The sequence below is a fragment of the Rhinolophus sinicus genome, linkage group LG12 (assembly GCF_036562045.2).
Source record: "Rhinolophus sinicus isolate RSC01 linkage group LG12, ASM3656204v1, whole genome shotgun sequence".
NCBI lineage: Eukaryota > Metazoa > Chordata > Mammalia > Chiroptera > Rhinolophidae > Rhinolophus > Rhinolophus sinicus.
This window is the reverse complement of record NC_133761.1, coordinates 54691773-54831055: the sequence shown is the minus strand read 5'-3', so window position 1 is coordinate 54831055 and position 139283 is coordinate 54691773. Positions and strand designations below refer to the sequence as shown.

At 49.2% G+C, this 139283-nt stretch overlaps 7 protein-coding genes and 1 long non-coding RNA gene across 13 annotated transcripts in view; 2 read left to right on the top strand and 6 right to left on the bottom strand.

Annotated features, from left to right (window-relative positions):
* LOC141567912 (uncharacterized) overlaps nt 1–7918 on the bottom strand; it is an 11680-nt gene extending 3762 nt beyond the window's left edge. Inside the window, exon 1 of the long non-coding RNA XR_012490888.1 lies at nt 7491–7918. This is a non-coding gene — a long non-coding RNA (uncharacterized LOC141567912). The remainder of the gene's footprint in view (nt 1–7490) is intronic.
* A 3-nt stretch (nt 7919–7921) lies between these two features.
* On the top strand, nt 7922–15908 carry SRP9 (signal recognition particle 9). Its single transcript, XM_019730917.2, has 3 exons — nt 7922–8143; nt 12047–12115; nt 13807–15908. Exons 1-3 carry the CDS (start codon nt 8072–8074, stop codon nt 13924–13926), a joined length of 261 nt encoding a protein of 86 aa, XP_019586476.1. The 5' UTR covers nt 7922–8071; the 3' UTR covers nt 13927–15908.
* A 6664-nt stretch (nt 15909–22572) lies between these two features.
* EPHX1 (epoxide hydrolase 1) lies at nt 22573–50042 on the top strand. 3 transcript variants are annotated; one of them, XM_019730916.2, is made up of 10 exons: nt 37699–37850; nt 40132–40260; nt 41158–41345; nt 43271–43451; nt 46073–46300; nt 46895–47024; nt 47546–47754; nt 47996–48104; nt 48850–48975; nt 49553–50042. In XM_019730916.2, the coding sequence occupies exons 3-10, from the start codon at nt 41163–41165 to the stop codon at nt 49752–49754; spliced, it is 1368 nt and encodes a 455-aa protein (XP_019586475.2). In that variant the 5' UTR covers nt 37699–37850; nt 40132–40260; nt 41158–41162; the 3' UTR covers nt 49755–50042. The 3 variants fall into 3 exon arrangements, with proteins under 3 accessions (XP_019586473.2, XP_019586474.2, XP_019586475.2); XM_019730914.2 differs by lacking the exons at nt 37699–37850; nt 40132–40260 and adding an exon at nt 22573–22811; XM_019730915.2 differs by lacking the exon at nt 40132–40260 and having other exon boundaries at nt 37694–37850.
* A 628-nt stretch (nt 50043–50670) lies between these two features.
* TMEM63A (transmembrane protein 63A) lies at nt 50671–81470 on the bottom strand. Of its 4 annotated transcripts, none has more exons than XM_019730910.2 (24): nt 81104–81470; nt 77871–78048; nt 76037–76235; nt 73981–74060; nt 72065–72131; nt 71110–71147; nt 68121–68263; nt 67320–67371; nt 66824–66932; nt 66051–66121; nt 63950–64030; nt 63571–63694; nt 63341–63474; nt 61994–62131; nt 61000–61153; nt 59126–59232; nt 58932–59018; nt 58413–58475; nt 56158–56320; nt 55153–55258; nt 53822–53989; nt 53253–53368; nt 52863–52925; nt 50671–51602 (listed from the first exon to the last, which is right to left on the bottom strand). In XM_019730910.2, exons 2-24 carry the CDS (start codon nt 77957–77959, stop codon nt 51435–51437), a joined length of 2520 nt encoding a protein of 839 aa, XP_019586469.2. In that variant the 5' UTR covers nt 77960–78048; nt 81104–81470; the 3' UTR covers nt 50671–51434. The 4 variants fall into 4 exon arrangements, with proteins under 4 accessions (XP_019586469.2, XP_019586471.2, XP_019586472.2 ...); XM_019730912.2 differs by lacking the exon at nt 81104–81470 and adding an exon at nt 79848–80065; XM_019730913.2 differs by lacking the exon at nt 77871–78048.
* A 1763-nt stretch (nt 81471–83233) lies between these two features.
* On the bottom strand, nt 83234–86771 carry LOC109446959 (left-right determination factor 2). Its single transcript, XM_074316921.1, has 4 exons — nt 86474–86771; nt 84963–85209; nt 84543–84785; nt 83234–84158 (listed from the first exon to the last, which is right to left on the bottom strand). The coding sequence occupies exons 1-4, from the start codon at nt 86721–86723 to the stop codon at nt 83795–83797; spliced, it is 1104 nt and encodes a 367-aa protein (XP_074173022.1). The 5' UTR covers nt 86724–86771; the 3' UTR covers nt 83234–83794.
* Nucleotides 86772–104369: 17598 nt separating this feature from the next.
* PYCR2 (pyrroline-5-carboxylate reductase 2) lies at nt 104370–108278 on the bottom strand. The gene is made up of 7 exons (XM_019730927.2): nt 108067–108278; nt 107707–107777; nt 106513–106692; nt 106193–106414; nt 105902–105994; nt 105552–105715; nt 104370–104992 (listed from the first exon to the last, which is right to left on the bottom strand). Exons 1-7 carry the CDS (start codon nt 108131–108133, stop codon nt 104827–104829), a joined length of 963 nt encoding a protein of 320 aa, XP_019586486.1. The 5' UTR covers nt 108134–108278; the 3' UTR covers nt 104370–104826.
* A 3705-nt stretch (nt 108279–111983) lies between these two features.
* On the bottom strand, nt 111984–115647 carry LEFTY2 (left-right determination factor 2). Its single transcript, XM_074316461.1, has 4 exons — nt 114656–115647; nt 114013–114259; nt 113591–113833; nt 111984–113219 (listed from the first exon to the last, which is right to left on the bottom strand). The coding sequence occupies exons 1-4, from the start codon at nt 114903–114905 to the stop codon at nt 112856–112858; spliced, it is 1104 nt and encodes a 367-aa protein (XP_074172562.1). The 5' UTR covers nt 114906–115647; the 3' UTR covers nt 111984–112855.
* Nucleotides 115648–132465: 16818 nt separating this feature from the next.
* SDE2 (SDE2 telomere maintenance homolog) overlaps nt 132466–139283 on the bottom strand; it is a 12877-nt gene continuing 6059 nt past the window's right edge. Inside the window, exons 5-7 of the mRNA XM_019730909.2 lie at nt 138469–138583; nt 136262–136766; nt 132466–134016 (exon numbers count right to left, since the gene is read on the bottom strand). Coding sequence (XP_019586468.2) covers nt 133795–134016; nt 136262–136766; nt 138469–138583 — 842 coding nt within the window. The 3' untranslated portion in view covers nt 132466–133794. The remainder of the gene's footprint in view (nt 134017–136261; nt 136767–138468; nt 138584–139283) is intronic.

Below are 139283 nucleotides of genomic sequence, written 5' to 3'. Positions count from 1 at the left end.
ACCATGTTTCCAGTTCCCACTGCCCACTCCAGTGCCCTCTTTCCCAACCAGTCATTCTAGGCATCTCTGCCACTAACCTTACCCTGTTCCGGGGACCTCAACCTCCCTCTGGGGAGAGCTACCCCTGCTCCCTGAAAGCTTGTCTGTGTGCCTTTGCTCACACCCTCTCTGTATCCAAAAGCCTAGCCATTCCATCTATTATCATCTGAACTTTATCTTCAAAACCCAAGTCCTCTGGGCAGCTTTTCCTGATTCCTGCCCTCAGTTAACCTGTCCCTTCTCTGCTCCGCAGAATTTTGTGACTTGATTCTAAACACTATTTATGATGGCTAGCTGTGCGTATGGACATTGCCTGTTTTGTGCTGTGTCCACTCCCCCTCCCCAAAACCCAAGTACGTACCAGGTTGAGGCTCAGGATCTATGCATTGACTTGTTGGACTAACTGACAGATCTGTGATCAATCAAAAGTCCACAGTCACCATTTCCCAGGCCACCCAGAGATGGTCTACGACAGCCCATTGTTGAGTGGAGATGTCATCTGATTTATTAATTAATGCAGACACTATTCCTCCAAATGCCCCGGGACATGGTTTTTGAAAATCCAGAACATTTAAAAAATGACTAAAACAAAACAAAACACTTCCCGGCTGAGAAATCACTGAAGTTTTATTCCTAGTGCATTGGTTCCAGCATGATGTCCCCTTTCCTACCTCCCACCCCCACCAGTTGGTTGTCCCCTTTTCCCACCTTCCCCACCGTGCTTCTTTGGTGATTAGCAGGATTCCTGCCAGGGAGGGCTAATTGGGTTAATGGAGTGACTGTGTAATTGTTCTCTCTGCAGCCCAACCCACCACACTGGCTGCCTTCCGACTACCTGCTTCTCATCTGTTCCAGGATCACTAATTTGCAACAACAACTCCCATTGTCGTCCACATCTGGGACTTTGGGGTTTTAAGTGAATCTCCCTAAGGCAGAGAACAGAAGATGCTGCTATTTTGGTTTGTCTCATCTACAATGGGGCCATTCTCCGTGGTTCATGGGCATGCAGGGAAATCTGAGCAGCGATGGGACCCAGGCCAGAGCACAGGGCACTGAGGAGGAGGGAGGAGAGCAGGTGGGGGTAAAATTCTGACCTTTTCTTCCCAGCTACTTGGGTTTGCATTGCATTTTAATCTGTTTCAGATGAAACTGACAAGCCAGGGGCCTCTGGAATCTCAGTGCCCCCACCTTTGGCCTCTGGTCCCCAGAACAGCCAGCACACCCGAGTCAGGCACTGTGTGACCTGGCCTGACCCAGCTTCCCCCAGAGGAGGCCGCGCTCAGGGTGGCCTTTCTGATCCCCAAAGCTCAATCGGTGCCTGTTCGCTCTCAACACCCTTGGAAAAAACAAGGCTTTTTTTCCCTGTTGTTTTTGGAGGTGTGTCCATTCTGCTCCAATCCTGTTTCACCTTAAAGGGATCATTACCTGCCCAAAGTATGGGAATGTCAGCATTCTTGGATGGGGTGCAACTGGGACAGGGAGAGACAGCTGCCAGGAGCTCTGAGATGCGCCTGGGAGATGGCTTCGTAGATGCTGATGTGATCTTTGATCTCCCAGTCCCTTCAGTTTGTCTCCGGAGGGGACTTTGTTTCTTAGGGCGACTTCTATCTTTGCCTTTGCCCCTCGCGCTCCCCCCTTTCCCACCCCACCCCCAACTTCCAGATATTCCTTATCCTCTTTGTCCCTAGGCAACTCCAGGGCTTCTGATCACAGAATTCGGGAGAGCTGAATGTGTGTCCCTGGGGGTCACCTCTGGGCTGCTCCCACAGACACACTAGGGGGAACTGTTTGTGACACTTCATCCAGTCACCTCCCTCCAAAAACACCTGGGCGGGGAGGGGATGCTCAGACCTGCCTGAGTTCCCAGCTACGGTACCCTGTTGTGGTAGATGCTTTATAAACGCCGATTTCTGCCTTCAGTTTTGATTGTAAGCTTACATTACCTCTGCACCCTCCTCTGCTCTCACTGGCATGTTAGCTTCTTGTACATGTCTTTGTTTTCCCTGTATCACGCACCAGGTCGGGTGACTGACACGGAAGAGGGGCTTAATAAGTAAGTAATGAATTTAACTGGATTGGAAGTTTCTGGCAATCAAATAAGAGCCAGGGCTCTCTCCAGAAAGGGACAGATTGAGCAAAAGGTAGCCATACCAACCAATGCCTTCCCCAGCTAAGCTAGAGGGTATGTGCTCCATGGGGGACCATTTCCTTCAGGAAAAGGCTGGAATTGGGCCGCAGGGAAATGTCTCCATGTGACTGTCTGCACATGACTGCCCTCCACTGGACACTGGACCAAAGCCGCCCCAGTCCCGCTCCACATCAGAATGCCCTCAGGTTTCCTTCCCTCCCCATTCTGGACTCAACTACTGGGCAAACCGGTTTCTTGGCTGGCTACGTACCAAGTTTGTTCCACTCTGACTGCTGTGCATTGAAGCTATGAAACCCGTGAAGGGGCAGGAGGATCAGGGTTTCTTTGACTCCTGGCCTATCATGGGTTCCCGAAATACTTGATGCATGAAAATCAACATCATGACACGGGGTCCTGGCATGCCAGCAGCACTGTGGACTATTATTATGATTATTTATATGAGAATCCAGTTAAGAACCGATAGCTGTTCTGAGTCTAGAACAGCTATGACGCTGACAGGTTTTAGAAGACAATGGAGGACGATGAAAAGGGACGAACAGCTTCAAGCAAAGAATTCAAAAACAATCAGTTATTTCTCTCTATCTTAACCACAAAACCTTCCTCCTTTGGGAAAAGAGAAAGGAGAGGGAAAGTAAACACATGTACTGCCAAATCTTGTGGATGAGACTGCTCTCTCTCTCACTGTGACATGACACGTTTTCTGTCTTTGATTATAGGTATTTGTGAATTTGCCTTATTATTTCTGCCGCTGCCCTCATTAGCTGATAAGCACTTTGCCCGGCAGAGTGGCTCCTAAAAGATCTGCAATACACTTATTGAATTCCTGGCAGTCAAATATAATATATGAATGTCTAATAACTTGCCAATGGCAACAGTAAAATACGCAAAAATGGAGACATCACACTTATTGCTTATAAATTGCTTCAGTTTGTTGAGAAATTGTTTTTGACTCCCAACATTGAACTGTAGGCTTAGCCCAGGGCCTGGCAGGCATTTGGATACATGAATCTGGAGCTTCAGGAAGAATTCTGGACTAAGCAAGGAGAGTCAGGAGTCACACAGCAAGGAGGTAGAAGTGAAAACCCGGAGTATCACCCAGGAAGGACTATAGAGGAGGAAATCAAAGTTTGGGACCTTGGGACCCAATGCTAAGGGAACAGGGGGCACAGAGGAGGCCAGCACAGGGCAGAGCAGGGAAAACCAGAGAAGTGAAGGAGAGAGGAAGAATGGGATCTAAAAAGCCAAGGGCTTGGGAAGTTTTAAGGATAAAGTGGTGGCCAGTGTCCTCAAGTGCAGCTGAATAATCTAATTAAGAGAGAATTAAGAGCTGACTGCTGGATTGGGCAACAAAGGTTAGTGGTGACCTGGGAGAGCACTTGGTGACTTCAGTGAAAGCAGCTTCAGTTGGGGGGATGAGGGTGGGTAGAGTGCAAGACACCATGGTGACAATGGGATTGAATGGGAGGCAAGAACATGAAAACAATCACAAGAGAAGGGAAGGAACAAGAGCTTCTGGTTTTGACCTTGCACCCAGGCTCTGTCTGCCAATCTAGCTTCCCTATTGACACCAGTTACATTTTCTTAAAATCAAAATTAATCCTACCACTTCCTGTGGTGCTTAACATGTGCTGGCTTGCCATTTGCTGAACAATGAAGAGCAAAGTCCAGTGCCAATCTGTTTAGTATAATTTATTTCTCAGGCTTGGTTTTTTCATCACCTATAAAGGCGAGGTGCACGGGTCTATACTCTCTTACCTGAAATCCTTGGGGCCACACGCGTTTTGGAACTCACAGCTTGTTTGGAATTCCAGAAAGGTAATGTGGTACATTTGCCATATATTACAGAGACTGGTCTCCACCTAGTAGTCAAACATACCAAGTGGGTCAGATCAAGGCTATAAACAACCTTACCAGCGGTCAGGTCAAGTTTTCCATCAAAGAAGTCACCAAGATACTTTGGTTTTTCAGATGTTTGGAATTATGATAAGAGCTCCCGGACCGCCCTCACAGCGTTGTTTGAAGGCTCAGATGAGACATGCGTGTGAAAATGAAGCCAAAGGGATAACCACAAAGAGTACAGAGGCCCCGCTCTTCTTGACTGGGAATGAAAGGAATCTTTCTTTTTCTGACATCGTGTGTGTGTGAGAGCAATTTATAAAGGACACTCTCTGATAGCCTTTCGGAAGCCATTTCTCCACAGCTGGAAAAGAATAACCTACTTTAAGGAATGCATCCGAGTGTAGCTGGGGATATTTGAATGATCAAGGACAGTTCTCCTAACTTCTTCGTCACCTTGATTTCGCTCTCTTTTTAGGGGCTGGGACTGGGCTAAGCTCAGGTAGGTGAAGATGGAATTCACAGTGATGGGGACGCTCCCAATGCAATCACTTCTTTATTATCACCCGTCCTGCTAAGCTTTGAGCTCTATGAGGCAGGGACTAGGTCTGTCTCTTTCACGGCTGGGTCTCCAGTGCCCAGCACAGCTCTTGCTACTTGCCCAGGGTGGGCATTTGATATATGCTTTGCGAAACTGAAAGGAAATTGATCTCTTATAGTCCACATGGTGACAGAAGGCAAAATTGCAATTGTCTTAACTTCCACTGTTTTCACCTTCAGGCAAAAAAGTCTCCTCCCAGGGTCATTCCATCTGACTCTGCCCTCTCTGCCGCTCACTTCTTTTTGGCTCCCCCACCTCCTTAACTGAGGATTTGGGTCCCTGGCTCACAGCCTTCTTCTTTATCCTCTCCCATTTCTTTCTCAGAAGTGTCTTTAATACTTCGGCGGACAGCCCAGCCTCACCAGGGACTACTGCTCCTCTAAAATGTTAAATACCGAATCGGGCCATAACTGCAGTTCCTCTTTCCTGTTATGTTACTTTCAGATTTCCTTGAAACCTGGCCCCTTCACCTCTCTTTTTTGACCCAATTAATTACTCATCTATCTAACCTGGATCTCATAATTTATCACTTCTACCACTCTCTTGCCAATTCTTCCAACATTTTGTCCTTCTGCCTCATGGACCCTATAAAACCCTAACATCTGCCTTTTCTATTCCAAGACCCAGGCTTTTGGATGGTGTTGAAGATAGATCACAAATGTGCAGATTGGGACTATTCCCAGATGATCTCCGATTTCAGCTGGGACTTCAGCCCTGCCTGACATACTGTTTTGGAGTTTCGGGTCTACTTCCTCACTCATTTCTCACAGTGGCCTTCCCAAATCTTCTCCTCAAGGCTCCAAACCCACCCATACCCTCCTAGCTTAGAAGATGGCCTTGCCGCTTAAGTGACAAAGAACATTTACTTGCCCTTGTATCTACGTACTCACCTAAATCCTCACCCACCTTTTCCTCCTTCCTCACCTCCTCAAAGGCAATGGTGAAACTTCTGTTGTTTTCATACAGAAGTTTCCTCCCCTTCCTGTTACCCCTGAGATCTTGCTTTCCCATTTTTGTTATATTTTAAGTCTCTCTTTCTCTTATAATGGCTTCTCTAAAAGTTATAAACAGACACAAGATATTTCCACCTTAAAAAAAATAACACTCGGGCGGCCCGATGGCTCAATTGGTTGGAAGGCGAGCTCTGAACAACAGGGTTGCCGGTTCGATTCCCACATGGGCCAGTGAGCTGCACCCTCCACAACTAGATTGAAGACAAGGAGCTGCCACTGAGCCTCCGGAGGGGCGGCCGGAGGGCTCAGTTGGTTACAGCACGAGCTCTCAACAAGGTTGCTGGTTCAATTCCCTCATGAGAAGGTGGGCTGTGCCCCCTACAACTAAAGACTGAAAATGGCAACTGGACCTGGAGCTGAGCTGCGCCCTCCACAACTAGATTGAAGGACAATGACTTGGAGCTGATGGGCGCTGGAGAAACACACTGTCCCCCAATATTCCCCAATAAAATTTATAAAAATAAATAAATAACACGCTTCTTCACCCAGTGTCTTCAGGCCATCTTCTTATCTCCTCTTCTGCTCATGGTTGAGTTCATAGAGAAGAGAACAAAGCAGCTGCCTTCACTTTGTCACCTCTTCCGCCTGTCAGTCAGTTCTACTTGATTGATCCCCAGCCTGCCAGAGTCTCCTCTGACCAGGGTCACCTCCCAATGACTACAATCAACCAACTCATTTCAGTTCTTGTTGTACTTGAGTCCTATCTGTTATCTGACACCCCTGACAGCTCCCTCCTCAAAACCCTCTCCTCCCTTTACTTCCCTCCCTGGTCTCCTTTTCTCTCTCTGATAATTCTCCTCTGCCTCTTTGTGGACTCTACTCCCTCTCTCTCACCCTTTGTACATGTGGCTGTTTCCCAGGATTATCCTTCTCTTCTCTTCTTGTGCTATGTCCTCTCCTTGGGAGGGCTCAACTAAGACCTACCTCTTCCGATGACTCCTATTTTACACCACTCCAGGAGTTTCAGATGGAGAGACCCAGCTAGGCTACTGGACACCTCCACTGGATGTCCCAAAGATACTTCCAGCACATTAAGTCCAGAACTGAACTTACCGTCTTCCCCAGTCTCCCCAAACCTGATCTTCCTTTCCCGTATCAGTCAACGACCGCCACCTCCACTGGCCTAAGAGTCATTTTCTCCTCTTCTCTCCTGTATTCCTGACATCCAATCATTCACCAAGTAAATCTCCAATCTGTGTCCTCCTCTCAATTCCTAAGCGAGTGCCTTAATCCAGAGTCATAATCTCTTATGCCAGCATTACTGCAAGAGCATCTTAAGAGGTCTCCCTGCCTCCAGGTTTGCCTCACTTGGCTTCAGTCTCAAGTGTGCAGCTGGAGGCCTATAAAACGCAAATCTGCTTAAAGCCCTTCAATGGACAGGAAAAACTAATCTATAGTAGCAGAAAGCCGATTAGTGATTGCCTGGGGCCAGGGGTGGGCGTGGGGAGGTTGAATATAAAGAAACATGAGGACCTTTTTGGAGATGAATAGTCTGTATTTTGACTGTGGTATTGGGTATACACCCAATGGGTACCTTTGTCAAAATGCATCAAACTGTACATTTAAAAGCAGAATGTTTTATTTTACGCAAAATATGCCTCAATCAACTTAATGAACGAAAGATACCCTGCAACGTCACCCCACTGCCTGGAGGATGAAGATCAAATTTCTTATCCTGCTGTAAGTTATGATATGGCTTCTTCTCCTTCTCTTCCCCCACCCCCTAAGCACCCGTCACATGAAATGCACTGCAGATCTAAAATGGGCCTAAATCTTCTGCCCCTCCTCGCCCACCTGTTGAACATCCACCAGGTTTCTCGAGGTTCAGCTTGTGCTGCCTCTATTCACGTACCTCGCAACCCACAAGGAATCCTTCTTCCCTTGTGTTTCACTGACCCGACGTAAACGATATAAAGTTTTCGGCCGCACTCTCGTCTGTGTGTCTCCCCTCTCCTTTACTAAGCTGTGGGTGTGACCGTTGGACCCTGTCGTCCCCATCCTTGTATCTCCAGCGCCGATCACTGAGCCGCTCAGTCTTTGTTGAAGGAACCCGGACATGACCATTGCAGTCCAGCCCAGAGCACGGCAGGACACGTGTTCCTCCAGACCTCCAGGGGGCGTCGTAGCAGGCACCAACTTTCCCTGCTCTAGACTTCTCTGGGCCAGCTCCCAGAGCCACACGCTCGGGGCTCCGCCCCCTCCCTCGCAACATCCTGCCTTCCTATTGGACAAGGGCGGTCAGAGTCACCCAATGAAACGAAGCGTTGGTGGGAGGAGGTGCCACCGTCTCTGGGCCGCTGGGCGCTGTGTCGGGTGGAGGTGGTGGTAGTGGCCGTGGTGGGAGTTAGGTACCCAGGGTGGGTAGGCGGGCCGGGTTGCGCCGGCTCTGGTCCCGACCTTGCCTCCTTCTCCCATTGCGCCGCGGGGCCCACGATGCCGCAGTACCAGACCTGGGAGGAGTTCAGTCGCGCGGCCGAGAAACTCTACCTCGCCGACCCTATGAAGGTAAATTGCCGGCGGGGCCGGTGCCTCTGTCCCCAGCCCAGGGTGTCTTCCCTGCCATCCGCTCGGCCTCCGGAGCTTCTTCAGCACCCTGCTAGGTGCTGCGAGGGAGCAGAGACGGACCCCGCCAAGTCCGATGGTTCCTACTGCCTCCTCCCTGATTAACGGCCCTGAAATGGGCAAAAATCAGGGTCATTTCAGGGCCCTCACATCTCCCTTCGGTTTTTCCCCGGCCCCAGTCCCTCAGCTTCCCATAGGGCTTTGGATGGTTTACGTGTCTCTAAGGGCAGGGCTCCTCCCCCTGCAGCTGCGGCTTCCTGTCCGGTAGTAGTCTTGCTACCCTCTTCCCCTGCCGCCAGGGTAGAAAGGTACTTCGTGTGAAATAAGATGGTATTTTTTTCTGCCAACCCCGAGACATGTTGAACAACCCCAATTTGGAGACATCTACACCCCATGGAACAGTGGTTCTTAATTTGGGGAGCGGGGGGGCAATGCCCTTTTGAGAATGTGAGAATGCTTGCACCCTTTCCTCAGAAAAATGCACTTAAAGGTTTGCAAACAATTTTAGGGGGCTGGAGGACTCATTCAGGGCCCCCGTAAAAGTTATTATAAGTGGATGCCAGAGGTTAGCTCATTATTAAAAAGCTAAGATTTATTGTCATATCTAAAACTTATTTGAAGCACCTTTTGTTACCTAAAAATCCTGCAAGCTTTTTAGACCTGGCTAAGTAACAAGACGCTGTAAAACATTCTGTTCCATTCTTTACAATACGATAATATAATAATAATAGAATGAATTAGATATTTTTCAAGTTGAGTACCTCGTTTATAACACAGTTTTTCTGGCTTCTCCGTTTGGTTGATTTCCCTTATTCATAGTGCCATTCATTGCTTCATGCAAACAATATATTATGAGAACAATACAGGATTTTTGTCCAGAAGTACCCATAGTGTAAATTTAAAATATTTGAAAAGATAGTAAAGAATATACAAACTCACATCAGGAGTAATCATATTTTAAGAATGTGGTGGTGGTGGTCGGGAAAGTGGAAATAAAACGGTAATTACGGAGCACCGCTGTGAACCAAGATGTCTAGAATAGACAGGAGAGGGAAAACTTTTCAGCTCTTTACACAATCAGAAAATGCCAGGGACCTAAACACTTATGTGTCTTCGTGATAGCCTTCTACTGGCTTTTAATAGGGAGGTAAAGGGATGAGTCAGGGAGGGAGCTTGACTAAAAGTTTTATTGAGTGCCTTCTATGTGACAGGCACTTCACATACATTTATATGTATAATTCACGTGAACAATTAAGACAACCCCTTGAGGTAGATGAATGAACAATCTTAGATATATTAAATGATTTGCCTCATCTAAGAGATTAAGCTAAAGTTTGAACCAGGTCTCTAAACCCCAAGTCCATGCTGTTTTCAGCAGTTCATACTGCCAGGACTCAGAAGAAAAGACATTTTGTCAGAACTCCCCGGGATCTGTTTTACATACTTTTCTGTCTTCTCTCCCCACCACATTGAACCTGTTCATGATGGTACACATCACCTTTACCATTCTCTCTGGCATTGCTCCAGTTGAAGATGGTATTACTGTACCCAACCATGTAATAACGTCTTAGTTCTGTCTGCCTGTTGAATCCCTCCTTCATGCTCACGCCATAATTGTCTAAAACACAAAAAGTTGAATTCTCCCAGTTTCCTACTTAAAAACTGGTTCTTCATTGATTGCTGGATGAAATTCAGACTTCCATCCTGCAGTCTGATCCTGTCTTCAGTCTTTTTGGCTTTGTCTCCCACCATTTCCACTCTCAGCTCTAGACTCAAGAAGCTACAGAATTCATCGAATCTTCGTTCAGACTGCTTCCTTGGCCTTTCTGCTACCTTCTCCCCTAAAAGAAAAAAGGCATTTCCAAACCCATCTTCTGGAAGCCTCTTTACACTTCCTCTCCCCCCAGTCTAAAGTACTTGTTTTCTCTTTTAGCATTCTATCTGTATATGCCTTTAGTGGACTTCATGCTCTTTTGTGTTTTGGTTGTTTTGGGTTGGTAGAATTCAAAGTTCTTAAGAGAGCCAGAACCTTGATTTCTTTTTCTCACTTCAAGGCATCTGACATGGTAACTTATTTGCTCCCCAAGTTATAAAATGGACTGTCTTATAATACTAGAGACCTTTTAACTCTCTCATTTCTACTAATGAAGCCAGTGAGTATTTTAAAGAGTTGAAACTTTACATAGTTGTCATGCTTAGTACATTTTAAAATTTCAGTTTCTTTTTGTTTCTGGAGAACTGAACTTTTAAAAAATATGTAAAACTGAATTTCATAGTTCAATAAATAGCATCAGGTAAGCTAACGGTAATTAACCTAGTTATTATTTATATCTACTGGTGAGTTCCCTTCCTCCACCAGGACAAATCTCATAGGGTGGTGTGACTTTTTTTTTTTTTTTTTGCAATCCCAGGGAAGCTGAGAGCATAATGGGAAAAGCTGTAGGTTACAGCTCTGATAACCCTTTTTATTTAGTTCCCAGAATTGTCTTGAGGCTTCTGGTGCCACATTATAACCATTTAAAAATTATGTTCCTGTTTTGGCTTTGTAGACTGCACTTTTTAAAACAGTTATTACATTGGTTAACAAAACATTGACTCAGCTGCAATACACTATTGTGAAACTGTCATTTAAAGAAATAAAAATAATGTTAATGGAAGTTGTAAACTCTTGGGAGATGTCTTCTTTTATTGGAATATGCTGATATCTAAATCCTTTTCTTAACTACCTAACTGTAGAATGCGAAACAACAAAAAGTATTGTGTGGCATGGCATTCAATGTAGGAATTACTCTAGATTTGGGACAATTGTTGATGGAGACTTCTTTTCAAGGCAGGCTTCTGCCAGTTTGAAGAAATGTACTGGCATCTCTTCAGTGTACCATCATGTACCATCACGATAAAGATGTAATTTTGCAGAATGCTTTAGTCTCGGTCTGCCTCCTGAGAGCCATGGGAAAGGGAAAGTGTGAACTATGATTTCCTGAAAATGGATTTGAACTTCAAGATATTTCTGCTAAGTTTTTTTCCCTTTTCCTATCATTGCTCTGTGGCTAGATATGTTAGTATTGTAGGGGAGAAATACTTTCTCCTTTATCCTCATAGGCTTAATTGCTGGTGTCCTGCAAATTAAACTGACAGATTAACAAGAGGAAAAAATACTACATATGCACTGAGTTCACAAAAAAATGTAAGGAAGCAGTTATAATCTGGAGCCTCTATACCATCTTAAAGGGTGATAAAGTGGGAAAGAAGCTGGACAAAGGAAAAGGGGTTTGGGGGCGTCTGGAAGGGGGGTAAGTTGTGGGCGAGTGACTAGGAAATGTATGAGGAATAAGAGTGTTTAGTACAGTTTGTTTGTGCAGATAACAGGGTTTCTTGGTAACAACTGAAAATTCATGCCACCTTTACAAAGGTTAATTTATGTCCTGCTTTTAGCCAGAAGGCAGAGAGCTAGTTTCCTTCTGCTCAGTCCTTATGCCAAAGTGCCTTATTGTGAGGTGGTGTGCTCCGATCCCCTTCAGGATATGTTACTGTCAGGAAATGCCCAGCGCCTTACGAGTCTCACAGACAGTGCCTGAATATGGATGTGTTCGGTGCATCTCTTCAAACTGACTGCATGTAAAAGATGCAACTTTTCTTAAGTCTAAAAAAAAATAAATTGTAGCAATAGGAATAGAATGGACTAAAATGCTGCTTGTATCTCATGTCAGCAATACGTTTTTAGTAAAAGTGCTTTTAGACATTTCGGCTATTCTAAAAGGATCTGTTTTAGCCCACCTAAAGATTCCATTATTTATGAGCAATATCCTTGACTTCACTGTTTCTAAACACGTATTTTTGTTTCAGGCACGTGTGGTTCTCAAATATAGACACGCTGATGGGAGTTTGTGTATGAAAGTAACAGATGATTTAGTTGTAAGTATACATTTTTGTTTGTTGCATACTTTCAGATTTGTTTGAGGTAATCATTTAAAAGTAGCTACATAGAAGTTATGCAGATTACCCATTAGGATGCTTATTTTGCATCTCGTTCCAAAGTCAAGAACAGCATTCTAGAAGCTACTTCTATAGGATCTGGAGGAAATAATTGAACGTGCTTCATTAAGACGATATGTCAAGTGTAGTTTAATAATTGCTCTCTTCAGACCTTAAGCAAGAGGAATGGAGAGACCAAAACTGGATGCAGGGAGGTAACAGTTTCCTTATAGGAGTGTGAGAAGTCAGTGGTGGTATTCGAACACAAGATTTAGGCTTTAGAGTTACATCTCTCTTTCCCTGTCTGCTCACTCCTGTCACTTCCTCACATCCCATTCACTCCTTAACCCTAACCCTCTGCCACCTGCTTCCTACATGCAGTATTCCCCTGAGACTGCTCTTGGCGAGAGCTCAGCAGTAGCCCCTTCATTTTCAAACCCAGCAGTCTCACCTGTTCTTACCTCACATGACCTTCTTGCTGCTTTTGATACAGAAAATCACTCTCTCGTGGAAAGTATTATTTTTTCCATCTGCAGCTCCATTTTATCTTTCTCTATGTTTCTGTTTCATTCTTTGCGGATTACTTCACTGATGTGCCCCCATAAATATTGGTTTCTCCAGGATTCTGTCCTTGGTTGCCTTTTCGTACCTCTTCTTTTGGAGTAATCCGTCACTCAAGGTAAACTCCATCCTCACACGACCTCAGGTCTCTGCCCTTTTCTTCTGCTTAAGTGCTCCTTTAATCTGCCATGCTGGCGTAGGCCTCTGTGCTTTGAACATTCTGCTTCCATCTTTGCAGTATTAAATCCCACCCGGCCCCACTAGGCAAGACTGCTGCTGATCTTTCAAAACTCTGCTCAAAAGGATTGCTGCGTCTCTTGCTTTTCTTTTTGGCTCTTCTTGTGCTGCACCACCATTGTTTTATCCCATTTGTCTTTTTAATAGATTGTGAGCTTCAAGACAATATAGGTCAGTAATATTCTTACCTGTATTTTCAGTGACTAGCCTTGACCCAGAGGGTACTTAGTAAATATTTTTTTAATAGATTAATTATTTTTAAAGTTTCACAGTGACTTTAAAAATCACTTTTTGGTCATATATCTTTTAATGATTAGCATGTCTTCCAAGAACCGATTGAATTTGGTGAAGTAACTGAAAATATGAAAAAGGAAGAGTAAATTGAAGTCTGATCTGCTAGACTTGGAGTCAACAGATTTGAGTCCTGGATTAGCCATTGTCCATGCTTCAGCCTTGGAAAAGTTCAGGCAAATGTTAGGCTTTCTGGGCCTCAATTTCCTCATCTATAAAGTGCTGTAGTCGTAGTCTGCTTACCTAATTGGTTTGTTGTGGAAAGGAAACCAAATATGTGAAAGTACCTACCTACCTACCTACCATTAGTGCTTGCCAGTTAATGGACTCAATAAATGTGTGCTTGAATCTTGAGCATTCACATCAAGAAAAATTTTAATTGTGATTGTCACAGAGTGGATGGGTACATCTGTATGTCCTCCAGAGAGAATAGAGCAAAACAATAGTAGCAAAGACTCAACTTCTTACCCAGTCATACATTTGCTACATTGTGCATAATCTAGTTTTACATAGTTAATGTATACTTTTAAAATTTCTGACAGTGTTTGGTGTATAGAACAGACCAAGCTCAAGATGTAAAGAAGATTGAGAAATTCCACAGTCAACTAATGCGACTTATGGTAGCCAAGGAATCCCGCAGTGTTGCCATGGAAACAGACTGAAGGGTTTGAAATGAAGACTGTTTGCCATGTTCTTAGAAGTAAATGTCTTTTGACTTTGAGACAGAAAATACTTTATGTAACTAAGTGGGTTATTCAGAAGACCTGAGATCATTTTTTTGTACTTTTTTTTTGTTTGTCTTTGTTTTTGTTTTCTCTTTTTTTTTTCTTTTTGTACTTTTTAAAAAATGTTTACTTTAGAGAGCTAGGATTGTAAATGCTTTCAGTTAGAAAGCCTTTATTTATTTTTGGAAATTGAACAAGAAATGCATCTGTCTCAGAAACTTTGCAGATTATTTGATGCAAGGCAAAATATATAATTATTTCTTTTGGTAAATTTGTATCAGTAATTGAAATTGAGATGTCAAGAAAAGCATATTCTTCCTTAAATTTAGTATATCCATCTTTAAAAAACATTAAATGTAACCATTTTTGCTGGATTAATAGATTTCTTTTAGAGCATACAATTTGTGCTGTTGATGACCACCAAATATACAATAACCAGAATTAACTGTACAGCAGTATGCTGATAATGTACAGTAGTGTCTCGATTGTACCCCAAAGTAATTATGAAAACAGCTTTGCTTTACCTTAAACTTTCCAAATTCAAACAATATTTTTGAATATAAAGGATTCATATTCATATTCATCTTGTTGAGCAGAGACTTACTTTGAATCTAGTTTTCAGTGCTCAAAACACCGAACAGTTCCTGTAAATGCACGAATAGAACGATCGCTGATGGACTGAAAGAACCATATTGCAGAAATATTTGCCATATATTTCCGGTTTCTCAGAAGGGCTATGGATTATGTAAACTGTTAAACCTTTGTGTACCTCTCACCTCCCTGCTCATTTTGCTCTTTGCTTAACCAAAGTGTTAAAGCATGACTGGCGCAACTTAATATTTTCCATTAAACCAAAAGTATGATATTATTTGATATTTCGCTTTTATTTGTAACCTGAGTGTAATGTTCACATGTTGATTCGTACATTAAAATATTTTTTGTTAGGAATTTGTCGCGTTGAGCAACATTTTAAGATGGAAAGTTCCATTAGCCGTTACAAATTTTGACATGTTTCAGAGAGGTCAGTAAATAAAATATGTGACTATATATTGTTTCTCTTAAAGTTTTTGACTTCTCAAGAATTACTGATTTCTTGACTGCGTATACTGTATTCATGTAGTCGAAACTGAGCTTAATAATACTGCAACTACATTTTTTGTTTCTTGGTGCTTTAATTACATGACTTTCTCTGAGCTGTATGTTGTTAGCAAGATTCTTGATTAAGGAAAATAACATCAAATAGTGTAGGATTTTTTAAGTTTGGGGTTTTTTCCCTCCAGAATTAGTGGGATCACTGGAGTTTTTTGCTCTTTTTCATTTACATCTTCCACTTTTAACACTACTGTGTAAAGATAACCAGAAAGGGATGGACTCATATTTGGATTCTTGGAGTCCTTTGCAGCTTATAGCAGAGTGGGTAGGAGCAGAGGTTCTGAGGCACACGGCCTGGGTTGTAGTCTTGGCTCCACAACACCTGTGCCTCTGTGGTCTTAGACAAGATCCTTTCTAAGCCTCTATTTTCTTCTGGAAAGTGAGTTAACAATAGTACTCTTAGGACTTTATGAGGATTAAATGGCATGATCCATTTTAAGCCCTTAGCACAGTGCCTGGAACATAGTAAAGCTCAATAAATGGTGGCTATTATTACTATTATTATGACTGTTGTTTTTCAGGGGGAAGGATGTAAGTAGCTACAGCTGTTAAGTTTTCTCATAATTTTAATTGAGTGATTATTTATTGGTAATGTCTGCCTTTTCTGCCAAGCTATGTCTATTATTACATGCCATTTTTGGCAGCTGGGATATACAAGATTGTCCTCGTTGACAGTGTTCTTGCATGTTTCGGGGGGGACTGAAATCCTCAAATCTAAAACTTGTACTTTTTTGTGTCTCCACAAAATAAAATTACTAAGAGAACTAGTTGGTGGTAAAAGTATTGAATCTCTTAAAGACCATGTAAATAATAAAATACCAAATCATAATATATTCTGAAAATTGCAGTGCTGGGGACTCTTAATTTTGTTTTAATCGGGAAGTATTTCTAGACACTGTAATCACACGTCCATGGATTATTTTTTAGCAAATTGTTTTGTGATACATTCGATCAAATGCTGCTGACTGTAAGGTAATCCAAATGAAGTCATGCGGTCATTGAGATTCTAGGTACAGTTAGCAGTTGCAATAATTTCATTTTGTTCTTCTCTTATAAAGACCCATACTCCTTGGGTCACAGAGCTCATTAAACATTGCTGCTAGGCTATACATGTTCTCTTGTAAAGGGTTGGCTTCTCCCTAAATAAAAATAGTATTATTTATATTTTACTATAAGACTGGGAATATAATATAATTAATATAATATAAATACCGAGTCTAATATTAATTTTTGCTCCAAAAGACGCATTAGAGCTGATGGTCTGGCTAGGTCTTATTTTCAGGGAAACACAGCATCAGTTTCAACATTCATTCACATGCAACCAGGAGATGCAGTGAAGTCAAAGCCTTGAACAATAAGGGATGGGAGCCAGTACTCCCACTTTTTGTCCCCTGGGTGGACAGTTCTCATTTTATAAAACTTCTAAGATGGTCCCATAGAATCAAGCACCAGTTGCCCAGGGCAGCGGCCAGGTTGAAAACATATCCTTGTATGGTCTTTTCTTCCTTTACCTTTTCACCTCCCCAGCCCTTACTCCTTATCTATCCCTGGAACAACTTCCCAAATGAACTATTTATATGAAAGCCTTTGTCTTGGGCTCTGCTTTTAAAGAGCTCTTGGAAATTTAGAACATGATAGCTGAAATGAAAAAAAAAAGAAAAAAAAATTGCAGAGCTATCTCAGAAAATAGAGCCCAAAAGACAAAAAGGTAGGAAAAAAGGAAAGGACAGGAAAAACAGTTCAAGATTTGGATAATAGGAATTCCAGAAAAAAGAAAATGGAGTGGAAGAAATTGTCAACAGAATTTGAGAAATTTTTACAAAATTAAAAGGACATGAATTTTCAGGCTAAAAGGGCCCTCCTAGTGCCTTGCACAAAGGGTAAAAGCAGACCAAATGTCAAGACAGATGATCTCAGAACCTCAGAATGTGGGGATAAAGAAGATCCTATAAGCTTCCAGGGGCGGGGGAAGAAGAGGCCTCTTGAAAAGGATTAGGCCTCAGAATGGCCTTGGACTTCCCAGTGGCCATACTGGAAACTAGAAGATTGTGGAGCAATGGCTTCAAAAATCCATCATGGAATTTTCTGTTTTGTATTCAAGCCAAAATTCATGGGAAGCATGGAATAAAGACATTTCCAGACATATTTAGATTATGTTTTACTGAAGTAACAACCCCCCAATCTTTTTTCAATCAATACCTTGAAAAAAGTTTTTTTTGCTCAAATCACAGGTACCTGTGTCCAGTATGAAGGAGCAGATCCTCACGACAGCTCTTAAAGCTTCTGTTCAGATGTCACATCATATTCTATTGATCAAAGCAGGTGACATGTCCAAGCCTGCTGTCAGTGACATGGGGCATTCTATGCATCCGCAGGGAGCAAGGCTCTGAAGGTCACATAGCAAAGGGCATGAAAATACACGCACTGACTCCCTGGCGACAGTAATCTATCTGCACACTGTCTGAAACTTTTACCCACATACCCTTTTTCAAGAAGCCACTCGAGGATGTTTTTCTAAAACAGAAAAATGAACCAAGGAAGAGGAAGATGGGAGCCAAAGAAAGCGGATCCTTGACACCAGAGAGCAGGAAGGTTCCCCAGGCTGCAGGTAAAGGGGGACTCAGATGACAGCCGGGCACCAGAGAGCAGACCAGGAGGCAGATCTAAGGGCTCCTCGGGCACTTCTTTAGGGAAATGAAACGGAAGAAAATCGGATAGGCTGGAATTTACTAGGAAGGGATTTACATAACTGATAGGTTATTCCTGAAGTAATGATTGGTACGTAGAAAATTAGGCAAGTTTTACAAATATTAATTCTAGGGAAAACAACATGCTATACAGGAAAAGGAAATTAATCACAGTTACTATAGATCAGCCCCGATTTGCCTTCATAATAATGAGGCAACTGAATACTGATAAAGCTAAAATTATTTGGGGAATATGGGGGATGATGGGAAGTCCAGGTAGTGAGGTCAATTTAAGAAAGACCTAATTTACATGTCAGTTGAGGTCTTCGACAGTTAGTGCCTAAGCTCAGGTTTAAAAAATAAAACTTAAAAGAAGCAAATGTAAATATGCAAATACGTAACGAACCTGCTAAAAGGGTTAAACCTGGTTTGCTCTTCAAGGAGAATGGGGAGTGGGAGGTTGAGAGAAGGGCTGCAACTGCTGTTGTCTTAAAAACCTCGCAGAGGAAGGTGACGCTTCAAACAATTGGCTCTGATTAAAATACGGCGTTTAATTAAATAGTAGGTTGGTGCAAAAGTAATTGCGGTTTAAAAGGTTAAAAACAAGTGAAAAAATACCGCAATTATTTTTGCGCCAACCTAATAACAGTCCTTCCATCTCCTGCAAAACAGGAACAAAACGAGTCTCATACATAAGGCATGGTCAGCATGCAGTTCCAGCACAGGCCCATAGAGGGCCCTAGAGAGCCTTTACTGCTATTGAAATTCCTGTTTGCAGACAAGCGTATTTACCTAAATTCTTCTGTTGCCCTTTGATCTTCACAAGATTATGTTGTTGACCAGAGTCCTGGAAGCTCTGGGAACATAGTATAGTCAGAGATCTCAAGAAACCTGGGAGAAAGTGGTTTGGGGAGTCAATGTGAAGTCATTTAAAAGAAAGTTCAGGATCAATGAGTAATAATGTACCCTTCCTCTTTTTGGTGGATATAGGAAAAGAGCTTAAAAATCCAACAGTTATCATCTTTTCTCTTCATTTACATCTGTTAAGAAAACAAAATGCAACTGAGTCCATTTTAAACCCCTTATTGGCTTTATTCAACGATGCATGAATTGGGCAGCATCCCATCCAGCAAATAGAAAGGAGCTCGAATTGCTGTACAAAATGGAAGATTTTAAAGGCAGGAAGAGGGGACAAAGTTATTAGCAAAAAAAAGATTATTTCAGACTAGTTCACCTTCCTTTGGGGGTGGCAGAGGTCTATCGGAAAGATTAACTCACTAGTGCTGACCAGATAATCCCAGGTTGACTGGTTAACAGTTACATTCCTGGGAGAGGCTGAAATTGCAGTTAAGTTAGGTCCATTGAGTCTTGGTTTGCTGACATGGGGTTTACCACAAGTGACTCCATTTTAGGCCTGTTGTCTCTTTTTTGACACATCTTTTTATAAAATTTGAACTCTATACAAAAATCTGAAATTATTTTCTATTTGTAATGACTCAGTGCGTAAGATATATGATATTGTCATTCCTGCTATCGCCCGACAGACACCTTTGCAAATTATCTTGCCCATCATACATGGGCAAGTTTCTAGAAATTGGGGATTCTGCTTGTGTTTCATTTTCAGTTGGCTTGTTGGGAACACCATGTGTTAGCAGATGTCTGGTAAATACATTTGATGATAAAAATGATGAGAAGACACAGATATGAAACAATTCTATGTAATTGGTATTCTTACAAAATGCTCTCTCTTTAGGACATTTTGTAAAATAACCATTTGGTATCCCCACCCCCACTTCTTTAATGTCACAGTGGATTTGTAATCTGTTAATCTTGAAGTAGATATACTTTTGTAATGAGTAGTGGGTGATATGCCCTTTTGAGAAGCTAACTGTAATAAAATACACACCGGGTCTGGTGCAATCAGTGATCTTTCAATTGGCATCTGGTAAAGCAATTTATTGGTTAACATCCAAAGAGCAAAGAGTACCAGGCTGGAGCCCCATGGCAAATAAGAATAAAGGAAAAGCTTGGGGTGGGGAGCAGAAGGAAACAGCAGTTTATTAGAACTGACCTGAGCCTGGAATTTGGAAGAGTGCAAAACATGCTTTAGACCCTAGAAGAAAAAGCAATGAATCTGGAGTGCCGATGGCCTCGGAAAACAATATTTTTAAATTAATTTTTATTTTTATCCATATACATGGTTGTTAAGAAATCAAATAATCAAGACTTAGAATAAAATATAACAATCCCCCATCCCTCATTTTTCCCATTCTACTTTCAACTCTTGGCATTTATCTAATAATATGCGTATAATGCATATTTCTTCATTTGTGAGTTTTAGACATTTTTCAGTTTCTCTAATAGTAGATAAAGACTCAAGCATTATACACTCACTCCTACTTCTCCCACTGCATCCACCAAATATAGTAATTATTTTTTTGTTAAACCAACAGTGTTTACATAATTTTGACTATGTAAATATTGCTCACTACAGAGCCAAACAGTGTTCCGTGGTTACATTTCCTTTCTTGAGCACCTTTGTATTCCTGTAGTTAATCAATTTATTCCTTTGCTTATTTTTCTATGTTCCTTTCCTTAGTTTTTCCCCCCCCCAAATATGCCATCAGATCTGACAAATGTCTATTCATATTATTTTCCCAAAACTTAACTCTGTCAGTTAGTGTATAATTCTCTTTTTCCCTGGAGACCTGCCTCCTAGAGTCCTGCCTCCTGGGGACTTATGCATTTGGCATCTTAGCTGCTCATCTAATATGGACAGGTTGCTGCTCTCCAATCCTGCTGCGCAGTTGTCAACCTGGGATGCCTTTTGCTGCTCCTCTGTGTGAGATCTCCTGTTTCCCAAACACTGTGTCTTCCCCTTTCATATTTTACTCCCTTGTTTTGCTGGAGTACATCTTCTAGTGATGTCCCAAGCAAGGGTACATGAGCACAAATGTCTTTAGTCCTTGCATGGGTGAGAATGTCTGTCTTTAATTTGTCTTCACACTTTATTATAAAATTAATTGTTGGAAATGACTTTCCCACAACTTGTGAAGGCCTTGCTTTACTATTTCATGGCATCCAGGGTTACTAAGAAGTCTGATGACAATCCAGAGATTGAGTCTTTGTGTTGACCTATTTTTGTTGTTTGGGTTTTTTTTTGTTTTGTGTTTCCTCTCTCTCTGGAAGCTTTTAAGATTTTCTCTTTTCTTTAGTATTCTGAAGTTTTACAATGACTTGCGTTGGTGTGGTTGTCTGGGTTTTTGTTGTATCTTTTCAATCTAGAGATTTCTGTCCTTTGATTTGGGAAATATGCTTGGATTACTTCTTTAATCATTTGTTCTGATTTTTTAAACATAATTTATTCTAGAGGTCATACCCATTCTTTTGCTCCATACCAACAACCTTTGACCAAAAGCAGGAGAATTACAACTGTCTAAATTTTGCCCTGCTGAGTTGGACTGTAACTTATGTATTGTATATGTACATTGTATTTTGAAGTATCTCGTAGTGTCTTAGATTCCATATTCTAATGCTGGATGAGTGATCTAACCAAGGAGAAGGATATTAGGATACAGGAGAGATGAGTAAGGTTACAATCTCACTGTAGCTATTTTATAGAAAAAATAACAGCTTTTTTGCGGTATAATTCACATACCATAAAATTCACCCTATTAAAATGTACAGTTCAGTAGTTTCAAGTATATTCACAGAGTTTTGGTGAAATGCCACCCACCATCACCAGTATCGAAGTTTAGAATGTTTTCATTGCCATGGCAGTTTTAATTTGCATTGCAGTTGCATGCAAATAACAAATTTGCATCCCTTGGTGAAATGGCCAGAGGCAGAGCTACTGTTTGAAAGGTTTGGGGGAGAACTGGGGGAACCTTACAGACTGCAAGTTTTGAAGGACTACAGAGACACCAGAGACTGCAGGGGTGTGAGAAGGCTTTTGGAGGAGGGTGTAGAATTAAAGGAGGAGATTCCATCCTGTCCAGGCGTATTCCATGAGCGAAGGCTTGGCAGTGGGAATGAGTTGAGTGTGTTTGCTGACCAGAAACAGTCTCTCTTCATTGAAATGGAAAGTTCTTGGGCCACGGTTAGCGGCAAGGTTGTAGACCAGGGTGATGAACTTTATCCTGGGGTTGTGTACAGAGTTTAACATCCCACAAGAGGCCGTGCTGGGGGTGGGGTCGGGTGGGGCCTCCATGCTGGGGTCTGTTGGTTGTTGAAACTGCAGCTCTGAGCACGTGAAAGGGGTGTTGGAGGGGTTGTGAGGAGGTGACAGAGGTCACATGGTATGTTTTCTAAGGATGGAAAGCCTGGGAAGCAACGCTTGTTGCACAAGTCACAACAGCCGGCGTCCGCGGGCCTGAGCGCCCCGCTGCTGCTGAACCGGACGGCGTTTACTCGGTAGCTCCTCTCCAGGCGTCGTGGAGCGCGGTGCTCCCCGTGAAGACCTCTTCGAGTAGGTCCTCCTGTCGTGCGGACAACGCTTCTTAGTGTTGAAAGACAAATTTGCTTTTACATTTCCCAGTCGGTCCCGGACCTATATGTGTGCAAAATCCAATAACAATGAATTACTAGAAAGATTAAATAAAGACATACAACATGCCAGCTTAGGGTTTCTCGTTTTGATTCAGCTGACAATCACTGCATCTAACTTCTGTAAAAGTTTCTAGACGGGGTCCGCAGACCGCACTTGGAGAAGCGCTGCTCCAAAGCAGAGGCGGAGCGTTACAGAGGTGCCGAAACTGTCCCGGCGTCGCTCAGGTAACCGGGCCCCGGCTGGCCTGAACCCGGGAATATCCCTGCCGCCCTCTGCCGGGCCCGGGACCGCCCCGCTGCAGGGCCCACCCTGGGCGGGGTCAGCGCCGGGCTGGAGACCAGCCGAGAGGGAGTCGCGGGAGCCGGGGAGCTGGAGGGACAGCGTGCGGATCGCCGCCGGAGCCGGGGAGCCTGGGCGCTGGGGAACCGACGACAGTAAGCGCCCGGGGCGCGTGGCACGCAGCTTCGGGGCCAAACGGCCGAGGCGGGATCCGTGGGCAGAGGGCGCGCGACGGGGCGGTGGGGCCGGATGGCCGCGGGCTGGGGGGCGCAGTCGGGCCGCGCCGTCCCTCCAGGGCTCCGATGCGACTTACAGACAGGCCTTCGCTCCCATTAGTGTCGCCCGCCCCCTTCCCTCCGCACCCGCAGCTGCATCCCCGATGCGGGGACCTCGCGTGCCCGCAGCTGGCACCCAGCCACCCTTCTGGCTTCCAGAGCACGCAGTTTGGAAGAGGCCCAGGCGCCGCCCGGGCAGCGACTTCCGCGGCCTCCGACCCGTTGGGCACGGCCGGCTGCAGGGGCGCGGCACCGCCCCTTGTCCCGCTCTCCCGGAGAATAAGGGTGCGTCTCGGCCCCACAGTGACATGGATGTGCTTGTCCCCGGAGACCTACAGCCTGTCTCAAGTCTTTCAGCTGCAATGTGCTTTCTTGCCATCTCTGCCCTCCGCCCTGGTTTTTCCCTCTCCTCCCCCGTTGCTCTTCCCTTGGGAGGGAAGGCCAGCCGGCTCAGCTCAGCCTAGCGCACCGAGGAGGAAACTTGGCCTTGGGGTTATTACAGTTCACCGTGTAGTGGAAACCGACCGGTGTGAGCAGTCCTAGGAAAAGCACCGCAAATTCCTTCAGCCTCCCTCCTGGCAAGGGCGCACGGACTTCGAAGCTGTGAAACTTGGCTTCTGGCCCCTCGCTTGCCCTGGCTCCTTCTGCAGCTTTGGGGGTGGGTCTGTAGCAATGCTATAATCCTGATGTTGACTTCCTAAAGTTGTGTTTCCCCCGCTTCTGCTTCCCTCCCCTCCACTGTATAAATTTCAGGCTCCCCAAAGCCTGGATCCACCAGGGGCCTGGATGGGCAGACACCCTCTCCCTCTCTGATATCCCTGCCTCTGCCCTGGCAGTTCTGGGACTGCTCTGCACCTGAGGTAGGGGTCAGGGGCAAGGGGACCTATGCCTTTGGCGTCTTAGCTCCCAGTGCAGTGCCTTTGCCCAGATGTGTGAGCTGTTTGGGGAAATTGTTGAGGACATTGGGATTTATGCCTGTTTCTGTGCCGCTGCAGCCTCCTGTGAATTCAGCCTGGTTCAAAGTAAACATTTTCAGGAAACCCCACTGCTCAGAAAGTAATGTCTTTTGATGCCCTGGTTGCTTCCTTCAGGGAGTCAGGGTTTGGGAGATGGCCCCACTGAATCTGATGTAGCAAAAAGCTCTTGGAATGTTCCGTGGTTTTTCTTTCCCAAATTTCCACATCTAGAGGACCCTGTGATGACCTCCTCCTGTTTCCCTTAGGAAGTGTGGGCAGTGCTTAGGGACTGCCTGCCCTCTGCCCTGGGTACAGAGGCTCAGCAGGGAGTTTCCTTCATGGGGTCTGTAGTTTTGTCCGGGAAAAGATGGACAATAAAGAAAATAAATATATAAAATATAAAGTATGTTAGAAGAAGACCTATGCCATGGAGAACAATAAAGCATTGAAGAGGGCCGGGGTGTGTGGGTAAAAGAAGAAGGTCTCACTGAGAGGTGATATTTGAATGATACTGAGGAGTAAGAAAGTGGCAAGCTGCTATCTGGGGTGACAGTGACCCAGGTAGAGGGAAGAGTAAGTGCAAAGGCCCTGTGGCCAGTTGCAGGCTTGTGCCTTGTGTGGCTGAGATGTCTGTGTGTGGGCCAAGCTGCCACCAGTGTCCTCTGGTGTGAGTGACCTACTGGATAAACGGAACTGGCCCAGCCTGAGAACTGGAGGACTTCTGCTGACTCCCCCACAGTTCCCGAAAGGAAAGATGGCTGTGGAAAACAACTGCTCAACAAGGCAGCCAGAATGAACCTGAAAGCCATCTGCTCCCAGCCCATCTACGTGACCCCATCCTCCTCTCAGCTATGCCTTAAGCACCCCAGCAGATTTCTGCAGGAAGTTACTGAATGCCCTTAGGCAGAGGGGCCTTTAGAGAAAGTGCATCTGACCACTGGAGAAAGTGGAGTACCCTCCTCAATCCCCTCCTGTGGTATCCTGGTTCATGTCTGATGTCCTAAATCCAGCACCAACTGGAGCTCACAGGGAGCCCCTGTGTCATTAATGCCCAGTGCCCCTCCCATCCACATAAGAGTCCAGCATGCCTGTGGTTAGTGATTATTCATTCGCCTGGCATCTTTACTTTTCCCTTTCAGCATCCTAGCCAAGCACAAGCTGCCCAGACTCCATGTCTCCATTCTTGAGCTGAAATACTCAAAGACGTGGAACACAGCTGGGCTTACAAAATGTGGGAGGGCTGAATGTGAGCTGGTCACCATGCTGAAGAAATGACCCAGAACATACCCACTGGGAGCTGGAGTGGGCAGGCGTGGGGCAACTAGGCAGGGCCTCTAGGGTCTCATGTGCAAAGCCCACCTCTGGTAGGGCCCAGATCCCATCGTTCCTTTGAGAGGTAGTAGAGTGATGTGGGACGAGAATTGGCGTAGAAGGAAACCATGGCTCATGTCCTAACTCTGCCATTAATGTCACCCTCCCTGGGCCTCATCCAAAAAACAAGAAGGCTGGACTATCCAATCTGTAAGACTACCATGTGCAGCTTTAATATATGATGATTCTGTGCTAAGTCCAAAGGGATCTTCAGGGAAGCAAACATGTAGGCGGGGAGTGGTCAGTGTGGATGGGGCCTGGGTGGGCCTTGCAGCCTGTGCCAGGTCCACTGAGGGCAGCTTAAATGGAGTGAAGGCCCTGGCCCCAGCGTGCTGGGGCAACAAACCCTCAGACAGAGGTTAGGCGCCCAGGACTGAAGCAGAAGGGTCCCCGCCCAGCCCAGCTGGCCTCCTGGGGTCACCTGTGGAGGGGGCTGCCTATGGGCGTTCTTGGCCTCGGCTGGCCGATTTAGGAGCAGAGGCTCAGGGGACTGTGTGGGTAAGATGAGGAGGTTGCAGCAGGGAGAAAGCACCCCAATAGTTGCCCTAAGAGGAAACCAAACCTTTGCCAAGGATCCAGTCACCCCTTTCCTTGAGGAGGGCGGGGTGGTGGGTGCTCTGGGAAGAGCTCCCTCTCACGTTGACCTTTGAACAGCTTGGGTTTGCTCCAGCGGGTCCACTTATCCATGGATTTTTTAAAAATACATTGGAAACATTTTTGGATATTCGCAACAATTTAAAAAAACTAGCAGACAAACCTTATGATTTTCTTAGTAACATTTTCTTTCCTCTAGCTTACTTTAGTGTAATAATACAGTATATAATACATATAACATACAAAATGTGTATTAATCGACTGTTTGAGATATAGGTAAGACTTCCAGTCAACAGTAGGTCACGAGTAGTTAAGCTTTGGGGGAGTCAAAAGTTGTATGTGGATTTTTGACTGTGCAGGGGGTTGGAACTCCCTAACCCCTCCTCCCGTGCCCCCCCCCCACATTGTTCAAGGGTAAACTGTATAACTAGACAGACAGTTGCCCAAACCAAATTCAAATGGCAGCAGCCTCTTTTACCGTCAAGGTTTGTTTACATTCCTGAGGGAGGTCACAGTGCATCCTTTCTCACCCGGAGAGAGGCTATTTTCACTTTCTAAAGACTAGCCTACAGCATTCCTCCAGATGGGCTCAGAGACCTGGGGTGGAGTCTTCATGCGTTCTGGACCCCCCTGTCTGTCTGTTTGCTTTGTTGCCTGGAGGGTGAGCGGGCACTGTTCTCATGAGGAACCAATTTAGTGCACCGTCCAGGTGCAGCAAAGCCCCACCTGTTAGGCCCGCGGAGGCCTAACCAAGTGCTGGCATTAGGAAGAAAAATAATGCTCTTCTCTCTGAGGAGTTCAAAGACTTTTCAGAAGATTCTGTAGCTAACCCACAAAGGGGCACCCGGGTCAGGAACAGGAATTTTTGCTGCCTTTAGTGTTTGGGAGGATTGATAAACAGACTGGCTGAATTCCAATGTCATGGCACTTTACCAGCTGAGTTAACTCAAGCAGACTGCTTAGCCTCTGAGTTTCATTTTGAAATTTCTTCAAAACAGAAAACTTGCCCCTCACTTCTCAGGGTTATTGCTGTACATGTGGTTAAAGAGTTTTCCCACCCCCGTGGCACAGTGCAGGGCTTCTCTGAGCTTCCTAACAGGAGGTTGTGCTGCCCAGACATGTACTGGAAGGGTTCTGAGGGTCCCCGCCGTGGGCCCATCCAGCTGGCGTTAGCCGGGATGTGGCCTGCGCTGTGGGTGTGCCAGGGCTGCAGGAAGCTGACGGCCTCTGTGCCCTGTGACACAGCTGTGCGGCGCCCCTCAGAGAGGCCAGGGCGTGGACCCCCCACACTTGCTCCGATTGTCCCTTAGCAGCTCAGCCTGGGACTTGGCTTTCCCTGTGGAAGGAGCGACCTTTGCTACATTGGGTGGTGGCTTTCCTGTGTACTCCTCTTCTTGTTAGAACTGGAGACACTTGGGCCTTTTGGTTCCAGTGCCCAGCCCCGTGATTAACCCCTGTAGTGACTAGAACACCTCAGGAAAGTGACTCTCTTGCCTGACTCTCTTTCCTGCGTTTCAGTTTTGCTTCCCTCGCAAGTTGTCCCTGCGACGGGGCAGGAGTGGGCAGGCCCAGCCACCAGCTGGGGGAAGGCGGCCTGTGTCTTCTTCCCATAGAGGCAGGGCTGTTCTCAAGGTCACGGTGACACGCTGTCAAGATGGCACATCTTAATTTCAGAATGGCCGCCAGGACCTTTGCTTGAACCCCAGAAGCATTGTTAGGCTTTTGTGACTTTTTATTCTTTTTTGCAACCCAAACCTTGCTGCAAGCAAACTAACCCCACCAAGATACCAACAACCCAGAACATTCCTCAAACTCTGACAATAGTCCTTGGGGCTTCTCTACATAAAGCACATGGCCCTTTTGCTAAGCCCCAGGCAAGAAAGCTGGCTCAGGTTACTCAGCCAGGGCCCAGCTAACAGTGCTATCCTGTTACACACCATTGAGGAAGCTTCCAGATGGGGAGCACATTGCTGAGGAATAGCCGACTTGGGGAGGGGAGAGAGGGCAGAATGTGGTTAATGGAAAGAAAAGCAAATAGGTAGATTATACAGTCCACTTCTATTGTCCCCTGAAATAGGAGACTTCCTCTACTCAGACAGAGAATGCCAGGTATTGACATTCCGTGGAAGGTAATGCTTTTTCCTCATAGGCAGTGAACCGTGTTCCACTTGGATTTTTTTTCCTCTGGTAATTTAAAACCAGTGGAAAACTCAACAGCTTTTATTTTCATGGGCAGAACGTGGGCTGGAATAGGACTTCGCATGAAACTCCCTGCACATGAGCCTGTGAACCCTACCGTGTGGGGAAAGTCTGGCTCCTCCTCGCATTACATAACTTAAAACCAGAAGGTTGTGTAAAAGTTTGCGGTAGGCGCCACGTCAGGGGTATTTACAATCTGTGGAGGTCGCCATCCCTCTCTAAAGCTGCTCAGGGCCAGCCAGCCCAGCCTGGTGGCCCTCTCCTTATCCCAGGCCATTCTTCCCCACACTTTCTGCCTTCCAGCCATACTGGTCTTCAGGTGTTGTATTCCTACCTGGAACCCCTGGTCTTTCCTCTTACAAGGATCATGCCTTAACTTCCCATCTTTGTTTAGGTAGAATTTCCTCAGGGGAGGTGCCTTCAGCTTCAGGCTAGGCCCCTCTCCCCCACGTTTACTGTTCTCGGGATTTAAGAACAAAAAGTAAAGCTCTGTGAAAGCACTTCTGTGTACCCGCACTTTACCCAAGTTAACTCATCAAAGCTTCCCTACTTGGTAAGGGTGGTACTTTATTCTCTCCATCTTGCAGATGGGGAGACTGAGGCATGGGAACAGCAGGCACTGGCCTAAGGTTACGTGGCTGGCAAGTGGCAGGGCCAGGATTCAAAGCAGGCAGTTATGGCCTGCCCAGCAGGCAGGCTGGCTCCGACTCGGTAAATGTTTTCATTAGGCCCGTAGTCACAGACTCTGCTCTTTTATCCACGCAGGCGTATGGAGCGGGGAGTCCCTCCCAAGCAGATGGTGATGTCCCTTCACTCAGGCCCCAGAGCAGGGTTCCCTGCAGAAGGCTGCTTCTCACACTGCGTCTCCTCTACTCCCCTTTCTTTTCGCCTACACACCACATGTTTCCGTTCCCTGGGGTGCTCGCCCTTGCCTATGCTCCCAGGGCTCGGCTCCAGGTCCTGCACGGAGATAAACAAGGCCCTTGTGGGTGCAGAGCGTCCTGCTCTGACAGGCCCGCCTGCATTCCACCTAGCTACCCTCAATCCTCCATTGGGGGCTGGGCTTCAGGGGAAATGGCTGTGGGTGGTGAGGCTGGCAGAGTGCTGGGCAATGGGAGTCAGGGAGCCCCTCCAGGGTTCTCCCCTTCCATGGTGGGCCAGCCTGCCACCCAGAGTGGTCTCTGCTGCAGTGAGCTGGCCTGGGAATTTGGGGGATCACTGTTGGGAAGCCCCTGGGAGCCCCAGGGCTTGGGCGGCTCAACACTGTGCTGGTGGCAGGAACATCCCATTCTGCATTGCCTTGGTAGGCCAGCCCTGAAGTGGAAGGGGAGCCATCTGTTTTTCCCTTTCCACTGGATGTTCCTTTCGCCTTCCCCCAGGGAGAAGCAGCAAGCCTGGGCAGGGCAGGGAGGGGCCCAGGCCCAAGGAAGCACCTGCAGCCCCTAGCCCTCCTTTCTCTCTGGCCCAGCAGTACCATTGTTTCCCTCACTCCCTCTGCCCCCAGTTTCCTGCCCGTGCAGTCTTCTCCCAGAAGGAGAGGAGGTTCTCAGCGCTCATGTGGGTCTGCGTCACGGTCAGGAAACCATCAGCCAACAGGGCAAGGGGAGGAATTCTCACATGTATGACAGAGCTGGGCCTCTGTCCACCTTCTCACCTCTGTTCTTAAAGAACCGTTAGCCACTCAGCGTGCAATGCACTCGGCCCAAGGCCAGGTTCATGATAAGTGCTGAGTTGGAGTTAGCTAGTACCTTTCTATGAGTTTAGGAGCATTTTCTGGTTGTGAAGTTCTCCCCACCACCCCAGCCTGGGTTTGAGGGAGGGGAGTCTTCCGAGGGCAGGCTGGCAGACACTACCCCCCCTCATTGCGTTCAGCAAGATCCCGACTCTGAGTCTCATCTTTTTCGATCCCAAACTCTGATATTTGCAGTGTGCCTGGGATATGGCCTCTCTAGTCTTTGTTTGGGGAGAAATTCCCTATAATACCGCATGCCACCACCTCCACCCTTTTCCTGCATCTTGCGGCCCATCTCTACAAACCAGGCTGAGTAGTCCATATATAATTCCTCAAGGAGAATTCAGCCATCTTTCTATTTAGAAGTTCTAGTAATTTTCTATACTGTCATTCAAACAATGTTTGAATTCATTTGTTCATTCAAGAACTATTTAGTGATCCTCCCAGAACTGCCAGGCACTGAGGACACGGTCAGAGGGGAGCCAAAGCGACACGGTCTCTACCCTCAAGGAGCTTCCTTCCAGTGGGGGAGGCCGATATCAGTCACATGACCACACGGACGAATGTGACCATGACAAGGGCTTAGGAATGAGAGGTGTGCCGTGCTGAAATAGGTCAGGAGAGGCTGCCCAAAGAGGGGACACTTGATCTGAAATCTGAAGGATGAGCAGGAGTCAAGGAGCTGAGAAGGGAGGGAAGCGCGTTGCGTTCATGATGAGACAAAGGACTGAAAGAAGATGGGGTGGGGGGACTGCAGCCCAGCGGAAGGGGAGAGGTGGGCAGGTCAGAGCACACCGGTCTTGAAGGCCATGCTGGTGTTGCTTTGTCCCAAGGGCAGCAGGACGTTATTTAAGGGTTTTTACAGGAGGTGTGACATGGCCAGATATGCATTTCCAAAAGAACATCCTGGCTGCGGAGTGTGTTGGAGGGGGCACAGCAGGTGTGAGTGGACCGGGCAGGGGGCTTTGCTGTGGTCCAGGGAGAACACGGGAAGCTGTTGTGCTGGTGGGGATGGATTTGAGATATATTTTGGAGGTTGAGCTGCCAGAAGTTGTCGATAGATTGGATGTGGGTGGAATGAAGGAGAGAGGGGTTTCGAGGACATGGCGTGGGTTTGGGGGCTTGGCATTTGGAAGGTGGGCAGTGCCAGCTCCAGAGAGAGGAAACTCCAGAAGACAAAGTTTAGGGGAACAAGATCACAAGGCAATTTCAGATCCACTGGAGTTGGTTTGGAGACATGCATGGAACAGTCAAGTTGGCAGGTGGGTGTACAGGTTTGGAGGTCAGAGGAGGTCTCGATTAGAGACACGAGTCTCTCATCTGTACAGAGGTGTAAGCGGGGGACATGCTCACAGAAAAGATGGTTCCATCTGGATACGAGTTCTCTGGCAGCTCCTGTTTCTCTGGCAGCCCAGCCAGCTTTGTTCACCCCGTTTCACCTTGTCACCAGGCCTCTGGCACCCATGCATTTCTGCATTAATCTTTGTCACAGGGGTTTCTTGGCCCCTAGAAAGTCACGCAACAGACATCCTAGCCATAGCTGCTTGAGCGTGTTTTGTGCAGCTCTGGTGTTGTAAGGGCATCTGATTCACTCTCAGAGTGGACTCACAGGATCTGTCACTTAGGGTTTCTCATATTTTAAAAAATGTATGATCATTTTTGTTATGAGTAGCTAGTACAGCCATCTGGTAAAAGATAACTTTTTTTTTTTAAGTGCAAAAGCTAATTCCATGAAAGTTTATTCCCTCCTTGCAGGCAGGCACTGTTGCCAGTGTCTGGGTGTCCCCCGGAAACAGTCTTCAACCTGGATTGTGTGTGTCCTTTGGTGCCCATTAATCATACACGTTTTTCTGCTCCCTGCTTTTTTTTCACTTAATTATATGTCGTAGAGAGCTGTCCCTGTCGTCATAGAGATTTACCTCTTTTTTCTTCACCTTCTGTGTAGTAGTCACAATAGGACTATGTCACAGCTTGTTTCCCCAGTCCCCTATTGATGAACATTCACAGTGTTTTGAATCTTCTGCTTTTACAAAAAGAAAAAAGAAGTGCAGTGAATAGAATTGCCGGGTCCAAGGCCATCTGTATTTTACATTTTTACAGGTATTAGAAAATTGCTTTCCATCCAGTTTTTTATTTAAAGAACTGATCTGAATACTTGGAACCAAATAACACCCTTTTCTGTCCTCAAGAGGGATGGCTCCATCATAGAAAACACCTCTGCGAGAGGCCACCCATTGCATTGTCTGCCCTTTAAGAACCTACCTTTTATGTACCTGGGGCAGCAGGAAAATGTTTATCATAAAATGTTTCAGAGATAGAACATGAATATAGCATTGAAAATTTTGAAGACCGAGCATTTGTTGTTCAGAGTTTGTCCATTGGGGGACTTGATATATTTTCTTTTCCCCCTGACTTTCTCAATTAGTTAGGATTATGTTAGGCTTTATGTAATAGAAAACTCAAAATAACAGTGGCTTAAACAATATAGAAGTTTATTTTTCTGTCATGCAAAGGAAGTTTGGGAGTAAAGAAACCAGGACTTAGGTGGTGGCTCCTTCCGTCTTTCTCTGTCATCACTGACTTGCATCCTTAAGATCACTTCATGGTCCAAAATGGCTACCGTCATGTCCATCATGGTCAGCCATCAGGCCTAAGTCCCAGAAAGCATGACGAGAAAGGGGAAGGGCCTGAACAACGGAATCAGGGCTCTTTTCGGCCTTCCACACACAGGCAGGACCCATGTACTGTTGTACAGGTTGTGTATCAGACAAGCTTAGAGGAGGCCATTACTAACCAAACTACAATAAAATAAAAAGGTTCAGGCTATAATAAAGACTAGAAAAAGAGTTCTTTGGAGCAAAGGAAGAGTTGCCATCTGGGGCACAGATTCAGGTAGCAACCTAAATTGTGCTCCAAAGAAAACAAAGCAAGAGTATGTTTGTAAAGGGCAGAACCGTAAGAGCTGTTTTCCTTTCGGTCCTCCATATAAATGAAGGATGATGGCTAGGTCAGCTGGGATTGGTTAGGCCCATTATATAAATGGAGGATGCTGGTTGTCGAAACGGATTGGTTAGTTCCTTTCAAGGGGAAGAATGAAGATGGTCTGGTGATCATGATGGGAAGCAAGTAAAGTCTCTGTATGTCCCTGTAGCAATCATGGATCCAGGATGTTTGTTGTTCAGCCTTGAGCCGAGTTCAGCAATAGGTCCACAACTTAACAATAGTTCCACGAACTGAGACATAAGACATGCTTAGGCCCCATTTCCTCAATGGCCTCCGACTCCATTTTAAATGGCTCTCTTAGCAATGCTTATTCCATTTTATTTTCTCCCTAATCACCGTTCACATCATGGATTTGTGTTTTTATTTACGACTACTTTCTAGCCGCTGGCAATGAGGTATCTTGTAACAAAAGCAGTATATTAGGTTAATTTTCAGACAGTATTTTGAGGAATGGGTGTTTTTTTCCTCATTCACACAAAGGTACTGGCTCTGCCTCAGATACACTTACAGCTCTTTGTCAGCACCTCATCACTCTGCATACTGAGCTGCAAAAAAGGGCCAAGAAACATAGTGTTTAGCTGGGCTTCTCCAACGAAAATAAAAATGCCATTGCTAAGAAAGGTAAGAACATAGCTGGCAGTCTCCCATGCTACCTCAATCTGGTGGCAGGTTTGCTGGAGCGGCCAGCTCAGTAAGGGCACCTGGGGTGGAATGTTGAGATTTGCGTAATCTGTTACAGAAGCGTCATCCGAATTGCAAACACAGTTTCTAAGTTAAAACTCCTGGGTCCGCTTCATCATGATAAAGTGGTAACTTATGACAGAGATAAAGTAGGGACTCCTTTCACCTAATACAGACATAAATGAAACAGCTGTACGTCCAAGTTCATTAACTGTCACCTTTTACACTGAACATGAGTATATATTCTTGTGGTTCTTCCTCCACACCATGCACTCACTTTCTTTCTTCCATGCCTCTGTGCATGATTCTTTTTCTTCCTGGATGTGTCCCCGTCCCACCATTACCTTCTGCCTGATAAACTCCTATTCGTCCTTAAACACTCAGTGTCCCCTTCTCTGTGGAACCTTTGTGGCAGACTTAACCACTCCGAGTTTCGCACACTTCTCTTCCATCTGTACAGTCACACACCACTTAACGACGGGGATACATTCTATGTAGTGAGTTGTTGGGTAATTTTGTCATCATGTGAGCATCAGAGAGGCGCTTCCACAAACCTGGATGGTATAACCTACTACACACCCAGGTTTCGCAGGGCAGCACTATTGATCCTGGGCTACGAGCCTGTACAGCATGTGACTGTACAAAACAACATGAGATTAAATCAAGCACAAGAGGAAATGATGTCATCAAGAGATGCAGTAAACGAGATGAAACATATGAGACTGTGGCCAGCAGAACAGAAGACTGCTTTACAGCAAACTTTTTTTATAAGTACAAAGACCACACTCTAAAATAATGATAGAAAGTATAGTATAGGAAAGATATCAAGCAGTAACGTGGTCGTTTATTATCATTAGCAGGTATCATGGACTGTACATAATTGTATGTGCTGTACTTTTATGCAACTGGCAGTGCAGGTTTGTGTACACCTGCCTCCCCACAAACACGTGAGTAATGTGCTATGACATTAAGACGGCTACACTGTCACTAGGTGATCGGAACACACACCATTCTGAAGTCTCATCATAAATTAGCTTCACTTGTCTTTGTCCTGTATTTAATGGAATCATGTGACGTCCTGTTTAGTCTGCTTTCTTTGGTTCAGCACTGTGGAAACATCACGTCATCGTGTGTGCCTGTAAATTGTTCTTTCTCATTCTACGGCATTCCATTGTGAGTGTGCCACAGTCTATGGTGGATGGGCATCTAGGTTGTTTCTAGTTTGGGGCTCTTACAAATAGTACTGCTATGAACATTCTAGCTTGTGACTTTGGGTAAACTCGGGACACATTTCAGTTGGATCTAGACCTAGGAGTAACTTGCTGAGTCATGGCGTTTGTATTATGTCCAGTTTTAGTAGATTCTGCAGAATGGTTTTCCAGAGTTATTGTATGGAAGTCTCCAATTACATTTTGATTTATCCTAGCTGCTCTCTAGGGCTAGTACCTCAATTCCAGTTGTGAGGGTACCTTCTACATACCCCCTGTCGCCTTACAGGTAAATGCCTTACTTGAGCCTTCCAGTGGCAGGACTAAGGCCCCCCAGCCAGAGCAGGGACTGAAACCCAGCATCCCAACTTCCGGTGTGTGGCGTCATTGACTGACACTGAGCGCCACTGTGTGTGGAGCGCTGTGCTTGGGGCGATTGGCGGAGACAGAAGAAATAGAAGATGGCGTTCTAGCTGGAGGAGACAGAAGGTGACTTGGAGGGCATAGCAGCATTTCTTCAGCTTCTTGCTGTGGGCTGGTGGAAGCTGTGAGAACAGTGGGAAGACACTCAGGCTCAGGCTAGCCAATAAGCCCAGGTGACCTTGAGCAGCGTCATTTGATCTCCCTAAGCCTCAGCCCACTCTCTTTGTCGTGACGGGCTTGACTGTGACAGCATTAGTTCTGTGGTTTATTGGCCATCTTTTATAAACAAGGCACGGTGGGGATTTTGGGTTGAAAAGGATATAATCCTTGGCTTTGAGAAGTACAGTTTCACCAGACAGAGAAATCTTTCCCAAGTAAGAAAGCATAAGGAATAGAGGTGATCTGGGGAAGGGTACAGAGCTTGGGTTATGGCGCCTGGTGGCCTGCATTTGAATCTTGCCTCCCCCACTTACTGACTTTTGGTCTTGGACAAGTTACTCTTCCTTAGTTTTTCATCTGTACAATGGGAATGTTGTGAACATTAAATGAAACTGCTCAGAGCAGTGACCTAAGAAGGCCTCGCTGACATAGCCTGTTACCCTCAGACAGTGAGCCCATAGGAGTGAGAAGGCACTGGGGTGGGACTTCAGAAGAGGGTATGAATACATGCCACTGTAGAGGTAAGGGAGGGTCATGGGAGAGAGATTTTGTTGGCTCCTGAAGAAGGAAGAGCGGGGGGGAGGGGGTTGTTGTTTTTTTCATCCTCCCCATCCCTGTTCAAGAGCAGGGTTTTAACAGGGAAATGGAGGGTGTCCTAGGATTTGGAGCTCTGTTTTGGGGGGACAGAGAACTGCCTAGTGTAGCTTTAGGCTGCAGAGTGTATGGGGGGGGGTGCCTCATGTGTCTGACTAAGGGTTTAGACTGTAGCTTGCAGGTTGTGAGAAGCAGAGGTTATGGAATTTCTCTGGGTGCCCCTCCTAGGAAAAAAGAGTTGGTAAAATTTGAGAATTGAGCTGCAGAGCCTTTCCCAGGCCTGGCTAGGGGTAGCAGGCTCCCCTGCAGCTGTAGCATTTACTTCAAATTTCTGATGGGATCTTGGATAATATGGATGAAGAGTTGTGGGTCCACCCTTCCCCAGAGGGTCATAACCAGGAGGGCAACTTGGGTACCCAGCCTTCTGCGTGGGACCAACTCACCAGACTGCAGGCAGAGAGAGGCTCTGGGATTCTCTGCTCACCTGGTTATCTTGGCGATGGCATTTTCTCTCTGCCTGTCTTCTATATCCTGTAGAAGAGCCAGGGTGCCTCCCACCTCGGGCCCAAGTGTTCATTCAACAACTGTTGGTGGGCTCCCTGCCTCTGCCAGAAATGGGTTCAGTGCTCGCTGGGATACCTTGGGGAGCAGTGTCTTCTGAAAGTCTACAATCCAGGCTAGAGCAAGGGTTCTCAAAGTGTGTTCCCCGGACGAGCAGCAGCAGCCTCACCTGGAAACTCAGAAATGCTAACTGTCCGGCCCTACCCCAGACTCCATGAATTAGAATCTTAGCTTAACAGGCTCCCCGGGTCAATTTTAACACATCCTAAAAATTGAACCACTAATCTACAGCATGGGTCCTCAACTGAGGTCAATATCCTCCCCAGGGAACATTTGGCAATGTCTGGAGACATGTTTGGTTGTCACAACAAGGGTGGGGGGGTGAGGGGTACTATTGGCATCTAGTGGGTTAAACACCGCACAATGCAGCCCTCACAGCAAAGAATTATCTGGTCTAAAGTGTCGGCAGGGCTGAGGTTGAGAAACCCCACCCTAGATGAGATAGGACAGAGGGCAGAGTACAGTGACTCTTTCCCCCACTTTATTCCAGATGTGTCGCTCCCTGGTCACATGACCTGGGGCAAGTCACCCCTCACCCTGCCTCAGTTTACCCAGCTTTGAAGTGAGGGGTTTGGAGTCAAGGTTGCTGAGTTCCTTTCCAGCTTGGGTGTCCATTGGTTTCACCCAAGCCCCTGGTGGGCCTCCTGGAGGTTGGGTATTTGTAGCCCTTTTCTTCCTCTCAGGTGCCAACTGGCAGAGAGGGCCTTAGGGAGGGGAGCGCTCTGTCACCTGCCTGCTGTCACCCCCCTCCCAAATCCAGGCTGCTGCTACCAGAGTCCAGTTGGCTTTGGGTTTCCGGGTGAACAGCCCTCCCCATTGTGGTTGATGTTTGTTTCCACCGGCCCAACCCCAAGGAACCCACCCTGGGGAGGAAAGAGAGCCACCAGCCGGCTCCACACACTCGCCTGCTTTGTGCCGGGAGCTGGGCTGGCAGAGAGGACCCTCTCTCCTGAGTCTCAAACCACCACTTTTCTCATACTCTAAATAAAGGAGCAGCCCTGTCCAGGGAGCTCCGGAGGCCTGAGGGCGGCTCCCTGGACACCGGCCTGCTGGCCCTGGCACTTCCCGGCCCCTCCAGGCCCCAGGGGGTGAGGGACTCTATTCTCGTTCCAAGCCCTGGAGCATGGGGGCGGAGTTAAACTGAATGCAGGGTGGGAGCCTAAGCTCTGATTGGTCGGACTCCGAGGCCCCGCCTCTCCCCAGGCCCACTGATCCGCCACCTCTTTCTCCATTGAGCCGCTGTTGGCAGGAAGGGGAAGGTCTTGATTATTATTTCATTTTTTGGAAAAGTTGTGCAAGCCAGGGAAGCAACTGGGGCAGACGGCCGCGGGTCCCGTGCAGTCGTGGCTTGCCTGGCTGTGGGGCTCCCAGAGAGCAGGTATGAGTCTTAAGGCTGAAAACACGCGATGGGGAAACAGGATGGGGGGCGGCGGGGGGCGGGGGCGATGTGTGCAACATGCTCAGTGACAGGGAATGAATGCTTTGGCTACAGATTCTAATCCTCATAATTGCGGTGTGATTTTTGCCTTAAATACGTGAAAAGGAAAGTAAATTTCAATGAATTTTAGCTGCTTATTGGGTGGATTTGCATGGTTTGTCACAGCCCTTGAAAACCCATTGGCAGACAGTCAATGCCTGTTACAGCTGGCGAACCTAGAACACCTTACTTCGTGTGCATTTAATACCCTCTATTAAATAAAAAGTGGTTACTAGGTGTCAAATTAACACACTGCGCTAAAGCCTGCTTTGCAATTTGAGATCAGTGACTCTAAAGCACTCTTTAAGCCAAGTAGTAATATTCTTAGTATCTTAGTTAGGATGCAAGAGAAAGGGCTTTAAAATTTCTCCTTGAATCTGTTAACTTTGCCTTGGCCATGCTGGAGTGGGCCACTTAATGCCCCTTGTCCTGGACTGCCTGCATTTAGATGGAATATTGAACCCTGGTCATTTTAACACTCTGGGCCAGCGTGGTTCAGTTTGCTGCATGAAATCTAGGGGAGATAACCACGCTGCATACACAGCAGATCAGCTGAGTTGGCAGGATCACGCAACTGTAAAAACGCATTGGGGAGTGGGGCCCCGCCTGCAGCCTGCCCTGCCTCCCCTACAGGCCTCTAGAATGTCACTGTGTACAGAGCCCCACAGCTCTGCTTCCTTGGCTGCTTCCCAAGGAGGCGATCAAAGGGTGAGGACACAGCACCCATGTCGACAGGTGAAAGCACTGGGACAATTCCGCCCAGAAAGGGAAAGGGGTGCTCTTGGACTCTGTGCCGAAGTCAGGTCAGGAGAGTGGTTTGTAAAAGGAGGTTGAAGAAGATCATTATTTCAGCCTCTTGGACAACGTTGTGCAAAATGTGTCTTATTTGCTTCCACCGCACACACTGATTGCACAAACATTGGTAGCATGCCTTGCTGTGCCAGGCATTATGCTGGGCACTGGCGTCAGGGCAGTGACCAGGACAGGCAACGGTCCTGCCTCCCCAAGCTCCAGATCATCATTGTGCAACCCACATGCCAGGTGAACTTTGCCCGCTGCTCCTGCTGCTGGAGGCAGCTCTGCCCTCTGCTTTCCACCTCCTCCCACAGGGTCCCACATGCCCCACAATCCCTAAGCCTAGTCCCGCCTTCACATACCCCGGAGGCTAGTAGCTGGCCCTTCTCCATCTTCTGCAAGGGTAGGATTTCCTGGCAGGGACAGAGGGTCTCTCTAGAAATGGAAGAAGCCTGTGCAAGTTGTCTCTTCTGAATTCCTTAAACTAGGAGGGATTCATCTCCAGCTGTCCCCTGCCTTGTTTAACTGTAGAAGGGCTGGTTCCATCTGACACGTAGAAGATCAGGCACTGTTGGTGCTTCGGGTTTGAAGGTGAAAGCCATGGCTTGTCTTTGGGCTGGGCATAGGGTACACACTGGCACACCACATGCCATGTCTCCGCCTGGGATAGCGTAGGCCTGCTGTCTGGCACAGCTGAGACTTCCAGTACATGTGCACTGAAAGGGGGGGCCACTTCAGCCGCTTATCTCACAACTGAAAGGGGGAGATAGAAGTTTAATGGTGGAGACACTGGGTATGGTCCCAGGAAGAATGCTGCAGTGGATCCTAAGAAGTGAGCCAGTGACCAGAGAGATAGGGTTGGAAAACTGTCATAGTCATTTAAATGCGGGTGACAAAGGCACTGGTTCAGAGGAGGGGACTGGGCATGGAGGGGCCTGAATCTGAGTGGCATCAGGACTTGGTGATGGGTGGGTGTGAGAGAGGAATCAGAGATGATTCCATGGGCTGGGTCTAGGTGCTGGGAGGTCAGTGGGGTCACAGACAGAAATAGGGCATTAGAGTTCCACTGTGGTACAGGAAGACGGAAGAGCCAACTCCAATGGTTCTCTGTCAGGAAGTTCCATTTCTGGACTGCTGTGAACGAGTGTTTCAAGGAACGGCCCCCAGTGGCCCAGTGCTCAGTTTAGAGGGGCAGCTCTTGGCAGGAGCAAACCTCAGGGCCTTGGCAAGCCCCCCTCCCGGGGTCCTATGGGGAATAGAGAGCACACTAGGGTGGGTTTCCTAGCAGAGTCCTCCCCTGCCTCGGGTTCCCAAGACAGAGTCAGGGGCAGGGCTGGAGGGCTGTGGCTGTGCCAAGACCTCAGCTGAAACACGATGCTTTCTCCAGTTAGGTCCTAGACACGCTGCATCCAGCAGAACCTCTGCAGCTTCTGGCACGGGGAGCGTGTCCATATTCATGCACATTGAACCTTCTGTGATTACCTCCCTGGGCCTGTGTAAGATGAGGAGCTAGAAGGTAACAGAGCTGCCCAGTGTCTTCCCGGTACGGGTTTGCAGGAATCAAGCTCCTCTTTCTTCCCTTCTGAGAAGAAAGACACAGCAGTCAGACAAATGGGATGAAAACAGCGTATATGAAATTTCGTAGGCAAATCGATAGACAGAAAGTAGAATAGTGGTTGCCTAGGGCTGGGGTGGGGTGGGAGGCAATAACGGGGTGATAGCTAAAAGGTACAGGGTTTCTCTTTGTGATGATGAAAATGTTCTGAAATTGTGGTTATGTTTACACAAACCTGCGAACAGACTAAAAATCATTGAGTTATATACTTTAAATGGGTGAATTATATCTCAATAAAGCTGTTAAAAAAAACCAGCTGAGATGTGTGGCCATGTTCGGGCTGTCTAACACTCTCCCCCTCCTCACTCCAAATTAAATTTAACCTTCCAGCACTTCAGTCTCCCCCCTTGCCCCATATACACATCCTGAGGACCAGACCGTCTCAGAGAGAGACAGCAAGGGGCTCGAACCCTGGCTCCGTTCCCACCCTTAGAGAAGTTGCTGCATCTCCCTCGTGGAAGGGAGTCACACAGGTGGGGAGAAGCTTCTGGAGTAGAAGGCCCCTCAGAGAAGCATGAGGCCTCAGGAATGCAGCCCCCACACCCAGGGCTGTGTACGAGCCAACCCTGGTTGAATTTCATAGCTCAGAAGGATTATGGGTGATTTTTTGTCTCTTTTTCTGTTGTTTTTCAATATTTCTATACTATGCTTATATTATTGGGGTGTTTTTTTTAGGTCAAAAGTATATAAAATCAGGGAAGGGTTGGGTGGGAGAGAAGTTGGGGGTATGGCATCTCCGGCCAGAGGCTGGGGTGGTTGGGTGGTCTCTGTGGCTCATGGACTCTCCCCCCTCTGCAGGAGTCATGTGGCTGGAAATTCTTCTCGCCTCAGTGCTGGGCTTCGTCATCTACTGGTTCGTCTCCCGGGACAAGGAGGAAACGTTGCCACTTGAAGATGGGTGGTGGGGACCTGGGGCGAGACCCACAGGTGTGGAAGACGAGAGCGTTCGCCCTTTCAAGGTGGAAACGTCAGATGAGGAGATCAATGTAAGGCCCCTTTTGCCAGGCAGGGCTGGGCAGAGGGGAGGCGAGAAGCCCCTTCTGGGGTTGGGCCTCAGGCTGGGGCTGGGAAGGAAAGGAGGGCATCCCTCTGGGGCGTGTGTTTCAGTCCGCTCTTCTCCCACTGGGCATACAGGTTGCTCCAGAGAGACGTGCCCAGCTTGCCCACTCTGCCCACCGGGTCCCTTCTCCTTCCCTCCTTTCCCCACACAAGGCCCATCACTGCCCCAGTGGGAGGGGAGTGCCTGCTGGACCCAGTTATGTGCATCAAAGGCCACAAAAAGTAACTGCTTTGCCTCCTTTGTGCCCGACCTGAAACCTGGGGAGGGAGCTTGTAGGAGAAAGCAAGCAGGCTTTCATCAGGGCCTTGACAGAGATCCTGAGTGAAGAGCAAGGCCATGGTGACGTAAAATGCTACAGCACAAAGCTGCTGCAAGGGCCAGCATTGGTTAAGCACCTACTGTGTGTCAGGCATCCGTGGTCCCATTCAGCCCCTGCAGTAATCCTATAGGGTAAGGACTAGTGTTCCCATCATACAGATGTAGAAACTGAAACTCAGAGAGGTGAAGCGATTTATCCAAGGTGACAGAGATAATAAGCAGAAGGATTTGGAGTCAGATCTGTTGAACTCCAAAGCCTGTGCCCCTGCTCCACACAGGACTAGAGTCAGGAAGAATGTGACCAGTGTGGGCTGATCTGAAAGCCAGGCTTAAGCAGGGCCAGAAGGCTGGGTGGGAACTGGGGTGTCCCCACGCATTCTTGCTTTCCTTTTGTGGGTATTAGAGCACCTGCTGTGTGCTCACACTCTGCTGGCTGCCTGGAAGGAGAGGTTATTCCCTCTCATAGCTCATAGTCCAGAAATGTGCAGAGAAAAGATTAATGGGACAAATACTGTAAGAAGTGCTGAGAAAAAGATATGAGAAGTCTGCGAAAGAGGGGATGAAATGGCAGAAACTGGGCTGCACCCAAGAGAAAGCAGGCTGCGACTCCCTTGGTAGGACTTGATAAAGCCTCATTATTTAGGGCAGAGGCTGAGCCCTGAGGATAACTCCTTTAGTGGGTTATTAGGCTCAGAGCCTAAGAGCTCCGAAATCTGTTTGGGGGTGACTCAAGTGCTTGGGGGAACACTCTGGGAAGGGTAACACTTGAGAGGCTCCATGAGCTGGCTTGAACTTCCCCCAGCTGGGGCTGGTCTCTTGGCCTGATATACACCCATTAGACCTGTGCTTCTGCTGGCCTGTAATTTTTATCCCACTGAGTTCTCATTTGGTGCTATATGTCAGAGTCAGAAAGCCGTGCCCCATAGGACAAATCCATCCTGCCACCTGTTTTTGTATAGCCCCCACGCTAAGAATAGTTTTGACATCTTCAAATGGTGGCAAAAATCAAAATAAGATTAATATTTCGTGATGTGAAAATCATAGCATTCACATTCAGTGTCCGTAAATAAAGTTTTATTGGAACACAGCCACACCCGTTGGTCCACGTACTACCCATGGCTTCCACACGACAAGGACAGCATGGAGTAATTGCAGCTCAAAAAGCCTAAAATATTTACTTTCTGGCCCTTTACAAAAAAAGTTTGATGGACCTTGGGTAAGTTAAATATCTGTATGGTTCATATATTTAAAAGTGAAAGATGAGAAATAAACCTGAAGTCAAAAGTGAAGAATGGATGCTTTGGGAATAGCCACCGTTGTGGGAACAAAGTTTCTTCTGGGACAACCCAGAGCACAAGTCTATAGACCAGTGGCCTCCTCACCCTCTCAGATGACATGTTGGAAGATTGCTTTGCCTCTGCTGTAGTGCAGTGTCTTGTGGCTACAGGGTTTGCTCGGTCTTCCGGAAACAAACTTTCTCTGTGCTCTGTCCCATCTACCCCTCTCTCCTTGGGGTCCTGCATTTTGCTCCAGGACTTACACCGGAGAATCGAGAAGGTTCGTTTAACCTCACCTTTGGAGGATAGCCGCTTCCACTATGGTTTCAACTCCAACTATCTGAAGAAAATCCTCTCCTACTGGCGGAATGAATTTAACTGGAAGAAGCAAGTAGAGGTTCTCAACAGATACCCTCACTTCAAGACTAAGATTGAAGGTATGTTTCCAAAACAACAGCTGGAGGGGGATAGATGTCATGGGAACAGCTTCCTTAGACACAAGATGTGACTTACACAAAGTTGGGGAGACCCAGAATCCAATTATTGGTCATTGAGATGTATTTATAAGGTATAAACTCAGCAAGATGCCAAAATAATGTGAAATCCCAACAAATACAATAGGTTGAGCCCAGGTTCACATGCTGTGTGCCCAGACCCCACAATGCTGAGCTGGCTCCCTCCCTTCCCTGGGCCCAGCAAGCCTTCCGCATACCTCTTCCTGGCTCCGCAGCCTGGGGTTGGTCCAAGAAGACCTCCCTTTTCACTCGCTATTTGCTGCTGTCCTCCTCCCTCATGTTGGGACCTTTACAGAGTCCTCCCTGCCCTTGCACTGACCCATGTTGAGCTCAAAGCTCAACCTCTGATCCCTACCCCAGTGTTCTGTCCTCGTCGCTCGGCCTCCCTGTTCTGTGGTGAGCTTCTGGCTCTCGCCACTATCCTGGGCCTCCCACTGCAGAGTGGTCTCTACAGAGGCCTCCAGAGATGCCCAGCCCAGCCCCTCAGATAGGAGGAGAGAACTGCCCGAATCACAGGGAGGGCCAGAACCTCGCTCTCTAGATGCCCAGCCTGTCCCGGCTCAGGCCCTAGCTGGGACACCCCCCGCCCCCAAGGCCCTCCCCTCACAATCCACCAGGCCCAGCGCAGCCTCTGAGCCCAAGTTGGCTCCTAATCCAGCAGCCTGGGCATAGAGCATCTTGCTGGCACCCCCACCTTTAGGGGAACCGAGAGAACATTTCCTCCTCACAGGGCAAATTATGAAGTATGGGCTTTTAACATTTGTCTTAATTTTAAAAATTCAAATATTTAAAATTCAAAGGCTGCACAGTGAAAAGGAGTCTCCATCTCAGGCCTTCTCCCAAATCCCAGTTCCCTCCCCAGGGATAGGTTCTGCTTCTCTTATGTCGGCTTCCAGAGAGAGCCCGCGCACACACAAGCATGTATGTATATATGGGTGTGTTTTTTTTCCTAATTTTAAACCCAAATGACAATGTGATAGAATTTGAATGAAAATGAATCTCACATCCTGCAATGTGTTCCAAAGGAGGTAAGATTACCTACTAAAATAAACTTTAAAATAAGAGTAGATTTAGCAACCTGAAAGGACACCCAGGATATATTGTTAAGTGAAAAAAATAAGGTTCCAAGATAGAGTGGATGTAGGGTTCTATTTTTGTTAAAAGCAAGTTATGTTCTCTAAGTGTTTAAAAAGAAGTCTGAACTGTCACAGCCAAGAGGAGCCTAAGGAGACATGAGAACTAAACATAACACGGTGTCCTGGAACAGAAAAAAGGACATTAGTTAAAAACGAAGGAAATCTGAGCAACATTCCACTGTATGTATATACTGATACCATTCAGCCTTAAAAAAGAAGGCAATCCTGCAGTGCTCAGTAAAATAAACCAGTCACAGAAATACTGTGTGTTTCCACTTATGTGAAGTGTCTAAAGTTGTCAAGCTCATAGACGCAGAGAGTGAAATGGTGGTTGCCAGGAGCTGGGAGGTGGAGGAAAGAGGGACTTGCTAATTAATAGGTATAAAGTTTCGTTTATGCAAAATGAATAACTTCGAGAGATCTGCTATGCGACATGGTACCTATGGGTAACAGTACTGAAATATTTGTGAAGAGGGTCAGTCTCATGTTAAATGTTCTTACTACCATAAAATTTTAAAAATAACAACAACAAGAAAACCCTAAGGAAATCTGAATAAAGTATGGACTTCAGTTACTCATGTATCAGTACTGGTTCATTCATTATAACAAATGTACTATACTAATGTAAGATGTTGATGGAAGAAGAAACTGGGTTTGGGTATATGGGAACCTCCTGTGCTATCTTCCCTATTTTTCTACAAATCTAAAATAGTTCCAAAGTAAAAAATTTATTTGAAAAAAAGCTTGGATGCACCACACAATATTCTCTTCAGATAGTGGGATTACATGTGATTTTCCCCCCTTTTGATTTATCTGTGTTTGCTGTTTTCTGCAGGAAACATGTATTATTAGTATAATGAATTAACCACAGACCAGAAAGAACAGTGGCTAAACTGCTGTCAACTCCAGCCCTGCTGGTCGAGGGTTGCAGGTGTGACAGCAATCCTGGCCTTATTTGCTGTGACCTCCCAGGCGCTATCTGGGCCCCTCACCTGGGAAAGAGGGCTTTTAGAGGGATGCCGGAGAGGCCTGGAAACTGCTCACCTGCCCCTGGCTAGGATGGCATTCCGAGTGCCCAATATTCTACTCTGCCTAAACAAAAATTCTCCACTTCAAAAAAAATTATGCATCTACTATGTCCATTGCAGAAAAAATAGAAATTACATATAACACGAAAAAACAAAAACAAAAGCACTTGAAATTCTGTTCAGTCATTTTTTTACATTTTTATAGTTTATCCTTCTAGACTTTAAAATTCATATATACACAGTATAAAGCTATGCATACATGTGGCTGTTTACAAAAGTTGGATCACACTTGGATATGACTTAGAATTTTTCTTTTCCCATGGAGCGATACATACTGGACTGTTTTCCAAATCAAATAAACACACATCTGTCCCCCCAGGGCTGGATATCCACTTCATCCATGTGAAGCCTCCTCAGCTGCCCGCTGGCCGCACCCCAAAGCCATTGCTGATGGTGCACGGCTGGCCGGGCTCCTTCTTTGAATTTTATAACATCATCCCATTCCTGACTGACCCCAAGAACCACGGCCTGAGCGACGAGCACATTTTTGAAGTCATCTGCCCTTCGATTCCCGGCTACGGCTACTCAGAGGCATCATCCAAGAAGGGTATGGGGGCTTCTGGAGGCCGTGTCACCGCCCCCGCCTCGCCTGATGGGAGCCATGTTTTCCCACCAGGCTCTCCGTCTGGGAGGGTGAGGCAGGGAGTCACCTGGGACAACTTCCTTCAGAACCTGAGGATGCTGGGGAAGGGACCAGAAGCTGGAAGGAAGAAAAGCAAGCGAGGGGGGCATTTTTATTATGCAAAGGGCCCATGAATCTTCTCAAGATCTGAGGAGTGCAGTGGATCAGGGCCTGGGCAGAGCAACGGTCACTGTTCAGGGCTGGCTCAGGGGCCTGGACTCTTGTGTTGTCAGGAGCTCCCCATCTGGGCCCTGGACTATTCCAGGCCAGCAAGGCTGACCAAGCCCCACACGCTGTGTGGCCCCACAGAAGCCCACCCGGGTTGGCCTGAGCCCATCACGTGCCTGGCTGTCCACTCACTCCCTCTCCACCAAAGCTGGCACAAGGCACCCCACCTTTGGGCCCCAGGACTCCTTCTCTCCTAGCCTGGGGCAAGGGGGGGCAGTAGGAATTTCACAGGACACCGGGAGGACCCAACGAGTGACCTCTCCATGACTTCTCTTTCTCCCTCATAACCAGGCTTGAATTCAGTGGTCACTGCCAGGATCTTTTATAAGCTGATGCTGCGGCTGGGCTTCCAGGAATTCTATGTTCAAGGTGGGGACTGGGGGTCCCTGATATGCACCAACATGGCCCAGCTGGTGCCCAGGTGAGGGTCACTGTCTGGTGCGTGTGTGCCCAGTGTCTATGAAGTGGACGTCTGTGCAGGGCGGCAGGGTTATTCACCCCACACCCTGCCAGGACACAGTGTATGAGCTTTGGAGTGCCCTCTTGGTAGGGGCCACCTAGGCTTGTGACCCCAGGGGAGAGGAGGGAGTGTCCCCTGTCATTCAGCTCTGTCCTTGACATGGATCCTCACTCCATTCCGTGTCACACAGGGTTGGTGACTCTGGGCCAAGTGCCCAGGTACAGAGGCCCAGGTAGAGAGGGCCAGCTAGAGGAGGGGAAGGTCAGAAAATAGACCTTTCTGATGGACCGAGCCCTGGGAGAGACCTGACTGGAACTTTCTAGAAACAGTTTTCTCTCCAACCTGCTCCTTCACCTCATGTGGCCACCCAGAGAGGCACATACGGAAGAGGGCTAGACCTGGTGGCCTCTTCCTCCTCCTCCTCCTCCCTGCCCCTCTTTCCTGACACCAGCCCAGCCTCACCTGCCCTTCTCTGTCCTCAGCCACGTGAAAGGCCTGCACGTGAACATGGCTTTGATTCTAAGAAATTTCTACCCCCTGACCCTTTTCCTGGGACGGCATTTCCGGGGGCTTTTTGGCTACACCGAGCGGGATATGGAGCTGCTATACCCCTTGAAGGAGAAAATGTTCTACAGCATAATGAGGGAGAGCGGCTACATGCACATCCAGTCCACCAAGCCCGACACTGTGGGTGAGTGCTCAGGAGGGCCCTGGCTCGTGGCCTGCTCCACCAGGGCCAAGGGGAGGCGGTTTCCATCCCTTCCATTTCAAATGCACCCCAAGCACCAGGGCAGCGCTGTGCCCCACCGTAGGCTCCCTGCCCGCGGTGCTGCTCTGGGGGGCCTGCACTACACCTCAGTCCTGACAGCCAGCTCCCTGGTGCCAGGCCTGAGCTGCTCCCTGAGTCGCTCCCTTGCTTCTTCCCACACCAGGCTGTGCCCTGAATGACTCCCCTGTGGGACTGGCTGCCTATATTCTAGAGAAGTTTTCCACTTGGACCAATTCAGAGTTCCGAGACCTGGAGGATGGAGGCCTGGAGAGGTGAGACCCCATGTAACCCTGCTGTGAGCCCCCCATCCCAGCAGCACCCCCCATCACCCTCCGCTCCCTCTTCCCCTGGGTGGGGTGGTCAGCAAGTTCCATCTATTGTTGGATTACCCACAAATCCCCTCTGACCAGCGTAGACCCGATGTCTAGATAAGGAACCTTGAGGCGCAGAGAGGTCTAAGCTTTGCTCCAAGCCTCACAGTGGGCTGGATAAGATTAGGATGTAGGGTTCGAGACTGTATATGCTCTGTTTGCTAAATAGCCTCCTTCTGGGGTCAGTGAGCACCTCTTTATTACAAAGAAGCAGGAGCAGCCCAGGGCCTCTCCCTCCTGGAGCCTGGAGAGCCTGGCATCATGGCCGTATGACTGCGTGGTTTGTGGGAAGCCCATCCCCAAGGTGGCTGCAGAAAGATGGGGGAGCTTTAAAGGCTACAGCCTCTACAGTACACGACTCCCAGGTCCCTAGCCTGACTCAGCTTCCATCGAGGTCAGCCCCGACCCACCTTCGCATACATAGTCAGCACTCTGCATTGCCTATTATCATGGTAGCTGGTGACCCTGGGCTGAGCCCGCCCTGCCTGTGGCACGGGGACAAAAGCTCCAACCTTGCAGTGAGGTCCGAGGAAGGAAGCCAGATGTGCATGGGGCCTGGCAAATGCTTGCAGCTGGGAAGCGGCAGCTCTTGTTTGTCCACAACTGCACCTGGCACTGAGCGTGGCCTTCGGTTCTGCTTTCCCAGGAAGTTCTCTCTGGATGACCTGCTGACCAATATCATGATCTACTGGACAACAGGCACCATCACCTCCTCCCAGCGCTTCTACAAGGAGAACATGGGAGGGGGCTTTATGGCCGAAAAGCACTATCGGTGAGCCGCTTTAGCCCAGAGCCAGCCTCTGAGGAGGGGTCTCTGAGGCAGGACGCAGGGGGACCCTGGTCTTGAACTCAAGGGAGGGCATCTGAGGACAGAAAAGTATAGCCTTGCCTGCTGGGTGTGTAGGATGAGAACACAACTCAAAGAAGGTCGGGGGCGTTCGGAGAAATCCCTCTGCCTTTAGAATTAGTTCCCGGAGAGAACCCGGACCTCCCCCAGGTCCAGGATGCTGGCCTGGTGTGGCATTGATGGTTCTGGGACTTTCCCTGGCACCCTTGGCTAATCTTATATGAAGACGCTCAGGGGGGCAGCAAAAGGCAAGGGGACAAAGGCAGGGAGTTAGAGGCTGTCCCATCACACTCGCCAGCCTGGGCAGCCCTTCCAGAAAAGAGGGCCCTCGGTGGGTTGGAACTGAGGGGGATGGTTAAAAGCTTAGGTCCATCCTTTTCTTTATGGCTTCCCGTGGGTGGGCCAGCTGACCCTTCCCCGCCTGCTCCTAAACCCTTTGCTGTGGGGAACAGGCTGCCAGGTGGCAGCCTACCCCATCAGTGGGATCTCTGTCCTCTTCCAGGATGAAAGTCCACGTGCCCACAGGCTTTGCTGCCTTCCCTTGTGAGTTACTACACGCCCCAGAAAAGTGGGTGAAGTTCAAGTACCCGAAACTTATCTCCTACTCCTACATGGCCCGTGGGGGCCACTTTGCTGCCTTTGAGGAGCCGGAGCTGCTCGCCCGGGACATCTGCAAGTTCGTGGGGCTGCTAGAGCGGCAGTGATGGGACCAGTTGTCATCTCAGAGGCAGCCCCTGGCCCTTTGTGGCAGGCTCCCTTGCTGAAACCTGCCCTTTTACCGGGAAGTCCCAGGTCTCCCACTGCCGGCTTCCCCAGGGAGTAGGACTGGCAGGGAGGCTGCCTCCATCATCTCTTGGTGAAGAGCCCCTTTTCTGAGGAATGGGTTTGCTTCTGTCCCCTGCCCATCCCAGGACCCCCACGCTCATCTCCATGCCCACTCCCCCACACGTGTTAAACAACATGGCTTTGATGATAAATGATTTTACTTCTAAGAGTGGCTGGAACTAAGTGACCTGTGCCTGCCCCCATCCCACGTGGGGTTCCCCTTCTAGCAGAGCTGGCAGATCTGCAGCCTGGGGGTTGGGAAGGGAATGCCCCTCGAAGCTGGCAGGAGAGGGCAGGACAGACCTGCTGGGGGCACCAGGACTCCGCTCTACCCGCTCCTGATGCCCGGGCGGCTCGGAGCAGAGGCTGAGAGGTCGGGTGACTGCTGGGGAAGGGGTCCAAACAGGGGCCCCAGGTCCCCGCAGCCCGGCCCACCTCTCTGGGGTTGAGGCAGCCTTGCCCGCTCTGCCCGACCACCCACGACCACTGGCGCCCACCTCACCGACTTCTGCTTCTGGCGCCCCCTGGTGGCAGTAGAAAGGCGGCTTCTCTGGTCAGTGCCCAAAGCTGCATCCCAGCCCCGGGATCTCACAGGGACAGAAAAGGCAAGGGACTGCACGTCCTTCCTGCTAGGGTCACAACTCAATGGTGGTGCACAGCCCTACTCCCCCCCCCAGCTACAGTCCTCCCTTGAGTCCAGGAGGCCCTGAGCACTGCTCCCCACACCTCCCACCTTGGAGGGAGCAGACAGATGGAGTCAAGGGCTGGAGGAGATGGAGCACCCACACTCACCCATCTGGCTGAATGGGCACTTTATTAGTGGTCCTCACTGTCCCTGCCTGCTGCCGGGTGACCCTGGCCCAGCCACCTTGTCACTGGCAACATGATACAAAAACACAGAACCATAACGAGGTACAGAGAGGTGTGTGCTGCTGGCAAGATCCTGCACTGGCCATTCCCTTCCTGCTCCCCACAGCTCACTCCATGGACAGGGCCGGGGTGAATGGCTTCATGCACAGAGCGGGGAGCCAGAATGACCCTGGACAGTCTTCTGGACCCCATCTCAAGCCTGGGCCTGCCACAGGCTCTTTGGTTATCCGTTGGGGGGGGTGTACCTAGAGAGTGTTGGGTGGTGTCCAGGTGCTCAGAAAAGAGAAGGTCTTCCACTGGTTCCATTCTCCCTAGTACCTGATAGAGTCACCGCAGCCAATGGGCCTGCAGGGGCACAATTTCATGATCTTGCTGATAATCATGGGGGACATCACCCAGCTACAGAGCTATGCAGAAGGGGCATTGGAAATGAGCAGAGCCTCAGGCACACAAGCAAGGGTAAGATGCTGCATGTGCCAGAATACGCCCCCCGATGGCAGAGTCCTGCCCCAATCCCCTCAGCCAAGGGCCAGAGCCCCTTCCTGGTTGCATCTTCCCTGAGCAGTGGGGCTTAGCACACGTGGCCAGAAGTCCTGAACTTGGTTGGGGTCCATGTCAAGCCGCTTCTCCACCTGCGTCTCTTCACCTCCGGGCTCCCGAGCCTGGCCCAGCCAGCAGCTCGCCCGCCCTCAGTCTTCCTGGCAGGCAGTCAGCACATTGTCCGCAGGGCTCTGGGCCAGGCACTGCCCTGGGACGGCCCCACTGATGTTGTGGATGGCACCATAGGTCTGCTGTTGCTGTGGGGACAGAGCTGTCCTCTCCGAGACCAAGCCATTCAGAATCCGGGGCACGTAGGGCTGCGAGCAAATGGGGGTATTAGTGCTTGGGTGGGGCAGGCATGAGACGCTGTACCCCATTCCTCCCCCAGTGTCCCCCTTCCTTCCAGCAGGAGGACACCCAGTGCTCATGAAGGGCACAGAAAGAAATAACATCAACTTAGGATGTCAGGACCAAAAATATGCCAACTGCAGAATTTCCTAGCAGCTACAGCAAAACAGAAAATGCAATCAATTACACCGTTCTCCGGATCATAGAGAAGGAAGCACACACACTTATTTCTCAGAGGAAACAAAGCTTTTCCTAGCACTGGATCCTAGGAGAATTTCTCGTTTTATGTAAGACACAAGTCTCTCTCTGTAGGCCAGGCTTAGGATGTTGTCAATGGGACCTCTGGGAAACTGAATGAATCGTTGTAGGTTATTTCTCTTTCCAGTCCCAGGCTCCCCTGCTGATCCTGGGGCAAAGCCCTGCTCTGGTCCTCCCCAGACCCAGGCAGGGAATAAGGAATTTACATCATCCACCTGCCCTGCTTCTTCTTTTGTCTGGCGGGCACAGCCACAGGTTTGCTTCTGGGTAAAGAACCTTCTCTGGGGCTGGTCCTTGGACAGACACAGATAAGAGTGGCTGACGCCTGGGAAGCAGCCACTGGAAAGAACACTGCTGATGAGATGGGCTGCTGCCCAGCCTGGTTCTTTCAGGAAGGCCAGTGGTCACAGCTCTGGGATCCCGTGGCTCCGTTTTCCTTTCCCAGCCCCACCTTAGGAGCAGGACTGGAAACAGGGAGAACCAGAAAGGAAAGGAGTCCCAGGGTCTGTCCAACAGGGTGCCTGCTCTGAAGCATTAATTGTTCAATTCAAAGGGGAGTTGGTCTGACACCACAGAGGACCTCACACAGGCGGTGTTGCTGAAACACTCATGGTAAGTGCCACCAAACCACAGGGCCTGCGATATTGCTTCATTGTTTTAATGCCAAACCTTCTAGGCATTAAATATGCAGAGAAGGAAAGTGAGCCTGGAAATGAAACCAAGGGGGATGGGCATACGTCGTGGCAAACCTAATTCTCTTCTCAGGGACACATGGATGTGGCTTCACATATGTAAGTTAAAGCACCCAGAGGGACCAGGGATTCTTTCTCAAGTGACATTAATTCAGCAATTTGCCTGGCACATGATCAAGGGACTTCTATTTTTAAAAGAGGTGATCGAAGCATGTTTGCAAGGCCCATCTGGTTGGGGCCGTAGCCAGTGCTCGGTGCTGGGGGAGAACCATAACTTACTGTGAATGGTGGCGGTACTGAGGCCTGGGCCTCACTTCCTTTGTCACTTGCAGATTCTTCTGTCTGCAGATAACAGCAGAAACTTGCAACAGTAAACAAAACTGATCTTCCTGAACTAATACCCTCCAAACAAGTAACACCCAGAATAACAGTACCAGCTGGCACCAAGCTCCCAGCAGTAGCCCAAGAGAAGAAGGGGGGGGCGGGCGGGCAGTGCAGGGAGAAGGGAAGGAGGTGGGGAGGGAAGCCACACATTGTACCCAATGCCCACGCCTTTCCCATGAATAAATAAAATCTCGAGAAGGCTGTTGATATGTGAATGGGTGGCGAGTGAACTGACATCTCCTCCCAGGTCCTGGCTGGGTGGCAGTGGGGGAAGGGGCCCTTTACCTTGTAGTTCAGAGGGCTGAGGTGCTTGAAGCATCCAAAGCAGGTGTAGCCCAGGCAGACCAGGATGGTGAGCAGCACAACCAGGAAGGTGAACAGGGTGGCAGGGGCTGTCAGACCTGGGGACAAAGGGATGCCAGCCTTAGGGAGGGAGCGAGGGAGGGGCGGCCATTCACCCTCACGCTGCTGAGGAAGGGTCCACACGTGGTGCAGGAACTGTGGGTGACTTCTCCCTCAGGCAGAAAATAAAGAGATGGCACCACTCCCCAGACCCCTTCAAGCAGCTGGGATGGTGTCTTAACAGCCAGGTGCACACAGAGCGACTCACCGAACAGCTGGCATTATCCCAGCTCAGATTTCAGGTACTAGGACACCAAGTCAATGGCAATTTCCCAGCTTCCTTGCTGGGTCAGTTCCCTCCAGTCTCTGGTGCCCTGCACCCTGGGTGCCACATTCTGATTGGACACCGAGTTGATGCTGTTACAGCAGTGAAGGATTTGACTGACTGGTATGGATATGGGAATGTGAGGCCAGGGCTGCCTCCCTACCCCCAAGGCAGAAGGGCCCCTCACCCAGGCGCAGGAAGGAGAAGAAGTAGAGCCAGAAGAGGCACAGGATGGGAGCAGCCAAGGCCTGGTTCACAGCCGCGAAATGGATCCTTTTCTCCAGCTTGGCTGGGAGGTAGGCAAAGTAGAGGTTGTGCCGGTCCACCATGTGCTTGAGCAGGATGTAGATGAGGCCTGAAGAGATACAGCTGTAAGCTGGAGAGCTGGCTGGGCCACAAGGGCCCCTCTGCCCCCTCCTCCTGGGTGGCTATTTGTGCATGGAACTGGGGCTGGGGCTGCCGCCTGACTGCAGAAACCAGAGAAGGTGGGCAAAACGCAAACTGCATTTCCTAGCTGCTAGTGTTCTTCGTCTCTCTCCCCTCCCCCACCTCCTTTCCTTACCCCCTTCTGGTCTCTTTCTGACCCTAAGGAGATGTGTCTATGAGTCTGTGCCCATGGAATACTGAAATTCTAGGATCATTTTGGAGAAAGAAGCTATTTAACACGGAGATACCTGGCCTCAGCTTCTTCCTGGGCCCCTCTCATGCTGAGCACCCCCAGATCCTTCCATGCTCCCACTCTCCTTTCCTTCTCCCACCCAAGCTGACCTCCTGCCCACACCACAACGAGTGGATCCCCAAGGATCTCATCCCAGGGGCGGCACATAAGGTCGGTACTGCCTCTTCTCTATTATGTCAGGTTTAAAAAAAAAATTGTTATTTTGTTTTGAAAGAGTAATGCTGTATTTAAAAAATAGTACAAGGCAGTAAACAAAGAAAACTAAAATTTCCTCCTACCCCTAAACCTCAGCTACCGTTGCCAACAGTCTCTTGGGCGTTCTGTTTCCTTTCAGAGTCTTCCATTTGTTGGCCAGTTCCTGATGTTTTATTTTAGTGGCAAGACCTTGGCCTTTGAAATAGAACAGTCCCTAAGTTCGAATCCTGGCTCTACTTCTCACTGCCACGTATCAAGAGCTTCCTCTGTGAGAGGAGACAGAAACTAGACCTGGCTGATAGGACGGTGTGAGAATTAGTGTACCGTCCACGGGAGCGCAAGGCTGATCAGCCAGAGAGCACACGCAAGAGCCTCAGGCATTACTTCGGGCTGTCTTTGCTGCAGAAACAACCAAGAATGACGTGGTCAGCGGGCAGAGAAGCTCAGACCAGGAGAAGTACACAGTCTGGAGGCCAGTGGAAGGAATTCATTACAAGTGAAATGCAATTTGGTGTCACCTGTGACTCTGTGGCTAGATGAGGTCCTCTATGTGTGGGGCTCTATAATCACCCAGTGATGGCTGAGCCGGGGTGCTTGGCAGAATCAGCCACCCCCCACCCTGGACCGGCTCCAGGGCCACTCACCGAATGGCACGATGATGGGACAGGTAATGCTGTAGGCCATGATGACGGTGAAGACACACAGCATCCATGCATACATGGCTCCGAACTCGAACTCGAAGGCCTGGTTCTGGGGGCAGGAGGAGGTGAGGCGCTTATGGCTTGTTCTACCCACACCCCCTCCGTGCACCCCGGGTGGTGAGGGGAAACGCCGGGTAGAGGACTTTGGAAACGGGAGGCTCACAGCTACCCCCACTTCTTGAAGTCCTTTGTGCTCCTCCACAAGCCTTCTCTAGCTTCACTCAGCTCACACCCAGACCTCAGAAGGTACCGTGATCATCATTCCTTAGTGTTTCCTTTGTTTGAATCATGTCCACCCAACAGGCTCGTGAGCCTCTAGAGAGCAGAGGCAGGGCCTAAGGACAGACGTGGGCATCAGACCCGACAGCAGCTCTGCCCAGTCTGGCGTGTGTCCTGGACCACCCGACCTCCGCACCGCCCTACTGCTTCGTCTGTGCGTCTGCTCAGTAGGGGACGCACAGTGCCCATCGCGCCCACTGATGGGGTTCTGATGATGAAATGAAAACACACAGGGCGTCTCCACTTTCTTCTCACCGGTACCCACATGGCAATGGAGAAGAAAAGAGAACCCACACCACCCCAACTTAGAGAATCTTAAAACAAATGTCACAAGCCCCAAATGCCTTCGACATCAGTGGTAATCTTAAGAATCCACGCACAAGGTTGCCCAAGAATAAGGAATGAGTTGGGGTTGTGTGTGTGTGAGAGAGAGAGAGAGAGAGAGAGAGAGAGAGAGAGAGAGAGAGAGAGAGAGATCAGACTGGCTAACGTGCAAAAATCCACCTGTGAGTTCGAGTGGAGAATTTTGCAGACATGCCACATTTACGCGGGGTCCTCATACCTCCGCCCCGCTCAGGGGCGCCCCTGTGCCCCTGGTGAGCAGCTCTGCGCACCGTGTCTGGGGTGAGGGCCGGGTGGGAAGTCAGTGCCCGCCCCGCCAGCGCGTACCTGCTTGACGTTCCTGCGGTCGGCGGCGGTCTTGGCCATGATCATGCGGAAGGTATAGAGAATGAGGCCCGGCAGCCGCAGCAGCTCCATGCCATTGCCGATGAAGGCCGACGCTATCACGTAGTTCACAAAGAAGGCGCCCTGGTCCGGCAGAAAGACGCACCTGGGGACCCGGGCGGGCGTGTGAGCTGACAGCCTGGAGAGCCTCCTTCCCACCAGAGGGAGAGGGGGAGCCCCAGGCTCTGCACTCGTCCCTCCATCCCACACGTGCGTATGCATCACACACGCGTGCCAGGCCCTGTTCTGGGCACTCAGAGAAACAAAGCACGACCCTGCTCTCATGAGGTGTTATGTCCCATCTAGGAGACACAAACGAACATGGAAATACATGTATGCCAGGTGCGCAGCAAAGAAAGCAGGGCGGGCAATGTGTACTGTGTTAGCACGGTGGTCAGAGAAGCCTGTCTGATAAGGTGATTTTGTGCAGAGGAGGTAAGAGCGGGTGTCATCCAGAAACCTAAGGAGAGAGCATTCCAGGCAGAGGAAACAGATAACGGCTCTTGGGGGAGCGAGTCTGGCCTGTCAACACAATAAGGTCAGGGGCCAAGGTGAGGGGTAGGGTGAGGCCGAGAGGTGTGGCAGGCTGGCCCTGGACAGAAGAGCTGCTCTGCCTGTGGGGAGGGTGCCAAGGGGCAGGGAGACCACGCAGATAGCTGCTGCTGTCATCTGTGTGTGGCATGAGGGCGGTCCCGGTGGAGGTGGTGGTCAGATTCTGGATCTATGTTAGAGACAGAGCTGTCAGGATTTGCTGATGGAGTGGGTGTGGCATGTAAGGGAAAGAGAGGAGACAGGAAGGACTCGGGTTTGGTTTGCCAGAGTAACCAGAAAAACAGAGTCATGGCTAGGGAAAATTGTGGGAGCCGCAGATTTGAGGATAAAAGTCAGGAGTTTGGGTTGGGGCAGGTAAAGTCTGAGATGCCCAGTAGAACCCAAAGTGGGGCTGTGGCAGGCAGGCGGCCAGGGAGTCCAGAGCTGTAGGCTGGGGTTATGCACGTGGACGTCTTCTAATTCAGGAGTAGTCCGGGGGCATTAAAGCAGTGGATCTGGCTGAGGTCACCTAGCGAGGGAGTGTGGATAGGACTGAGGGCTGAGCCCTCGGCAGCTGATACTTAGAGCTTGGGGACATGCAGAAGAACCCACGAAGGAAGCTGAGAAGGAGACGCCATGGATGGAAGAATGAGAAGAGGGGAGTCCCAGAGCCTGTGAAGACAGCATTTCAAGGAGGAAGGTGCGATGAATGTGCCAGATGGTGCTGACAGATCAAGATGAGGACCGAAAGCTGGCAATCTGGAAGTCACTGTCAACCAAGAGCTGGTGGGGTGCAGGTGTGTCTGTCTGTGGCTGCCAGTTCCCGAGTCATCAGCTCACCCAGAAAGAACCCATTTAAAATAATGCACCCCATGCTTCCAGACAAACACGACAGCCTTTCCTATAAATATCCCTTTAGAAAAGTCCATCTTGAGTCTAAGGGCCTCTGTTAGGACTTAAAGTGCAATGTGATAGGGGCTGCGATTGCATCCCAGCTCTGCCCTCTAACGAGGAGGGTAACCGTGGACAGATTATTCAGCATCTTTGGGCCTCAGTCTCCTCATCTGTAAAAAGGAGATGATCGTAACTCTCATAAATTGTTGTGAAGGTGAAATGAGAGAAAGAATAAAGCATTGACCATAGTGCCTTCTTAAATAACAAGTGTGTCCGCTAAGCGGGCATCGTATAAGCTGAAAACACTAACCAGGACACACATCACCATTCTCTTGGTAAAGAAAAAAAATCGTTCCAGTCCAGACAGTCACTCTGGTTGCAATGTTAATTATTATTCTCCCTCTCTGCTCCCTGGCACCACTGAGATCCCGCAGTTCCCTTTCCCCAGCGGCTCCATTCTCGGTAAGTAAGTTTCAAAGAATGAACGAGACTGCCTCTAATTGAGTCTTGGCCTTTAAGAATAACCCCATTTCTGCACACGAAGCAAGCACAAAGTGGGCCAGCTCCCACGGTGCGGCCAAAGGCTTTGCCTGGCCCCAGCCCAGCCAGGGACCTGGTAGGGCTGATGGGGAAGCCCCAGGCCCTGTGGTCTCCGGTCCCCAGGAGGAAGAGGTCTGTTCTGAAGCCCAGACTAACCTTCCCCCAGGGCAGCCCCAGCCCGTGGGACACTTACTGGGACCGTGGTTCCAAAACTCAGTGTGACTGATACTTACTCCAACCTGATAGAGGTGTCTGAGGAACTTTTGTCAAAGAGCCACCGGAAGAAAAAATCCAGACTGAAAGACAAATGCATCCCGTGAGAATTTATTTCCAACACTCCATGGGATCGCTACATGTTTTCATTTTTCTCTGCTCTAAAAACAGCCTGAATCTCAAGCGCTCCAGTTAACCTTTAAAAGGTCACTTATGACAGTGTAACTTGCCAGGCCCTGATTTAACAGAAACTTCCTTCCTTGGGATAAACAAAGTCAGGATTAGACCCTTCCCCAAAGTCGAAGGTTGCGATAAGTTTTGTTTTCAAGCTTTTCAAAAAGTATGTATGTTAAAGGAGGAAGGATCGCATCTCCAGAAGTACCCACGGACCAGCACAAGTGCACCCCAAGTGGATGTGACAGATTTAAATGTTGTCAGGGGTTTGCATCCACTCCAAAACTGTTCCCATTCTCCGGGGGACAGTGATCTCCAGATGTGACCCTGATTCTAAGCTCAGAGCAGGAGGTGGCGATGTGTACCTGGTGAGGCCGAGGGAGGGCAGAATCAGGACCATGAAGATCAAGAATATGTAGACTTTGGTCATCATGATGCGGTTTTCCCCTGACCTGCAGGGAGTCAGAGGTGAGTGCCCAGTGACCCAGGCCTTGTCGGGAAGCCCCGTGCTGTGTGCCCATTGCCCTAGGGGAAGGGGCCAGAGCTCCCGGGCACCCACTTGGTCCAGTGAGACTCCAGCAGCGTAGAGTAGTAGACAACGGACGGGAGCAGGGCCGAGAAGGACCACAGGAGGAGGGTTGGGAAGAACTGGCTGACGATGGGGTCCTGGAAAACAAGGTCCATAGCAGAGAGAGTTGGGGGCTCTGAGGCCATGGCCTGTGGGCATGGTGGCTCAGTGAGGGGCTAGGGTGGGGTTCTGCTCATCCTTGATCCCCAGAAATGATACTGTGCCTGGTACAAGTTAGGGATTCCATAATGTTGGCTAAATAGACAATAATCGCACCTTATTTTGTATAGTATAGTTCTTTTGAGTGAAGACATCAATTTCACATACAAATAAATTTCCCTATAGAAAACCAAGCATACCGCCAAGGGAAGAAGGCTGGCCCTTCCCCCATCTGCCTGCTTAGCTCACAGTGGCCCAGTCAGAGCTTACCAAAAATACTCTGTTCCCAATCCTGTCTGCTGTGCCCATTGTACTTGTTACTGTAATTACATGACTTGATTAACTTATTACGTTCCTTGATTAAATGAACATAAAAATAGAAAGAAAAATTCTTTGAAAACTATGTCGGCTACTTCGGAAAGATTTGATAAAAGCCAATTTCTAAAAAATGCTGTTGAATTAGATAAGAATAAATTAACTGTAAAAGACGGAGGGAAACGAAATCTAGGAGGGTTCTATACTTAGACTGGCTTTGCAAGTATCTTTAAATTCTTGCTTTCCTGTTAGAGACCAAAACTGGAATCACAAACAATGAAATAATGGTGTGGTTTGTGTAAAACAGACAAGGGGAACTCTAATCAGCAGATCCATCCTCAAAGAACCAGCCTTGACCATACAGCAGAAGACTGACAAAGAAGTGAACATGTACGTGCTTTAAATCGAGACAAAACTGCTTCAAGTACACTATGTATTTTTGATGACGTATTGAGTCAGGTAAGAGAGCTTCAACCACACATTTGCTCATTCGGTCACCATCACAACAGCCCCATGAGTGTAATCTGGCAGGTGTTTTGACTCCAGTTTTTAGATGGAAAACCCAGGCCCAGAATTCATCAGCTAGGGAAAGGCCGAGCAAGGACCAGGACCTCAGGCCTCCACACAGAGTGCTTTCCTGGCGTGAGATAAAACCAAATGCCAAGTGGAACTGGAGCAAAGAGAAAGATTTAGGGTGCTAGTTCAGCAAAGCTAATTATGGGAAACCAATATCTTTTTACGTAGATGCCAATTTAGTGCGTGTTTAGCTGTCATCTCATTGATTCATCTAAGATTTTAAAAAACCATTCATTACCTATCTGGAATCAATGACTTTCTACAAGATTACCAGAAACTGAAATGTAAGAAAAACAATTAATTCATGGTTCTGCCACCCCAATCCACAAAGCTCTTTTCATTCTTTCCTTTCCACTCCCAGTAGCACGCATCATACACCCACATCGTGGGCCCATGGCTGTAACCATGGCTAAGGGATAATTCTACATTCTGTTTTTATCATAAACTCCCAATGTCTGCTAAAAGTCTATATAATTTTTAATGGAGGCTTAATGTGCTGTGAGACTGAATATACTTCATTCAACTCAAATGGCACCTACTGCTGAATATGTAGATGGATTCCATATGTTTATGTATATATGGAATGAATACATACATATGGAATATCTAGATTACTGTACGGGGTTGCAATAAATGTGGCCATGCTTGCTCAGGGCTTAAAAAGCACAGTCAATCATACCTATATACATTTTTTAAAACTTTAGTTATTTAATTAATTGTCGGTTGATTTTTAAACGCATAGACATGAGCTGAGCAATAAGGCCGCCTGGTTCAGTGGCCCCACCTCCCTTGGCCCCCGTTCCTCCCCCACTCACATTCAGTGCATGGATGGGCTTGGTGACATTGAACTTGTCCATGGTAGACAGGATGATGGAAGGTGTGGTCAGGAAAAACAGCCCCACGGAGAGAGTGAAGTTGATGCCCAGCCACTGGAACCACCAGCGGAGGCCCTGGATAGAGAGGTTCTTCCTGCAGAGGAGAAAGGACACAGGCCCTGGAGGCTTCTCTCCCAGGATCTGGCTGCCAACCTCATCAACAGTGCCCATGGCTCAAGCGGGTCAGAAGGTCCCATCAAGGCAAGCCAAGAGACTAGCCTGACGGCTCTGGCTGAGGGTTCATTCCAACCTCAGGAGTACAGGCAAGTTCTCTGCACTGAGCTTCATCTACAGGAAGGTCAAATGTTGGGTCCCTGTGATCTCAGAGGGAAAACAATTATTCACTGCTAATATGGCTGCCTCAGTCTGGGGGCCAGAATCTACCCTAGAAGGTGCCATGAGCACCCAAGTGGACCCAACAAGGCTCCGACATGGCATTTCTTAGACCGGTCTGTGATCTGTTATGACTAATGACACATTCTTTCCAACATGGCCATGGGCTGGGGTCCCAGGAGGAAGGAGGCAAGGGACGAAGGCACAAAGGCCCAGCTGGAACCTGCCTGACCTCTCACCCCATCAAGAACAGACTGACAAACCAATCCCAAGTTTAGAAACAAGAACCAGCAAGCAGAACCACCGGAAGCAGAACGAGAGTCCAGCAGAGACAAGCACCCAAACCCACTCTGGACAAGGAACTGAGGCTAGACCGGACGGCAGCCATGCTGGGGCCACTGCTGGGGCTGCCGTCACCCTGGGCATGATGCTTAAGGCTCACCGACAGACCCTGTGGACACAGCTTAGCTCGTCAGCATGTCTCCCAGGCAGGAGAGGCAGCTGACACTTGACGTAAGGCTGCACTGACACATCCAGCAGCCATGAGCTATGTGTGGCTATCAAGCATTGACATGTGGCCTTTCCCGGCCTGCGTTCTCACCAGCAGATGTCCTCTGGGTAAGCAGCAAAGGTGACTGTCCACTTGGAGGTGCAGAGCTCTCTGCTGTGGGAGGACGGCTGGGGCTCACCTTTGCACCGAAGACCCTGACACTTGCAGGCGTTGAAGTCTTTCAGGATACTGCCAAGAAATGCAGAAATAGCCAGGGCCCAGACCACGGGGGTGCCCCGTCCATACGCAGCACACAGGACCCAGTAAGACTGGGAGCCTCGTGGTACAGGACCTTTGCTTTATTATTACTCATTTATTATAATTAATGCTATGGAAGAGATGCCATGCTTGGCCCACTATGTGGAGGATTCTATTTTCCTCAGAACCACGCTGCAAGACAGGGAGTATTATTCCTGTGTGACAGGTAAGGAAACGGAGGTTCTCCAAGTTAGGTTCTGCACCCCATCTGTCTGGCTCCAGCTGCCACGCATTTGCACTGCCCACACACTGCTCCTCCCTGGGATCCCGCTGGCAGTGGCCTCACCCTTCCATTCTCTCACCTACTCCCCAGACCCCATAGTAGCATCAGACAATGTCACATGTGGCCTGTTCCCATTCTGACTTTCCTAGGACTCCCACTGCAACACTCGCCATCTCCATGGTTCCTACTCACTCTCCCTTTGGTCTCCCATGAAGAACCCACCAGCTCCCTTACTCCTAAGAACACCCTTGCTCTCTCCACTGGCCTCCTCTTGGCTCCAGCCTCACTTCCGGGTCTATAGGGCACATCCAACAGACCCTTCCCAGGGTCCACAATGCCCAAGGCAGGGAGGCAGGGAAGGGGCTTTTGCTTGGCCACCGCCTTTATGCATCCTTCTCCCAACCCCACCCCTGGCTGCTCCCAGGCCAAGATGCACCATGCAAACCCCGCCCCCCATCCCCACGCAGCAGCTGTGGGCGTCCTGGAGTGCTCAGGGGTCTGCCCCCACAGCTGTCACTTTTAGGAAGATGAGGAGCCCGTGCACAGATGAAGGATCTGTGGTTGCAGAGTGGCTATCTGAAGGGCGTTGGCATCCATCCCTCCTGGCAGAATTCTGGGACACAGAGCTTGTGGGACTCTTGGGGCAGCTGGTGGGAGCCCTGGGCAGGGTAAGACCACATCCACCTGAGAGGGGCTCATCTAGAATCACCCACGCCGCCCAGCTGTCACACAAACATGGGCTGGACGCCCTGAGGGAGTGAGTATGATGGCTGCTTCCTCAGCTGCACCTGGGGAAGTCGATGGACATGCCACCGACAAATCCCAGTGCTGGTGACTGAGTGGCTCTATCAAGATGGACAGCAAGGTATCTGGACAGGAACAAAGGAGTCAGCCAAGGAAGGGCCTGGGACACTCACTAGGTGGCCATGGACTTCTCCTGGAAGGTGACGAAGGCCATCCCCAGAGGCTTGTACTGGACCCTGCCCTCCTCCTCTGTGATTCTCTCTGCCAGCTTGTCCTTCATGCGCGTGTAATAAGCAATGGCATCCTCCTACCAGAAGACAGATCCCCTTGTGATGCCATGGCCCTGTGTAGGTGGCAGGGGGACCCCCGTGCCTGCAGTCCTGGCCAGGGCGTAGGTCCTCACCTGCTCGCAGCCCTGTACTTCGCAGCAGCAGAACTGGCCACAGGGCTTGGGATTGATGAGGGTCCGCTGGCCGGTCTTCGCCTGCAGGTTTGTGTAATAGGTCAGGCTCTTCTCAGTCTTTTTCCTGCAGTTGGATGCAGGGGAGGGGACAAACTTCAGACTCACAGCCCTGTGGCACGATGGACCCCACACCTTCCATTCAACCATGAGTCACCACCAGAACTGGGAGTTCAGCTTTCTGAACAGGTAAAGGGCAGAGCCTCCCTCCTCCCTTCCCAGGGGGGCATCTGAGGCCATCAAGGAAGGATGGAGGACGTCTCTGAGGGGAAAGGTCAGAAGCTGTAGGCCAGCTTAACCCCTGCCCGCCACCCGCCCTTACCTCTCCTTGCACAGGTATATCAGCTTGGCCACGTTGTAGCACAGCTGGACCTCCACTACCTCGCATGTCGGATACGCGTCCCTATGCCCAGGGTGGGCCAGAGGCAAAAAATGGCCATTAGAAAAGAGAACCCCCAGACAGATGAGACCCCCCACATCTCCAAGGTTGGCAGGGCAATCACAATGCTCATTCCTGTGCCGGTGGAGACCTCTTTTCTCTTTCTCTTTTAGCAAAAGGGGAAACTCTGAAATTTAATACAAAGAGGCCTTTTTTAATAGCATGAAAGTAACTGCCTGTAACTGACAAGTATATACCCACTTGGCTTTAAATCAGCTGGCACCTCTAATGGGGAAAAATACTATTCATTATTCCGTCTATCCACCCAAAGGAATAGATGTCTTGTTCTTTCCAGATCATATCTACCTTGGACCATCACTGAAATCCTATTTAGTTTGTGGCCCTTTTGAAGATCACAGACCTTTTAGGTCTAATGAAAGCAAAGCACCCTCAGCCCAGAAAACGTCTACACATTAACAATCACAGTAAAATACTTGTAAGTGTGCTGCACATATACAATTGGGCAGGTACGCTTACAGTATTAACTTACTTCATCTTGACCATAACCTGTGAGGGTTTGTCCCCGTATTACAGATGAGGAAAATCAGGGTAAGAGAGGTTAAATGACTTGTGCCCAAGGTCACACAGCCAGTGAGTGTCTGAGCCAGGATGGCAATCCAGGTGGCCCCAGCTGCAGGACCCATGCCCATAGCTACTGTCAGAAACTCCCTTATCATCCACACAAAATCAATACATACAGCTCCTGGGGATCACAGTATAAATCCCCACGACTACATGCCAGGCACTTTTCTGGGCACTGGGGATGGAACCTGGATATGTTAATATTTTAGTGCGAGAGAGACAGCCCACAGGTACACCAGTCATTCGATGAATCAATAGGACAAACTTCAGGTCCCAGGAAAAGCTCTCAGGAAGAGAACCCTGGTGTAAGTATCCCTGACACAAGGCAAATTCATACTCAGTCCCCACAGATTGTAACAGCGTTCACTCGATGCTCCCTCCTAAAATAGGGGAAAGTATGATTCAGTGTTTGTACGGGAACGAGCGGAAATTCTTTCCTCTTTAGGGTTACACTGGTTCCAAATGACACCTAGCAGGCAGCCCTGGGGAGCTGTTTCATGGAACAGAGAAACAACGTTCCTGTATCCAGTGTTTATATATAAAAGAATATTTCAAAAATACTTGGAGTTTCTGAAGAGGTTAGTCAATACATTGTAAACATTCATTGAAAATTCCGTTTATACTAATAATTTGCTTAGCAAGTGTTCTCGTCAATAGGGCAAAGTTAAACTGTAGCCAACCCTGGTTTATGCTACAAATTAGTGATTGTTGAACTGCTAAGGGATGAATATAGACTCGTTGGCCTGGGTTCAAGGCCTCCAGCCCAGGGTCCCGGGACCTTCCCAGCCTGCTTGTCCCCCTCACACCCCCTTTCCTGATGCTCCGTAGGACGCCCCGTGCTCATAGCACTGTGCACACAACTTCCTTCTCACTGGACAGCCCTTCCTCCAGCCCCCGCTGCAGGGATCCTTGGTGCAGGTGCTCAATGGGGGCTGCTGGGGAGGAGGTTCTGCCAGGAGAGCGTGGACTCTGTGAGGACAGAGCGCTCATTCAAGGGATGCCTACTGATGGAGGAATGGACGAACACACAGGAGAAGGGGCCCAGGTCCTTCCCCTTGGACTGGCTCTGCCCCATGTACCTCTTACTCTGCAAAGCTGACACTGAGAAGCCCAGGGAGAATCATTTTCCTTCCCCATATGCTCTCGAGACGGTTATTTGCACCAACACACTGGCCTGTACTCTGCTCACATGGGCAGCGGACAGGCCAGCCTGGCCTGAGCTCTTCCACGGCACCAGCAGGACAGCACAAGGCAGCCATTCGATGCTCACAGGGCAAGGTCAGGTCCTTCCTGGATCTCACCCAGGTGCCCAAGTGGAAGATGGAAGCCTGTCACCCCAGGCCCCTGGCCTGTGGTCCCACCTGGAGAGGCTCACTCCCCTTCCTGCCCTGGCCCTACTCACCGGAAATGATTCTCCACAGTCTCCTTTGTGGCATGGCTGGGGAGTCCTGTGACAAACAGGGTCCGCCTCACCTACCGGAAAAACATACCAGAGAGAAATGTCACCAGGACAAGCCAGTCTGTGGGTAGGCCCAGGTTTTCCACCCAGTTCCAGCCTCCCCTTCACCCCCGCCCCCCAAAAAACATCAATGGGAATTCAGCAGGCTCCAAGGCTGTCCTTCGTGGCCTGGCAGAGCCCTGAAGCATGTTACCTACATAGCATCTCCTTCTGGGCTGTACAAAGATTCCATTTTAAAAGCAATTCTATGAGCCTCCTTTTGCATGACAGGAGACTAAGAAAGAACCCAGAGAGGGGAAGTGACTCAAAGAGGATCACACAGCAGATCAGAGGAGAACCCTGGCCTGGAACCAAGTAACAGAAACTCCCTCCCCGGTCAAGCTGTGTATTGCAAAGGGAGAGGGGACCGTTCTCAATCCGAACCTCTTGGAAGTGACTTAGAATCAGTAACTTACAAGCCCAAACCCCAGAAACCTAAGGGTTAGGTGACAGAATAGGGGGAAAAAAGACCTAAATCCTAAAAGAATCCATCAGAAAATTAAGAAGGTAAAAAAAAAAAAAAAAAAAAAAAAAAGATAATGCCATGTTGGAGTGCAAATATGCAAACCGGGTCCCCCAGCAACCCCCTCCTGAAGCTCACTGCCGTGGAGCTCCTGCTCCTGGGGAATAAGATGGGGTGCCATTCCTCTCTGCCCCCGGCCCGGAGCCTCACTCACCAGGCTCTCCTCTTTGTACTTGATGGACTGGGTATGGTGCCGCATGAAGCCCACGGTGAGCAAGAGGTAAATGACGGCGAAGATGGTGTGCAGCCAAAGGAGGTTGTTGCTGGGGGGAGGACACGACCAGCCATCAGGGGACAGGGCTCCTGGGCAGGGGGTGGGGGCCGGCGGGGGCCTGGGTACCCTCACCGCACTGATCTGAAGGCCCATGGCTTCATCACAACGGATGCCCCCAATGGAAGCCACGTGGCCACTGTCCCCCTAGAGAGGCCCTGTCCTGACAAATGAACAGTCCCTCCTGGTTTCCTAACACCCCCTCCAAAGAGCGGCTGCCTAGGATGGGCCCGGAGCCCAGCCACACACTCCCTGCAAAGGGGCATTCAGACGTCAGCCCACCAGCTTTGCACCACCTCGGGCCACCCAGGGTTCTGGAATCTGCCTTCTCCTTGGCCTCGCCCCTCAGCACCCTCACACCCTCCCACCCCATACTCACTCAGTCTGTAGGTTTGCTATCGTCGTCCTCCCAAAACTGTAAGGGTCTTTGTCTGCAGAGAAGCACAGGTACTTAGTTCCAGGGTCACACTAGGGAAGTGGAGTGGGGTATAACCAGCCTCGGTTTGTGGAACTCTGAGGAGACGGATCACCGAGGGCCGGACTGGTCAGAGGACAATGACGTCCACCCAGTCTTTTCAGAGCTGCCCCAACCGAGGCCTGTGTGACTCCAAGACGCGCCCTGATAACGTCTTCTCAACCCACCATGTGGGTGAAGTCAAATTTGAATTCACTGGCTTTGAGGTTTTTGTGGCATTCCTTAAGAAATTTAAAAAGATCCTAAGCTGTTCCCAAAACCAAGGCTGGGAATCGCTGGGCATCAGAGGTGGATTCATGGTGGCATTTTGGAGGCTGGATTCCTGCAGTGGCTTGGAAATGGAATTCCTCACTCTGATTTGGACTTTGAGCATCACAAAGGTCTTCCACCAATGGTGGCCTCCTGATTTGGGTGGGGGCAGGAAAGTACACAACACTCTCTGAAGCCCAATTCTACAAATCTTGAGTTTTGCCTCCTACTCAGATAGGACCAGAAATTGATATCAGGGGCCCCAGGTTTGGGGTGGATTCTTCTGTGGATTTTTCCATCAGATGGAAAAGTCCAGAAAGTCACCCTGAGACCTTCTCACATCTGAGTGTGAGCGTGAATCCTGGGGTTCTGGTCCACCTCCACCACAACGAGCCCCTTCCCCTAGGCCTACGCTCTGCCTAGGCTGACATAGACAAGGACAACAAAGATGGTTACCCAGCAGGTCCCCCGAGAGGTTGACGGGCAGGACGACACACAGGGACAGGAAGCTGACCACCACCAGCAGGAAGATGATATGTCTCTGGAAGGACAGGTAGTGGATGGCGTCCTCCCCACACCACTCCAGGATCTGGTCGTCACTGGCCAAGACACACAGGTGGAATCTTAATACATCGTCATCACAGGCCCGGCCCTTGGGGCCTGGAACACATGACCTCCTTTAACCCTCCTGACCATCCCGGGAGGTAGGTTCTAATTTCAGCTCCTTTTTTACTCCATAGGAGTAAACAGAAGTACGGAAAAGTTGCATAACTTTTATAATCACGTAGCTTGTAACAGCAGAGCTACGACGGGAACTTCAGAGCCTGTCCTCTTAGCCCCGCACCATACTGCTGGGCAGAGGAGGGTACCACCATGCCATTTGTGTCTCTAGAAACATTAGTGTCCACATCTGTGTAGGGGTGAGAGGTATAAATACAATGAGTGATCCCATAGCCCTTTCCTGCTTCTGTGAACAAAGCCACTGGCGAGGGCTGCTGGGAACGTCCTTCCGAACGGAGCTGGGAGGGTGTCGGGGCTCACGGCTCCCATACTTTTTCCCATCTCCCCCTCAGCCAAGCTGGGAGAGAGTGGTGGAGCCACTGCTTAAGCATGCCAAGGCTCATATATCCTCCTGGCCCTAGGTCCTCTCTGTCCCTGCCATGGCCCCAGAGATGGGAGGTGACCTACTCCCCCCTTTCCCACCCTCAGTGCTATATTTGGAGGCTCCAGGTCATTTAGGGACCCAGAAAATTCTGGGTTCTGACAACCAGACTTCCATGCTACCAAGGGAGATGGGCAGTTCTCCTTCTTTCCCACTCTCCTGAAAGGGAGGTAGGTGCCCTGAGGGTACTGCTTCCAGAAGGCTAGAAAAGCACTGCCCTGGGAACAGATTAACGAGGCACATGCTGCAGCACAAAAAGGCACATCGAAAGCTGTGGCGCACGGGCTCAGTGGTCAGACAGACAGACCACAGTGGAATCCTGCCCAGCCTCCTCCGGGAGCCGGTCCCAGGACTCACCTAGGCTGGGACTCACCTAGAGCCGGGAAGGCACTATCTGCTGGCTACCTGGTGACTTAGCAGGGGCACAGGTGGCCGTGAGGATCAGCATCTGGTGCCTGGCACCTGGCAGATGCTCAGAGGTACGCTTGCTAATGTTACTCCTTTCTACTATCTGTCTGGAGGACAAAGCTTTGCAATTAACTACACTGTTTTCACTTAGAAATAAACTACCGAAATGCACATGCTTTGCCACAACATGTTCTTACTAAACAAATACAACTGACAAGTGAGCAATTTTCAGTACAGTTTTTCTTGAGACTCTCTTCTGACTTCCCTCTCTTGCCGGGGAAAGGCAATTCGGAAGGAAACTGAGAGGCCTCTTTAAATGTCAGTTGTAATGTTGGCTGTGAGCAGATGTTAAAATTTAATTGCAACTTTAAAAAAGTCCAAGGGTAGTCCTTTCTGTGGCTAGAAACAAAGAAAAAAACCACCGGGAGTTGAAATGCAAAAAACATGTTTGATATTAGCATTAAAATGACAAGGCAGAATACATGGCTATACCCACATGACAGCCCCACTCAATGAGAAATGAGTGTCCACATGGAGAGGATTGTTGGGGACACAGAACAATGAACATAGCGGGCATGGAGAGGGGAGGCACTGCAGGGCAAACCTGGAAGAGCCTTTCTAGTTACCATGAAAATAATGAGTCCAAGTTTCTGGCTTTGCCACTGCGTCCTCGCTGAGAGTGGGGTCCAAAGCCCAGGAGTGGCAGGCAGTGGCCTGAGCCCCAGCCAGCAGGGTCTATAGAGAGTGGCTGACCAAAGGAACGCATACTACGGACATCTTTCAGAGGTACAGTTACGGGGGACTTACAATTTCTTCCTATTGATTCTTTTCTGCATGTGCTGGACTTTTTGCTCAAGGCATTTATTACTTCCAATATCAAAAGGAAATGTGTCTGAGGGACATGATTTTGTGGTGGGCAGGGAAGGGTGAGGTCCCACTTCTGCCTGTCCCACTTCTGTCCCCTTCCTTCCTCCCTGAAATCCCTCCTCCTGCTTCAGACCAGAGTTCATTGGCTTTTCTACAGAAGCTCTACCTCCTGCCAGTCCCCCTGGGAAGAACTGCCCCCAAACTCTCGTGTTTACAACACTCTCACGCGTGTTAATTCATTTGAATTAGGCAGAGCTGGCATCATCCTCGGTACCCTTTTATAGTTGGGAAAACTGAGGCCCAGAGAGAAGGACTTACCCAAAGTCCTGTATCTACCATATTTCATCAACTCTAGGGTGTCCTTTGCTTATTTGGACACCTCTGAAATGGGGTATACCCTATGATCAAAGCTGGTCACAGCTTCACAGGCATTTTCTTATTCTCAGTGCCATGTCAAATAATATGCATCTTACAAAGCAAGGGTTTCTTGGTTTTGATGAAATATGACAGCAGGTGATAGAGCCAAGACTCATATCTTGGTCCTCCTACCACATTTGAGATGACGAATTGGCTTTCTCTCCCCAGACCCCAGGTTAAAACACACACACACACACACACACACACACACACACACACACACACTTTTAAAGGAGCTGAATATATCAAGCAATGATTAGTTCTCTACTTTTCACTAATTCAAAGACATCCAAAACTGCCTAGAAGAACTTCTATGTAAATATATCCATGTCAAATAATAAGTTGTTATAATTCCTGCCTAAAGGGAAAAAAAAAAAAAAGGAGCTTTAAATAGCGTGTACAAGGGCTGCCTGGGCTACCTTTGTTCTCAGCCCCCACAGGCTGCTTTGGACCAGAACTGAAAAGTACCTAAGAGGCCCCCATCTCAGGATTAGGCATCTTGGCTCTTTCCTCCCCCAAAGAGGAAAACACCCTAACGAACCCACCCAAACAAAGACACAGACACACACACAGCTGCCCCGCTGCACTCACTTCAGTCGGAAGATTGCAGTCAGCCAGGGGCAGCATCCCTGGAAGTGGAGAGATCAGGGATTAGCCTCGAGCATCTTGCCTAGGAGCAGATGTAATTATCGTCTTTGACATTAAATGACCATCTAACCTCCCCTGGTATAAAAACAGCACTTTTGTCCCAAATTCAGCAAGTTACCCCTCATCCCAAACATGACATTGTCTGCACACTCCCAGTCCTTGGCAATATGCCCTCCATCCCTGGAATTTTTGCAAAAACCTCTCAAATTAGACAATTCGTGGAATTACACAAGTTCCAGGGCCAAATCACAAAACTTGAATCAACAGTTAATGAAAACTCAGGGCAGCTTTGGAGAAACTGATGTGGATTTCTGTTTGTTTCAAAACGACTGAATGGGACGTGGGACCAAAGAGCCCTGAAGTGAGATTCAGAGAGAGAGGAGGGTCTGTAGGTTTTACTGTCCATTGCATCTCTGAAAACTGATACCCCATATAGATGGACTGTTACCCAGCTGGGGAAGACAAATATTGTTCATCATTCACTTGACAGTTACTAAGCACCTACTGGGTGTCAGGTGAGGAACAACGCTGCGTAAGACACGGTTCTTGCCTACATTTGGCTCACAAGCCAGCAGGCAAGTGAATAATTAACTGTCACACAAAGCCGTACAATAACAGAGACAAGTGCTGGGATGGGACCACAGGGGATTCCATAGCCCTCTGCCTGAGAGTGAATCACGATCCTGGGTCATCCAGCAGCCATTCCCCTGTGGTACTGCCCAAGTCCAGGTGACTTTGCCAAGGCACAGAAGAGTTCTCACCAGCACTAGCCACTCAAGGCCAGGGTTCCAAGTTAGCGGCTGAAGAGCAGCACCCCATCCTTTCCACCCCCGACTCACTCATTACCTCTGGTCCCCACCACCCTGGCCACAACCACCACTGGCCCTGAGATACCAACCAGCTCGCTTTCAAAGTCTTGTGGTCCTTGGGAGGAAGATGACGACAATCTCTGAAATCTGGACCCGCTAGAAACACGACAGGAAAAAAGGTCAGATAATTCTCCTAAAATATCTGAAAACTTATGTCCAGTATCTTGCTGCCTCTTAGAGCTCAGGATCACATCTACTAGCCCTCAATGGCTGGGGCACAATGTAACTCATCCTGTGAAAAATATACACAAGGGCAGTGGCCATTCCTAGGTATGTAGGACACGAATCTCTGTTACACGCGATTAGAACGTGGGGTCAGGCATTGGTAAATCATCCTGTGCCCCACCTCCCTGGCCCTCAGCCCTGTGACCAGTCTACCTAAAAGGACTTCAAAGTATCACCTGTGTACAAGATATTTCCCCATACAGCAGCTAAAACTTGGAATAAGTACTGTGTGTTATCAAGTCTAAGACGACACTGGTTGTAAGGGGCATAATTACTGTATGAACCATGAAGAAAGAAAAATGCTCCCAATTAAACTATGACTACCCCTGATAATAAGCTGCATCCCGATTTCAGAGATGAGAAAATGTCAAAACGTGCGTTTTAGAGTGGATGAACTCTGGCATTTTACATTGTGGCATTTTAATCAGATCCTTTCTTCTGAGTAACCCACAAAAACACTCTGTGTGCTGTAAATTTGAAGTGTTTGCAATGTTCATTTTTGCTTCTATTTTCCTACTCCTGGCTCCACCATCTAACAGCATAAGACGTGGTGTAACTTAACTTTCAAAGCCTTTGCAGAGAACGGTCTCATTTGACCTTCACAGGAAGCCTATGGGGAAGAAAGGACAGGAGGAAACAAACCCCCAAAAGCTTGGGGACTTGATCAAGATCACACAGCCAGGTCTCCTGATTTCCAAGTGCTCTATTCTATTATAGTGTTTGGTCCCTCCTAGGGCTGAATGTGCCAAGAACACATCAGATGTCCCCAAAGGGTCCCCCAACAGTCTAAGGCTCCAACACAGCTGAAGTAAGAGGCCCCACCACCTTACCCCAAGGGTAACACCCTCAGGCTTTCACAAATGCCAGAGCGGAGACCGTGGGGAAGAAGGTGCACTTACAGATGCACCCCTCACTGCTCCCACACAGACCACACTTCAACATGGAGACAGCCTGTGCTGCAAACGTGGAGAATCTGCTTGGTGAGGGGCAGGCGGGGTGGGCAGCCGGGGCCAGTATGTGTTTTCCCATCCAGTTCCTATTGCTGCATCTGACACAAGACCCTGTGGTGTGTGACAACCAGCTGGAGCCGGAAACTCCAATTGTGCAGATCAAGAATTCATTTTTCCCCTTCCGGTGATGCAAGCAGAGAGCTGTCAGAGCCCAGAGAGGAAGTACAAGAACCTGAGGTCTGTGGTGTGTAACAGACTCATCCAGGCCCGGCTGAGTTAGGGCCATTGGCTGGCACTGCCCCAAAAGGTGAACAGGAACAGCTCGTCAGTGGTTCATGATTAATCTGTCTCACCTCATCCCAGGCCCAAGCGAATGAATTTCAAAGAAGATGCACTTGAAAATATTCAAGGTAAGAAAGAACACTGGCATCCTCCTCCTCAGATGATAAAAGCCCAAAGCATCTAAAGGAACTAGATTTCCTCTGTAGCCTGAAGGCAGCAAGGTCCACGGCCATGGCCAGGCCAAAGCCCCAAGACAGAGCTGGGCGGGTGGCCTTGGTTTTCTCAGCGGCACAGCGAAGGTAACATGGCTGACCTCTGGGTCTGTGGTGCAGAGTGGGGAGAACAGTCCCAGCGGATGCACTCAGTGAACGTGATACAATATCAGCATCATGTGTGAGTCCTGCTTGGTGGGCTTCACAAGCCCCCATCTGCCCCACACACACACACACACACACACACTCACATTCGAGGTGATATGTCTTTTTTACCTGTCTGCTTCTGACACCAAGGCAATGCGACCATAATCCCAGAATCTTCTTCTTATGAATGAAAACGCCAATATTAAAAACTAAAAGTAGAAAAGAAACCAAGGGAAAGCACATTGGAAAGCTTCTAATGAGAAGAGACAGGTGTCTTAGGGGCAAAGCCCACCTGCCTGCCTCAGCGAGGCTAGAAGGGCCGTGGAGATCATCCGAGCCCAGAGGGGTTCCTGAGCTGCCCAAAGCCACACAGCTCGCGCTAAGGCCTGATGCTTTGCTCACCCACCTGCTTCCCTAGCTCTTGTCACCTGTTCCCAAGTCACGAAGGCTGTCAACACGGACACCAAGCTTGTCCCAGCACCCTCCTCACCAAACACATCAGCCTGTCCTTTGTCCTCAGGCAGCTTTGACAGCCATAACCATCCTCGGCCCTGATCGCTCTTCAGCGGCCCCTGGGCAGGAAGGCGAGGGTTGGCCTCACTGCCGCCCTGGGCAGCAGCTCCCTTCTTCATTTAATGTAGAATTTCACTTTTAATTTTTTTTTTCCATTTTTAATTTCTGAACCAAGGTAGCAGAGCAGCCCAGGCTGAGCCGGAATCAGATGATCTATTTTCAAAGGCTGCTCAGCAAGGGCCTGCCCTCTCTGCCCCCTGCCCCTGCTTTCGTGGCCATCTGGTGTGGACATTTCCCACATATCCAGGTTTCACAGCTCCCCTAGCTCTTCTGTGACACCCCACCCCCCCCATAACTTTCTCCAATAAAAATCCACCCTCACCATCACACTCATCTGGAGCGCAAATATCTCCTCTCAACCAACCTTGTTCCAAAGGCACCCGCACCCCCAGCCCTCCTGGGGTCCCTGCCCATCCAACCTCCCCAGACTTCTCACCTTGGCCCGAGCTCTCCCCTCCCTGAAGATACTGGATTACAGCTCCAGGGCCGCTCTCCGACTGAACCCCACCACCCTCAAATCCATCACCACACTCCTGCTCGCTCGTCCCTCTATAATATGACATTGTTCTCTACCTTCAAATGGGTGTTTAGCTCCAAGACGTGCGTGATTTGGCACTTAAGGAGCCCTTTTCCATAAAAGCAACATATGTAGCCTGTAGGTTCCCACATCAGCCCATAAAAGACCAACAGTGTAGCAAAATTCTAATGCAACCATTTAGACCTTAATCCTAGGGACCCGAGTGGAAAGAGAAGGGAGAACCCTCTCCCTCCACCCTATGGATACTTTTCATGCTAGGGAACTTGTTTGATACCTGCCTCTTTCCCCCAGGGACTGGGGCCCTCATGCTACCCTAAGGCCCCCTCCCCCAAACCCCACCTAAGCCTAGCCTCTAGCCCCAAAGTCATTCCATCTCACTCCATTTACTCAGATGGTCTCCACCAGCTGTTAGGAAAAGGCACCAAGATGGACTGACCATTCCACGGGCATTTGGGAAAAGAAGATGCCCCTTAGCCCCAGTAAATTTCACCCAGCCAATGCTGAGTCAGTCCAGGGAAGAAAAATAGCACATTTCAAATTGGGGGAACCTTTGAGAACAAGGTCTCCATTAAAGAAAGGGCATCTGTGAGGGTCAGCTATGATAAGGTGTGCCTTTACCCAGTATTCTCCTCTCGCCACGTCTAATTCTCTAAAAGGCCCAGGGACTCCCGTGGGGAACAGAAGGTAACACTTATAAACTGGGAATTACAACTGCTCTCATTCTAATCCACACTCTCCACTCACATCTCTTGTCCCTGAGGACTGTCCCTTCCCAAGGGCCTTAAAGACATGACAGGCTGATAACTCGGTAACGATAGTAATAATCAAAGGAACAGCGACGTGTGTTCTTTCCACACCGTGCCTTAAGCTCCAAAACTCTCTGAGGTAAGAATTATTACCTCCATTGTACAGAGCAGACACTTGTGGCTCAGACAAGCTATGTAACACACTAAGGTCACAGAGCAGGTAAGTAGCAGAATTGTGATATAAACCCAAGTACGTCTGGCTCCTCACCTGAGTTTCCCAGAAGACCCTGGGTGGGGGAGTTAGGACGTGATTCATGAGGGGTCTTACCAAGAAGCAACTGACGTCTATGAGCAGGACGGTGGGGATGCCACCAAAGGTGACCCCCTGGAGCACGGTGCTGTTTTTAGCTGAGTTGTAGCAGTAGGAATCATTGGGCTGGTCCCCAATGCCCAGTCGATCCCGGATGGACACTGCCTTGGACTGCCACAGATCCAGGAACGGGGAGACAGTCATCGTGCCTTCCTCCCTGGAGAACAGAACCAGGCAGAGGGTCAAGGCTGGACCGCTCCTATAGTTGCCCCAGCCAGCCCTGGCAGAGCCAAAGATGGGTGTCTCCTGCAGGGGCTGGTGGAGCACGGGGATCCAGCAGCAAGGGGTCAGGGAGAGGCAGACACCAGGCCCCGCGTGCCTGGCAGAGCCTACAGAGAATAGCTCCATTGTGGGAATAGCTCCCAGTCAGATGGACTGGACAGATGGCTCAGCCAAGACACAGCTGGCAGCCTCCCCAGAGTGGGGGGAACAGGAAGAAAGGGAAGGACAGGAGCTGCTGCAGCTGCCTGCCTAAGAGGTGCTAAAGGGCCTCCAGCCTCCAGGACACCTGCTGGGAAGGTAATCCCATGGGAGCCACTGGGAGAGCTAGAGGACAGGCAGGAGAGAGGGTGAAGGGGGACAAATGAGGAGGGAGTGATATCGAACTATGCAACAACCGCTGACCCGAGAGAGCCTCAGCCCCTGCTCTCAGGGTTCATGGATGTGAGAGACAGACCCATTCAATACACCTGGAAACTGAGGCTCAGAGGCTGTAGCTTCATTCACCTGCCCCAAGATTAAGGAGCCAGTTGGGGCAGAATCAGGTATCAGACCCAGACTCCTGATTCCAGATGCCAGTTCTCTTTCTACTAGGCCATGTGCCCGCTCCAGCCAGCGACAAACATACTTTAGTTCAGTGAGAGATAAAGGTCCGGAAAGGGATAGCTGGAGAGGAGAGATATGGGGATGGAAAAGACAGAAAGCAGAGACGGGGGTGGGGGGGGTTGTAGTTTGCGGGGAAGAGGGGGAGGGAGTCTCAGGATCTCCTCAGGGACCCCTGAGTCACCCCCAGCTCCGCCTTCTGACCCCTGCACTCCTGGGTACCTTTGGTCTAAAGGGAAGGCCTGGCATGTCCAAAGCAAACATCACTCCAGGCTGGCAACTCACCTTCCCTTTCCTGGCTGCTGGTACCCCGCCCACCCCAGCAAGCTAGTGGAAAGCTCCAGTGTTTCTCTCCTGACACCGGAAGCCTCAGAGTTACTGCCCAAATTCTGGCCTGCTTTTCACACTGTCTGTAGCTGAGAGCCAGGAGAAATTGCTCAGCACCCCTTCTTCAAGCTCCCATCTCCCCACATCTGGTTAAACCAGATTCCCAGGGGACTTCTCCTAGGTCTGACTTTCTGCCTGCTACAGGGACAAAAATCTTGGGGACAAGAAGAAAAGGTACAGAGAACCCAAACAGAAGTTTGGACTACCTGGTAGTGCTGGTGGGGTGTGTGCTGGGTGTGTGTGAGGGAGAAGGGGGGAGGTCCCAGTTCTGACCCCTGGGACTGCTGGGCTGGGACAATCTCAAACACACATGCCAGAAAGTATAACAAGGGGGGTAGTGGCATGTCCAAGGCCTGGGAGGATTTCCAGAAGGCCAAGTAACTTTCTCACCCCTATAAGAGACTGAGTAATGGCTAGAGGGTGTGGTGTCTGAGCCATGTTGTTGGTGGCTCTGAACAGTCATCAAAGCTGCCCCCAGGAGACAGATGGTCTTGGCTTCCTTGCTTTAAACCCCACCCAGTGGCACCACCCCACCCGACACTGGGAGGCTAACACTTGCCACAACTCCTGTGCCCACACTTACCACACACCCAAGGAAGGTGGAACCTGGACGAGCCCCTTGGAGAGGTCCTCAGTTGGAGCTGGCTCTGGCAAAGGCAGCAGCAGCCCCATGCACCGCCCGAGCTGCCTCAGGCCCGCCACTCATTTCCTGCAGGCTTTCCTGACCACAGGGTCAGGGGTACCAGCCTTTACAGACTTCCCTGAAGGAACACAGACGGCCAAAGTCACGTGGGAGCTGCCTCTTCCAGTCCAGGGGTTCTGGCCTGCGACCCTTCAGCATACTCCCCCCACACTCACAGCTGCCCCAGCGTCTCTGAACTGAAACGCTCACATGAAGCTTTTGGTTCCTCCCGATGGACGCCCTCCTGCCCTGGCTCTTCCCCAACTCCCAGAACTGGTTCTGGGCCCAGGCTCCCCTGTGCCACCTGCTCCTCCCTCCTTGCCCAGCACCACCTGCGGCTCCAGCCTCCACCCTCTCAAGGGCTTGAAGCCCTGCTGGGGCCACGGCAGTGATTCCCCCTCCCCAAGCACTGCAGGCTGTGGGTACGAGGTAAGACTCTGAGTCGAGGACTTCATCCGGGCCCCAAGGGCTAGAATCAGGAAAAAGGAACACAGCAGGAAAAACAAGGGAGGCTTAAAAAGTAAAGTGGAAAGAAAAAAACATCCCCATAAAATGCTCACAGAGGGAACATTATCCCTGGAAAGGGGTGGCTGCTGTGGGTGGTGCTGCGGGCAGGACAGCTCTCACCACCACTGCTTCACACCAAGCTTTAGACGGGCAGAGGCCGCATGGGAGGAAGGCACCTATGGCTCCTCTTCCCCCTTCAGCCCCAGTCATGCCTCTAAGTCACTTTCCTCTTGCCAAACAGGATCCCCTAAGTGGTTTTACAGTTTGATAAGAGAACTCAGTGAGGTCAGCCAGGAAATATCACCAGCCTGGGATGGAGCCTGTCCCATCTGCCCATATCAGGTGAGACACCCAGATGAGGGGACAGCTTTACGGGTCCTCAGTCTCTCTCAGACTTTTCAGCTCAGCTGTAGCTGCCTCTGCCCATTAACACATGAAGTCCAGAGTCTGCTGAAACCTCAGGGTCCCTCCAAGGTCAGCCCCTCTGCATCTTCCAGAAGAGGCACACTCTGAGAGGGCAGCTCTGCCAGGCTGAGGAGGAGGGACAAAGGGAGAGAGGAGACTCAGGTGGCCGCGATCAGGAGGGAGCTGGCTCAGTAGGCGAAAGACTGATAGTTCCAGGCAGAGGCCAAACCAGCAAGTAGGCCCTGTGGCCACAGGAGCCCTGCCTGGCTGGCACCTTCGCAGTATTCAGTCATCTTATATTTGTTAGACATGTATATGCAAATGCCTAGCACTTATTCCAAGAAGTCTATATTCATCGTCTCATTCCTAGCCAAGATCCTGATGGTACGACAGCCAAGAATGACTGCTGAGCCCAGGAGCCAGGTGAGCAGCAGGGGACTCAGACAATCGAACTCAAAGTTCAGCCCATGTGCACCCGAGTCTGGTTGTGGCCGTTGGGACAGACAGCTGAATCCAACAGCCGGTCTCAAACTTGCCAAAGGCGTCAACCATCAATGATGACCCACTGCCCACCTGAGCTGGCAGCAAGGACTGACCCCTGCAGCCCACTTGACGGTCTCTATGCCTCCGTTCCAGAAATGCCAGCAGAATGCCACTGGCAGTGTGTGAGCCTTGCTGGTTCTCACAAGAAGGCCCCGTACAAATTCAGGGTATTTTAAACACCACCAAATCTTCCACTTTTGTTATGATGATAGCAGGACTACAAGCAGCCCCAGCCCTTCTGCCATGGGACCTAACTCTGATTGTCTGGATACAGAAGAAGGTTGGAAAATAAATACAAACTTCTCCTTAAAGAGCCACCAATAAGAACCCCGGAACCTGGACAGCTGTTGGCCTCCACACAGGTCAGCCCTGGAAATGGCACAGCGTCTGGCTGCGATGGGAGGCAGCATGCCTGGCAGTTACCTGAGTAGGCTGTGGCGTTAGGGTCCAGGCACCATGTCCCTCAGACAAGTGACTTGGCTTCCTTCCTCTGCTGTTGGGAGGCACACACCTGAGACAATGCCCATAAAGCGTAGCCGGGGGCCCAGCCCCAGCAAACTTTCAAAAGCCCTTTACTTTTATTTTAAGTCACCCTCCAGCGAATGGGAAACACAACCGCAGGACCCCGTCTGATGTTTTCCCTGTTAAAGCCAGGGAACAGCCAAGGGAGACCTTTGTCCCAACACTAAACAAACAAGAGGGTGTGGGAGGTGAAAAAGCGGCCTCTGCTTGGTTCACATTCACTGTAAGGCAGAAGCGGACAGAGGAGGGGAGGGGAGAGAAGGACAGAGGGACATACAGGAGACGGAGGAAATCCAGGTTCTTTCTCCAGTCAGGGATGACCTGGAGTCTTTCCTCATCCCAGTGGGTGTCTACCACCGTGCAGGAGCCAGGGCTCAGAAAGGCCCATTGCACCCACCGCCCATCAGGCCTGGGACTGGCTTAACCTCCAGCCCTCAGCACTGCAGGGGCAGGGGCACAGCCGCACAACTTCAGGGTGATGGAAGCTCGGAGGTTATCTGGTCAGCCACACTGGAGACTCCTGTCCTTGAAGACACCACCTGGAGCTGAAAGATGGTGGCCAGCCCAGGGTCTCAGGTAGCCAGCCTTATCTGGTACTGGAACCTCGGTGGTTTGGGTTTCTTAACAGACTTCTCCTCCCCTCTCTACCTCCCCCAAGCCCCCAAGCTTCCCTCCTCGGGACTCCACCAGAGCTGTAGGGATTGGTCACCGAGGGACAGCCCCAACGTGGTTTCAACCTTCCCAGGGGCAGGGGACTCAGCCTGGACCTTTCCCAGGCCTGCCTGGCATGTAGTTCGGAAGGGAAGAGCCCAGGTTAGGCTGGGAGGATTGCCTTCAGCTGACAAATCCCCAAAGAGAGGAGTGGGAAGAGGGAGAGATCGGCGTAAAAGCGAAAAGCTGGAGCCTCGGAGTGGAAAACCCGGAAAAAGTGTCAGGAAGCCTGGAGGAGCGCACGGAGGGAAGGCGGCGCGAGGTCTGCGCGGCCGGGAACTGACTTTCTGCTCCCACCCAGGTCGGGAGTGGGGGCTGCGAGGGCCGAAGGGCCGCGCCCCAGCACCGGACACTTAGCACCCGGCGCAGAGCCCAGGTCCTACGCATAAGCCCCGGGAAAGGCGGAGGGCGACATTCTCCCTGCTTGACACCCCCTTCCCGTTTACCTGCGGCGGTGGAGCAGCTAGCGTGGCGGGAGGAAGCTGTCTGGCTCCACCTGGGCGGGCGGGGTAGTGTCCCGACCACTTGAAAGTTACGAAGAGAAACTTCAGCGCCTCCTGCACATGCGCAGAGCGGCAGCCACTGCTTGCCCAATTTGCAGCTGCGGCCCGCGCGCTGATATAGTGCGTCCTTCCGCGGTCCTCGGCCGGGGCCTGGTCCCGGGGCCGCGCTCAGCCCGCGCGTGTCCGCCCGCAGGTCTGCGGTTCCTGGTCCCGCCAGCTCGCGTCCTGGGGCCGAGGAGGGCGCCGCCAGGGCTAATCAGACCCCCGCATGTCCCCAAACCCCTGGCACCTCGATGAGACCCGGGCCAGGCACAGGTGGTCGCGGCCCCGGGACGCGCGGGGAGAGCATCCGCAAACGTTCGTGGTCGTCCTTGTTTTGCACTTTATTTCCTCCAGGGGCTCCGAGACCGCATCCGGGAGTGGGAGGGTGGGAGCTCAGCTGGGCTCAGCACCAGGGCTCGGGGCAGCCCCGCGGCCCCCCGGTGCCGCGGCCTCCCGCCGCGGTAAGGTCCGTGGGGGTCCTCAGTGTAGCCCAAATGATGGTCACACTGTACTCCCCGGGCACCGATCTGGCCCAGCTCACTGAGGGCTGCCCCCAGGCTGGGTCCAGGGTACTTCCTCTGAGCCAGTGGCCTCCGCAACTGGTCTGGAAGCTCGTTGAGGGCATGGCGGTGTGCACTGAGCAGGACGAAGGACTCCTGTGCAGCGGGAGAGCACCACATGTCTGCCCCACCATGCAAACTCCCCCCCACCGCCGGCCTCAGTGTCCGCATCTGCCAAACCTTGGGGTTGTACCAAAGCTTCCCCTCAGGTCTTTTCTAACAGTAAATATCAGTACATCCTGACCAGCTCTTCACTCACACATGTGCATCTTTGCGGGTTCTCTGTCCTCTCTACCATTTCTGGATTCTCATCTTTTATTGTGATGATAAACGTCTATCTCCTTACCTCTCTGGCCAGGATTCTAGCAGCAGTCTGTGGCTGGGGTGGGGGTGGGGAGAAGCAGGGTCCTTTCCTGCTTCTCTGACAGTTCTTTTTTGTCCCATCTGGCTTCCTCCTCCTCCCTCCCTCAAATCCCAGCTACTAGCCAGTCCCCACAGTTTGCCCTCTGCCCCTGGGCTCAGCTCTTGTCCTTACTCCATACCTGGGTCTGGACATCTCTCTTCTTCTGCCATTACCTCCTGCTGCTAAGGGCCCCACATCTGTCCTCTGCCAGGTTCCTGGTGTGGCCCATTGGACTTCTCCCAGCTCCTCCCACTGACCGGTCCACTCTCTTCATACCTACATATCCCCCACCTGCCTGTCCTTATTTCTTTTCTGCCTCAATGGCACCACCTCCTGCCTGGTCTCTGCTGAGGGGTCCAGGGAAGTGGAAGATTCTAACCCCAGTGATTAGAATGGTAAAGCAACTGACGAAAAGAAAGTTAGGATCTTTGATTACAAAAAGGGAAGGGATTTTGAAATTTGATTTTCAGTAGGTTAAGTTTATTTCAAAATCAAGAGAAGTCCCAAATGGACCAGAATGTGAGTTGAGATCACCTTAGCTCCTGTTATGTATCAGGTAGCTTGTTACATGTGTGGAGTGCTTGTAAAAAACATTATTTCCTTAAAGCTCCAGTAAATGTTGGGAGTCAGGGATTTTTCCTATTAATAGGGAAGGAAATGGCAGGTTGAGAGGATGTAGGATTTACAGCTAATAAGAGCTGTGCAGACTGTCAAGGAATCCAAAAAGTCCATTCCCCAGACTGGATCCTACAGCAAAGTCACAGCTTTAAAGCTTCTGCAATCTTGGCATTCTAAAATATTATATCTGGCATTTTCAACCCTTGCTCCCTTTATCTGCCCCAAAATCTAAAGGAGTGACCCACATTCTTGTAGTACTGATGATGATTTTAATCACAGATTTTCTTATTTTGTAGCAGGTAGAGTTGAAAGACCACGCCCCGTGCCTGGAAAATGTCAACAATGACAAAAAGATTTCTGCCTCAATTCTAAGCAGACACATACACTAGAATCTGAATGCATTTCAATCCTAGCTTCCTGTTTTACTTACCTGAAACCTTGACCATGTCCCTTTTTTTCAGCTCTTTCCTTAGTTTTCTAATCAGGTTGACCTAATCCCCACAGAACTTTCTGTTCCCTCACAATTGCCAGACTTCTAGGTAAAAAAAAAAAAATTAGAAAAAACAGAAATACAGAATAAAATGTGTTTTATTTGTTTCATTCAAAATGCCCTTAGTATCTGAGATGGGAATGCACAATCCATACTTGACCCTAGGTTTTAAACCCAGAGCGGCAGCTGGATCTCCCACCCATATCACAGAACTCAGCCCAGATCCTGTGATAAGACAAGAAAACAATGACAAATTTGGTTTTCTGCTCCTAGATTCCAAAATCTACACAGTTAAGTGCTTAACGTATAGTGCAGTGAACAATATGAAGGATAGAGACGACGGGGCAGGGGCTACCCAGTGGCCGGGGAGTCTTGTTCCTGGGAAGCAAGACTGGTCAGAGGAAGCAAATCTGGAGCTCAGCAGAGAGCACAGAGCATTTGCCCATCAGCAATCCCCATCTCTCCTGGTGCCTAGGACACTTCTGACAGAAGCCAGATCCCTCGTTGGCTCCTCCCAGCACCTAGGGTTCCAGCTTCCTTGGCACGGGCGCCCCATCCGAGGCACAGCTGCACTTCTGCACCCTCATGTTGGGCAGGCTGACCACCTGGGCCCGGGGCTTGCCTCCCTCCTTGACGCTGACAATCATGGGCAGCGAGGTTGTCTCCGAGGCAATGCACTGCCGCGGCCCCAGAAACGGCCACTTGAAGGTCAGAGTCTCCGGGGGCTGCTGGCAGGTGCCCACACACTCGTAGGCCAGGAAGCCCGGGGGCTCCAGGACCCAGTTCTCAGCCCACTTCATCCCCTGCAGGTCAATGTACATCTCTTGGCGGCAGCAGCGCGTGCCCTGGGTCACCGGGGCCTCAGGGTCACAATTGTCCTGAGCTCTGTGGGGGCAAGGAGAGGCAGAGTCCAAAGTCAGCTGGGAAGGCTGAGGTCAGGGGACCCAGAGTGGGGCCTAGGGGGGCCTCTGGGGCAGGAGATTAGGGTCCGTCTCTCATGTTAAAAAAAAAAAAAGCTGGATTATTTGTGATAAGGATGGATACCTAGAAATAACCTAAAATAATACGTGATATTATTATTAATAATACAATAATAATAATAAGTGATCTAAGTGATAACCTAAATAATAAGAGCTATTACTTCTAAGAGTCTAAGGAGTTTTATATATTCATTCATTCCCAAAGCACTTCGAGAAAAGAAAAGGTGCCCATTTCTATCTCAATTTCACTTCGTATTTGTCTTGTTGACCTTTGACCCACAGAGCCTACCCGTAGTCTCTGAGGTCCAGGGTGTGCAGCTCCAGCTGGGGCTCGCCCTGCCTGGCGTCCGCCGGCCCCTGGGCGGCGAAGTGGACCAGCTCGTGAGCGCTTGAGGCCAGCGGGCCCAGGTGCTCCCTCTGTACCGACACCTGCAGCAGCAGCGGCTGCCGAGGTCGGCTCAGCTGCTGCCAGAAGTTCACGGCCTCTGTCACGTCAAAGGCCTTCCAGCCGCTCTCGTGGATGGACACCAGCCTGTGATACCACGCAGAGCTGGAGACCCGTGCTGAGGGGTGGGGGCTGGGGGAGCCGCTCTCACCCCCATCCCATCCCCCTCCCGGAGTAGCCCAGACAAGACCCGCCCCGAATCTCCTCCCTCCCGCCCCTCTCCCCGACGTTGGGTCCAGTCCCCCTCTCCTCTGTCCTCCCCACCTGGAGTCGATGAGCGAGGTGCGGTTGGAGCCGTCCTCTCGGACGTGCAGCCACTGGATGGTGACCCGAGCCCGGTCGCTGCGTGGGGAGAGCAGCTGGTGCCTGCGGAGCGCAGCCTTGGGGACAGGCTCCTGGAAGAGGCGCAGCACGGCCTGCACCAGCTCGCTGTTGGGGGGCAGCCGCTGCTCCATGCGGAACACCAGCAAGTGCGTGGAGGCCTCGGACACCAGGAACCTGCCGGCCACCTCTGGGGACACGTGCAGGGTCAGGTCTGAGGGCAGCAGAGCCCCCCCAGAGCCAGGGAACAGGATTTCCCCGGTAATCCACAGAGAGAATTTGGGGGCTGGGAAACTGGTCCGCCAGGACAGAAAGAGAACACCCCCTACCTTGAAAAAATTTTCTGGCCAGGCCGTTTCCTAAAAACAATCATTTGGGATTGGGGCTTGTTTACTAGCAACCCCCACCCTCAGAGGGTGGGGGCAGCTTTTGTCCCCTGAATGGAGTGTACAGACATGCAGCCTTCTTTAGGCAAAGAGGGCGGGACTAAAATGGGAGGGGGAATGGAGATTGGGAGGCAGAGAACCCAGCCAAAGGAAATCTATGATCACCAGCTGAATAATCTCATTTTCATCTCTGGCAAGAGGGCTCGTGCCCAACAAAACATCCCCAAAAGAAGGAAGAGGAGCCAGGGGCCTATAAAGAACCTTTGCGGGGCTCCTGAGCCCTGAGGTAAATGAGAGAGACAAGTACACCTTGGTCAGAAGCCCCAGGCAACCTGTCGCTAACACCTGAGGCTCCAGGTTGGTGGCACAGCTAGAGTGTTCATTGCAGACCTCCTGGTCTCCCCAGGCACCCTGCTGGCTAGGGAGCAGATGTGGGTGGGTCTGGCTCTGGGCACTGAGGAGGTGAGCCCCAGCCCCAGGGAGGTGAGAGGCTGCAGTAGCATTCAGACCCAGAACATTTCTGATGCACTGTTTTTCAAACTTTAAAATTATGAAGCCAACCCCTTACATCTCATGTAATGCCCACAACTCTGAGAACTAGTCAGAACTCATTTAACCTCATTTACAGAGAAGCAAACAGGCTCAGAGATGTTTGGAGACTTGTCTGAGGTAAGACAGCAAAGGTCAAAGTCGAGAACTGAACCCAGGGGTCCTTTCTCTCTAAGGCAACTCTCTCTGCTGAGACCGGCCTCTTTGTTCCCCAGCATGAAGTTCTTTGCCAGCCTATTTTCTCCTTACCATTCTTCCCTCTTTCCACTTTCTCCCCTACCCCATGGATATCTATTCTGCCCTTGGCTTTGGCAGTGGGTCCAGCTTAGCATGGCTCTTCCTGGCCTGAGGGGTAGGGCCCTCAGTGTAGACAGACACCAAGGGTTCAGACCCAGCCATCCTCACAGTTCATGGTCTCTCTTCACTGCCTTTTGAACTCTGGGCCCCAGTCGGGCACATCCAGTCTTAGCCCCCCACCCACACCCAGGCCCAGGGAGCAGCAAGGAGCGAGGGTCTCACCTCGGAAGTTCTGGCTGAACCTCTTCCCCCGGGAGGGGGCCCCGTGGCTGCGCTTCAGCAGGGCCACGTACTGGGCCCTCACGTGGGCAGGGATGACCAGCTCCTCCACGTCGCCCTTGCCCAGCACGGGCACCTCCCTGAGATGCAGCTGCTGCAGCAGGCTGCCCAGGATCTGCTCTTCGGTCATGGCTGCCCCAGGGTGGGTCAGGGGCAGCGCCCAGAGTGCCCAGCAGAGCCACAGGGACCTCATGGTGCTGCTCAGGAGGAACAGAGCAGACGTGTCCCCTGAGGAGGCTCCAGGATGGTCCCAGCGGGGCGTGCTGAGAGCCAGGCTGAGCCAGCTTTATAGCCAGCCCTGGGCTGGGCCTGGGTGGTGGGAGGGAGGGAGGGAGGTCACACCCCTCGCCCTCCTGGGGGCTCAGCGGCCAGACAGGTCCCTGAGCCCCCAGGAGGGGGGCCGTCTAGAAAGGGCACGAAAGCTGTGTATACAGTGGTCATGAGCCTCTACCTTGGCTTGGGGTGCCCGATCCGTTACATTAAAAAGCTTCTTTCCTGGAGGAGAGGTAGGGGTCTCATTGTCTGCCAGATTCCATGTCCCCCCAGGGACAGAGTGGACTCGAGTCCTTGGTGTGTGAGCCTTGCTGCAGTGACACTCCCCAGTTGACACCAGGGACCAACCTGCCTATAGGGATGAGCGTCTGGACCCAGCACTGCTGACATCTTGGACTGTCCACAGCGAACCCAGTGCCCCCCCCACTGTCCTGGGGGGCATTCGTAGGCAAGGGAGCCTGGGAACACTTAACCCCAATGGGGATTTGTCCAGTAAGGAACCCCACCCTCTCTCCCTTTTCCAGGCTCTTCATGGATTTAGAGATTAGAGTTGAAAGGACCCTCCAGTCGAACCCCTCCTTCAATTTTTGAGCCAAAAAACTGAGGCTCGAGAGGTGACAACGTCCCGAAGCTCACACAGGTGACAGATGCCTACATAAAGTCTTCAGATTCCCAGCCCAAAGTCCTCTCCATACCCTCAAGCTGTATGTCAGCATCCTGTCCCACCCCCTGATGCACTCAGGTGCTCTCAGTCCAGATGATCGTGTCTGGTGGGGGCAGGGGGCACCCAGGGTCCGAGTCTTCCCCCACCTGAATGTGGGTTTGCTGATAGAGGAGTTTCCCTGGGGAAATAAAACAATTGGGCAGGCAGCCAGGGGGAGGGCTGCCAGATAAAATAAACGACGACATTTAGGACATCCTTATAAGAACAAATTATTCGTTGTTTATCTGAAATTCACATTTCACTGGGAGTCCTATGTTTTTATTTGCTGAATCTGGCAACCCTAGCCAGAGGCCATAAGGAGAAAGCGAATGTGGATTGGGAGACAATTTACAACGGGCTGATTAGTAGTCGGGCGGGAGGGCAGACCCCATGCTTTGTCATGCAGAGGAAGGAGCCTGCTTCCCCCCCTCCCCCACACACATGCACCTGTGTCGGCCCAACTCTCTGTGGGGTCAGGTCGGCTGGAGATGGCAAATTGGCCCCCAACCAGCTCTTCCATCCTGAGAGAGGAGAGGGGGGCCAAGGGCCAATTTGGATCTGGCCCTGGGCCTAGAGCTGAGGATATTGTGGAGGGCAATGGATCGGCCAGCCCAGGGTGTGGGTGGCAAACCTGGCACCCAGATGGCCCTAGAGAGGTGGATGATGGGGGCTGAGGCAAGAGGGCCAGTGAGGAGTGGGCCATGTGCCCACAAGAAATGTGGGGGTTCGGAGGTTATCCTGCAGCTTCTATGGGTGGGGGACAAATAGTACCAGAGGCTGGCTGAGAACCAAGGGAGCTGTGAGGTTGGTGAAGGCTGAGCCCAGAGTGGGTTCACGTCTGGGTTAGAGCCCAGCATCTGGGGGTCTCCAGGATGTCCCCTTCCCAGATAGAGGCAGACAGTGCTGTGCATGCTCCAGAGATGCCCTGAGGCCCAGCCCCAGCTGCCCAGGGCTGCCCCAACCCTGCCCCTTCAGCCTCCCTGACCTCAGGCCTGTGGGCCCATTTGGCTCCAGACATGCCCTTCCTGTTCTCCTAGAGCAGCTTGGCCTCTGACAGCAGCAGGCCTGGCCCTTCCCTGGGGATCCCTGGGTTAAGGAGGGTAGGGGACAGGGGAGGAATAAGGACCCGTGTTTCAGCTCAGCCAGCCCCTTCCTGGCAAGACCGAGGCCTGGGCTCAGCCCTTGCTGTGAGGCCTCAGGCGAGTTTTCTACCCTCTGCAGTGAGTCTCCTCCTGTAAAATGGAGATACTGTCCTTTTTTCGCAAGAAACTTGTCAGTATTAATAAAGATGTCAGCAGAGGCCCCTGACACACAGTAGGTGCTCAATAAATAAATGTCACACTGTTACTAATTCCTACAATGCTTACCATTTAAAAATTTTAAGTTAACAATGTTTTTTAATTATTTTTATAATGAGTCCATATAGTACTGAATGTGCAAAATGGCATATGTGAAAAATGTCAGTGTCCCTTCCTTTGTTGCTCACCTCCCCAGAGACAGTCTGGTCTTTACAAAGAAACACAGGAGTATTTTTCCCACCACACACATCTGAGTAATCTATCAACATGATCTACACCCCTTTTTTCAAAATTATAATTTTAATTTATCGTTATAATTTTTTAAGGATACAGTGAAAAGTCTCACCCCCCAGGGGCAACCAATATTATTGATTCAATTGATTCAAAGGGGTTTATCGTTTTCTCTGACAGTTAAGCTTCTTTCACATAAGAATTTATCTTACAATCATGTGTCAACCAGGTGGCAGTTGAGACACATCTGTGCAACAACCTTCTGACGACACTAATGTATTAGTCTGCATGGGCTATCACAACACAATACCGCAGACTGAGTGGCTTAAACAACAGAAATGGATGTTCTCACAGTTTTGGAGGCTGGAAGTCCAAGATCAAGGCGCCAGAAAAGTTGGTTTCTTCTGAGGCCTCTCTCCTTGGCTTGCAGACGACCACCTTCTCGCCATGTCCTCACTCTGTCTTTCCTCCTCGCACATGCACCCCTGGTGGTTTTCCATGTGTCCAAATTCCCCCTTCTTATAAGCACACCAGTCAGATTGGGGTAGAGCCCACCCTAACAGCCTCATCTGAACTTTTTAAAAATCACCTCTTTAAAGTCCCTGTTTCCAAATACAGTCACATCCTGAGGTACTAGGTGTTAGGACTTCAATATATGAAATGATGGGACACAGTTCAGCCCTGGTCAGATGAAGGAAGCTCAAGCATCAAAGGGTCTCAAGTTTGAGGAATTATGATTTCTCAGGTATCCTTCAGAGATGCAAATACAAGCAGAGACATTTTTCCCTTTCTTTTTTTTATCTCAAAGTTTAGCATACAACACATATTTTCTGACACTTTGTTCTTTCATTTAACAATGTATTTTATGGAAACTGCTATATAGTACTGCCTCATTCTTTTATTCTATTTTACTGCTACGTGAACTTTTTTTGTATACATGTAGCATAATTTATGTAACCAGATCCCTTTGAATGAATTGTTTCCAGCAGTTTGCTGTTATGAATAATGCTGTAATAAATAGCCTTATATAAATGCCACTTTATACATGTATGAATGTATCTTTTGGATAAACAGTCTACAAGGGGATATACTGGGTTACAAGTTTTGTGTAGTTTCCATTTTGATAGATGTTGCCAAATTGACCTCCATTTACACCAGCAAAGCCTTAACAATACAGTGTCATTACAGACCAAACTTAAAATAAAAAAAGAGAGAGAACCACACCAATCTAATAGATGAAAAATGGCTATTTCACTATAGTCTTATCTTGCATTTATTTCATTATTATGAATGAGTTTGAGCATTTTTTCATGTGTTTAAAGCCATCTGTATTTACATTCCTGAGAACTATTTGTTCATACATTGTGTCCATTTTTTCTATTGAGTTGTCATTTTTTCTTGTTGATATATAGACACTCTATATGTTGGGGACATTAGCCTTTTCTCTGTTGTAAACATTGTAAATATTTCCCCTTGGTTTATAAAACTTTGTTTTTTACTTTGGTTATGCTGGGTTTTGCCATCCTGTAATATTTTTATTAAATTATGTTAAATTTATAATTTAGGAAGCATTGACATCTTTTCATGCAAGTACTCAGTTTATCTTTTCTTCATTAAGGCTTTCTAAAAACTGTTGTTGGTGGTCTTAAATCTTATACAGAACTTGTTAAATCAATTACTAGGTAGCTTATAGTTTTTGTTGTTATTGAGAATAAAATATTTTATTCCATGGCATTGCTTAATTATTGTTTGTATCATTGAAGAGTATTGATTTCTAGGTACCAGTTTTGAACCCAGCCTTCTTACTGGATAATCTGATAATTTGTAGTAGTTCTTAGTTACTTCTCTTGCCTTTTCTAGGTTAAAAAAATCTTAATGTTTGCTAATAATGGTAATTTGATTCCTCGTTTTCAATTTTTATTTCTCTGGTTACTATTTTCTTATTTCATTAGCTAATATCTCCAGAACAATGCTGACTAAAAGTGACAATAAAAGATATCATCATCTTGTTCCTGTTTTAATTCGACTTCTTTCCCCATGAAGTATGGGCTTGAGAGTCAAGATACATACATTTTATCATGTTAAGGAAGTATCCATAATAGCAGTTTTTGAGAATCAAGAACAGATGTTGGAAATTAGTGAAGATATGGAGCAGCAAGGCCTCTCATGTGTTGCTTGTGAGAGTGTAAAGTGCTATAACCACACTAGAAATTTCTTTGGACATATTTACTACAGTTCCAGGTACCACCTTACCCAAAGACCCAGAAATTCCACTCAGTTGGACAGAAGTGTCTACACATGGAAGATTACAGCAGAGACCCACCAAAAATATCTATCAACAGTATAATGGATAAATAAAATGTCATCTAGTCCTGCATTGGAAAATTCTGCAGCAAAGAAAATGAACCTCCCGCTTCTCCAGTGAACTCCCATAATGCCCCATGGAAAGCAAGCTCTGAAGGAACGACCTTGAGTTGTTCACAGGGGATCCCAGGACCTGCCATGGCAGCAGGCAGCAGTAGACACTTGCTAAATATTGAGAAGAAACATGTTCTTCCGTTTCCTGCCTCCAAACATTTGCTACCATTCTCTGGGCCCACAATTTAAACACTGAACGTTTTCCTACTAAAACCCCACTGTCCTACATGGAGCAGGACATGCTCCCACCAGGGGACACGTCAATGGTTCCACTATATCAGAAGATGTGGAGTCTACCTGGTCATTTTAGGCTCAAAGCCATAGTCCTTTACTGCCTGGTTCCGCCCCAGCTTGCAGGGTGTGGTGGGGCTATTTCCTCCCTTACTTTAACGATGGATCTCAAGAGTTTGCCCTTTCCTTTCTTCGTTGTGGGCCCCCCTGGGGAGCTCTGACTGGCCAGCACAAAGCACAGATGGCCTGGTAGGAAGTGGAATGGTTTATGATGGAGAACAGTGACGTTCACCGACATGAAAGAGCCCCGCAGACAGCAGAGTTCCCAACAGGCTTGGTTCTCATGTGTTGCTAGTGAGAGTGTAACAGGCTAGAACCACACTATCCTGGCTCTGTGTGTTCTCTCTTTATGACCTGTCATACCTCGGCTCCATCTGTCAGTGAACAAACACCATCTTGTTGGAGGAAACACCTCGAAGGTGTATATTGAGGGTGAGCATTGGATTCCACCCCAGCTCGGGTCTGTGCTCTGCCACAGCCATGCACACATGCTGGGCTCCCAGAGTAAAAGCGATTCCACTGTCACCTGCTAATCTCTGTCTGCAGCATCTCATGCTTCCAACTTCTCATTCCACACCTCCTGAGGGCTGCCACCTCCCAGCAGCTCAGTCCAAGCACCACTTCCCCTTTAAAAGACAAGACTGGCCAGGACTCAAAAAATCACAAACACAAAAAAACACTGTTAGGTGGTAGGATTGCCCTCAGTTTTCTTTCTTTCTCTTCTCTTTTTCTTTCTTTCTTTCTCTTCTCTTTTTCTTTCTTTCTTTCCTTCTTTCCTTCTCTCTCTCTCTCTCTCTTTCTTTGCTTTCTTCCTTCCTTCCTTCCTTCCTTTCTTTTTAAGCGGGGGAGTAGTTAACAGTATTCATCTCTTATTTGCCCCCCAAATAAAATAAATGTTCAAAAAGAAAAAACACCCTTAGACTTATCGGGGGGATCACTTTGTAAGTTACACAAATGTCTAATCGCTATGTTGTACACCTGTAACTAATATAATAGTCTATGTCAACTGTAATTGAAAAATTTTTAAATTGTTTTTAATAAAAAAAAAACCCAAAACACATAAACCAGTCTATCTCCCCAAATCTATCCTGGAAAAAGGAACTTCTAGAAGCCATTCATCTCTATAAGCTCTTTTTCCTGCTTTCCTTTCTCTTCAATGAATTAAGCCAATATTTACTGACGATGTGCCTCTGCTGCGTCCTGGGACTTACCTGAGGAGACAAAGAGGCATCTGATACAAAAGGAAACTCAAGAGCAGTGTGGTGACTCCCGGGAAATGGGGTACACTCTGCAAAGCTGTGCTCGGAGCCCAAGGGTACCCTAAGCGCCCCTGCTTTAGGTGGTCCCTCAGTGTCCCGTCCTCCCCTCCTCTGGGGGCAGCCGGGCCTCTCCCTCTGCTTTCCTTACCTCATGTTTCACCTTCACACTCCACGCCACCCTTGGAGGAAGACATTGTTGACATTTCACAAAGGAGGCTCAGAGCAGATCAGACCCTTCCCCAAGGCCATAGTCTGATAATCAGAGCACTGAGGGGGGCCGATCCGGGCCCAGTGACCTTGGACAAGTTCATCACCTGCCTGCGCCCGGGTGTCCTTATCTTTAAGATGGGGTGTTAGTAATATGCATTCCATGAGCTCAGTGTGAGGGTGAAAAGAGTGCAGGTACAGGCACAGAGTAAACACCCAATCAACATCAGCTCTTGTTATCTGGACCCAAAGACCTCCTTCCTGGTCTTTTCAGAATCCGGGCCTCTCCTTGCCTCGCCCAACTGACAAGCAGACAGCTGTGAGAGGGAGGTTCAGTGACTCACCTGAGGCCACACAGCTAGTGAGTGGGACAGCAAGGACTGAGCCCAGGCCTCGGTCTTGCCAGGAAGGGGCTGGCTGAGCTGAAACACGGGTCCTTATTCCTCCCCTGTCCCCCACCCTCCTTAGCCCAGGGATCCCCAGGGAAGGGCCAGGCCTGCTGCTGTCAGAGGCCAAGCTGCTCTAGGAGAACAGGAAGGGCATGTCTGGAGCCAAATGGGCCCCCAGGCCTGAGGTCAGGGAGGCTGAAGGGGCAGGGTTGGGGCAGCCCAGGCAGCTGGGGCTGGGCCTCAGGGCATCTCTGGAGCATGCACAGCAGTGTCTGCCCCTGGCCGGGAAGGGGACACCCTGGAGACCCCCAGACGCTGGGCTCTAACCCAGACGTGAACCCACTCTGGGCTCAGCCTTCACCAACCTCACAGCTCCCTTGGCTCTGAGCCAGGCTTTGGTACTATTTGTCCCCCACTCATGGAGCTTCCCGATGACCTCTGACCCCCACATTTCCCCCTGGCCCTCACCTGGCAGCCTGGACTCTCACTGGGGTCAAATTCATGTCTATAGGGGCAGGAGAGTGTTTGTAGCTTCCACCACCCGCCTGTCACAGCCCCTGTCTCCCATCTCCCCACAATGTCCTCAACTCCAGGCCCCACGCTTAGTCCCTCCAACAGGGGTGTTGACCTGCCCCTCATTCTCCCCACTCCACTGCCCCCCTCCAGGACAGCTTGGAGATGACTTTCCCACCTCTGACCTTCAGGCCCAATCCAACCTCACAGAAGACCAGACTCTGCCCCAATCCACAGCCCGAAGCTGCTCCTTCCTCTGCATGACAAAGGCTGGGGGCCCCTCCCTCCTGACGGCTAATCAGTCCATTGTAAAAGGTCTCCCAATCCACATTCGCTTTTTTCTGGCTGATTGCCCACTTATTTTATTTCCCCAGCAAAACTCTTGTATCCCTGAGGAATCCACATTCAGGAAAGGGGTCTGTTTGCAGAGGGATAATAGGTCTGGGGGATTTGCCCTGAGTCTGCCTCCACTGATCCCCTTCCCCTGTCCACCCTCCATCAACCTCCTGTATTAATGTCTCACCAACTTTCCGACCCCAGGCCAACAGCCAGCTGCAAACAGCCTCAGGTCATGGGAAGAACCTGCTTCTCTTTTCTCTTAAGAGATCGTGTGGCATCCACTCTCACGGCAGCCTGTCTCACCTGTTCACTGATGACTCCAGGCTCACACCTCCAGCCTGACCCTTCCACTGGGCACCAGAACCGTATATCCAACTGCCCTTACACCCCTACCTGTTCCCATCTCAGCACATGGCGCCACCCTACACCCACCTAGGCCTCCAGACCTCGGGGTCACTCTTGATTCTTATCCCACATCCTTCAGAGTCAATTCCTGGCAAATCCTGTTGGTCTCACTGCAAAATTAATCGTATCCATCTGTGACCTTCCATCACTTGTCTGGGCACCTGCGACTGCCATCTTCCTGCTCCATTCCCCACCTCCAGAGCCAATAGTAATCTTTGACAAACTTTAATCTGATGCACTCTATTCATTCAAACCCTCCAAAAATTAACTCAGAATGGATCGTAGACCTAAATATAAAATGCAAAGCTATAAAACTCTTAGAAGGTAACATCTAGAAGGTAACTCTTAGAAGGAGAAAATCTAGATGAACGTGGGTTTGGCGATGACTTTTTAGATACAACACCACAGGCACGATCCATAAAAGAAATAATGGATAAGCTGAACTTCATTAAATTTAAAAACTGCAAAAAACACTGTAGAGAAAATGAGAAGACAAGCCACAGACTGGGAGAAAACATTTGTAAAAGACAAATTTGATAAAGGACTCTTATCCAAAATATACCAAGAACTCTTAACACTCAACAATAAGAAAATGAACAACCCAATTAAAACATAGGCAAAAGATCCAGATACCTCACCACAAAAGATACACAGATGGAAAATAAGTAGATGAAAAAATATTCAACATCGTATGATATCAGGGAAATGCAAATTAAAACAGCAATGAGATACCACTACCCACTATTAGAAAGACCAATATATCAAACACTGACAACACCAAATTCTAGCCAGGCTAGAGTCAAATGTCTGGGTCACAGGACCCCCCACATCTCCAGCTCCAGGCTACTGAGCCCCTCACCCCTGCATGTGTTGTGCAGTGGGCCCCCAAGTCTTTCCTTTGGGAGAATAAAAATCAAATTAAAAAGCTAACTACTTCTGACTCAGCCTGGGAGGCTGTGCTGCCTTGGCTGTGTAATTAAAAATGGAATAACATGTCAAGTGAGGGAGGGAGCTGGTCCCCTCCCTCCCTGAGACCAGCCTCTCATCTCCCTGCCCAGGGGCCCCTGAAAAAGGATGGAGACTGTGGAGCAGGTCAGAGACCCCACCTGGGATCAAAGCACCAGGGTGCAGGGCCCAGAGGAGGGAGCGGGGAGCGTATCCAGTGCTTGTTTGTAGGTCAGCATTGACAAAGGTAGGCCGGGAGCGGGCCTTCACTGCTCCAGCAGGAGCTAAGGGAAGCTGCGTGACTCAGGCCCACCAGCTGTGTGATCTTAGGCAGCCAGGACCTCTCTAAACAATGAGGGATTTAACCTACACGACCATTTTTACTGTTTTCCATAAGAAGATTCTAAGATGTGTTAGTTCAGTGTCAGCAGCAATTGAGTAAAACAGAAGCATCCTCTGGGGGTGTTCACGTGTGTGTGTGCGCACATGTGTGTGTGTGCACGCATGTGTGAGTGTGTGTGCGATCCCTTCCCTGACTACAAGCTGGCCAAGGGCAGCACTTAGGACTTGGGACTCTTTAACTGCACCAGGACCACAGAGCAGGCTCGCGGTGGTCCCGGGAAATGGTTTTGTTTGGGTTTTAATGGAAAGGCAGGGTCTTCCCGCCAGGTCCCTTGGAAGCCCCCAAGCATGTGTCCGAGAACAGGGCCCGGCTTTTCCCATCTTACAGGCCAGGGTCCCATGGTCTGTGCAGGGAGCAGCTGTAGTAGATTCCAGACGTGAATAGCATAGGGCAAGAAAAGAAACAAAACTGGCCCCTTCAGAGATGGGCAGGATGAGGAGAGTTCACAGAGGGTCACAAGTGTGTATTGGACTGGGGTTCTGGGTCCTGCCCTCAGCAGCTCAGGGGTGCCCAGGACAACCTCCATGCAGGGTATGGACGGGCCTGAAGCAGACCCTATGCACTGATGGGGGAGGACACACCTGGACGCTCTGCTTCCCTGTGGCCTGGACTTCCAGCTGGTCACCCCTGCAGGGAAGCACTCAGTGCAGCAGGAACCCCCACCCCGCAGCTCTGGGGAGTGGCCTCACTATCTCTGATGAAGACACCACAGCCCTGGCTGGCAATGACCAGCGGTGCCCTCCACGGCCACACTGGCCTTCCTCTAAGGCACGTCTGACTGATGCTTTTACAGGGAGAGGTGGCCACTGCAGCCCCATCCTCTTCTTCTGAGCATCCTTCCATTTCTCAAAGTTCTGGCTTCAGGAACCCAGCCGTGTTCACCCCCAGCCCTTCTCACTCGGATCACGTGGAGCCTCCATCATTGCCAGCCTCGGGTCTATTTCACCCTTGTCCCAGGAGCTCCTGGATTTACTCCCCAGACCACCTCTCCCCTTCTCACAAGCTCTCTCTGGTCCTTCCCCTCTGCTCTTAACCTTCATAATCCCCAGACTCTGCCTCTTATGGGCTGAACTGTGTCCCCCCAAATTCATATAGTGGAGCCCTCACCCCCAGTACCTCAGAATGCATCTGTATTTGGAGGTAGGGACTTTAAAGAGGTAATTCAGTTACAATGATGTTCAGTTACAATGAGGTCTTCATGGACGGGCCATAATCCGGTATGACTGGTGTCCTTGTGAGAGGAGCAGATTAGGACACAGACACAGGGAACGCCGCGTGAGGACGCAGGAAAAGGTGCCCCGCTACAAGCCAAGGAGAGAAGCTCAGGAAGAAACCCACCCTGCCGACACCTGGGTCTTAGGCTTCCAGCTTCCAGAATTGTGAGACAATAAATGTCTATTGCTTAGGGCCCGGTCTGGGAGGGTTGAGTCTCGGGGGTAAAGTGTGAGCGCCTCGGGGAGCTGGAAGAAAATGCGTGGAGCTGAAGGCAAAGTAGACATACTTTATTCAGGCGTATGGGGCTCAATCAGCCCCGTTGTCGGATACAGCCAGCAGCCCCCATCATGTCTCAGCTGCCCACCTCGTGAAACAGCCGGACACCTTTAAACCATGCAGAGACAAAGGTGGCGTACAGCCAGGGTGCTTATGTAAGAGAATATCTTTCAGATGGATGGTGCCTGCACTGCGTTCCATCATCTCGGACAGGCAGGTGGCCGGGTCAGAGCCAGCAGCTGGTCGGGGAGGGAGCCTGACCAAGGCTATTTTCCCTACAGGCCCCAATCTGTGTGGTACTTTGTGACAGCAGCCCTAGCTGCTCTTCTCACACAGGTGTCCCCAAAACTCTCATTCTACTCAGCTCTAACTCATGGTGCCAGGTTACAAATCCTCACCTGGGCCTCCAGACTCTTGAGAGGCCCAGCCTCTGTCCTCACCTGCTCCTCAGGGGTCGCACCCCACTGGAAGGGGTGGCAGAATGGGGTGAGCATGGGCGCTGGCCTCTACTGTTGCTCACCCCGGCCCTGGGCAAAGCGGAGGGGCTCAGTTTTCTCATTTGTCAAACACCCACTCAACAAGGTTGTTTGTGAGGATCTGGGAAGGTGTATAAAGGGCCTAGCTCCGGTTTTGACCTGTATTTCACTCTTAATAAATGGCAGCTGTTATTTTTATTATTTGTCACAAACCTGACCTCCTTCTAGTATTTCTCTGGTCAGTTAATAGTCATCAAGCTGAGACCGTGGCCTGGCTGCCACACCTGCTCCCCTTCACCTGTCCCTATCTCATGGGTTTGTTTGCTTCATTAGCTCAACAATCCCCACAAGCACCTACTTACTCACCTATCTGCTAACCCACAGCCACTGTGCTGGGCTGAGCACACAAGCGGAAAGGCTGTGGGCCAGAGGGGCTTCAGCTTATCTGCTTCAGCTGATCAATTTACACACACTGATTTGTAAACAATCAATTACACTATACGGGGATGTGTTGGGGGAAAGGGGCGTCCTTATGCCTTGTGGATTACCCTCTTCAACTGGCCTCTCTCATCTTTTACCCAGATGGCGGCAAGACTCACATTACTGTTCTTCAAGGCTTCCAGAGTTTTCTTTCTTAAGCAAAAATAGGCCTGATCCCTCCCTGCGTAGAACCCTCCCGTGGCTGCACCTGCCTTCCAATGGGCCCAGTCCGGTGTCACCTGGGCTTTCCTGTCTATCACCCAGCCTCCTCCCCCTGTCTCCCCCCACATTCCCTCTTCATTCTTGCCATGTGAAAGACTATCATTGGGCATCAGTCCCCACCACCATCACCAGGGTGTCACTCCTAGGCCCACCCTGGCCCTTTACCACCTCTCTCTATCTGGAAAACTCGTCTTATCTTTCAAGACCTATCCTCACCTCTCTTCAGCATCACCTCCTTCACCGAATCTTCCTGAACCCTTGACTGCCTCTATCAGAGCTCTTATCTCCTTGTAGTATGGAGCTTGCAGCGATCTCTTTCATATCTATTCTCCCCACCAGATCAGAAACCCCACTGGGGAGGAAGAGATCAGGTCTGGTTTTATCTGTGGCTCCACAGTCTGGCACATAGTCTTCATGTGTGCAGACCGAATAAATGCCTGAATAAATAAATGCATGCAAGTCAGATTGAGCCAGGCGCTTCTCACACCTCATCCCATTTAATCCTCATGTGACTGAGCCAGTACAAGATTATAGAAAGGTCAGCTTCACCCTCTGCCCTCCCAACCCCCTGACCCCCACAGTCCCCTGGGGCTCCTTTTTACCTGGACCCCCATTTCCCAGGGTTGGCCCTGAATGTCTCAGGACATGGACACCACACCATGGAGGGTCCTGATACATGAATAATGTGCATTTCATGTGCCTATAACGAGGTCTAAATAAATCCACATTTATTTGGCAATCATGCAGGTATTCTTCTCAGCGCTTCACCTTGCTGGTCTATCTCCCTGGATACCCAGGAATGTTGGCTGCAGGCCACAATCAGCTCAATTCAATTTAACAAGCATTTGTCCAGCTCCCAGGTCAGTGCCAGGCAGTGGTTCCCATGCCGGCTGAGGGTCAGAAGCTCTGATTCTGAGGTTTGGGTGAGAGAGGAGTGTGCGCCACATTTAGAGAGCAGAAAAGGCAAGGAGAAGGCATTTCCAGTGGAGGAAATGGGCTGAGCAATAACAGTGGGTGGGTAGGTCGGGGCATATGATAAAGGTGGGTCTGGGGGCCAGACAGAGGGAACATTTTGGAGAGTCAAGGGTAATAAGATTAGAAACAGGGCTCAATAAATGCTAGTTTCCTCTCCATTTTCCTTCATTAAACAAGGCAGGTGAGTGCCAGCCTGGTGGCTCAGGCGGTTAGAGCTCCATGCTCCTAACTCCGAAGGCTGCCTGTTGGATTCCCACATGGGCCAGTGGGCTCTCAACCACGAGGTTGCCAGTTCGATTCCTTGAGTCCTGCAAGGGATGGTGGGCAGCACCCCCTGCAACTAAAGATTGAACACGGCACCTTGAGCTGAGCTGCCGCTGAGCTCCCAGATGGCTCAGTTGGTTGGAGCGCGTCCTCTCAACCACAAGGTTGCTGGTTCGACTCCCGCAAGGGATGGTGGGCTGTGCCCCCTGCAACTAGCAACAGCAACTGGACCTGTAGCTGAGCTGTGCCCTCCACAACTAAGACTGAAAGGACAACAACTAGACTTGGAAAAAAGTCCTGGAAGTACACACTGTTCCCCATAAAAAAAATCTATAAAAAAAAGGCAGGCAATACAATCGGTTTAAGAACCAGGTCTGGAGCCAGTGGTGCCCAGGGAACAGGCCATGGGCCCACCCAGACCAGGGCTGACTCTGGCTCCACCAGGTCCTGGCTTTGGGGCCTGTGCTCCCAGTTAACCTCTCTGAGGCTTAGATTCCTTAACGATTACCATCAAATCAACAGCAGCCTTGGTTATTGGGGCTCGCCTCCTGCCGACACCAGCCCAGTCCTGAATCAGGTTTAACCCTGGCCTGCATCCTTCCAGGTGGGGACTGCTATCGTCCTCACACTGCAGAGAAGTTCCTGGAGGGAGAATAGCTAGCCCAAGGTCAGACGGCTTCATAGTAAGTGATCTGACTTGCAAGGCCTCTTGAACAAGACTGCTGTGTATTGATTCAGACGACCTACAAGAAACCTGGACCTGCTGGGCACTCGATAAGACTTGTCTTCCTCGGCTCTGGACGCCCAGGGGAGAGGCCCAGGTGTGTGGGCAGCCGGGAGGGCTGCTATCCCGCCTTTCCCACCAGGGACAACGATGATGGTGAGGGACAGAGGGCAAGGGCTGTTCCAAGGAAGAAGATTCAAGATCTCCCCTCTCTAACCAACACTAAGCTGCTTTGTTTTGTGACTACACGACGTCACGTGCCACAGCTGGCACGCGGGGCGCGGAGCTGGATCGGGTGTCTCTGATCCGGTTTCTCCCCAGGACGCAGCACCCTGGATTTTGTCCTCAGCGCAGGTGACCCGGGGCGTTCACTAGTTAGCGCCTGGCGCCCTCTCGTGGCACAGGTGAGCCTTTCCTTTGCCAGGGCCCTTTTCCAGCGCGGTGGGACCTGAACAGAGCCGGGCTTCCAGGACTAGCTTTCCTAGTGGGCCGGCGTGTAGGAGCATCGTTAGGAACCACCTGCTGTCGAGAGCTCATCTGTGAGAGTGGGAGGGACATTGGACTGGACTCCGAAGGCTGCAATCCTGTCCCCAGCTCCCCTCGTTTCCCAGTTGGGGCTGCTTATAGGCTCCCCACCTGCCTCCCAGGATGCTGTGAGAATCCTATTGGATGTGATGAGTGACAGCAGCTTCTTATCGGCTCAAAAGCACTACTAAAGAGCAAAGCATTGTGTTCATGAGAAAGTAACTAACAGAGCAAGTTCCAGGACGCTAAGGGCCAGTGAAGGGCTGAGGGCAGCAGCTGGGGCAGAGGAGCTGAAGGGAAGGGGAAGGTATTCCCAGGAGAGGGGTGGGGTGAGCAAGACCCTGGAGGGCAGGGGCTTTAGCAGACACAGATGTATCTGTTTGGGGCAAAGGGAGACTGATGGGGAGATGTGGTCAATGGTACTGGAAAAAGAAGTCCATAAACGCTCGTTTCTTTTTCCTTTCTCTTAATTCAAAAGGCAGAGAGGAATGATAGTTTTATTTGCTTCTATAAAACAGAAAAAATTAAACTGCCTACGTCTCTGAGTGGGTTTCCCAGGGACTTGGTAACTCTCAAAACAAGGTCCCTGCCCCTCCTGAAGGTGGTAAGGAGGCCAGTCCCACTCTGTTCCTTCCCAGGCCCCTGCCAGGGGCCCCTGCAGCAGCGTCCCCTGCCTACATGCCCCACTCCTCACCCAGCCTGGTTTTCAGGTCATTCCTGTATTCCAGCAGGAGAGCCCCTCCCTTAGAGCAGTGAGGGTGGCAATGCCCGCCGGAGGCAGGACAGTTCAGTGCCTCAGAAAACGGGTCTTGGTTTTAGTCACCCAGGCTTTTCCTGTCACTGGCCGTGCTCCTAATTTGCACAACCGTCAGTGTTCCCATCAGTAAAATACAGAAACAATAACAACATCATCATTCCTCAAGTAAAGATTAAATGAGATTATGTGTCTTGTACACAAAATAATTGTGTCTGGCACTGGGGAAAACACATGCTCGTTTATCGTGGACGTTTCTATGTTTTAAGTTATACGTGAGAAGCTGCTTGACAAGGAAAATGGGCCAGGCCTTCCATCTCAGAAAAGAGGAAACCCTGCAGTGTGTGATGTTACAGAAAGGGGAAGGGCTGTCAGGGCAACACTGTCACCTGCTGAGGTCCCACCAGGCTGTGCTGTGACTCAGGCATAGAATGGAGAGGAGCCAGCAGTCAGGCTCTCCAGTGTCCCTCCAAGCGTTGCTTAGTAACAGTCACCTAGGGACACAGATGAAGCTGCCTGGCAGGGCCAGTGGGGAACAGTGGAAACATTTTTTAATCTTTTAACTACGTCACCTTGGACAGCTCACCAGCAGGCCTAGTACAGAGGACAGGATTTGGTATCAGATGTGGATTGGAATCCTGGCACCACTTCCTAGCTAATTAAAACTTGGGCAACATATTTTGTTGTTTTGGAACTTTATGAAGTGTAATTTACATGCCATAAAATTCACCCACTTTAAGTGTATTATTCAAAGATTATCTATGTATAGTTGGGCAACCATCACCACAATCTTCTCTTAAATCATTTCTGTTACTCCGAACAGGAATCTCATACTCTTCCCAGTCCCACCCCAGCCCTAGACAACCACTCTGTCTCTGTAGATTTGCATTTTCTGGACATTTCATATAAATGGAATCATATAATTTGTGGCCTTTTGTGACTGGCTGCTATCAGTATCGTTTTTGAGGTTCATCACGCTGTAGCCTATGTCAGTACTTCCTTTTTATTGCTGAATAATATTCCATCGTGTGGATATAACACATTTTGTTTATCCATTCACCAGTTGATAGACACTTGGGTTGTTTCTACTTCTTGACTATTATGAATAATGCTTCCCTGAACATCCATGTACAAGACTTGTGTGGATGTATTTTTAATTCTCCTGAGTCCATACCTAGGGGTGGTTTCTGGCTCATATGGTGCTCAATTTAACCTTCTGAGGAAATGCCACTGTTTTCCAAAGTAGCTGCACCATTTTCTATCCCCACCAGCAATACATGAGGGTTTGTATTTCTCACATTTTTGCCAACCATCTTTTTTTTTTTTAAGAGCGAGCATGAAGTGGTATCTCATTGGGTTTTGAGTTGCATTTCCCTAATAACTAATGGTGTTGAGCATCTTTTCATGTGCTCATGTGCCATTTGTATATCCTCTTTGGTGAAAGGTCTACTCGAACCTTTTTGGGCAACTTAACCTCTTTGAGCATCACCTTACTTTTAAATTATACCCAGTTCCTAAGAGCATGAGGTTTTATGTAAGGGATTTGCAAAAGGGCCTGCCGTGTGATGGGGCGTAGCATGATAGCTTTTACTATTGTGGTCACTTTGGCCCCATAGGACTGAGTCTTCCTCGTGGGCTCACAGGTTTAGAGTTGGAGCCAGGGCTGCCCAGACTCAGGAACAGAAGGCTCTCCTCCCTCCTCAGCAGGAGGTGAAGGACAAGGGGTCCACAGTGTTCTAGATGTTCTGTTGAGCAATCCCACATGGCCTCACTTCACACCCACCAGAACCTTTTCATGAAGCACGACCATATTTATGGAGGATGAAATCTTGAGGTCAGAGATACTCAGTAACCTCTCCCAGGTCGCCTAGTTGAAAGTGGTAGGATCTCCCAGGTTGCCGGATGCTGATGCCAATGGCACAGGCAGCGAGCTCCTACAGACGAGCCAGGCACACTGGCCTGCGTGGGGAAATCACAGGCCCCGTCTGGCTGTGTGGATGGCATACCCCGCCTTGGCTTCTGGGAGGCAGGACAGCGGGCGGCTAAGAACACAGACAGCCCCCACCACTGACCAGCAGCTCAGCTGGGGTGCGTACCCTCTCCAGGCTTCAGCATCTTCTATAAAGACGCCCTCAGGGAGGATTTCTTCTCTTAATTTGTGTCCTTAGTGCTCCCCACAGAAGCAGGGAGCACCTGGCCAGGGACTTGATTTCTCTAGAATGACGACTTAGGATTACGCACAAGAAAAGCAGGGTAACAAAACATAAAACTTTATTAAAGCAGCTGAACTTAGCACTTCCTCAATGGTGCCCCTATGAAGTGACAGTTAAATATGAGCTGTCTCATTTCGTGCATTTCTGCTTCATCGTGACAATTCTAACGTTGCTCATCTTCCATTCACAGAGACATGCCCTCGTCATGTTTTGTACCTCTCATCTCCTTGACGTGGCATCACACTGATGCTGCTTTGGGCTCCAGCTGGAGAACCCCAAAAGGGGTTCCCCAGACTGGGGCTCTGACAGTGGGAGGTGCGCAGGACATCTGGCTTCCAGTTTCAACCACCCCTTCAGAGTATCTTCCAGCAGGGGACAGCAGGGGAAACTAGGGCTTCTTGGTCTGAACAGATTTAAGGTTTAGTAACAAGGATCTGGCCTCACCCTGCACGGCTCCTTCAGGCGAGGGCTCTGGGCAGAAAGTGGGACAAGGCTACCTCAGTCCTTTTTGCCTCCCGGGGCCGGGCTTCTCGTGAGAAGCTTCCCTGAGCTGCCGGGGGTCAGTGTGGACACTGTGGGGGATTCCAGCTTCACTCTGTCCAGGAGGGTCTTCTTGAGGGCCGCTGAGGAGATCTTTTCTTGGTCTGCCATGGACTGCAGCTCTCTGCAGACAAAGTCGGAGAGGGGTTGAAGGCGGAAGGCAATAAAGCTTGGAGCAGAGTTTCACAAGGTTTCCCCATCCACATAACCCCCAACCTTTGCTGACATGATACCACCCAAGATGAGACCCTGCACCAAACACTCCCCCAAGCTTCGCAGGGTGCTCTTTAGCTACGTGTGGCTTCCTACGCAGATGGAGAGCGTCACGAGGTAGCTGTGATCATACGGGAGAGAGAGTGGAAAGTGACAGGGATTGGAGTCATGAACTTGAAGCTACATCCTGTCTCAACTGCTTGTTAGCTGTTTGACCCTGGGCAAAATCGTCTGAGTCTCAACTTCCTCATCTATAAACCAAAGCTAATCCCAACCATCAGAACTGTGAGGAGAATTCAATGAAGACCTGCAAACTCTTAGCTAAACAGAGTCTAATAAGTCATGGTTATTAATACAGTACAGACTCCAACCCTGCTAATGGGACCAAACACGACAGGTTCTGCAAGACGCAACCCAGCCCAGGGACCGGCGGGGAATTGGGGGGCCTGGGGCAGAGGAGAGCAACCCACCGTGTTCGGATGCAGGAGGCCTCAACTGCATTGATGAGCAGGGAGCGGAAGCCCCCGCTCTCTAGGAAGTGCAGGGCGTGGATGGTGGCGCCTCCGGGGGAGCAGACATTGTCCTTGAGCTGGCCTGGATGCTGCTCTGAGTCCAGCAGCATCTTAGCAGCCCCCTAAGGCAGGAAGGGGGTATGAGAGGAGCAAACTGCCAGTACACCTTGGGACAGGTTTCTGCACGACCACTGCTCTTCCCCAACGCCTATCTACGCCTCGCAACCAACCCCTGCCCCCAGCTCACGGACACACAAGAACCCCCAACGCATACCCTGGTCCAGAACATGCAGGGGCAAGATACTGACCAGCAAGGCCTGAGCCCCCAGTCGGACTGCTAGGCGCCGCGGCAGGCCCATCTTCACCCCACCATCAGCCAACGCGTCCAGGGCCATGAACGCCTGTGGAGACACTCATTGGTCCTGGGGCAGCAGGCACCCAGGGCATCCCTTAGGCTCTGCTTTTCCTGATGCCTGGAGCTAGTGCCAAGGATCAGCCTCATCTACCAGCCAAGGGGTGGACGACAGCCCCAAGCCTGCCTGCCATCCCATCTTGCTCCCCTGCGTCCCCAAAAGGCTGCATAAGCATGGGGGCCTCACGTAGGCAGGCCCGCTGCCGCTGAGCCCTGTGACGGCGTCAATGAGGTCCTCCTCCACCTCCGTGCAGAAGCCCACACTGCTCATGAGCTGCTCCAGGAGCTGCCCGTCCTCCACCAAGGCGTGGGTGCCCGTGGCGTACACGGTGGCCCCCTCCCGCACCACCACAGGTGTGTTGGTCATGCAGCGAATCACTTTGGGGGCCGGCTGGAACGCCATCAGCTTCTGGAGCAAGGAAGAGGGCCGAGTGAGCTGCCAGGGCACCGCAGCCACTAGCACCCACCCCTCCCCTCACACAGGGGCACCAGGGCTGAGATGGGCACCTTCTCCACCGAGCTGATGGTGACTCCGGCTGCACAGGAGACGATGATGTGCCTGGCCTGGACGTCGGCCCCGATCTCGTCCAGGATGAAGGGGATGATGTGTGGCTTCACGGCCAGGAACAGGACGTCGCTGTGTCTCACTGTCTCCTTGTTGTTCCGGGTCAGGTTCACCCCCAACTTCTGCAGGAGGAGACGGCCTAGCTCACAGTACAGGGCAGCTTCACCAGGCCCAGACCCGCCCAAGGAGCAGCCGAACCCCTGCCAAGTCCTGTCCCTGCTTCAGCCTGGAATTCCCTGCCCTGTCCTCTCAGGGTCTGTCCCTACCCCCATGGGCACCAAGTTTTCCAATGTTGCTACTGGGCAAGTGAGCACAGGCGCTGGGCATGGACAAGCTTCTCCATGGCAACCAGGAATGGGCTGTCCCACATTCCCACCAACCTGGCACCCAAGGCACGGTTCTGCCAGGGAGGCTCCATGGCTGGCAAGTGGCAGAGGGAAAGGGGAAATGCTAGCGCCCAATGGTCAGAAGCAGAGCTGGGTCAGGCCCTATCCCAACCCCGGAAACTTGCTCATCAGACTGCATGGTCTCCATATGGTCTAGGGTGGGCTGGAGGACACCCATCCCTCTAGGACTCCAAATCGAGAAGCAGGGCTCTCCAGTGCTAGGAACACCAGCCATCCTAGACACAGACACTGCCTGTCACCTGCCTCATCAGACAGGTGACACTGCCCAGGTTTTAGGTGAAGACTTGGGATATTCTTTCTTGAGACAGGAACAACTAACTTGCCAGATTCTTTCCCAACACGTTCATTCATGCCTCAGAATAACTCAATAGCAAAGTGGCTACTGTGGCCTCCCATTTTATTAATGAGGAAACGGAGGCTCAGAGTACCTGAAGGTCACACAGCTAGTCCACAACGCCAAACAAATATGTACTGGGTACCTACTATGTGCCAGGTGCTTTCCATAGAGAAATACCTCAATTAAACGTCTAATCACCCGAGCGCCTGGATTTGACCCCCAGTCTGTTTGTCTGGAAGTTCCCACCATAGAGCCGCGCCTGGGATGGTACAGGAGGACGGCGATGGTCCTAGCGGGGAGGTCAGCACCGCAGCCTACACCTCAGCAGCGCAGTGCATCGGGCCTCCTTCTGGGTCTCCACCCTTTTCCCCACACCCCTATGCCCCACTTACCCTAAGTGCAGACACCGTGGGCAGGTCCATTTCCGGGGAGCTGGCTATTATCTTGTGAGCCGACAAGATGCCTGCCGCAGACAGGGGCTTTTCAACCGGGGATCATGGCCCTCCTCGTTCCCACGCTTTCCCTCGGAAAGCGGAACCAAAACCCGCCACCGCTAACGGTGCCTGTCTCCCTCTGCTCCCTCAATCCCTTACACCGACAGAAGACGCTCTTGCTCCTTAACAGACCTCCCCCACCAGACGCAGATAAGCCCTTTCTTCATTCATTCATTCATTCATTCGTGGCGTGGGGGGCGGTTCGCAGACTGGGCTCGGGGCCGCACGCGCACCTGCCTCCCGCCTCCACTCGCTCACCTGCGGCCGTGAAGCCCCGCACCAGGGCACAGGCCAGCTGGCCCGCGCCGATGAAGCCCACGCTCATGGTCCCGGGCTCGGCGTCTTCCCGGCAGCCGCAGAAATCCACTCAACGCGGACCCCGAGACACCGTAAGGGAAAAGTGGAGGGTGCGAGAGTCCAGCGCACACGCGCCTCGGCAGCCAGATCCAGGGAACTTCCTGCAGCTTCCGGCCGGATCGCGCTACCCCCCGGCACTCAGACCCCGCCGCAGGCCCACACATGGCCCCGCCCCGCCCAGGCGGCCAATCCGAGGCCAAGTCGGGGCTGTGCGCCCGCCTCCTGTGCACGGGATTGGCGCGCGGAACCTCAGAGTCGAAGCCCGGAAGCCGGGATCCTCGCCTCGCTTGGGACCGTACGCCGCCGGCCCGGGATCCCGGTTCTCACACCTCCGGGGCTGGGGGCTGAGGCCGAGCTGAGGTCTAGCTAACATCATTTCTGGCGCGGGCCATCAGCTGCCCGTTGTGAGCCAGAGGAGTTCTGCAGGTTGCCTATTTGAGGGGATGAGTGTGTCCACCCCCCACCGCCCCCCACCGCCAGCGGTTCAGACAAAATCGTGGAGACCGTGGGCTCCGAGCCAGGGGCCTCGGTGTGCCCCGGGATTCAGTCCGCTTCCTCCAGGCCCAAGCCGGAGGCGGCAGGGGCAGCCGCGGTGATTCACTTGAACTTGCATTGTTCACGCGAATGGGTCTTAACTATTAATGGTTTGCAAATAGGGTCAGTTCCTCCGTTTAGGAACTGATTGGCTCCCTAGGGTCTAGCTAAAGTATTACTTCCTCCGCCGTCTTTCCATCGGTTTTCCTAGTCCTTTCCGTATTCACACCCCCACCCCCAGCAGAGGGCCGCTGTCTGCGATTTTCTTCTAACTGATCACATTCCTGAGGAAGTACGGTACCCAGGTGCTCTGTTTCTGCACCCCTAAAAGTGAGGACCAAATGTTTATTATTAAGCAAAATAATATTTGTATGGCTTTTTCAGATTTGAAAAGTAATACATGCATGTTGAGGAAAATTTGGAAAATCCAAAAAAAAGTAAAAGAAAGTCAAAATCACCTATAATCATACTTCCTAACGACAGTTTCTTACAAATATTTTTGGTGTATTTCCATGCATTATTTCCCATGCATATATACTTTTTCCATCATTGGAAATAAATGATACACATATAGTTTTCAAATTTCTATACTACATATGTAATAAGCATTTTCCAATGTCACTGCAGAGTTACTTAAAACAAGATTTTAGTGACTACTCAGCATTCCATTGGTGTGCCACAGGCACCGCACTGATTTAACCATTCTCCCAGACATCCACATTAGGTTCATTTATCCATTCAATAGATATTTATTGAGCCAGGTTCTGGGGCACAGCTGTGAACAAAACACGGAAGTCCGTGTGTGTGTGTGTGTGTGTGTGTGTGTTGGGGTGGAGTGGAGTGGAGTGTTTGAGACAATGGTGTCTCCTATCAGACTCCTTACACACATCCATCCCTTACTTGCTTGCCTTGTTATCTCCTGTCTCAGCTTCCAGGAGTAGAGGTGAAAAAGAAGGAAGACTACAGGGCTTAGGAAAGGCCATGCTGGTGACTCCAGTGCTGGCTTGATCCCCAGCCAGGGCAGGCCACACTGGAGAGGGCACAGCCAAGGCACTGGTCCTCCTGACTAAGCTTGGACATGTGAGCCACTGCCCAGAAACTGGTTACTTTTTGTGGTATTTTGAGATCTATTATTTTTTCCTCTCCAAAGTTTAAAGTTTATGTGTACCAAGTGGTGTTATATATTTTAATTGTAGGCAAACTCATTTTATTCTCTTATGATAACCTTGCTGACTCTAAAAGCCTATTTCACTGGCACCGTGGCCTCTGCCATGGCTGCCTTGGCAATTACATCTGACTCCTGTGAATTCCCTTTGGGCTGAAGTGCTGGATGGATGAGATAGATGAGAAGAGGAAAGGCCCGTTCTCCCCACCCAGCCGTTTAGGATACACCCTCAAGGAGAGCCCCAGCCTGGTACTGCTATCCTGCCATGGACAGATACTCTCTGTGTCAACACCTGTCTTCTTGAGGGCCCACTGTATCTATCCTCTTCCTCCATCTGAACAGACAGAGAAGTCCAAAAAGGAAATGGGAACGTTCACAAAGCCTCCAGGACTGCCCACCTTCACCTGCTCCTCCAATCCTCTCACCTACCAGTCAGATGGGTTCAGCTGCTCCTGCCCTCCTCCCTTCTCACTCCCCCACGTCCTGCCCCCTCTCCCTTTCCAGCAGAGTGGGCCCTGCTGGTCTCTCTGCTGCAGGTCCCATAGGTCAAATCAAGGTGTCAGCTGATCTGAGTTCTTACCTGGAGGCTCCGGAGCAGCCTCAGCTTCCAGACTCATCCATGTTGTCAGCAGAATTCAGTTCCATATGACTGTAGGACTGAGGTCTCCTTTCCTTACTGGCTGTCAGCCAGGAATTGTTCTCAGCTTCTAGAGGCCACTCAGATTTCTTGGTTACTGGTCCCCTTCATCTTTAAAAGAGCAGTGGTAGATTGAGTCCTTCTTACACTTCAAATCTCTCTGCCCTCCCCTTCTGCCTCCTCTCCTGCCTCCAGCCAGAGAAAGTTCTCTGAAGGGATCACGTGATTAGATGGGGTACACCTGTATAATCCAAGATACTCTCCCTATTTTAAGGTCTAGAGACTTAATGACATCTGCCAAGTCCCTTTTGCCACGTCACCTAACATAGCCACAGATTCCAAGCATTAAGAGAGCGTGGATATAATTGGGGAGAACATTCTGCCCACCTCACTGTCTTCCTGTGCTAATGAGCACATCCTTACATTGTGAAATGAAGCCAATCTCCTGGGTGTTTGAGCTCACGTGGACGGTGTGAGCTGGCCCATCCTTGCTACTGACTGCATGTGACTGGGAGACCACAGACCTCTTAGAGCCACTGAATAGTTGGAATCCTTCAGATGATACTGATACCCTCCTTGTAGAGAAAGCAACAGTACGCCCCAGTTCTCACAGCAGCCCAAGTGGGAAGGCTTCACTCTGATGCCTTATGGAGATGATCTAGCCACGTACAAGTCAGAGCCAAATCCTCTCCCTCTATGAACAATATTCTTGCCATGTCTTCAAATGCTGACTCTCCATAGACTAGCACCAGTTTTCCCTCAACTATTCAGATGCTATTAATTAGCACTGTCGGTCAAAAGAGAGTCCATGAACTTCAATGGTCAGGCATAGGGAAACCCAGCTGACTGGGAAAGGTAAGTGTAGGGGAATTGCCAGATGTGGCAGCTTCCAAATGACATGTTAACCTAATGCCTGTGTCATCAGCAGGGCACACTTACTGGTGTGTGGGGTGGGAAGGAGCTTAGAACTCATTCCATGGGGTAGAGATTCAACAGATTTGTGTTGCCTCGGTCTTGATTTTTTCATCTGAGAAATGGGAGTAATATCAGCTACCTCAAGGGATAATTGCAAGAATTAAGTGATGTAATGTGTATGAAATTGCCTAGCACTGGTCTCTGGTTCATTGTGAATGCTCAGTAGATGTTAGCTTGCTCACCACACGACTGTCACCCCCTTCTGTGTCCCCATAGCCACTATTGCAAGGATTGAAGTGCTCTCTAAAGAGGTAACATATGAGTGATTGTTTACAATACTATTTTGGGGATGAGAGTTGGGGAAGGGATATAAATAGTATAAATGAAAATAAATTCTAAATTGAGTTATTGCTGTCTTCAGCACCTCCAGAAGTTGGGGGTCCTTGGGGGTTCCCCTTTCTTCAGATCATTATGTTGCTCTCATTCCCTATTGTTCCTCCCTTCTCCTATGTAAAGGAGAAATTAAATATAGAGATTATTAAATACTCGAAATTAAATACAGAGACAGAGGAGTGAAACATCACTTTTATTTCAGCAGATTATCTACGTTCAATTGTTTTTTTACTAAATAATAATAATAAAAGAAAAGTCATAAGTACATGTGGTGTTAACTGGTGATAAGTTCTCTAAAACAGTGGGGGAAGTAACTCAATAGGCACAGACGATGCTCCACCTGCAGAGGAGGGGGTGAGGTTAGGGCTGTCTGATCCCCAGGGCAGTGCCATCTTAGAGTTGAATCCCACCTCCTCATTTTTACAAGGATATGGTGGCCCAAAGACTTCTGCATTTGCTTGAGGTCACAGCTTGTAGCCCTGTTACATCCAGAAACCAGGCATCCTGATTCCCTGTCCACTGCCCCAGCCTGACGCTCTTCATCCTCCCTCCAAGGCCCCTCTGAGGGGACCCCGGATCCCGGTATGTTTATGAAAGTCCACGTTTTGGGAGCTGGAGGTTCTTTTTTAGACATCCTCTCTATTGAGGAGAAACATTGGGATTTTTTTGGTTTTGCTTTAATTCATCATGTTATAGAGTAAATCCGTTCTTTTCCCCCAGTTCTTATCGTAGGGTGTGTTGTCCCATACTCAGTTGAGCATTTGCCAGCAAACAGAAGCTCCCAGCCAACAATCTGTCCATGCTCAGCTATGTCCGCTAACAAGTGGGCTGGGACTTCCTACTCAGCAACCCTGAGTGGCAGTAGTTACTCTTGTAAGTGCTTAGGGTGATGGACAGGAGGACAAGAAATGGAAGGACACTCGGAAAGGTAAACTAGGTGCACTAATTGGGGCAGGGGTACCTGCTAAGTAGAAAACTAAAACCTATATTAAGACCTGCTTCGGTGCACGTGTTTAGACAGAGGCCTCAGTGGCTCCTCCCAGCACCTACGGCTCCAGCTTCCTTGGCACGGGCGCCCCATCTGAGGCACAGCTGCACTTCTGCACCCTCATGTTGGGCAGGCTGACCACCTGGGCCCGGGGCTTGCCTCCCTCCTTGACGCTGACAATCATGGGCAGCGAGGTCGTCTCCGAGGCAATGCACTGCCGCGGCCCCAGAAACGGCCACTTGAAGGTCAGAGTCTCCGGGGGCTGCTGGCAGGTGCCCACACACTCGTAGGCCAGGAAGCCCGGGGGCTCCAGGACCCAGTTCTCAGCCCACTTCATCCCCTGCAGGTCAATGTACATCTCTTGGCGGCAGCAGCGCGTGCCCTGGGTCACCGGGGCCTCAGGGTCACAATTGTCCTGAGCTCTGTGGGGGCAAGGAGAGGCAGAGTCCGAGGTCAGCTGGGAAGGCTGAGGTCAGGGGACCCAGGGTGGGGCCTAGGGGGGCCCCTGGGGGAGGAGATTAGGGTCCGTCTCTCATGTAAAAAAAGCTGGATTATTTATGATAAGGATGGATACCTAGAAATAACTTAAAATAATACGTGATATTATTAATAACATAATAATAATAAGTGATCTAAGTGATAACCTAAATAATAAGTGCTATTACTTCTAAGAGTCTAAGGAGGTTTATATATTCATTCATTCCCAAAGCACTTCGAGAAAAGAAAAGGTGCCCATTTCTATCTCAATTTCACTTCGTATTTGTCTTGTTGACCTTTGACCCACAGCGCCTACCCGTAGTCCCTGAGGTCCAGGGTGTGCAGCTCCAGCTGGGGCTCGCCCTGCCTGGCGCCCGCCGGCCCCTGGGCGGCGAAGTGGACCAGCTCGTGGGCGCTGGAGGCCAGCGGGCCCAGGTGCTCCCTCTGTACCGACACCTGCAGCAGCAGCGGCTGCCGAGGTCGGCTCAGCTGCTGCCAGAAGTTCACGGCCTCTGTCACGTCAAAGGCCTTCCAGCCGCTCTCGTGGATGGACACCAGCCTGTGACACCACATGGAGACGGAGACCCTCGCTGTGAGGTGGGGGCTGGGGGAGCCGCTCTCACCCCCATCCCATCCCCCTCCCAGGGTGGTTCAGACAGGACCCACGCCCCTCTCCCCACTTCTGCCCCCTTGTCCTCTGCCCTCCCCCCACACACAGCCCAGCCGTGACCTCCCCACCTGGAGTCGATGAGCGAGGTGCGATTAGAGCCGTCCTCTCGGACGTGCAGCCACTGGATGGTGACCCGAGCCTGGTCGCTGCGTGGGGAGAGCAGCTGGTGCCTGCGGAGCGCAGCCTTGGGGACAGGCTCCTGGAAGAGGCGCAGCACGGCCTGCACCAGCTCGCTGTTGGGGGGCAGCCGCTGCTCCATGCGGAACACCAGCAAGTGCGTGGAGGCCTCGGACACCAGGAACCTGCCGGCCACCTCTGGGGACACGTGCAGGGTCAGCAGGGCCTCTCCAGGCAGGGGAGCTCTGAGGGTGGCAGGGCCACAGACGTGGCAGCCAGGTGGCAAGGGAACGGCCCCTGTTCTGTCTCCCTGGGCCAAGCCTGGTTACCTACAAATCCCCTCGGGTCTGTGGTCTTATTTGCAACGATCTCCACCAGCAGGAAGGGGCAGCCTAGGGCCCTGAGCTAACAGGTCAGCAGAGATGTTAAAGATCAGAGTCCTCACCTTGGGGCACCTGGGTCTCGCTCTGGGCACCAAGGGGATGAGCCCAGGCCCAGACAGGGGCCCCAGACAGCTTCCCCAGATGGGCACATCCAGTCTTAGCCCCCCACCCACACCCAGGCCCAGGGAGCAGCAAGGAGCGAGGGTCTCACCTCGGAAGTTCTGGCTGAACCTCTTCCCCCGGGAGGGGGCCCCGTGGCTGCGCTTCAGCAGGGCCACGTACTGGGCCCTCACGTGGGCAGGGATGACCAGCTCCTCCACGTCGCCCTTGCCCAGCACGGGCACCTCCCTGAGATGCAGCTGCTGCAGCAGGCTGCCCAGGATCTGCTCTTCGGTCATGGCCGCCCCGGGGTGGGTCAGGGGCAGCGACCAGAGTGCCCAGCAGAGCCACAGGGACCTCATGGTGCTGCTCAGAAGGAGGAACAGAGCAGGCGTGTCCCCTGAGGAGGCTCCAGGATGGTCCCAGCGGGGCGTGCTGAGAGCCAGGCTGGGCCAGCTTTATAGCCAGCCCTGGGCTGGGCCTGGGTGGTGGGAGGGAGGGAGGGAGGGAGGTCACACCCCTCGCCCTACTGGGAGCTCAGTGGCCAGACAGGTCCCTGCGCCCCCAGGAGGGGGGCTGTCTAGAAAGGGCACAAAGGCTGTCTGGATGCCACACAGTCCTGGGGCTCTGGCCACTGCTGTCCGGCAGGTCAGAAATAAATACAGTGCCTGTTGAATTTCCCTGGCCCTACCCTGGTCCTAGTCTATGAAAAAGCGAGCCTATTCCGTGAAAAAAAAGAGTCTCACAACCCAACCATTTCAGTCTCTTTTTCTGGGTCTAGGTTTCTTCACTGAGAAGGCAGGAGGGGAAGTATCCTGCATCTCTGCCTGTTCCAGGCACTTCCACAAAAGCCCCTTGAATCATCTCCCTCCATTCTTCAGTCCCTGAAAGTCCTCCTCCCCTCCTCTCCTCTCCACAGTCTCACAGGGGACCTTGTCCTCCTTTGTGACAGAAGGAAGCTAGACACTGTCAGGACAGGAAATCTGGCAGCTCAGCTCCTGGCAGTGCCAGGGATTTTGCAGTGTCCTTACACCCACTCTCCTGCAGAGTGAGAGATTCCCTGAGGCGTGGCATCCTTCAGAGGAGCACGTCGTACAGGGAGCCTGGCCACCAGCACTCAGTTCTGGCCCACATCATGCCCAGACAAGGCTCGAGGGACAGGAAGCTGGAAAACACAGGTCCGAGCTGCCCAGAGTCATGTCCTGTCCAAAGCCACAGGTACTGGGCACGTCGGCGTGAGTGGGAGCTGCCCCTATCTCCTCAAACACACATTTTAAACTGGCTGGGTTCAAATATGGGCCTGCTGCCTGCTGGCTGTTTGACCTGCTAGCAAGTTCCTTAACTACTCAGTGCCTCAGTTTGCTCATCTAAAGGAGGGGGTGATAATATCGGGTCTACTTCCTAGGACTAGTATGAAGATTAAATGAGTTAACACAGGTAAGATATTTAGCCCAGGGCCTGGTGCATAGGAAGCCCATATAAGAGTTTGCTGTCATTATCCGCCCAATGTGGCTTTTAAAAAACGGCAGCAACCAGAAGAGCAATCGTTTCTTGAGTGCTCACTGTGTGCCAGGCACTGTTCTACGCTCTGGTCTTGTATTCACAACAACCCTAGGAGGCAGGTGTCAGCATCCACCCCCCACCCCGGAGATCTTCCGGATGTGAAGTCAGAACACCACCCGGTGGAGGATGCTGCCCGGGCTCACTCAGCAAGCAAGGGGTCAGGAGATCACTGCAGGGGATTAAGGATGTGCAGAGGAAGCCATTCCCAAAACTCAGCAGGTTCACTTCCCGTGTTCTATCTGTGGGAGGTGGGGACAGGACTCTGGGTGAGAGCCAAGGGGCCCAGTGGGCAAGGAGCACCCCCTCTGCCCCTTTCCAGCCGACGGGGGACACTCGGCCTCCTCTGTAGGTATGCTGTGTCGCTGACAGGGCTCTCGGGCCATCCCCCTGCCGCTGTGCTCCTCACACATCCCAGGCAGAGGAAGAGAGAAACTTCTGGTGCTCAAACGTTAGATTTCCCCTGGATGAGAACCCAGGGACATCATGCACAAATTGCCACTATATGCATATGCATAAAGGGCTTTTAGTAGTGAATAGGGGACAGGGGCTTAGAATTCTTGGAAGGGGGGGAATAATAATACCACTGATATCATCATGGCTAATAGTGCTTATGGGCTGTTCTGAGTGTTTTACATACACTAACCCTTTACCCTCAGAGCAATGTGCCTTTAATGTTCCCATTTCATAGATGACAAAACTGAGGCATAAAACCGTTACCTGACTTGCCCAAGATCAGGTAGCTGGGAAGTGCCAGAGCTAGGGTTGTTCGAAGGGAAGGAAACAGCCAAACACGTACAGGACAAGGTAAGAGGAAATACAAAAATCCTGACAGCTGATCCCCGGAGAAGAATCTCGAGGTGACAGACTGGTGACCTTTGCTGCTTCCTGCTCCCCTTTCCTTTCCTCCCCCTCCTTTATTTCCACAGAATCTGTGTAATTCACAAGGAGAAATTCAAATCCCATTTTGGGGCTCATATCTCACAGAGTTTGAAAATCCCAGAAATATAAGGCGCCACCTCTGCGTCAGGCCCCAACAGGCCCTCCTGCTCTCTCTGTGACAAGTGTAACCGTCTTCAAAAGCATAGCTGTTGCTTTTCTTTGCAAGTGATGATTAACAGGGAAAGGACTTACTTGATGCAAACATTTGGGCCTCAAGTCAGGCCAAAAGGTGCAGAAGTGTCACATTTACAGGCAACCTGGGACCTGTGGCCCTTAGTCCTGAAAGCTGTTCTGGGCTGGTGTTCCATAAATATGTAAAGTCCACCCCCTGGCCACTGGGTGAGAGGAAGCCCTGTGGCTTATCACTGGCCAGGCTGGTGCCACGGATATAACACCCAGGCTGCCCTTGCCTGCCATGACCCTCCTCGCCAGGTCCCCAACATTTAGACCCCCAGGAGCTCCCTGGGGTGAAACCTCACAATGAGGCCTGTGATGGTTAACCAGGAACCTGCAGTCAAAGGCGGAGGGAGGCCAGGCCCCTGCCTGCGCGCTGTGTGCCCACGCATGGCTCCTCCCACTAAGGAGCAGCCTCAGGGCTGAGGACCCGTGGGTGTCCCGGCTGGTCAGGACCCCCTTCCACACCTGGGGTATCAGACGAGTTAAACTGAAGCTTCATTTTCCAGAGCAGAATGTCAAGTGGAAAGACTCTCCTCTGCTGGCTTCTCTGCCACCCTGAGCCCCAGATGTCGCGCTGGTCCTCCGGGCCGGGCCTCCCCGCACAGAGCCTGCTCCGGAGCCGAATCCTCAGTGGAGACTGGAACGGCCCAGTCAGCATCCGGCGCCTGACTGAGGACCAGTCCAGCGGGATGGGCTTCTGGGCCGGTGCAGGAGCTCCGAAGGGCCTGACAGCCCGGGCAGCTGGTCCTCCACCGGGAAACTGAGAACACGTGCCAATCTTGGAGGCCTCCCCTAAGGAGGCAGAGCCTGGGAGCGTTTCACACCCCGCCATGTGCCCCATCGTCGTACTTCCCTCTGTACCTTGTAGAATCAGAGGGAAATGATTCTACAGCAAGTGTTCGAATAATTGCATTTCATTCAACGTCCTTTCTTTGCACATTCTGTGTGGGTTTGCACGTCCTCCCCCACGTCTGCGTGGGTTTTCTCTGGGGATTCCAGGTTCCTCCTACATCCCAACGATGTGCAGCTGAGTGAATCAGCGTGTCCGCATTGCCTCAGTACGAGTGAATGTGGATGTGGGTGTGGGTGGCCCTGTGATGGAAGAGGGCGCCATGCAGGATGGGTCCCTCCTTGTGCCCTGAGCTGCCTGGAGAGGCTGCAGCCACCCAAAGACCCTGAACTGAAGTAAGCAGGTTGGAAAATAATGATCTTACTTGTTTTTATTCATCTTTCTTCCATGTGTGTATAGCTCCCATTTAGTTCAACGTTTAATATTAGAAGTTTTTGGGGGTCTTTATTTAGAAGTGCGGTGATGTTTTTGTGACCAGAAATATGCGGTAGCAACTTAACTCTAGTTTCTATCCATTAGCTTTTGGTAAGCTTGGTTTCTTTATATGTCGTTTCACTCCAAGTCACAGTTTCTGAGAACCTACCGACAATGTTCAATGAGGATTTAGTATACGAATGATTCTGATTCTCTGTAGAATCGGAGCTGAAATGGACTGTTTAGGCCATTGTCCTGCCCTCAGTTTTTAGAGCTAAGAAAACCAAGGCTCAGAGAGGTCATGACAACTGTCCCCCAGCTCACACAGTTGATGGACGCTTGCATACAGTCAGGTCTTCGGATTCCCAGCCCTAAGGCACTTCCAACACCCTCAAGCTATTTCCAGTACACAGTCTGCTTGACCCCCTGAAGCCGGAGGGAGGCCCCCATCAGCCCCCGGCAGTTGGGGACCCAGTTATTCCAGGATTGGGGCTGGACTGGGCTGCTGGGCAGGTGTGAAAAGCAGACAGACAGAGGACAAATCTCCAGACTCCTGCGGCTTCCTGGACACAGGCTCCTGGTCCTGAATGTGGATTCCGGGCAGACTGAAGTTTTGCTGGAGAAATAAAATAATTGGGCAATTAGCTCATGGCCAAAGGAAGACCAGGAATGTGGATTGGGAGACTTTTTACAAGGGACTCAGTAGTCAGGACAGCTGCCCTTTGTCATGCAGAGAAGGGAACCAGGCCTCCCCCCTGACTGTGGGTCTGGAAGAAGAGAGTCCCTCGACAGTCTGCAGGGTCAGGATGGGCTTGAAAAGCAGAAAATGTGTAAAATAGCCTCTTCTGACAATGGGCGCGGGGGGAGACAACTTACAAAGCTGTCTAAATCAGACCTCTCTCCCTCAGGGCTTTTCTATGGTGAAAGACACCCATACTGTTTACAAACCTGTATTGTTAGTGATTTTCAAACTGTGTGAAGATGGTTTTTGCAGAGATATTATGTTGGGAATAATGTAAGTGTAATTGCATGAATGCTCTACAAGAAGGTAAACGCCGTGCTCCCAGGCACGTCTGTTAGGACTGAGGACACTTCAAACAGCTCTCCTCCAGCCATTAGGTCACCCAGCCTTTCAGCCTCCTCTGTCCTCTCTGGACAGGGTTCCACGGTTTCTGCAGGGCGCTCCCTGACCTGGTGTCATTCCACACAGCTTGGCCATCACAGAGCCACAGGGCCAGCTGCCCTTGTGCTTTGGGGTGACTCCCCATTCCTCACCCCCAAACAGTTGCTCCACAACCCTTGTTCTGGCACCTCCCACCTTCCACCCGATCTGGCTTTGTTCCAGGGGGGTGTCCCAGGGGGCAGTGATTTCTGCCTGGAATCACCCGCAGAACCTGTGCAAACACAGATTCCTGGGCCCCAGCCCGGGCCTCCTGAGTGGGCTTTGCTGGGCGCCCAGTGCAAGGATCTGAATGGTAAAGCTCCTCTCACATTAGGTTTGAGAAGGAGGGTGAGGATGGCGAGTGCAGTAGCGAGAGAAATAGATGGATGGATAGATAGAGGAGCCCTTGTTTGCTAAAATTTTGAAATTTGGACTAAGAGACATGAGATCTTAGTCCAAAGTAAGGCCCGTATTCATTCAGGAAGCTAGTAACCAACACATACAACTTTAAAGTTGAAAAATATCTACATTTGGAAGAGGTAGGGACAGTGACAAGCGTCTCCTATGCTGCCACCTTCTCCAGAGCAACGCTGCATCTTCTATGCACTTCCAGGACACACTGAACTTGCACAAGCCCAGGCGCATGATACCATCAGTACATGGTAACATGTCCTGTTTTCACCTGACCACAGACCCTTGACCGCCTCTCTGCCCTTGGAGACACAGCCAGGAGTTGTCAGGACCAGAGCTGGGCCTGACCTCATGTGATTCCCTTGGCCTTTCTTTAGGATCACGCTGTTCTTTCTTTAGGATCAAGATGGAAAATTCTTAAAGGCCAGGGTTGGATCATGTTTTCCAGACTGTGGATTTATCAGTGTGGAGCCCAAGTTCCAACCTATCCAGAGGAAAGCATTGGTACAGGGTGTGGTATTGACAACGAGAGTCATTACCCTATTCTTTCATCTCCAGAGCATGGCTGATAAATCAGGGAAGAAGGATTTCCACATTCTGAGAGGTAATTGGAAAGGCGGGCTGAGTAAACAAAATACATAATAATGAGCACGGAGTCATTTGGAAATCTGGAGGATTAGCTCTGTCCTGCTGGGACGATCCTTTTCACGGAAATTTAAGCATTTTATCAATAGCTCAGTGCTGTAGCTATCATGGAAAGGAAACGAGCTTTTGCCCTCTACTCTGGTGAGAAGGTACTGGCACGTTTTACCTCCCCCCCCCCACCATGTTCATTAGGGAACGTGACACTCCAGCCACCAAGCAGCCCCTACACCTCCTGCAAACACTTCTTGCTTCCTCTGTAATGCAACTCGAAGCTGTCCTTTGAGCATTTGGCCTGCTTCTTGATCTCTCGGCTCTCTGAGAGGTTCCTGGTGGGAGCTGATGAGTTTTCTGAAGAGCGTGTGTGTGATCAAAGACATATCTATGGTACGAAATCAAATAGCAAAGAAGGATTAATAATGAAAAGCAGTCGTCTCCCACTCCATCCTTTCCCACTCTTCAGACATCACTTCCGGTTGTTTACCTCCTAAACCATAAACAGTATGCTTAGGTGCCTTTTCTTTCATCCTCCTCTCAAATTTTTAATAAACACATTGGTAATTTTAGTTCTTTTTGTTGCTTTTGAAAATATAAACAGTATACTAAAACCTCCATTTCGTGCGCCTGGAGCTTTAGACAGTAGTCACTGAGGGAAATAGTAACCAACACATATAACAAGACTATGAAATGGCCATGGTCTTCCACTTCCTCCCACCCTAGTCTCCCATCCTCTACCAGCTACACTCTAACTTTTGCATTGTCAAGCTAGATAACCTTAACATTTGCTCAATCCTTTGTAAGTTGATTTTAAATGCTGAAAACCAATAAATAACATGTATGTTACCATGATTATGTAAATAGTATTTATTACAGAGCCAAAAAAGGATGCTAAAATTACATTTATCTTTCTATGGGTCCAAAATAAACCCTGAGTCATTCAAAGAAAAGTGTTTCTGGCATCGAAGACAATAGATTCTCTTTTTAAAAATATCCCATCAATTGTTCCCAATCTACTTCACTTTAAATTTGCTTCATATTTGGACCATGATTTTCTTGGTCAGCCTTTCACTTTTCTCAGAGTTCTTGATGACTTTTCTTCTTATTGACAAAAGAATAATTTGTCTTCACCACATCTTCAAAATTATTCAGCCTTTCCTCCATCTGTCTATTGCAGAGCGTTCCTTTTTTCCCCCCCTAGAGACAGCGTCCCTTCTTCCAGAGACCTCTATTCTCTTGCTTAAACTTGGATAAGCCTCTTCTCAAGGTCTGCTACACAGTTGTCATTGGGACTTCCTTTTATTGCTATCTTGGGTCAAATCCACTCTTTTCTAGATCCCTTCTTTTCCTCTTTCTGTTTTCTCCTTCATTTTGCTAGAATTCATCTTCAAGTAACTTTCTCAGAAAGGAAGCTTAAATGTCTAAAAATGTCTTCTCTCTTTCCTTTGACTTGATTGGCTGGGTGTAGAATTCTAGTTTCAAAAATCATTGTCCTTTGACTTTTTAAGGCATTGTTCCACTGACTTTTAGTGATTAGGGCAGTTAGGGCTGCTAATGAAAAGTGAGATGCCAAAGGAAAAAACAAAAAAAGAAAAGTTAGATGCCACTGTAATGATCTATTATTATTATTAATGTTTGTTTTCTCTTGAGGCTTTTGGATCGTCAATGTCGTAATGCAAATTCTTGAGCATTCCTCTTTGCGTACTCATGTATGGGTATTTCTCTATTGGTACTCTAGTGGCACATTGATATATATATATGCAGAGAGAGAGAGAGAGGTAATACGTTTATATTTCCATTGGTATAATATATATTTTCTAAGATAAATACTGAGAACTGGGTAGAAGGATGTGTGTATTTTATAGTTTTTATAGTGTGTGTGTGTGTGTGTTAGTTTTATCCGATTCTGCCAAATTGCTATCCAAGAACTCTCTATCAATTTACAGACCCACCCAACCGTGTCTGAGAGCACTTATTTTCTCGCATCCTCACCTTCTCTTAATTAAGCTCCTACATTTTGCTAATCTAATGTGGGATGGGAGTGAGAGGGAATCCTATTGCCTTTATTTTACATTCCCCTGATTATCAGTGAGACTGAACGGCTTTCCCAACGTTTATGGGTCATTTAGATTTCCTTTGTCTCTTCCTTACTGATTTGCAGCAACTTTTTTATATATTCTGGGTACCTCTCTTGATCATATGCGTAGCAAATATATTCTTCCAGCTCAGGGCACCAGAAGAAATAAGACAGGGCCTGAAAAAAAATAAGGCGGTAAGCTGAGAAAATATGACTGAGACCTAAGTTGGGGTGCTGGCTTCTTCCCGTAGCAGAGACCGTCTCTGTCTTCTGAGTGGCTCCAGCACCTGCTCCTGGGTAATTCATGGACGGTCAAGCCCATGGGATACTGGCAGTGTTCCGATTCTTGATCTGGATGCTGGTTACATAGCTCATTTGTAAAATATTCACATTGCACATCATCATTTATTCACTGTTCTATACGTATGCAATAGTCACTAATATATTTATTCTAAGACACCATTAATGAAAAGGCAAGATGAGGGTAGGAGGAGATATTTGGAATACATAACAAAGAAAACGTTAATATATCACCTTGATCTTTGCACTCTAAATGAAGTAAGGGCTTTTCTTTTTAGGATCTCTTCATCTTTCTCTAACTATGTATTTTTATGTGTTTCTGTAGACGTGTATAATTTGAAAATAAATGACTTTTTGTATTTACCAAATAGATGTTCGCCCATTACAAACTTTTAAATGCAGATGAGTGAAATTTTGCTATTTCTCTGAAAAATGTTTTCAAATAATTTGTTTATGTAGCCCTTGGCTTCTTTTTCCCTGTGATTAAAAGATGCGATATACTTCTTTTTAAAACTGTTTGTTTTTGCCCAATATTATCAGTTTCTCTGTCTCTCCACACCTTCACAAAATTGCTAGAAAGCAAAGAGAAAATGGATGCTGTCAGCATCACCTCCCGCAATTGGATATAAAGAGATACTGAGAACTTCAGTCCAGCTAAATGATCAGGAAAATATGTGTCATGCAGGGTCTCAGCTCCCGCTCCCCACACAAAAATGCAGGATATGGTGAGACCAAAAAGGAACACCCACGGAGCCATGGATAGAAGGTTCATACCACTATATTATTGATGGTGGCTGGTTGAGACACAAAAGCAACCATCCTCCAGTACCCCAACAAGGGATCTTCCTGCACCCCAATCTCTCTGGTGGCTGGGCAAGACACAGGAAGTCGGATCCACACGATCCGCAATCCGCCATCCACACTTGCTAACCCCACTTGCTAGCCGCAATTCGCCATCTGCTTCTCTGTCAAGCAACCAACCCCTTGCTAACTGCAATCCACACCCACCAGCCCAGCCACGGCAGCCACACCAGTGGCCAATGGCCAACCAACAACCCAGCCACAATAGATGGCCACCCGATCACAGCTGACGGCCATCCTACAACCGAGCCAGCACCCCTCCATGTGAGGCTAAGAGCCTGGAAACTGCTCTCTGGGACTCTGTCGCCTCAATATGGATACAAGAAAGAGAGAAAACCAGGATTCCTAAATCTAGTTCTGGTCCTTCCAAGGCCATATACCACTTCCTAATATTAGTATTTTTATAAATGAGCACTTATGACAAGTGACAATAAATCATGGCAGGCCACACACCCCCAGACAGCCTGACAGCACCCATTCAGCCAGGCGCTCATCAACACATCTTTACTGAGCCCCCAGCGGCAGTAACCCAGACGGCCAGGCCAGTGTCTTGTGAAGCTTCCAATCCAGTGAGAGGAGACAGAGGATAAACAAGACCCCAAAGAAGCCAGATAACGAAAGGAAGTAAACAGAGCAATGAAAGAGAGAGTGACTGAGGAGGCTTCAGAGAGAAGCAGTATCTGTGATGAGAATGAACCAGCATGAAAGGGAGTGGGGAGGATGGTTCCAGGCAGAGGGAGCGGCGAATGTGGGCATGAGGAAGGGTTCGGTATGTTCTGGATCAGGAAGCAGTCCACGTGGCTAGAGCACAGAGGTTGAGAAGGAGGGGCTGGAAGAGGGGGGTCCCAGGCCATGGTAAGGCCATGGGAAGCCACTGAGGAATGTCAAGCAAAAAAGAGACATGATCTAATGTGCATTTTCAAAGATAATCCTAATGGATAAACCCAATGTGATATACACATACAATGGAATATTATTCCGCCTTAAAATAGATGGAAATTCTGACACATGCTACTACATTGATGAAACTTGCAGACATTATGCTAACGCTGAGTAAGCCAGTCACAAAAGGACAAATACTGTGTGATTCCACTTGTGTGAGACACCAAGAGTAAGCACGGTCAGAGACAGAAGGTAGAATAAGGTTATCAGGGGCTTGGGAAGAGGAGGGATGGGGAGTTATCGTTCAGTGGGGACAGAGTTTCAGTTTGGGAAGATGAGAAAGTTCTGGAGGTGGATGGTGGTGATGGTTGCACAACAGTGTGAATGTACTTAACGCCTCTGACCTGTGCACTTAAAAATGGTTAAAATGATAAATTTTATGTGTATTTTACCACAAAAGATTGAAAAGCTAATTCTGCCTGTTGTGTGTGGGATGAACAGTAGTGGGTTCAGGTTCAAGGAACAAAGCAGAGACCCTCCAAGACACGGCAGCCTGTCCGAGAGGTTGGAGGCCTGACCAGGCAGCAGCCGCGGGGGTGGGGAGAAGTGGATAGATTTGCCAACCAGGTCACTAGGGCTTCGCGATGGAGTGGAGTGGTCACTATGTTTGTAACCAAAATAAAAAAGTTTGTGACCTGCTGACAAACGACAATAAAAATATGAAAAGGGCTATCTAGAAAGCATTCCAAAATAAGTTAACCTAGCATGGTATTTAATATGTTTTAATTTTTAAAATTGTCTTGAATACTATTGTATTATATTAAAAATGATATACATTAGGGCCGGCCCGGTGGCTCAGGCGGTTAGAGCTCCGTGCTCCTAACTCCGAAGGCTGCCGGTTCGATTCCCACATGGGCCAGTGGGCTCTCAACCACAAGGTTGCTAGTTCAATACCTCGAGTCCCTCAAGGGATGGTGGGCTCTGCCCCCTGCAACTAAGCTTGAACACAGCACCTTTAGCTGAGCTGCCTCCCAGACGGCTCAGTTGGTTGGAGCGCGTCCTCTCAACCACAAGGTTGCCAGTTAGACTCCCACAAGGGATGGTGGGCAGCGCCCCCTGCAACTGGCAACGGCAACCGGACCTGGAGCTGAGCTGCGCCCTCCACAACTAAGACTGAAAGGATAACAACTTGAAGCTGAACAGCACCCTCCACAACTAAGATTGAAAGGACAACAACTTGACTTGGACAAAAGTCCTGGAAGTATACACTGTCCCCCAATAAAGTCCTGTTCCCCTTCCCCAATATAAAAAAAAAAAATGATATGCATTATTATGTTCTTTTTTTTAATATATAATTCTTTTCAGCAAGATTTTATAGACCATGTGTAAGGCCACATAAGTCCCTAAGTCCATAAAAGGCTGCAGAACGCCTTGCATTGGACCCCATCAACACAGCTCTGGTTACAGGGGTGTCTGGTTCAGCAAGCTGCCCACACTCCTTCCTCCTGGCCTTTTGTCTGAGAGGAGGGGGACCAGTCCAGTCTCGGAGCACTAGAAAGCAGCAGGTACTGTGATGGCTGCTTTTGGGAAACTATGTGGCATCCCGGAGACCACTTTAGGAGGCAGGGACTAACTATGGTCCCTATATTACAAATAAGGGAACATGAGCTTACCGAGGTTGAATAGCCTGTGAGTCTACAGCTGGCAGAATGGGCCCTGCCATCCGCCAAATACTACTACTCTGTGTCTCAGTGTCCATAAGGTGGATTCTGAGGGCAGGGCGGGAGAGCACGAAGCCACGTCACAGAAAAGGAACAGAAGCTCTCAGTCCCCAAAGGGTGGGAAGCGGCTCATCCACAAACCCTCTGGACCTGAGAGTGATGCAGAGGCCCTGGGGGCTGGGGCCTTTCTGGCATCTTCCCCTCTGGGCCCAGGGCTGGCCCCGCTGGCTGAGAGCTCAGGCCCTGTGGTCTGGAGAAGCTGTGCGGCTGCCTCAGCGGTGAGGTGGCTTCTGCTCCTCTGCTGCGAGGCGCTCAGTGTCCCATTCTTTCATTTTTCTATCTCAGCATCATTTTTCATTCTTTCCCCCACCCCGCACTTCACTCAGTTCTGGACCACCCATTTTCCAAAAATCACGTTTCCAACATAGCAATATATTTTGAAGAACAAATGCCTAGAAGCTTTCAAAATTAAGTTTTATTGACAAATCCTATTTTTATTAATAGATGCTCACAGAGAACTCCAACATACAAAGAGGCAATGATGGCATTTTAGTCAAATTTGTTTTCTAAGTCAAAGGCCTGGTATTTGCTTATGGTGAGGTCAATCAATAAGTATACTGAGGCTATTTAGATGAGGGCACGCTTGGAAGCTGGAGCCACCAAAGACCTATACGACAGCCGCAGAAACACAGCGCCCCAAACACCCACACCCAAGCGTCATGTGGCAGCTCCAGAGACAAAGGGACAGACCTGTTCAACTCCCAGGAGCCCAGGGCGCAGGCCCCCTTCCCTACGCCTCGCTGTGCCTACTTGGGACTTCCAGGCAGTTCTAGGAGTCTCCCTAATGTCACCGAGTGAATGGAGGGGAAGGAGGGGTGCTCTGAGGAACCCTATCTGCTTACTCACCTGGGTAAGCAAAAGCAGTCATTTTCTCTGATTTTCCAGGGCAGAGACTGGGATTTTGTCTTCCCCACTCCCTGGCCTGACTTCCCTCTGTTGTCCCTCTCCAGAAATTCCCTTTCACTCAATCTGAGACCAAACCTTCCTGCAGCTCTCTCCAGCAATGAGAGAGAAGGAAGAGAAATACAGTGTATTTCCTTGTGCCTCCGTGGTTCCGAGATGCCAGCTGTGGGCAGAGACTTCTGGCCCGGCTGGTCCCAGGCTATGGGGCAGGAGTAATGAGCTCATGCATCAGTGACTACATTTCCCACTAAAGCGACATGTGGGGATCAGTCAGAAATAAATGTCAGAGCTATACAAAATCCCATTGTATTCCAAAAAAATAATTTTTTATAACACAAAAATAGAGCAATCGTCAGCTATTCAAGGAGACTTAAATTCCTCCAGCAGAAAACAATAGCACATGATTAGGAAAGAGTTGTTTATTAAGAAGTACTAATTTTATGGGGTATTCAGCAAGCCTATACATGGTTTCTTCACATCTGGTTAGAATGCAAGCTGAAGTGAAATATGACAATTCAAGCATCAGAAAGGACGGAACCTGGTCAAATCGAGGCCAGCTGCACCTCACCATCTGTGCGCCACTTATTCTGTGTGTGGGGTGGTGAGGGGGTCCCTGGGCTCTTAGGTACCTACCTGTGACCTCCTCACATCTTACTGCTGAGCAACCACCCATCCTGGCTTCTGCTCACATTTCTTAGTGCCCACCACCCCCTACTGGTAGCTGGAAGAATCTTTCTTCCTCCCAGAAATTGGTAGCATTTTTGATGGTTGGAAGGGGGTGAGCAACAGAATCCTTGTCTCTACAACTGCCATCTGTGCCCACCCTTCAGATGCTCTCAGATTTTATTTTGGTAAAATATTCACTTCCAGCCATTTTCCTCAACACCTACAAAGGCATCCTGTGTCTATAAGCGAAGGTTTTAACTAGGTCCATGCGTCCCTGCGGATCCACTGATGGATAGTGAATACGTTCGGAATTCTATTTGTGTATTGTTTTATAAAGTACATTGTGAATTCAGCAGCACATGTATTCATTCAATAAATATTTGTGGAGCATCTTTTATGTGCCAGGCACTAACAAAGTCCTCAAGAATCTCTGCCCTAATGGAGCTTATCCTCCTTGAGGGGAGAGGGACATTTAATAAGCAAGGCAAATAAATAGTGTGAAAAGTGGTAGAATGGAAAAAAATAGGCAGGAAAGGAAGACAGGAGTGTGTATGGGATGAGGAGGGGCAGTTGTCCTTGTAAATTAGAGTGAGAAGGGAGGGGGCCATTCGTGGGGACATCTGGAGACAGAATGTCCCAGGCGGAGGGAGCAGGCAGTGCAGAGCTCTGGGACCGGAGCGCCTTGGGCGTGTTTGGTTTGTTCAGGAAACAGCAAGGCGCCATGTTGGCTGAGGGGGACGGAGGCAGAGAGTGGGGGAGGTTAGAGAGGGGTGTGGATTGTGAAGGGCTTGCAGGCCATTGTAAGTACTTGGCTTTTACTCAGGAGGGAATGGGAACCAAACGGAGGGCTCTACACAGATGGCACAATCTTGGGTGCACACCCCCAAATGTTTTACTGATAGACATGAACAACTCATAAAGTTTGAAAGCCCTAGGTCTGCAGAATAAACTCCCATTGTTTTTTCCTTTCTCAGTTGGAGGAGGTAACACGTGAGCTGTCTTGAAAATGAGCTTCAACAGGCAGAGACATGATATGCCTTCCTATTGGCTTTTCCTATGCTAAACCATGAAGTGTACTAAGCGACCTACCTGGTACATTTCCAGGTGGCCAGCACTGGGGTCCTTCTCAGAATGGAATGCCCATTTTCACTGAGTATTTGTCTGCACTCCTAATTCCTCACTACTTTTTCATTTGAAGATGCTTTCGTCTTAAAGAGCCTAATTATTACCCCATGCAAACTTAAGCTATGATTTATAGCTCAATTCCTAGAAGTAAACAGATACCTCGAGTACTTTGCCGGGATATCACCCAGCCCTGCACCAGCAAGGCCGACACGGGGAGTCACAGACGACAGCTCACACTTATTTCAGCCCGAGCCAAGTGGCATGGGTGTTTCCCCACAGGAAAGACGCTTCCACCTCACGTGTGACATTGGACTGCTCATTTCCCATCTACTCCATTTGATCGCCTCGGCAGCTGAGGGAGGCGAGAAGCTCACTAAGAGCCACGAGTGCCCTCAGTCTCATTCTGTTTTGACTTAGCTCGGTGCCTGCTGCTTTGGACCAAGAGGGACTGTTCTACAATGCTCACCACCTTGTGTCCTAGGGCCACGAGAACCAACAGTCACACAAGTCACATGGGGCTCTGATGCACTTGACATGTGGCGAGTCTGAACTGGGGAGCGCTGTAAGTGTAAAATACACACCAGATTTCAAAGGCTTAGTCCCCAAAACACCCAAACCATACACTCTCTTAATAATTTTCCTATATTGGTTACATGTGGAAATGATACTTTGTATTCATTTGTATACAAAGTATCATTTCCTCATGTAACCAATATAGGAAATACAAAATGATACTTTGATACTTTGTATTGTTAACCTTAATTTCACCTGTTCCTTTGTACTTTTTAATGTGACCAGGAGAAAATTTCTAATGACACTGGTGGCTCGCATTGCATTGCTGTCAGCCAATGGCACACTCTAGAGTATTCCAACAGCTTCCATTTGCTGAACATCTACAAGCTGCCAAGCACTGCGCTGGTGCCTTACGTAGCATCCTGGTTAATCCTAACAACCCTAAAAGTAGACATGATCCCATCGGATGGTAGGGTTAGGGAGCTGGCGCTCACAAAGTTTACTGCGTTTCTCTGAAGAAACACTATTAGAAAGGGAAAACCAGGCCCTGGATCCAAGTCTGTGACTGCACAGTCCGTGCCAGAAAGCCCATCACACCACACAGCCTGGATTCCAGGGAAAACACATTGGATGCCACTGCAAGGGCTTTGATTTAACCCACCAGTGTCACAAACTTGTGGCCATATTCATGTGGCCTCAAATTCTTGGGGTGATCCTGAATCAGTGATCTGGATAGAAATGGTTTGGATGTAGGCTCCTTTCACAGAGTACCATTAATTTATTCCCAAACGGAAACCTTATAGAGATGGAATGAAAAGGTAACACCAGGTAGCACTTTTTACCATTCACATCCGTTCTCCATTGTCAGAGATTAGACGGGCACAGTCTGAGTCAGACTTCTCCCCAGAAACAGGTCAACGGGCAGTTGGCTTAGTGACAGCCTGTGTGACACGATGCCACCTGGATTCTACAGTCCCCTTTGCAGTGTTCTAGTTCAGACACACAAGCTGTGCCATGAAGTTTGACAGTGCCTTCCTGGTTTTGATCGGAGGCAGCCCAGAATTGTTAGTGGCTGCTGTTAAGTTACTGGACTTTCTGGGGGGCACTTTTAATCTTGAAAATCCGCTAACAAGTGCTGCTTCAAGGTGGTAATCTGAGCACACACACTGAACTCCCTCTTGCAAACTCCTATTGAGGTCACCAAAGGAAGGTAACGAGGAAGCTCTGTATTTTCACCAGAAACTGGGAAGGAGAAAGGCTGCAACCTCCAAATCAAAGTGACAGCAGGTGAAATGGACCCACTACAGAAGCCCATTAATGCCCCCACGCGTGGACCAGTGAGAGCTGGACCGACTAGTCACTGTGAGGATGGCAAGATGGTCGGTCTCTGTTAATTGTGAGCATCCTGACTTCCAGCCTTTAATGCGACAAGAAAGCGGCCATTTCAGAATGACAGTCTTTTTTTTCACTTTGCCAGTCAAGGCCCATTTGCCTGTGGGGAGCAGAGCGAGGGCTGCTCATACTGTGTTAGATGAAGCAGGGCACAGCTGGAGCTGGCAACCTGAAGGGGCTAACCATGCCAATTAGGAAAGGGGCACTGACCCAGCCAATGTCACACTGCCACAACAGGAAAGAAATGCTTTGGGCCGGGATGCCTGCATGTCTCACAAGTGAAAAGAACCTCTAATCTGACAAAGTAAACCTCCACTCCATCTCAGCTTTCCCCTTCCCCCTTTGAGTGTGCTTTTTAAGATTGTACAGATAGCCACACAATTTGAAGAAAACTGTTTTCAGCTACCCAAACAAGAAAAAACCCTAAGCGACAGGAAAACACACTCTGGCAGCTATGAATATATGCCTGTCAGGTCCCCTGCTTTGGGGAGAGTAACTGACTGGTGGTCCCACTGGTTGCCCCTCTGGATCCATCAGATTCACACCCAGGCCAGACTTTCTTGCCAGGGAGCACAGTGTGGGCACTGAGGCAGCCCCATTCCGACAAGATTCTGGATGCCAACAGATGACCTTGGCTCTGGGACTCGCCATCAACCTGGCCATTCAAGGTTCAACTCGCCATTGAAACTTCCTCGGGCACTGCAGCCGGAGACTCTGCCTACCCATTCCTTTGTTCCCTCCTTCCGTGGGTGTCAAACCTGCATCTGAAGATTCTCCCTACCCTCTCCTGCACCAGTTCCCAAGAAATGCCTTGCGCATCGAACCCCATCCTAGACCTAAATTCATGCACGTGAGGACACACTGGAAAAAGGATTAATCACAAACAAATCGATTTGAGGGATCAGAGGAAATGCATCCCTATGAAAGAGAAATGGAGAAGGTATATACAAGTCCTTAAAGCACACGCACACTGAGTTGCAAGACAGCACATCTATAAAACACAAGCAAGCATGAAGAGCAACAAATCCGAGTGTGAGAAAGAGCTAAAGGAGAAACCCAATTGTTGAATTGACAAACACAAGAGGAGGGGCAAACAGCAGATTGGATGTGAAAGAAAATGAGGTCCCAGGGGAAAGAGCAGAGAATAAAAGCGATAATCAAGTAAGTAATAGGAAAATAGTGGTCTAAAATAAAAAGCCTAGTCTTCAGACCTCAAAAGGGTTCACCCAATACTAAGAAATGTTAAGGAAGAGATCACAACTAGAAATAACCTGGTGACATTTTTTAATTTGAAGGATAAAGAAAAAATGTAGAAATGTCTAACAAGAAAAACACATTGTATACAATAAAAAACAAACTCAAAACAGGCATAAAGCTTTTCTTCTGAAATACTATCTGCCAGAAAACAATAGCAAATATCTATTATTTTGAAAGGAAAAGACTGTACGCCGAGGATTTGACAATGCAAAGGCCAACAGAAAAACAATGCCAGATTACGCAAGGATACAGAAAATACACCAGCCATATACTCTATTCAAAAAAAAAAAAAAATTACTCTAAGAATACCATAGAAGACAAAAAATGAAAATAAGTTAATAATTGGACAGACCACGTAGCAGAATGATTCTTGGGCCCAAATAAAAACTTGAAGCATTACGAATAAAGGAGGGGAGGGGAGCTGACATACAGTTTAAAAAAATGGAAACCAGGAAAAACAGAGTGATGTCTCAATAAGGTTGTTTCTATCATCATATAAAAAGACAAGTGTCCAAAATATTCCTGAAAGAATAAAGAAAAAAATACATTTCTTTTTGAAACGTTACCTTTTTCTGTAGACATCTAAGATCAAACACAAAATTTGTACCACTCTCAGACATCTAAGATCAAACACAAAATTTGTACCCCTCTCAGGAAGATGAAACTAAATGTTGAGCGTACATACTTCACTCTCTGCAAACTCCCGCCCCCACCCTGGGTCCTACAGCTGGCACGTGGCAGCATAATTTGGGATCACAATGTTTTTTCTTCCTCTAAGACTTTAAGTCCAGTGATCTCTTTCAATAGACATTTGATTTCTTAAATCACTATTTACTATCTAATTTTGCCCAAGACATTTCACTCAATAGCTGCTTCCTGTGTGACAACTATCCATCTATATACTCCAGTGCAGGGAACCACGGCAGTGGCTTTCTCCCTTTGAGAAACACCATTTGAAAACTCAGATGACAAAAGTTACCACTGCAGCTCCTGCAGACTTTCAAAAGATAAGGGAATATTACGAAAAAAACTTCACGTCCACAAATCTGACAACTTGAGTCACATGGACAAATTCCTTGAAAATTAACTTTCCTAAATGACACAAGATGAAACCAAACATCTGAATAGCTTCATAGTTACTAAATTCGTTATTTAAAAAATCTTCCCACAAAAACGTCAAGCTCAGCTGGTTTCACACCTTAATTCTGTAACTGTAATCGTGAAACAGAGGATAGTTAGAATTGGGTTCTATCAGCTTTAATATCAACAGGCATAACGGCTACGCGTCAGGTTGTAAGGGCTCGACTAGAAAGAAAGAGGGTATCAGTTCTGATGAAATTCATTTCTTCTTCCCCTTCGAAGGCTTGGCAAACAGAGCTGGGTCTATGTGTTCCTTCGCCAGTCCCCTGACAGAGAAGAGTCTTGCTGCTCGCTCCTGGAGCGTGCCCCCACATTTCAGCCCTCGGGCTGTGAGTTCACACTTGAGCTTCTCCAGACCCAGCAACTCCACTTCTGCAACCGAGGTGAACGCCAGTAAATCTACAGATTCCTGACCAATATCCTGAGAAAACAAAACAAAACACAAAGGAAATATGTAAAACAGGCTCCTTTCTCTGCATGGAACTGTCAACCATGTTCTATTTCCAAGGAATTTGCAGCTTTGTTGCCTTGTCTTGCTACTGAACTTTAATGATCATCTAAATGTTTTTCTTCCCACCTTCTCATTACACATAATTCATGTTAATTTTCCATCTACATATTTAGAAACAAGCATTCAGAACAGTAACAGAAGTTACAGGATTCCGGTAGATTCTGAATATTACTTTTTAAATTATTTTCTGATTTTTCCAGTAAAAAGTCAAACAGTAAAATATACGTAGCCTCCCCCCACACTATGACCACAGAAAAGAGCAGCAACCCATAAAGCTTAATTTTAATGAGGTTCCCATGCCTGTAAATCTATTAATTCCACACTCTTAATGCTTTCTATTCTAACTGAATAATTAAATTGGTTTGTCAAAGTTCCCACTTATATAACTCAATTTATATAAGTTCCGACTTATATAAATTCAAATGCTATTCAATAGATTTGCAACTGTTCTATCCACCATGTAAACAGACTGTGAGACAATTAAATACTTCTGACCATAGTGTGGAAATGTTCACATCTAGGGGTTTTTAAAAAATATACTCAAAGTACAAGAATTTTCTCTCACAATAAGTTATTTTTTTTTACACATAAAGAGCTCTCGGAATGGACCCTGTCTTTCTAGTTGATCTTCGTTTAAAAAAAAAGTCATTTTTTTTTAGATTTCTGAGTAAACCTTGGCTTCGCTATCTGTGGCCAAATCCTAAAACACCACGTATGTGTCTTTGGAGAATCACACCTAGTTATTATGAATACAATAGCTGCTACAATATTAAGAGCAGAATTTCCACGGTGAAACCTTAACAACTGAAAGCCAAATCAGGTTTTATTCTATTTTCCTTTATTCATTTTCCCAACACTTTGGTCAGGATAGAGCTCCCAATATATACAAGTAACATAAAAGTTATATGCTTATAACTCTAAAGGGTCAATTCAAAGCCCTTAACATAAAAAAATTCCACTATCCTCTCTAGAAAGGGCGATTTATGCATTTTTGCTTATTTATTGGGGGACAGGAAGGTGCTAGTTAAACAAATAATGATAGGCTTTGTATTTATCAAAGGAAACCAAATAGTGTGGGTTTCATCTATTCTAAAAGCAAATCATTAAATCAAAGAGTAAATATTAAAAGATTTTTGCAGGTAGTCAGTCCACGGATGACAGAATAAGCCACCATCTGAGGGAAAGCATGCACAATGAAAACCAATTCCCCGCCTTCTTCCGCCTCCCCCCACACTCCACTCCGGTTCAAGCCGTTGTTTCTCAGTCTAGTTGTGTAGGACACAGCTCCCTGGTCCAGGCTGGTATTAGGAGCCTTGCACTCCCCCAGCTGAGGCAGTCGGTCGGCTGCTCACAGCAGTTATCCACAGCTGCCGGCCACTCACGCAGGCCGCTCCAGGCAGCACACGGTAACCCACTCACGCCAACCCCTGGCTGCTCACGGCAGCCCAGCTCCAGCAGGAGCTGTTGTTCACCATTAGCTATAGAGGGCACAGCTCACTGGCCCATGTGGGAATCGAACCGGCGACCTCGGCATGAGGAACACGGCACTCAAACTACCTGAGCCACTAGGCCTGCCCGAAGACCAATTCTTAATAGGCTGAATGAGGGACTTAAGGTTTAATGATAAATTAAGAAGGAGCTGGTTCTCTGCCATAGGGAAAACCTGCACATCCAGCTGACAAGTCCTGTTCAAATAGTATCACATGAAAAAGAGAAACTGAGTAACTGGAGACTTAGTGATAGGAAAATGAGTACTTTCATCAAATCTAAAATGTCATCTATCTTAATATGCCTTACTACTGTATGTATTGTCAAGAAAGAATAAATGCAATTATGCTATGTGATACATACATCCAAATGCAGAGAGAATTAAAATGTGAAAAACATGAATCTTAGAATTAATGAAATATGGAACCAAAGATGCCACCTAGTGGCAAAATAATACAAATTCCAAGCTAAAAAACAAAGAAACCCTACGGATTTTTGGGGGGACAAGGCAAGCTTCACCATCATCTCTCTGTATTTCTGATGATTAAATAAGCCTTTCCACTATTCAACAAGCAGCTGATGGGGAAGAGCACGTTTTTATTTTAATGACTTATTGTGTTGACTAAACTGATTTGGCTTTACACAGCGACCCCTCAGAAGCACTTACTGTGTTTCCTGACTGGCTCCCCTCCAGTTTGGCATCAGGAATGTTTTCCCTGTCTTCTCCAGGTACTACGTTGGCAGCTTTTCCCCCATCAGTCATTTCTTTTGTCTCTTTCTCCTCATGCAGTCCAGTCCCAGCGGCTTCCCTTTCTGTGGGTTCTTTTCTCTCTGCCTCCTTTTCCTCCTGGGTTTTCTCTCTTTCTGTAGCCATCTTCCTTTCCACGTATGCCTGGGAAGGGCTCTCCCCCAGCTCAGCACACGAGTCTTCTGAAATACCATTCCCAGAGCCAGTGACGGGGGTCTGTAGTTTCTGTGGTGAGCTGCAGTCTGTCCTTAATCCTGGCGCCCTCTGAGAACTGCTGGGAAACTCAGCTGCCATCTCAACACCATCAGTGTCATGTTTGGGAACATGGAAGCTCATTCCCGAAGTACTAGGTGCTTCTTCACTGTCACTATCTGAAGTCTCAGAGCTGGACCCCTCCTCAGTCTCCAGGCCTTCCATGCCCAACCTGTCAGAAACAGAAAGGTTCAACACTGTTTCTAGCTTCTGCTTCAAAATAAAAGAAGAGCTACGGTTTGTTCAAGGAACAGAGACTGGAACCAACTGTCCTGAACAACCAGGAGGATCTCTTTTTATTTGATTTGATTTATTATTTAAGTATAGTTGGTATACAATATTACATGGTTTTAGGTGTGCAAATATAGCGATTTGGCATTTTTATATCTTGCAATGTGACCACCCCACTAAGTCTAGTCATCGTCTGTCACCATGCAGACTTAGCACCATATTGTGGACTATCGTCCCCTTCATCCTTTTCACCCATCCCCCATCCCTTCCCCTCTAGCAACCATTCTTTTGATCTATTTCTATGGATCCGTTTTTGTTTTGTTTGTTCACTTGTTTTGTTTTTTTTTGGATTCCACATATAAATGAAACCGTATGTTATTTGTCTTTCTCTACAGGATCTCTTAAGACAAAATTGATTTTACGTAAAGCTTTTTTTTCACATATTGTATGAATTTCAACTGTTGGAAATTATGAGTTAATATTGTTAATTATTAACTGTTGGAAATTGATGAATAGTTCAAAGAAAATCTTGTTTTATTCGCAATCGCTCCAAACTGGAAACTATCCAAATATCTATCAAGTAGAGAATGAATAAACAACTATGGTACAGCCGTACTATGCAATAATACTTGGCAAGAAAAAGGAATGAACTCCTGATCAATAAAATACCATCGATGGATCTCAAAAGCATTATGGTAAGTGGACGAAGCCAGACACAAAGGCCATAGGCCATTCTGGAAAAGATAAAACCACAGGAACAAAGATCTCACCCATGATCACCGGCTCCCAGGGATGGGGGCAGAGGAAAGGAATTAACTGCAAAGGGGCACACGGGCACTTTTCAGGGTGATAGTAATTATATGACTATATTTTTCAAAACCCACAGAACTGTTCAATCAAAAAGGGTGAATTTCACTGTATATACATTATACCCCAATAAGCCTGATTCAAAAAACACTCACAATGCCACTACACTTTCTCTCAGGAACATTTAATTCCCACTTCAGAAAGAACACACAAAATTCTATGCTGGACTCACAGTTACATGATCTTTTGTTAATAATTATCTTTCTATCCCTAAAGGGAAGGCCAACAAGGAAGCAAGATCCATTTGGACTTATCATTTTCTAGAACACGGCCCAAGGGAACTGAGCTGGTAACCAGAGGACCAATGGGAAGGGCTGGAGAGCTATCAGAAGAATGGGTAAGAAAAAGTACGGTTGTGCTTTTCATCCGCAAGTGCAAAGTGGAGAAGCGGTCTGGCAAAGGGACCAGAGACCTCAGCGATGCCTGTGAAAAACCCCAGAGAAAAGAGAACAGCCTGGAAAGTGCAGCCTGGACTTCCACCTGGGATTTTTGACAGTTAACTCTTTCAACACCACATGGTAATTCAAGTCTAAATTTATTTTTATGTGATCTTTCACTGTAAGGAATAATACTGCGCTTTAGATTCGATTAACGGCACTCATCGCAGAAACCATTACTAGTGGGTATAACATGACAATCACTAAAACCCCAAACACTCTGGAAAATTTCTGAGCTCCCATCAAACATTACTTAAAGATGCGTTATACCAGGTAGACAAGAAGGAAATGGAGCATGTCAGTCCTCAAAGATGAATGTGGAATGAAAAGACAACATACCAAAAGCATTTCCTTTTCGCTGCACTGGTTCCTTGCTCTGTTTTGGATGTGTTAGGCCGCTTCCGAGTCTCGCCGATTTCTGCCGATACCATCTTGCTGGAGGCCGCCTGCATACCTGAACAGAAATTTTTAAAACTCAGTGTCTATTATCAGAATTAAATTTAATCAAAGAAATTATAAGGAATCTGGATTGCAAAATGAGCTGCAATCTAAAGCTACAGATTCACATTTCTTAAGATATCAAAAGTTAGGATCGTTGAAATGAGATTCACCTCAAATTTACACAGATTTAAAATAATAAGCATTCTGGCGCTAGAACCAGATGTTTAAAGCACCAATGCCCAATTTGAAAACTTTGAAGGTGATGGGTTCAAACCTAGATCTCCCCAAACCTAGTGATTCCTCCCGTGCTCATTATTTGCATGTATTCGAACCCTTGTTATCTCATAACCTTTGTGATGGAAAAGCTTCCTTCTTATTCAATTGTATCTACAATAGCCCTAGCATAATACTCTGGATTCTAATAAAAGTAAATGACAATCATTCTTATTAGAAACTATTAAAAAGAATTGACCTAAAACTGCTGAATTCAGGGTCAAGTATATCAAATGCTGTGCGGCTGTGTTCTTTTTTTACGGGGTCACAGATATACCGTGTTCATTACTGAGGGGAGAGGTTCGACAGCTCTCATCAGATTCTCAGAGGTCTGTAACCCAAAAACGCTGAAGGACTGCACTCTGCGTGCAGTGTGGAACAGTCTGGAACCGCTGGTTTCAGGGGTGCCTGCTGACCACACGAAGGAATCCTCCCTCTCA

Excerpts from the sequence above, each read along its gene's own strand:
- LEFTY2 (XM_074316461.1), bottom strand. The coding sequence starts at position 114,905 with ATGAGGTCCCTGTGGCTCTGCTGGGCACTCTGGTCGCTGCCCCTGACC. Across the intron at positions 114,260-114,655 it reads GTTCAGCCAGAACTTCCGAG|AGGTGGCCGGCAGGTTCCTG; the intron begins GTGAGACCCTCG and ends ACGTGTCCCCAG. Across the intron at positions 113,220-113,590 it reads CTGGACCTCAGGGACTACGG|AGCTCAGGACAATTGTGACC; the intron begins GTAGGCGCTGTG and ends TTGCCCCCACAG.
- PYCR2 (XM_019730927.2), bottom strand. The coding sequence starts at position 108,133 with ATGAGCGTGGGCTTCATCGGCGCGGGCCAGCTGGCCTGTGCCCTGGTG. Across the intron at positions 106,693-107,706 it reads CCACGGTGTCTGCACTTAGG|AAGTTGGGGGTGAACCTGAC; the intron begins GTAAGTGGGGCA and ends CTCCTCCTGCAG. Across the intron at positions 105,995-106,192 it reads GCGGCAGCGGGCCTGCCTAC|GCGTTCATGGCCCTGGACGC; the intron begins GTGAGGCCCCCA and ends GTGTCTCCACAG.
- TMEM63A (XM_019730910.2), bottom strand. The coding sequence starts at position 77,959 with ATGGGGCTGCTGCTGCCTTTGCCAGAGCCAGCTCCAACTGAGGACCTC. Across the intron at positions 76,236-77,870 it reads CCACCTTCCTTGGGTGTGTG|GGAGGAAGGCACGATGACTG; the intron begins GTAAGTGTGGGC and ends TCTGTTCTCCAG. Across the intron at positions 58,476-58,931 it reads CCCTCCCTCGGCCTCACCAG|TCTGGATTTTTTCTTCCGGT; the intron begins GTACACATCGCC and ends TTTGTCTTTCAG.
- LOC109446959 (XM_074316921.1), bottom strand. The coding sequence starts at position 86,723 with ATGAGGTCCCTGTGGCTCTGCTGGGCACTCTGGGCGCTGCCCCTGACC. Across the intron at positions 85,210-86,473 it reads GTTCAGCCAGAACTTCCGAG|AGGTGGCCGGCAGGTTCCTG; the intron begins GTGAGACCCTCG and ends ACGTGTCCCCAG. Across the intron at positions 84,159-84,542 it reads CTGGACCTCAGAGACTACGG|AGCTCAGGACAATTGTGACC; the intron begins GTAGGCTCTGTG and ends TTGCCCCCACAG.
- SRP9 (XM_019730917.2), top strand. The coding sequence starts at position 8,072 with ATGCCGCAGTACCAGACCTGGGAGGAGTTCAGTCGCGCGGCCGAGAAA. Across the intron at positions 8,144-12,046 it reads ACCTCGCCGACCCTATGAAG|GCACGTGTGGTTCTCAAATA; the intron begins GTAAATTGCCGG and ends TTTTTGTTTCAG. Across the intron at positions 12,116-13,806 it reads AAGTAACAGATGATTTAGTT|TGTTTGGTGTATAGAACAGA; the intron begins GTAAGTATACAT and ends AATTTCTGACAG.
- EPHX1 (XM_019730914.2), top strand. The coding sequence starts at position 41,163 with ATGTGGCTGGAAATTCTTCTCGCCTCAGTGCTGGGCTTCGTCATCTAC. Across the intron at positions 43,452-46,072 it reads CTTCAAGACTAAGATTGAAG|GGCTGGATATCCACTTCATC; the intron begins GTATGTTTCCAA and ends CTGTCCCCCCAG. Across the intron at positions 48,105-48,849 it reads GAGGATGGAGGCCTGGAGAG|GAAGTTCTCTCTGGATGACC; the intron begins GTGAGACCCCAT and ends CTGCTTTCCCAG.